Here is a 144179-nt window from a genome sequence, read left to right as displayed (position 1 = left end):
GTACAGAGGGTGTTCGGCTGTTGCTCTAAGTAACACGATTTCTCGCCGACTGAAAATATCTGTTCATCAAATGCTGAGAGACCTCCAGGCCACCATTCGCAAGCCACGACGACTAATTAATTCTAGCATGTTAGGTGCACATCTTTGCTTCCTCAATAGATGGCAGTGCAGGTGGTAGGTCATAAGTGTCATACAATAAGCTTAGTCATTTGCAAACATAATGCTATCGACTTATTAGTCGATTTGTTATTGCGTCATAAAGTTGTTCTCGATTTACGAGCCCACGTCTCGTCATATGTGGGAAGTTTTAATTTTCTGCTTTAACAAGAAGAAATCTACAGCGGCAGCTCATAAATTGCTGGGTAAGGTCTATGGTGAGCCACCTGTTTGTGAAAGAACGTGCAGAGAATGGTTTCACTTCAGGAACGGTGATTTTGACGTCGAAGGCCGGCATGGCGGTGAAAGAGAGAAGATTTTATAAGCTATTGAAACCTATGGAAGCAATCACAGGAGATCGTTATCGAAAGCTATTGACGCATTTGAGCCGAGCACTGAAATACATACAGCCACAATACAGCGACAGACGTGAAAGTTGATTTTGCAGCATGAAAGTGCTCGACCCAGTGTCGTAAATCTCATCAATATATATTCCGAAACGTTGAAATGGGAATCCCTATCCCACGCGCCATGCTCTTCAGGCAGCGCTCCCTCTGGCTACCACCATTCTATATCAGTGGCACACGGTCTGGCTGACCAGTACCTCGCGTCATATGACAAGTGCAAAATTGGATATATTCCTGGATCCCTCAAAAGACGCCAAGTTCTTCTTCCAAAGGATTCCATGCTGCCCGAAAGATGGGATAAAGTAGTGGCCAAAGACGGCTAGTTCTCTGCGTCGCAAAGTTTTTATACATTTACACAGTAAATCCTCGAACTTCGAGAAGGAAACGCCGTAAGCAAATTTGCTGACCTAATATGCTACAGTACCTCATATTAAGACCAATGTTTGATGTTAGTAGATTTCTTTTGGCCAGGAATGCCTTCTTCGTCTATGCTAGTCTGCTTTTGATGTCCTCCTTGCTTCGTCCATCATATGTTATTTTGATTCTCAGCAAGCAGAATTCCTTCTCTTCGTCGTCTTCTTTGTCAAGTTTTTCGCTAATCTCATTTCTACTGCTTCTCATTACCTGTGTGTTCCCTCGGTTTATATATATTCTGTACTTGTTAGATTGGCCATTCCATCGAACAGGTCCTGTAATTCTTTTTCACTTTCACTGAATATAACAATATCATCACAAAATTTTTGAAATCCTTTGATCTTGAATTTTATTTCCACTTCTGGACTGTTCTTTTATTTCCGTCATTGCTTCTCTGGTACCTACCACGAGAAACTGAAGCGACAAGCGACCAACTGGGTAAGTTGGAAGATACTCAGCTGATTACGTACATGTGTGGCATCAGTAAAGACAAACGTATCAAGGTGGAGGTTACTAGATGACAGCGAAATTTCCTGTAATTGTATCTGTGATGCGCAGAATATTGCACAGACATTCAGGGCCTTCAGCAAGCGTGCTCCTCGAGCAGACGGTGTTTTGAGTACAGGCCTCTCCCCTTCCCTCTATCGACACAGTGAATAATATGGGATTTGTGTAAACCAAGAAATCATCCTCAGGGAAATGCGTGAAACATCTACAATGTCTTCATATTCCCAGTCGTAATGCAGATAAATTAGTTCAAACTACAGATCAGCGTGGAAGGTACTGGAACCTTTTTCATTCTCTCATTCAGTTGCGCTAGGAATCCTGACTTATTTCCCGACGTGACTAGCGATCCGTTTGTAGACACATAAACTAATAAACTCCGAGACAAGCCTACATTTCCTACACTTTCTTGAATGGTGCTAAGAAGTTCAGCTGTGATTCTGTGATTTCTACGCCTTCATAGAGCGTCACGGACTGTGCTACAATGTCTTTACAATGATTTTACAAGCTGACTCTGAATGTCGTCTGCCGTAGCATGTGTGGGACGCATGATTTTCCTGTTTGAAAACGAAACTAAGGGAAACTATCGTACCTGCAACTATGAATAATTATTTCAGTAAGTCACTATCAGTGAAAGGACGCAGATTTGTAGCTCATCCGAAAGGAACACTCATTTGATTTTTCTTCCTCTTCTTTGTCCTCTTCAGAGAGTTTCCTTCTAAATTTTAAAACTTCTTGTACACGCCAGATTGTTCACATTTTACGTTTCCGCTTTCTTTGACGTCTCATTGTAAATTGAACTTCCTAAACTATTCAGTGTCTTACGATACACTAAAAATTTTTGCGAACTTTTCTTTTTGCGTAAAAAGATAAGATTCTTGGTGCTGTGGGACGACATTATTGCTGCTACACTACGCCGACTCTGCATTGCTACTACTATATGCTGCCCTACTTCACAGATGGCGCTTACCTCGTGCTGTCGCTACCACATCGTGTTCGCGCATTTCTCTCCCACCACATCAGACTGCAGCTGTTCTGCTCGCGAGCAAGAGCCTGAGCAGATGTGAGTGCTCACGCTGAAAATCAGCGAATTGCTAAGCCCTGCTTTAGACTGTGCTGTCAGTCCTTGTAAGTACGCGCTCGCAGATGTATGTCTTGGAAGCAATGCAGGCAGCTGCTGGCATCGCCCAATATTGGGCCAATAATTTTAGAAGAGACGACAAGGTTAACAGACCATCTACACCTACATAACCAATCAGGGTTAATCAAACCATCTTCAAGCACTTACTCTACCTTTGCACTCTCGAACGGTGCGCAGGAATAATGAGCACTTAAATATTGTTGTGCGAGTTATCATTTATCTTATTTTATCATGATGATGGCTACTCCTTATGTAGGTGGGCGCCAAGAGAATATTTTCGCAGTAGAAGAAGAAAAACAGTGATTGAAATTTCACGACAAAAGCCTGCCGCAACGAAAAACTTCTTTCCAGAATGAGATTTTCACTCTGCAGCGGAGTGTGCGCTGATATGAAACTTCCTGGCAGATTAAAACTGTGTGTCCGACCGAGACTCGAACTCGGGACCTTTGCCTTTCGCGGGCAAGTGCTCTACCATCTGAGCTACCGAAGCACGACTCACGCCCGGTACTCACAGCTTTACTTCTGCCAGTATCTCGTCTCCTACCTTCCAAACTGGCAGAAGTAAAGCTGTGAGTACCGACCGTGAGTCGTGCTTCGGTGGCTCAGATGGTAGAGCACTTGCCTGCGAAAGGCAAAGGTCCCGAGTTCGAGTCTCGGTCGGACACACAGTTTTAATCTGCGAGGAAGTTTCAAAAAATTCTTTGTTTTAATGATCGCCACCCCAATTTGCCTATCATATCCATCGCACTGTCTCCCTCGTTTTCGCGATAATACATTACGAGCTGTCTTCCTTTGAACTTCTTCGTTGTACTCCGTCTGTCCCATCTCATAGAAATCCCACAACGCACACCAACACTCCAGAGCGCCCGCCCGGTTGGCCGTGCGGCCTAACGCGCGGCTTTCCGGGCGGAAAGGAGCGCCTGGTCCCCATCACGAATCCGCCCTGCGGATTTGTGTCGGGGTCCGGTGAACCGGCCAGTCTGTGGATGGTTTTTAGGCGGTTTTCCACCTGCCTCGGCGAATGCGGGCTGGTTGCCCTTATTCCGCCTCAGTTACACTATGTCGGCGATTGCTGCGCAAACAAGTTCTCCACGTACACGTACACCACCATTACTCTACCACGTAAACATAGGGATTACACTCGTCTGGTGTGAGACATTCCCTGGAGGTCCGCCGGGGGCCGAACCGCACAATAACCCTGGGTTCGGTGTCGGGCTGCGGAGGGGTGAAGTGGACTGCGGTAGTCGTCGTGGGAATATGGACCACTGCGGCTGCGGCGGGGACGGAGCCTCTCCGTCGTTTCTAGGTCCCCGGTTAACATACAATACAATACAATACTCCAGAATAGGGTGGACAAGCGTCATGTAAGCATTTTCTTTAGTAGATGTGTTGCAGTTCCTAAGTGTTCTGCCAGTAAATCGCAGTCTTTGGTTGCGTTCCCCGTAACATTGTGTATGTCATCGTTCCACTTAAGTTATTCGTAATTGTGATCACTAAGTATTTACTTGAATTTACAGCTTTTAGATTTGCGCGGTTTATAGTGTAACCGTAAGTAAGCGCTCACCCGGATGACCTCAAATTTTTCATTATTTAGAGTCAATTACCACGTTTCGCAACGTAGAGACATCTTGTCTCAATCATTTAGCAACTACCTATGATAAAAAAAATGGTTCAGATGGCTCTAAGCACTATGGGACTTAACATCTCAGGTAATCAGTCCCCTAGACTTAGAACTACTTAAACCTAACTAACCTAAGGACATCACACACATCCATGCCGAGGCAGGATTCGAACCTGCGACCGTAGCAGCAGCGCGGTTCCGGACTGAAGCGACTAGAACCGCTAGGTCACAGATGCCGGCTACCTATGATCATCTGATGACTTTACAAGACGGTCAATGACACAGCATCATCTGCAAACAGCCTAAGGGGGCTGCTCAGATTGTCTGCTATGTGGTTTATGTATATCAGAAACAGAAGAGGACCTATAACACTTCCTTGGGGAACGCCAGGCATGGCTTTCCGTCAGTTGCTACGAACGATGACCATTCTGATAGGAACTCACGAATCCAGCCGCACAAATGAAGCGATACTCCATGGGCACGCAATCTGATTAGAAGCCGCTTGTGAGGAACGGTGTCAAAAGCGTTCTGTATAACTGAAAACATAGAATCAATCTGACATCCACTGTTGATAGCTCACGTTACTTCGTGAGAGTAAAGAGCTACACTACCGCTCATTAATTTCAATACATCCTGGTATTTCGGATTTACAACAAAAATCAAACGTTGTTTCTCTCAAAATATAATTATATTAACTTCCACATATACAATACACTCAGAATAATTGTACTTTACTTTCATCAACGTATCCTCCTTTGGATTTAATGAATGCCTCACAAACTCGAGGCACGCGGTCAATCAGTTTTTGTAGGTATCGTGAATCTATATGGTTCCATACATCCTTAACAATATTCCAGAGATGTTATTTGCTGGGTATATTAACTTCCCTGATACAACTGTTCGCTTCATCCCAGACCATTTCAATGAGATTACAATCGGTGCTTTGGGATGAACATACCATACCATTCAGTACTTTCTGTTTTTCCTTTGATACAATATAATTCGTACAGAATGCCGACCGATGTTTTGGGTAACTATCGTATTGTAAGGTGAACCCTTTACCTATAAAGCGCAGTCCACTTCGTATTGCATGATACTGAAGTATGCGGTGGTACTGCTTCTGATCCATGCATCCTTCTATTTTCACAATGTCGCCAACTCTATTACCGGAAAAACATCCCCAAACCGTAACAGAACCTCCACCACATTTAACTGTAGATAGAACACACTGCTGGGCTACCCTTTCACCTACAAATCAGTGAACAAGTATTCTCCTTCTGGTTCCAAAAATCTCGAACTTCGATTCATCGGTGAATAACACCATCGTCCACTCTTCCGATGTCCAATTACGATGTTTTCTAGCACATTCAGGTCTTCCTTAGAAGCGATTTTCTTGCTGTGACACGTCCTTTCAAGCCGGCTTTGGTCAGTCTCCTTCTTACTGTTGCAACAGATATTGTTGTCGTGTTCATTTCTACCACTTATGCACGAATTTGGGGCGCCGTTTTGAATCTATTTCTCTTACTGGTAATTCTGATATATTTATCATCACTTTCAGTTGTTTTACGAGGTAGTCCTGGTCGTGGCCTGTCCTTATTGCTACCTAGTATCTTCCAGCGGTGTAGGCTCTATTACACTCCCGCTATAGACACACTACACTGTTTCGCAATTTGGCGAATAGATAAACCTGCTTGACTAAGTGCTGCAATTGTAGCACGTTTTCTATGGATACCTCCACTCGTGGAGCCTTTCTAGTGATGCGCACACTTCAGTGGTTCAAATGGCTCTGAGCACTATGGGACTTAACTGCTGTGGTCATCAGTCCCCTAGACTTAGAACTACTTAAACCTAACTAACCTAAGGACATTGCGAGGTGCCGGGGCTAGTAGTGTATTTATCACTAAATTCTACTAGAATCCACATGTGTAAATCATGCTCTAAGCCCCCCCTATTCTAACTCCGACTTTTGCTGTTGCACAAGGATAAAACAAATACGCGAACTGACTCTAATCAACCCTGCTAGTGGAGTAGAAGAGAGTTTGGCACCTGCAATAATTTAATTTGATAAATAAGTTAAATAAACAAAGGTTTCATTAGCATAGTGAGGAATGATAGGGTTGCTCTATTGATTAACAGAAAGAAAGTTCTGTCCAAAATAACAATATGATTTATTAAGATTAAACGCAGAATAGTAAAAGAGACACAGGAAATATAAAACATCAAATTGGCTAAAATTGGAGATTCATACAAACACAGTAAAGGTGAAGTTGTCCCTAACTTAGATCGTGAGGTTTAAGACGAAGTGGTATGTGGAGCCAATTCCTTTCCACTCAAATCTCAAGAGAGACACACAGCTAACCCAATAGTAATTGCTGCTACTCGAAACTGAACAAAGTTAGAAAAGGATGAACAGGCGCGCTCTGCTGAGCTCTGATTATCACCTAGGAAAATCCCTATCTGCCGGTGCTGCGGACGTACATTACCAACAGTCTTCTTATCTCCCAGAACACGATCTGGCGTACCGCAGGCGAGGGCTGGTTGCTCCGACGTCCTCGACCGAAAGGCGACTGCCGACTACCCAGAGCACCCGTACAGGCCGAACACCGAACATTCCCGCCCCCACGACAGTGGCCGTGGTTACGTTCCAATCAGCAACTCGAAAACCGGCGGAAATTCCACTCCATTGCCGGAGCACTACCATTCCACCAATGGAGATTCTTGGCGCCAATTTCTGTGCTGATTTTGCAGAAAGTGCGGGAATTTTCCCGCCACAACTGCGTGGGTACACAAGTCATTCCCACGCCTCGCTGGTAGCCCGCCAGAAAGTGTTTTCGCAAAGTTTCTCTGAAGTAACGGAACCTCTAGCCCAGCCGCTACTTCACACCCCAGCGGGCGTGTCTCTTGACAATGTCGGCGTCTGAAAAGCATTCACTCGACTGCCTCACACACGTCGGCTTAACTCTCTCCAGTTCCACAGAGCCCGCCTGTCACCGGCCCACCCGGGTGACGAGAGACGCTGCGTGGGAAGTACGCGTGTTAAGGAAAAGCAACCCTCCACCGCATGCAACTAGAGAGGAGAATCGTAAGATAGAAATATGAGAGGGGGCTCATGCCACCTCTCATTGCCCCTACGCCATTTTAGATTGTAATTGGTGAGCGGTTGGCTCACTTAGGAGCAAGGTAGTGAGTCAATCGCCCAAGAACGATCTTACAAAGTGACTCCACATACCGCACTCTATAAAAAAGATCATTGCAACTGAAAAATGCAACTCATAGAGGGAGGATTATTTATGATGTAGCCAACTTCACCTTCTTAATATGGAACACTAACACTCACATCACACATCCATACCCAGGGAGCCCCTTCCCAAACACCGATTCACGCAGACATTCACTCTCTAAATATGGCCCGGGCATCTGAGCCAAATATGGAGCAGTTTATTCTTTACAATCAGAGTTGGAGTGCTCCGCAATTAAATGCCCAAGATGTTACAACAATTTTAATCATTAAACTAACCTGAACTCACTCACACATGATACTATATAAGTTAACAATCTCTTTGTGAGCTTTCAGAATCTAATTACAACCTCCGATTCATTCTGTCTCCCTGCAGCAAGAATAACCTTTACAAAATGTTCCCTGAACTGATGGTCCATTCACAATGACAGTGGTGGTATCTGCTTCAGTTTATGGGGACTTCAGGCACACTGTTTGCATACACACAACAATAAACACAAAATACAAAAAAAACATGGTGTGGAGAACAATACAGTAATCTGTAATAAGAATTACAGTGTAAAACACAAACGCATACAAGGTATGACATACATTACCAAAACAACATAAGAGAAAGAAATTTAAGAAAAAAAACAAGGTTCATGGGGCATCAAATTGTGCGTGCACATTGCACAAAGTTCACGACTGTGCTGAGAATGAGGCACTAAATCACATTGTTAGAAATATCCGTGGCACTTCACTGATTCCACTGTACTGACATCACATAAGGCTAAACGTCGGTTGTAGTTGCTACGTTGTGGCAACAGCAATAGGGAGTTCTGGAGTGTCTGCAGTACGCTGTTGAGATTGTAGTCAGACCCACGCATATGATCACGGCCGTATGGTAGGAAGACACAGTGATAGGCTCTCCTCACGTCGATTAATTGTCTCTGAGGTCTACTCGTTGGGATACATCACTAGTCTAGGTCTCTTCTCTCGCTGGACAGAACTTTATGTTTCCCAATATTGCAGTTCGACGAGGGATGATGGCACGTGGAGTGACTCCACAAGTGTGTGAGGTCATCCATACAGGATCGAACTAGGAGCGACTATTGTTAAAAACTGCTCTCTAATAGAGAGGAGAAGTAAGACATGAGACCATACATTTGTTAGTGTGGCACGATACTGCTTTGTGTATGCAGATCGGCCAATGCTAGTGAGTTGTAAAAACCCAAACAGGTGAGTATAGAGCGTCCCTTTCTGTCCTGAGGCACATGAGGCGCAGGTTCTGACACGATATGTGATCTTCTTCGTGTACTCACGACAACGTGGTCTGCCGCAGGGAATCCCTCCAAGCGGCTGCCGCGTCCGGAGAGCTAGCAGGCTGTCGCGTGTCAGGGTCAACGGCCAGCCCCACTTTCGCTTGTGGCGGGGCAAGGGTCCCGTGTAATCCCTCAGGTAGGCAGCCGGGTGACTGTCAGCGTGTAGGACGGGACGCTCGCCCTCTAGCAGGTAGCCGAAGACCTCTTGTTTTTGCGCTGGCTGGCCTCTGCATTGCCACGTTCCTCGTCATCTGTACAATTCTTACAAAAGTCTTATGCCTAACTTTTTCCCATGACCTTCTATGTTATAATAAATTTACATAATGAAACATTGATGGTCTGTCATTTCAGACACTCTTATTTTACTTTTATAGTTATTAATCTATGGCAATCATTATAACATCTAATCTAGACATGGAAATAATTTATTTTGATATATGTGTAGAGACCGATCTCAGTATGTACATGGTGTGTGATAACTGATGCTTTGTAATGGATGAACAACTAAATGTGCGGGCCCGCACTAATATTACTATTAATTATATAGATCGACAGTAGACATGCTTCAAGAATTAACTACCATATCCCAACGATCTACATTCTACGTCTTTTAATTAAATTATGTTGTTATGCAGGTCTAAGTTTTACTGTGCTATAAAGAACATGCAACTACGCTACTTTCGCTCGCCCGTCGTCCCTCCATCTCGGGTCTGTGGTTTGGTGACCTGAAAAATAGCAACTCAACAGGCGCGCGCCACACTTGTGGTAGAAAACCCCCACAATATTAATCTAGTTATTGTTAAATCCTACAGTTTAACTTATCCTAGTATCGTACTTTCCCTTTTATTTATTTATTTATTTATTTTATTTTATTTATTTATTTATTTATTTATTTTTTTTTTTTTATTTACCTTATACAATACCCTTACATAGTTCCTGTTACGCTGAGATGTCTTGCTGCTCGCCGCTATTGACGACAGTGATGTGCGCGCCGTACGACATGACCTCCGAGTTTTCATTACGCCTCACTGAAACTCCAGAGACTGGGTTAGCCATGGCTATACACGACAATAAATTTATAGTTGCAACTTCCTTCTCTATGTGAAGCGGTTTTCGCGATCGAAGTACACCTTTCCAGAAGCAATGTAATATGACCAAGCCAGGACTGGTTCCTGTTGAGGATTCAGACACCCAACACACGCCAGCTACACAGTATGTCACGAATATCCAAGTACAATTCCTTGGTGATTCATCTGTGACAAAAACGAGCAGCACGCTAAATCCCCAACCAGCACATTAGCATGGTAGGCTTTTATGCCCTCATTTCTCTCGTCTAGGGCACCATTAGAGTCAAATGCTCACAGGTTCACCCCGACTTGCAAGACAACGATACCGGCGCAGCTCTGCAAAAACTATACTGCCCATATTCACCCTCGAAATCACGCAATATACCACAATCGTGCAGTGCACTGACGCGTGCCTGCAAGCATTGGTATGAACGTCTCACGAACTGGTTGTGGCCGCTATGGAGCGTATCACGACCTCTCAGAACGCTTCTAAGAGCACGTTCTTGTATGCGCCCGTTTGTGCGACGTCTCGTCACTCATCCTTATCCCTTAACATGGACACCAGATAGGAAAGGACAAAAACATTGCTCATGAAAAGGTAGTGTCTCCTACTCCATCGACATTGGAGATCGCAAACATAAACAAAAAGAGGATAGCAGCAGTAAATTCTTATGCAAGACAACGCAGCGTGTTAATACTTTAGCAATCTTAATCTATTAATGTAACGATTATTGTTCCCCGAACAAAGGTTCATATATTTGCCTATTCTACTATGTACATTTCTTACACTACTACTATTCTACGAACTCCTTTATGTGAGATATGTGGTGGAGTCCTATGGACTTCTTTCCTTTCAGCGTCTCCAATTCATAAGCATTGTGGTGAGCTGCTCTCCTTATACGGTACGGGCCGTTGTAAACAGAATAGAATTTTTGGCATTTCATTTTTTGTTTGTTCGAAAGTCGGAAAGACTTAACGAGCACCTTTTGTCCAACTTGGAAGTGTCGTAGACGAGCTCCCCTGTCGGCACGTCTCTTCCTGACCTCTGCTGCAGCCCGTATCCTCTTGAGAGCCAAATCCACTATGGCTTGGTGCTGCGTTCGCGCCCTTGGTGGGAAGTTTACGACCTTGGTTATCAAGTCCTTAGGAATCCAGTTTTTTAGTACTGTAATGGGTGCCAATTTTGTTATCCCATGGGGTGCCTCATTGATCACCTCCTGGAAGTCTTTAAGGAAAACGTCCCATGTCGTGTGCTGTTTGTTACAGTACAACCGGCACAAGTTTCCGAGTTCTTTAATAACCCGTTCTGCAGCATTCGAGCTCGGATGGTGTGAAGATATAAAAATGGGATCAATTTTACATCGACGCAACGTCTCCTTCCATGTTTTTGACTTAAACTGTGGCCCATTATCAGAAATGATTCTACTCACATGACCAACCTGTGGTAGGAAATCCCGGATGAGGGCTCGTGATACAGTTCGTCCTGTCGCCCTCTTCAGTGGCGTAAAGGTAACGTATTTGGACGTTAGTTCAACAAACACTAATACGTAAGTATATCCTCTTCTTGTTCTTGGCAAAGGTCCCATCAAATCTGTTGCTGCTAATTGTCTTAATCTGGTCGGTACGATTGGGTATAATGGTGCCTGCATGCTCACAGTGGTGTGCTTAGCCTTTTGGCAGTCTTTACACACCGACAGTACCCTCCGAATTCGACGCTCCATGTTTCGAAAGTAACACATGGTCCTTAGCTTGAGATTGCACTTGCGTGGTCCGAAGTGTCCATAGCTAAGGTGAGTATGCCATATAACCTTGTTTATTAGGTGTTCAGGGATGCATACCCCCCATTCAGTGTCATTGGTATAATTTCGGTGGAAAATTATGCCTTTACGCAAGAGGTAGAACTGCCTGATGGTGGCGTGTCTTCTGTCTATCCATTTCTGCTTCAATAACACTAGGGCAGGGTCCTTGTCTTGCTCCTTCTTGATGTCCTGCATACTACAGGTAATAAAATTCTCAAAGGCTACTTTCTGCATATAGTAAAGGCAGTAGTGATTTTCCTCTAGATCTTCTTCCATGTTGTGCTCAAATCCGATCGGTGACCGTGATAAGGCGTCTGCAATAATGTTCTGACTGCCGGGGATATATTCTATCGAAAAGTTGTACTGCTGTAGATATGATGCCCACCTAATGAGCCGCCTGTGATTAAGCTTTGCAGTCATCAAGAACTCGAGTGCCTTGTGGTCTGTGTAGACTTTCGTCTGGCGACCAAACAGAAGGTATCTGAATTTTTCAAACGCCCATATAATAGCCAGCGCCTCTAACTCGGTTACTGAGTAATTCCTCTCACTCTTGGCTAGTACTCTGCTAGCAAACGCAATTGTCTTCCACACCCTGTTTCCTTCATGTACATAGTCTTGGAACACCATGACACCCAGACCGGAGTATGAACTGTCCGTTACTATGCAAAGCTCTTCAGCTAAATTAGGGTGTGATAGGATGGGTGCTTGTAATAATGCGAATTTTAATGTTTTCCATTCGGATTCGGCCGCCTCATCCCATTCCCAAGGAATCTTCTTTCCTGTAAGTTGATGCAACCGAGGACTGCTCTGAGTTTTGACATGTATAAAGCGGTTGTAAAAATTTATGATCCCCAAGAACCCCCTTAACTGCTTCTTTGTCGTAGGAATGGGAAACTTTTCAATCGCTTCGATCTTTTCGGGATTTGGCGCAATGCCCTCACCCGTGATGATATGTCCTAGAAATTTCACAGAGGACGTCCCAAAATTCGATTTTTCGATATTGATAGTCACACCGTATTCCTTGAATGTCGCTAGGAGTTCACCGAGGACCGCATTGTGCTCTCCCCAAGATTTCTCCGCGATCAGCAAATCGTCCACATAGCTGGTGACATGACGTTTCAAATTATCGCTTAGTATGCCGTCCAGCCCCCGAATGAATGCGGCAGATGAAACGTTCAAACCAAATGGTAGACGACGAAACCGGTAACATCTTCCAAATGCTAAAAAGGCTGTGTACTGTCTGCAATTTGGATGGAGCTCGATCTGCCAGAAACTCGATTTTAGATCAACTGATGAGAAGATTGATATTCCATGGAAGTTTTGTAAGAGTTCCTCTAATCGTTCCGGTCTGTCTGTTTCGGGTTCTATTATGGTATTAATTTGTCGCGAGTCCAAGACTAAACGAATACTACCATCTGCCTTCTCGACTACTCTTAACGGGTTATTATAGGCTGAAGCCGTAGGTTCTATTATTCCTTCACTCAGCATTCGCGTAATTTCAGCTGCTACTTTCTGTCGATATGCCAAGGGGATTGGATAGGGTGGCACACGAAACTGGTTGTGCGGACGTACACGAAATTCATATTGGAAGTTCTTTATTGATCCTGTCTTGGGAAGGAAGACCTCCGCATGTTCTACTAGTAATTTATGAAGTTCTTTGCGGTGTTCGCCCCTTATATTCTTTATTGCTTCCACTTTTTCTCCTATTTTCTCCTTTATTTCTCCCATTATTCCGACTTCATTCTCATCCGTGTCCTCTCCCCTATCCGCAACGTCGTCCTGTTCTTCCTTTCTGTCTTTCAGACACGCATAGTTTATCCGAACACAGTTAGACGGTAGTTGAGCTGGGATCAGCTGATCGTCGAACTTAATGTGGACGGGATTCCCTTTCCTCAAAACCACTTCACCTCGTCCTAGATCAACTATCGCTTCATGTTCATTTAGGAAGTCCGTTCCTATTATCATGTCGATCGCCAGATTTGGCACGATCCAGAAGTTAGACTCTATTTTGTGTCCTTGGCAGGAGAATTCCAGTCTTGTTTGTTGGGTGACCTCCGTACATTTACCCGCTAATGCCCCTTTTATTTTGGTTTTCTTAACCGATAGGACAGGCCAGTCCATCTCCTGAGAGCACCTCTTGTATGCTGCCTCAGATATTGCTGTTATGTAGCTTCCACTATCTATTATTGCATTCAGACTCTTTTCAGCTATTGCTACTGTGATAAGAGGCTGCCGATCATGTCGAGGAGTTGCTTTATGTTCCTCGAGCAGGATTTCTGATAAATCTTCGTAATGTATCATCCGTAGTTGGCCAGGTCCGAGATTACGTGCGAAATTCCGGCGGCCTGTGTTCGCACTAGTCTGGCGTCAATCCCTAGTTAGGCTCCCCCTCCTCTGACGTGCATTAGGATTTGCGGGTCTGGTTTCAATCTCCTGGTTCCACCGTTGTCCTTGGTTTCGCTCTCTCCAATTACGGTCGCTTTGCCGTTCGTTATTCCTTCTATCCCAGATTCCTTGTCTAGATTGACCCTGCTCCCTGACGTTCTGGTTTCCGTGTCTTTGGTTTCCATAACCTTGAATAGCGTAACCTTGACTTCCGTAACCCTGGTTTCCTAACTGACCAGTGCGATTATGCAATCTGCTGTCGTCTTCTGTTCCTGGCCGGTGGTATTTGTTACTTTGCCCCTTCTTCCTGTCCTTTGCGTCTTGTTTATCAAAGACTACTTCGAGTTCGCGCAATAGAATCTTGAATGCTTCTATGTCAGCTCCACACTTGCCGACAAGTGTCTGTTGGTACCTAACTGGCAATTTGGAAAAGCAAAATTTAATGATTTCTCCGTTACTATATGGACTATCTAAAAATTGATTCTTCTTGAGTAAATCATCAAGAAATTTGGTTGCGCTCCTATGCCCGGACACTTCCAGTTCAGGACAAAATATTATTTCCTTTTTAATCCTATCTTGCGTTTCCTTTGACCAGTAGGTCCGCAGGAATGCACCAACAAATTCCTGATAAGTCCGACACGTCACTGCCACACCCCGCATCTTTTCCGCGGCTTGGCCTTCGATGTGTCCACACATGAATTCTAATTTTGCCTGGGTTGGCCATGATGCCGGTAATGAATTTGTAAACTGCATCACCCAGCTCTTCGGATGCATCGACCCTCCATTTTCTTTGAACTTCTGGAATTTCAGTATCGACAGGAAGTGATTGTGATCAAAATCCTGTCTGATCCTCGCACTGGTGTTGTCACTCGTTTCCGATACTTGCACGTCTGCTGAGTGTCCTGTTCTATCTTGCTGATAACTGTGATGTGCAACCTCTGTATCACAGTGGAAGTGGCACTCAGAATTCACTCTCCTAAGTGGGCTATAATTATTGGAGCTATTACTTGCTGTTTCTGCGTGTGCATTGTTAGTTCCGCACTCTGTCACTGGGCTAGAGCACGGCGGGCTTTTCCTCGGAGACACAATTCTGTGTACTCCATCATGGGTATCCGAACGCGCAGTGCTCGTGTGCCCGTTTTGCTCTAGTTTTGCTATCCGACTCTCTACTTCTTCCATTCGTTTCGTGGAGTTCGCAACCGCGATATTACCTTGAGTTTTTAAGAATGCTAGGGATTTTGAGTGGGATTGTGTTGTACGTCGCAAGCGCCCTGCGAGTTTAGAAGTTGCTTCCGCGACTTTCATTGCCCCTGTTGCTGCAGTTTTGGCAAGGCCTGCTACTTTTTGTGCTACCGTTGACATTTGTTTTGCTTCTCCACATTCTTTCTTTATTGTTAATAATTCCCCACGAATTTCCCCTATATGCGAAATTATTGCCTCCGTGTCCTTCTTACGCTGTTCGTCAGCTTCTTCCTTCTCCTTCTTACGTTGTTTCTCCTCTTCTTCCTTCTCCCTCTTACGCTGTTCGTCAGCTTCTTCCTGCTTCTTACGCTGTTCGTCAGCTTCTTCTTTCATTGATCGTAGGAAGCTCAGTATTGGGTTTACGTCATCTTCTTGATCCTCTTCAAACATGGGCGATGTAACTCTGGACACCTGGGCGCTAGAGCTCTGACGTGACCGAGCTGGCCTCTGTCTGCACTCGTTCGTTTGACTATAAACTTCTGCTACCGTCTCGACCTGTGTGCCTGTCTCTGTTTCATCCTCTACTTCACTATCATAATCACGGCCGCAACGCTGCTCTGAGATCGCGTCCAAATCACCTTCCTCATCAATGCCCCTGGCGTCCTGTCCTGCTAAAAATGTGCCCATCTCATCTCCGAACCTATTCCCGTCAGTAAACTGCCCCTTATCCATTATGCTATCCTCTTTTGTTTTAGCTTCGCCCGATAATAGTCGTGCCTTACTTCTCGTTATCATTCATAAAAACAAATTCATCTAAAATGCACAATAAAATTAATCTACTCCATATATTTTTTACACATAAACATAAAATTTCAACAACGCTGTTCCAACGCTGTAATCACAAACACAATTTGATGTGGTACAGAAACCGCACACAAATCCGACAAAGTGCGATGCGGTACAGACACCACATCAGCGAAACACAAAAAAAACAATGAACAAAAAATATATACACTGAAAACAAAAACTGTAGTCATGCGCCGCTACTTAAAACTAAACGCGGAACTACCAAAAAAAACTTGGGTATTAATCATTAAAAAAAATAGAGAGAAAAAAAATTGAATGTTCCTACTAAGAATCCTGTTTGTTTATCAGAGATTCACAGGAAAGATCCGAGGCCAAGGGTCGCCATATTATGCGAGGTGCCGGGGCTAGTAGTGTATTTATCACTAAATTCTACTAGAATCCACATGTGTAAATCATGCTCTAAGCCCCCCCTATTCTAACTCCGACTTTTGCTGTTGCACAAGGATAAAACAAATACGCGAACTGACTCTAATCAACCCTGCTAGTGGAGTAGAAGAGAGTTTGGCACCTGCAATAATTTAATTTGATAAATAAGTTAAATAAACAAAGGTTTCATTAGCATAGTGAGGAATGATAGGGTTGCTCTATTGATTAACAGAAAGAAAGTTCTGTCCAAAATAACAATATGATTTATTAAGATTAAACGCAGAATAGTAAAAGAGACACAGGAAATATAAAACATCAAATTGGCTAAAATTGGAGATTCATACAAACACAGTAAAGGTGAAGTTGTCCCTAACTTAGATCGTGAGGTTTAAGACGAAGTGGTATGTGGAGCCAATTCCTTTCCACTCAAATCTCAAGAGAGACACACAGCTAACCCAATAGTAATTGCTGCTACTCGAAACTGAACAAAGTTAGAAAAGGATGAACAGGCGCGCTCTGCTGAGCTCTGATTATCACCTAGGAAAATCCCTATCTGCCGGTGCTGCGGACGTACATTACCAACAGTCTTCTTATCTCCCAGAACACGATCTGGCGTACCGCAGGCGAGGGCTGGTTGCTCCGACGTCCTCGACCGAAAGGCGACTGCCGACTACCCAGAGCACCCGTACAGGCCGAACACCGAACATTCCCGCCCCCACGACAGTGGCCGTGGTTACGTTCCAATCAGCAACTCGAAAACCGGCGGAAATTCCACTCCATTGCCGGAGCACTACCATTCCACCAATGGAGATTCTTGGCGCCAATTTCTGTGCTGATTTTGCAGAAAGTGCGGGAATTTTCCCGCCACAACTGCGTGGGTACACAAGTCATTCCCACGCCTCGCTGGTAGCCCGCCAGAAAGTGTTTTCGCAAAGTTTCTCTGAAGTAACGGAACCTCTAGCCCAGCCGCTACTTCACACCCCAGCGGGCGTGTCTCTTGACAATGTCGGCGTCTGAAAAGCATTCACTCGACTGCCTCACACACGTCGGCTTAACTCTCTCCAGTTCCACAGAGCCCGCCTGTCACCGGCCCACCCGGGTGACGAGAGACGCTGCGTGGGAAGTACGCGTGTTAAGGAAAAGCAACCCTCCACCGCATGCAACTAGAGAGGAGAATCGTAAGATAGAAATATGAGAGGGGGCTCATGCCACCTCTCAACATCACACACATCCATGCCCGAGGCAGGATTCGAACCTGCGACCGTAGCGGTCGCGCGGTTCCAGACTGTAGCGCTTAGAACCGCTCGGTCACTCCGGCCGGCCGCACATTTCAATGTCAAGAATGAACTGACGTGCAGGAACCATATGTTATCTACCGTAGCAATGCCTGCCGTTCCGTGCGGACATCACATCATTACAGGGAACAACACGGGAGCACCAAATACGACGTCCGTCGGCTAATAGGTAAACAAACATATCAGATAGGTACATAACGTTTAGGTTCACCACAACATTGTTTGTTGGATACTATTATACCTCGATGGTCACAAACAAAAGTCGTGATATGACGGTATTAGGCCTTATCTATAGAGAACTAGACGTCATTTATTGAGTGTATTGAAATTAATGAGCGGTGGTGTAGTTGTGTTTCACAAGAACAATATTTTCTAAACCTGTGCTGAATGTCAAAAAGTTCGAACACAGTATTTGTTCCAGAATCCTATCGCAATTTGACGTTAGTGATATGCGTCTGTAATTCGATGGGTACTGATGTGACCTGTACAACTTTCCGGTCTTTAGCTACGGATTTTTCGATGAGCAAGCGATTGTATATGGTTGGTAAGTATGGAGCTTTTTATTTTTTTTTTATTTTTTTTTTTTTTTTTGTCATCAGTCTACTGACTGGTTTGATGCGGCCCGCCACGAATTCCTTTCCTGTGCTAACCTCTTCATCACAGAGTAGCACTTGCAACCTACGTCCTCAATTATTTGCTTGACGTATTCCAATCTCTGTCTTCCTCTACGGTTTTTGCCTTCTACAACTCCCTCTAGTACCATGGAAGTCATTCCCTCATGTCTTAGCAGATGTCCTATCATCCTGTCCCTTCTCCTTATCAGTGTTTTCCACATATTCCTTTCCTCTCCGATTCTGCGTAGAACCTCCTCATTCCTTACCTTATCAGTCCACCTAATTTTCAACATTCGTCTATAGCACCACATCTCAAATGCTTCGATTCTCTTCTGTTCCGGTTTTTCCACAGTCCATGTTTCACTACCATGCAATTCTGTACTCCAGACGTACATCCTCAGAAATTTCTTCCTCAAATTAAGGCCGGTATTTGATATTAGTAGACTTCTCTTGGCCAGAAATGCCTTTTTTGCCATAGCGAGTCTGCTTTTGATGTCATCCTTGCTCCGTCCGTCATTGGTTATTTTACTGCCTAGGTAGCAGAATTCCTTAACTTCATTGACTTCGTGACCATCAATCCTGATGTTAAGTTTCTCGCTGTTCTCATTTCTACTACTTCTCATTGCTTTCGTCTTTCTCCGATTTACTCTCAAACCATACTGTGTACTCATTAGACTGTTCATTCCGTTCAGCGGATCATTTAATTCTTCTTCACTTTCACTCAGGATCGCAATGTCATCAGCGAATCGTATCATTGATATGCTTTCACCTTGTATTTTAATTCCACTCCTGAACCTTTCTTTTATTTCCATCATTGCTTCCTCGATGTACAGATTGAAGAGTAGGGGTGAAAGGCTACAGCCTTGTCTTACACCCTTCTTAATACGAGCACTTCGTTCTTGATCGTCCACTCTTATTATTCCCTCCTGGTTGTTGTACATATTGTATATGACCCGTCTCTCCCTATAGCTTACCCCTACCTTTTTCAGAATCTCGAACAGCTTGTACCATTTTATATTGTCGAACGCTTTTTCCAGGTCGACAAATCCTATGAAAGAGTCCTGATTTTTCTTTAGCCTTGCTTCCATTATTAGCCGTAACGTCAGAATTGCCTCTCTCGTCCCTTTACTTTTCCTAAAGCCAAACTGATCGTCACCTAGCGCATTCTCTATTTTGTTTTCCATTCTTCTGTATATTATTCTTGCAAGCAGCTTCGATGCATGAGCTGTTAAGCTGATTGTGCGATAATTCTCGCACTTGTCGGCTCTCGCCGTCTTCGGAACTGGGTGGATGATGCTTTTCCGAAAGTCAGATGGTATGCCGCCAGACTCATATATTCTACACACCAACGTGAATAGTCGTTTTGTTGTCACTTCCCCCAATGATTTTAGAAATTCTGATGGAATGTTATCTATCCCTTCTGCCTTATTTGACCGTAAGTCCTCCAAAGCTCTTTTAAATTCCGATTCTAATACTGGATCCCCTATCTCTTCTAAATCGACTCCTGTTTCTTCTTCTATCACATCAGACAAATCTTCACCCTCATAGAGGCTTTCAATGTATTCTTTCCACCTATCTGCTCTCTCCTCTGCATTTAACAGTGGAGTTCCCGTTGCACTCTTAATGTTACCACCGTTGCTTTTAATGTCACCAAAGGTTGTTTTGACTTTCCTGTATGCTGAGTCTGTCCTTCCGACAATCATATCTTTTTCGATGTCTTCACATTTTTCCTGCAGCCATTTCGTCTTAGCTTCCCAGCACTTCCTATTTATTTCATTCCTCAGCGACTTGTATTTCTGTATTCCTGATTTTCCCGGAACATGTTTGTACTTCCTCCTTTCATCAATCAACTGAACTATTTCTTCTGTTACCCATGGTTTCTTCGCAGCTACCTTCTTTGTACCTATGTTTTCCTTCCCAACTTCTGTGAAGGCCCTTTTTAGAGATGTCCATTTCTCTTCAACTGTACTGCCTACTGCGCTATTCCTTATTGCTGTATCTATAGAGTTAGAGAACTTCAAACGTATCTCGTCATTCCTTAGTACTTCCGTATCCCACTTCTTTGCGTATTGATTCTTCCTGACTAATGTCTTGGACTTCAGCCTACTCTTCATCACTACTATATTGTGATCTGAGTCTATATCTGCTGCTGGGTACGCCTTACAATCCAGTATCTGATTTCGGAATCTCTGTCTGACCATGATGTAATCTAATTGAAATCTTCCCGTATCTCCCGACCTTTTCCAAGTATACCTCCTCCTCTTGTGATTCTTGAACAGGGTATTCGCTATTACTAGCTGAAACTTGTTACAGAACGCAATTAGTCTTTCTCCTCTTTCATTCCTTGTCCCAAGCCCATATTCTCCTGTAACCTTTTCTTCTACTACTTGCCCTACAACTGCACTCCAGTCGCCCATGACTATTAGATTTTCGTCCCCCTTTTTCATACTGCATTATCCTTTCAATATCCTCATACACTTTCTCTATCTGTTCATCTTCAGCTTGCGACGTCGGCATGTATACCTGAACTATCGTTGTCGGTGTTGGTCTGATGTCGATTCTGATTAGAACAACCCGGTCACTGAACTGTTCACAGTAACACACCCTCTGCCCTACCTTCCTATTCATAACGAATCCTACACCTGTTATACCATTTTCTGCTGCTGTTGATATTACCCGATACTCATCTGACCAGAAATCCTTGTCTTCCTTCCACTTCACTTCACTGACCCCTACTATATCTAGATTGAGCCTTTGCATTTCCCTTTTCATATTTTCTAGTTTCCCTACCACGTTCAAGCTTCTGACATTCGACGCCCCGACTCGTAGAACGTTATCCTTTCGTTGATTATTCAATCTTTTTCTGGCCGGCCGAAGTGGCCGTGCGGTTAAAGGCGCTGCAGTCTGGAACCGCAAGACCGCTACGGTCGCAGGTTCGAATCCTGTCTCGGGCATGGATGTTTGTGATGTCCTTAGGTTAGTTAGGTTTAACTAGTTCTAAGTTCTAGGGGACTAATGACCTCAGCAGTTGAGTCCCATAGTGCTCAGAGCCATTTGAACCATTTGAGCCAATCTCTTTCTCATGGTAATCTCCCCCTTGGCAGTCCCATCCCCGAGATCCGAATGGGGGACTATTCCGGAATCTTTTGCCAATGGAGCGATCATCATGGCACTTCTTCTATTACAGGCCATATGTCCTGTGGACACACGTTACGTGTCTTTAATGCAGTGGTTTCCATTGCCTTCTGCATCCTCATGTCGTTGATCATTGCTGATTCTTCCGCCTTTAGGGGCAGTTTCCCACCCCTAGGACAAGAGAGTGCCCTGAACCTCTATCCGCTCCTCCGCCCTGTTTGAAAAGGTCGTTGGCAGAATGAGGCTGACTTCTTACGCCGGAAGTCTTCGGCCGCCAATGCTGATTATTTATCAAAATTTAGGCAGTGGCGGGGATCGAAACCGGGACCGAAGACGTTTTGATTATGAATCAAAGACGCTACCCCTAGACCACGGGTAGGTGGAGTTAATGTATCAGAATACCCTGAAATAAACCTGACTGATATACAATCCGGAGGCCTCACCTTTCTTAAATGAAGTAAGCGGCTTAGCTACAAAAAGATATCTACTTCTATTTACTTGTATTGGCAGCTGCCCTATAATGAGGTGACGAAAGTCATGGGATACCTCCTCATATCATGTCGGACTTACTTTTTCCCGGCATTGTTTGGGCTGAACAACTCGTTGGAAGTCCCGTACAGAAATACTGAGCCATGCTGCCTCTACAGCCGTTCATAATTGCGAAAGGTTTTCCGGTGTTGATTTTGTGCACGAACTGATATTATGTTCCATATATGTTCAATGGGATTCATGTCGGGCGATATGGGTGGCCAAACATTAGCTTGAAATGTCCAGATGTTCTTCAATGCAGTCCCGAACAATTGTGGCTCGGTGACATTGTGCAAATGTCATCCATAAAAATTACATTGTTGTTCGGGAACGTGAAGTCCCTGATGGCTGCAAATCGTCTCCAAGTAGCTGAACATACCATCTCCAGTCACGTAAACACAGCCCACACCACTACTGGTGCACCAACAACTTGCACAGTGCCTTGTTGAAACCTTAAGTCCATTGCTTCTTGGGGTCTGCGCCACACTCTGACCCTATCATCAACTTTCTTTTTTTTTTAAAAAAAAAAAAAAGCTACATCCTCAATTATTTGTTGTATGTATTCTAGTCTCTCTCTCTCTCTCTCTCTCTCTCTCTCTCTCTCTCTCACTCTCCACTAATTTTACCCTTTACAGCTCCGTCTGCTACCATGGAAATTATTTGCTAATGTCTTAACAGCTGTCCTACCATTATGTCCCTTCTTCTTGTCAGTATTTTCCATATATTCCTTTCCTCGTCGATTCTCCAAAAAACTTTCTCATTTCCTACCTTACCAGTCCACCTAATTTTCAACATTCTGCTGTAGTACCACATCTCAAATGCTTCTGTTACCTTCTGTTCCGGTTTTCTCACAGTCTGTGTTTCACTGCCGTACAATGCTGTGCTTCAAACGTACATTCTCAGAAATTTCTTATTTTAACTATGGTCTATGTTTGATACTAGTAGACCACCCTTGGCCAGGAATGCCCTTTCTGTCAGTGCTAGTCTGCTTTTGATGTCATCCTTTCTCCGTCCGTCATTGGTTATTTTGCTGCCTAGGTAGCAGAATTCCTTAACTTCATCTACTTCGTGACCATAAATCTTGATGTTAAGTTTCTCGCTGTTCTCATTTGTGCTGCTTCTCATTACTGTCGTCTTTCTTCGATTTACTCTCAAGCTATATTCTGTACTCATTTGACTGTGCATTCCATTCATCAGATCATATAATTCTTCTTCGCTTTCACTCACGATAGCAATGTCATCAGCGAATCGTATTACGGATATCCTTTCTCCCTGTACTTTAATCCCACTCCTGAAACCTTTTTTTATTTCCATCATTGCTTCTTCGATGTACAGATTGAGCAGAACAGGTGAAAGACTACATCTCTGTCTTACACCCTTTTTAATCCGAGAACTTCGTTCTTCGTAGTACACTCTCATTATGCCCCCTTGGCTCCTGTACATATTGTATGTTATCCGTCTCTCCCTATAGCTTACCCCTATTTTTCTCAGAATGTCGAACATCTTGCACCATTTGACATCGTCGAATGCTATGAATGTGTTGATTTATCTTTAGTCTTGCTTCCATTACCAACCGCAACGTGAGAATTGCCTCTCTGGTGCCTTTATTTCCTAAAGCCAAACTGATAGTCATTTAACACAACCTCAATTTTCCTTTCCCATTCTTCAGTATATTACCCTTGTCAGCAACAGCTGTTAAGCTGATTGTGCGATAATTTTCGCACTTGTCAGATCTTGCAATCTTCTGACCTCTGTGGATGATGTTTTTCTGGAACACAGATGGCTTATCGCCAGACTCATACATTCTACTCACCAACGTGAATAATAGTTATGTTGCCACTTCCCCCAATGATTTTAGAAATTCAGATGGAATGTTATCCCTTCTGCCTTGTTTGATCTTAAGTCCCCCAAAGCTTTTTTAAAATTCTGATTCTAATACAGGATCCGCTATCTCTTCTACGAGGGTAATCCCAACAGTAAGGTCTCCTATTTTTGTATAAGTACATGGCCCTGTTTATTTCTACAATGGTTTACATCAGTTTACAGCGTGAACATTTAGTTATTTTTCTACATAATCACCATTTCTGTCGATGGATTTTTGTACACGCTGTGGCAGTTTTTGTACGCCCATGTCATACCAGCTCGTGGCCATGCTATTCAGAAAGTTATGAACCTCCTCTTTCACCTCGTCGTCGGAGCTGAATCGCTGGGACCACAATTAACGCTGACAGGTACTGTGAGACTCTGAAAAATCTCAAACGGGCAATTCAGAACCGGAGAAGAGGAATGCTGAGCAAGGGCGTACACATTCTCCATGACAGCGCTCGCCCACACATCGCTCGGCAACAGTTTCACCCACCCACCCAATAGTCCTGACTTGGCGCCAGTGACTATCACCTGTTGCCTAGGTTAAAACAACATTTGGCCGGAAAGCAATTCATCTCCGACGACGAGGTGAAAGAAGAGGTTCATAACTTTCTAAACAGCATGGCGGCGAGCTGCTATGACATGGGCATACAAAAGCTGCCACAGCGTCTACAAAAATGCATCAAGGAAATGGTGATTATGTCGAAAAATAGCTTAATGTTCAAGCCGTAAGCTGATGTAAACCACTGTAGAAATAAATAGGTCTATATACTTATCAAAAAATAGGATACCCTACTTTTGGGATTACCCTCGTGTATCAATTCTTGTTTTTTCTTCTTCTAACACGTCAGACGAATCTTGCCCCTCATAGAGGCCCTCAGCGCGTTCTTTCCACCTATCCGCTCTCTCCTATGCATTTAACAGTGGAGTTCCCATCGCACTCTTAATATTACCATCCTTCCTTTTAATTTCACCGAAGGTTGTTTTGACTTTTCTATATGCTGAGTCAGTTGTTCCGACAATCATTTCTTTTTCTATTTCTTCACATTTTTCATGCAGCCATTTTGCCTTAGCTTCCCTACAACTCCTATCTATTTCATTCCTAAGTGACTTGTATTTCTACATTCCTGAATTCCTCCCAAAATTTCTCACCGATCAACTGAAGTATTTCTTCTCTTACCCATTCTCTGCAATACCCTCCTTTGTCCCTATGTTTTCTTCTTTTTTTTCAATTTCTGTGATTGCCTTTTTAGAGAGGTCCACTCCTCCTCAACTGAACTGCCTACTAAGCTATTCTTTATCGCAGTGTCAGACAACTTTAAGGATATCTCTTCATTCTTTAGTATTTCCGTACCCCACTTCATTGCGCAATGACTCTTCCTGAATAGTCTCTTAAACTTCAGCCTACTCTTCATTACTATTAAACTGTGATCTGAGTCTATATCTGCTCCTGGGTACGCCTTACAATCCAGTATCTGATTCCATTATCTCTGCCTGACCATGATGTAATTTAACTGAAATCTTTCCGTATCTCCCGGCCTTTTCCAACTATGCCATTTCCTCGTGTGATTCTTGAACAGAATATTCGCTGTTACTAACTGAAATTTACTGCAGAACTCAGTCAGTCTTCTCTTATTCGTAGTACCAAGCCCATATTTTCCCGTAATCCTTTCCTCTACTCCTTTCCCTACAACCGCATTCTGATCTCCCATTACTATTAGATTTTCACTCCCCTTTACGCATTGAATTACCCGTTCAATATCCTCATACACTTTCCATGTCTCTTCGTCTTCGGCTTGCGACGTCGGCTTGTGTACCTGAACTATCGTTGTTGGTATTGGTTTGCTGTCGATTCTGATGAGAACAACCCTATCACTGAATTGTTCACAGTAACCCACTCTCTGCCCTACCTTCCTATTCATAACGAGTCCCATTCCCGTTTTATCATTTTTGCTGCTGCTGATATCACCCTATACTCGTCTGATCAGAAATCCCTGTCTTCTTTCGATTTCACTTCACTGACCCCCGCTATATCTATACTGAGAGTTAGCGTCACCTGTTTCCGATTTTATAGTTTCTCTATCAAGTTCAAACTTTTGAAATTCTATGTCCAGAGTCGTAGAACGATATCCTTTCGTTTATTATTCAGTCTTTTTCTCACTGACACCTCCCCCTTGGCAGTCCCCTCCCGGAGATCCGAATGGGGGACTATTCAGATATCTTTTGCCGATGGAGAGATCATCATGACACTTTTTCAGTTACAAGTCATATTTCCTGAGGATACAGATAATGTGTCTTTAATGCAGTGATTTCCGTTGCCTTTTGCATCAACATGCTGTTGCACACTGCTGATTCTTCTGCCTCCACGGGTAGTTTCCCATCCCCATACCCCCTGTCATTTTTATGGCATGTAGACGTAGTTGTGTCATATATTTTCCATCGACCAGATACCAGGTCGCACGAGCGCTCGTGTCGAGAAGGACATGGTGCACAGAGCGCCAAACCACGGGCCATGGGATCGTAGGATATTGGCTCTTCACAACATTCCGAGTACGATTTCTCATCATTAGGAGGTAAATATCACGTGTCATTGGGTTCCTGGTACTAGGCAAATCAGCATGGACATAACTGTATTCGATGAAAAAGGTCCTGACAAGTGAGAGAGAGGAAGAAATATGGACTACTGCAGCGGGTACCACTTGAGAGGAAGGGGCCAGTTCGTCAATCAGTCTGCCCGATAATCCGGTTCGGCAACGGGTCCACGATTTAACCTTCGTACTTACATAAAGAGCAGCTGCTCTCCCTTGGACGTTGACAAGGCTGAGGCCGCCATTTCGAGGAGGAAGTGTCAGCTTGTCGTAGCAGACTTTGAAGACAAGACCAGTACTTACAAAGTAGCCGAACGCCGCCTGCGGTCTGTATGCCATTGCCTTTGTCATCGGTATAATCTGTGCTAAATGGGGTAGTCGCGAAACTACATGAGTGTTAACAGAATCCACCCGTTGTAACATATCCAGTGCTCTCAGGAGGTTGCCACGAACGTTCGTGTGGATAGCTTGAGGCAGGTGTTTATAGTTAAATGAGATCGTGCGCTGTATATCACGCATGAAGGTGGTCCTCAAACATTTGAGCTTGCCCACTAATGGCAATGGAGCCACACCCACTGCTGGAAGACCTCTACCGACGAACATAGCACTAGATTTCGTCAGGTTCACACGGCAGCCGCAGCAGTCCCATCCATAGCAGTGCCTCTCGCAATTCATCCTGTGATAGAACAAAGAACTCCACGTCATCTGCATAGGCGCGGCAGATGAAAGCATGTCCCCTCATTGTCATCCCTGTCAACCGGCTCCTCAAACAGTGTAACAGTGGCTCAAGGGCGACGACGAAAAGGAGCATCGACAGCAGACATCCTTGATGAACCGACCGCATGATATTAATAGTGCCCGCCACACGGCCATTGACCAGCACTCGCGACGTGGCACCTCGGAGGAACCGCAAGGCGATGTGTATAAACGGGTGGAGGAAGGCCATCGGTCGGAGTACGTTTTCTAGAAAGTCGTGATTCACTCTATCAAAGGCGTGGTCGAAGTCCACTGTCACTAAGGCACCGCCACTGACGCAGGTCGTGGCCAGGTAATCACTGAATGCCGTCTGAATGTTACTGTCACCACCAAAGCACGTTTGATCCAGAGAGATGACTTGAGGGATGACGCGCCGAACGCAAGCGACAAGAATCCGGGTAAAAATCTTAACATGGTCAACGGCCGATAATGCCAACTCCCCGACCTCCCGAAGGCTTAGGGAGCGGGATGAGAAAGCCTTCAGCGAATTCGGGTGGGATGGGAAGGTCGGGGTTCACCAGTTCTTCATATGCCGTAGTCCAGCGTGAACCCACGATGTCGTGGAATGTGCGGTAAAACTCCAGCGGAAACCCATCGCGACCTGGGGCTTTTGTTCGCCGCACCCTTATAGAGAGCATCAGCGACGTCATCAGCCGTAATTGTCGCTGTAAGAAGCCCCGTCAAGTTTACCTGTCAAGGAACGGAGGGCATCAGTCGTTGCCGCCACGTTCTGTTCCTCTGCTGCGTAGAACGGTTTGTAGTGATCCACAAAGGCGTTTACGATATCATCCTGGGACGTCATTCGGCGACCATTAGGCATGTCGACGGCGTTGACCAGCTTTCTCCGATACCGCTGCTTCTCTCACAGAATATTTCCATGGTCGGGGGTTCTCCTACTACACAATCGTAACATCTTGCTCGTACTACTGTGCCTCTAAGGCGGTGATACAAAAGAGAGATTATCTTCGCCTTAATCCGTTGAATTTCAACATGCCATTCAACGGAGGGGGCATGGCTTGCGAGTTCGCGGAGAATTGTGAAATATTATTCCATGGTATGTCGTTGCCACAGCATTTTGTCGCGATCCTAAATAATCATCAAACGACGTAAAGCAGGCTTGGTGCTATCGAGCTCCCACCGGAGTGTTGAAGGATACGTTGGAAGGCGTCTCACACAGTTGTTCCACGTCGTGTCTACGATCTGCCTGCATTCCGGATCCTTGAGATGGACGACATTTAGCTTCCACAGGCCTCGATCCCGCCACACCTTCTGCCTATGGAGCGAAACATTGCAAATGTAGGCATGTGGCCGGAGAAGGCGGTAGGCCATAACTCATCGTCAAGCATGGCAGTTACGATCCTTTGGGAAACGTAGACACCCTCAAGACGACTTGCTGAATGGCTGGTGACATGTATATCCAGGTCGATCACGATGCATGCCGTCCCAAGGATCGGTGAGGTTCAGTTCATGCACAAGCAGCTTGAGTTCCTGGTTCGAATGGTTCGAATGGCTCTGAGCACTATGGGACTCAACATCTTAGGTCATAAGTCCCGTAGAACTTAGAACTACTTAAACCTAACTAACCTAAGGACATCACACACACCCATGCCCAAGGCAGGATTCGAACCTGCGACCGTAGCAGTCCCGCGGTTCCGGACTGCAGTTGAGTTCCTGGCATGTGGTGAAATGGGGATGTTGGTTCAAATGGCTCTGAGCACTATGGGACTTAACATCTGATGTCATCAGTCCCCTAGAACTTAGAACTACGAGGGTCACGCCAAAAGAAATGCACACTATTTTTGTAAAACTACAGTTTTCGTTCTGCATGTGTGAAAGTTTTACAGTGTGTAGATATATGCTTCCCGCTTGATTTCAAACTTAGTTCAACCTGTTCCCGTGAGTGGCGCCTCACAGCATGTCTTCAAGGTGGCTGCTACACTATCATAGAATTACTGTGCTGCGAAAACGAGACAGTGGGAAACATCCGCAAGAGGTTGAAAAAGGTGTCTGCTGCTGTCGATCGCAGTACGGTTAGTCGGTGGGCAAGCAGGTTACGTGATGAAAGCGGGCATGGCAATATTGAGGATTGTCCTCCCAGCGGCAGGCTCAAATAGCTCTGAGCACTATGGGACTCAACTGCTGAGGTCATAAGTCCCCTAGAACTTAGAACTACTTAAACCTAACTAAACTAAGAACATCACACACATCCATGCCCGAGGCAGGATTCGAATCTGCGACCGTAGCGGTCGCGCGGTTCCAGAATGCAGCGCCTAGAACCGCTCGGCCACCGCGGCCGGCGGGGATGTTGGTCCTTCTGGGATAACACACAACTGAAGTCGCCGCCAAGAATAACATGATCGCAGCGGCCCACAAACAAAGAAGCGACCTGTTCTGAATAGAATCGCGACCGTTCCCGTCGCTTGGCCGTGCCCGAGGGAGCTTAAACATTGATGATTCGGGCACTGTGGAAAGTCACAGCAAGACCCCTAGCTGATGGTAAGTAAATCATGTCGTCTACCTGAATGCCTTCCTTTAAAAAAGTAGCCGTCCCACTGCTACCGCCAGTACACGGCGCGAAGTAAGAAACATAACCATAGATATTAGGAAACGTCACTAGGCGAACTTCCTGCAGGTCAACATAGAGGTCTGACGCCCTCAGCATTTCGCTGAACAATTGTAGATTGACAAGGGTGCCAGTGGTGTTGACGCTGATGGAGCCACTCCTGTAAGCTTTTGGTGCAATTGTGACTACTGGTACGCTCATGGAGGCACGAAGATCAGCAGCGAACAGGAACGTTGTCCCAGCAGGCTGCACATCCCCATCCAGTAACCCTGTCTATTAGCAGTCGTGGGTTGGAGCAGCAGCGTTCACTGCTGTTACAATGGTGGGTGCTTCGTCGTCTACATCGTCAGGCCATGGAAAGGTGCGTGGATGGTGTGTGTCCAGTGGAGTACCTATGGGGTCCGAAGGCAGTGTCACCTCGTCAGTGGAAGAGTGGTGCTGGCTCAGCTGCTGTTCAGCGTCCATAGGTACAGCATCTGGTGCATGCGAAAATGGTTGTACCTCCGACGGGGAGCAGGCGGGTGCTTCCACTATGGTATCGTCCACTGGGGGAACATCTTGATAGTTGTGGTCCTCATCATACTGAGACTGCGTCCTGCAGGTGATTCTCCTTTGCAGACAGCTGGAACGGAGGTGTCTTTCTTTGCCACGTCCCGAGCATGTCTTCGGCTGGCCACCATAAATTATAATTGCACGGCAGCCACCAATATATAAGATGGCACATGTTTGGTTAGCTCTATGCAGATCTGCCATACTCCGTTGAGAACCGGGTATGTAGTAAATTGAATCCACTTTACAGTTGTATGACTTATCACCTTTCCATATGGGCGAAATGCAGATACCACTACATCTGAAGGCACCTCGAAAGGGAGTTCAAATACACGGATCATTCGCAGCCCAAGTCCCGCATGTTCCACAGTTACGTGACCGATCTGTCCATCCGAGTGAAGGAACTTAAGACCACTTCGAGCTTCACTTGTAATTTTGTTACATATATATCTTCCTAAACCATTTTCACGGATACCACACTGCTCACTGTAGACAGGTGGATGCCAACCAGATCGTTGCAGTCAATCTACTTCAGCTCTTATAAACTGTTCGATTTCAAGTGCTTTTGGTCGGGCACATTCAGGTGAAAATCTAATCTTCAGTGTCGATTTTCTGTAGGCATAAGTCGTTTATCTATGGAAGGAAATAGAACGCGCTAAGATGGCTGAATCACGTAAACAACTCCGCGAGCGAACTACGCGGCGAGGACGCAAACAAGACGTCCGTGCCGCTAGCATGCCGAAAGTCGACTGCGCCGCTACGACGCTACCAACGCTACCCCTCTTTTTAACCTCTAAACCATGGGTGAATTTCAGCTCTCGCCAACTGAAATCGGGACTCATCTGACCACGCTACGATTTTTCACTCGTGTAGAGTCCAACCGAGATGGTCACGATCCCAAGAGAGGCGCTATTAGGTGCTATTAGCAAAGGCACTCGCGTCGGTCGCCTGCTGCAGTAGCCCATTAACGCCCAATTTCGCCACTCTGTCCTCACAGATATGTTCCTCGTGCGCCCCACATTGATTTCTGCAGCTGTTTGACGCAGTGTTGCTTGTCTGTTAGCACTGACAATTCTATATAAACGCAGCTGCTTTCGGTCGTTTAGTGAAGGTCGTCGACCACTGAGTTGTCTGTGGCGAGAGGTAATGCCTGAAATTTGTTACTTTCGACATACTCTTGACACTCTGGATTTCGGAATACTGAATTCCCTGACGATTTCCGAAATGGAATGTCCCATCTGTCTAGCTTCAACTACCATTCCGCGTTCAGAGTCTGTTAATTTCCGTCGTGTGTCCATAATCACGTCGGAAACCGTTTCACATGAATCACCTGAGTACAAATGACAGCTCCGCCAACGCACTTCCGGTTTATACCTTGTTTACGTGATACTATCCCCAGCTGTATGTATGTGAGAGGTGGCATGCCTTTAGATGCACACAGTGACTTGCTCCCTCTCATATTTATGTCTTACTCTGAGTAATTCGATTTGGGGAAGTATGGCTGAGTCTTGTCATTACAATGCTAGTACTAAGAACTCAGAAGTCATGAATATTTACCTCTCTAATTGCATGTGGTGAAAAGTTGCTATTGCTTCACATGCAGACTTCCCACACAGTGTCTCTCGTCACCCAGGTGGTCCGGTGACAGGCGGGTTCTGCTGATTTTGAAAGGGTTATGCTGACAGATGTGAGGGAGTCGAGTGGATGCTTTCCAGATGCCGACATAGTCATAAGAGTGGGGGCGACGCCCCCACAGGGGCCTGAAGGAGCGGCTGGGGTTAGAGAATCCATTACTTCGCAGAAACTTAGTGAAAACACTTTCTGATGGGCTTCCAGTGAGGCGAGGGAATGGCTTGTGTTCCCAGGCAGTCTTGGCGGGCAATTTCCGGCGTTTTCTGCAAAATCATAACTGTGATTGGCTTGCTCAGGGGATAGCTCCGTGATGTAGCAAAATCGGAGCAGAAATTGGCGCCAAGTATCTCCATTGGTGGAATAGTAGTGCTTCGGCAATAGAGTGGAATTTTCCGCCGGTTTTCGAGTTGCTGACTGGCACGTTTTAACCACGGCCACTGTCGTGGGGGCGCGAATGTTCTGTGTTTGGCTTGTACGGGTACTCTTGAGAGAGTCGGCTCTCGCCTTTCGGTTGGAGTAGGTTACAAGACTGAGCTCTCGCTGCTCTGGACAGCCTGCCTTCCATTGTTTGTCTAATATACTTTCATTTAATTGTAACTGTTTGACGAAGTTGATGAAGTTTCGACTTCAACGTAACTTTCTGAGTACAGTTGACAATTGAGCGTTCTGCGTACAAGCGGCCTATGTTGTCCGTCTTGAGCACTTTTGGCTAAAGTTGACTGTATCGGAGTTACTGTGTGACTTCGCTTGTTAAATTCAATCACTGTACCACCAGTGATTGTGTAACGAGCCTTCTTCGTCTCCCTCAGAGGCGCATTTGTGTTGCTAGGAAGTTTTTATTCTGGAACAACCAGACCAGGATAATTTGTTTTGGGCTATACTCGCGACATTATCATCACCACGACGGGACGTCGAAGCAACCAGCCATCGCCTCCGGTATGCCAGATCGTGTCCTTGCAGTTAAGAAAACAGCTTGGTAATTTATGTCCGCAGCACTGACAGATTATGGAATTTAGCTATGTGTCAATCAGAGCTCAGCAGAGCCCGTGTTTTCTAACGTGGTTCTGTCTTAGGTTTTCATTGTCTGAGTTCTCACTACTGTCGCTGCAATTAATGTTGGGTTGGCTGGATGTTTCTCTTAAGATCTGAGTTGCAAGGAATTGGCTCCACATACCACTTGGTCATAAATGTCACAATCTAGTTTATAGACAAATTAACCTTCACAGCATTTATTTGAGTATCCAATTTGACGTATTGTAAATGTTTCGTGTGTTTGGTTTATTATTTTGAGTTTAGTCATAATAAATCCAATTGTTATTTGGACAGAAATTTCATTCTGTTGATCGGTAGAGCAACCCTTTCATTTCTCACTACGTTAATGAAACTTTCCTTTATCAAATTAATTTCTATCAAATCAAATGATTGCAGGTGCCAAACTCTTTTCTACTCCACTTGCAGGGTCGATTAGAGTAAGTTCGCGTTTGTTCTTAACCCATGTGCAACAGCACAAGTCGGAGTTAGAAAAAAAAGGGGGGGTGGGGCTTAGAGCATCACTTCCATATGAAGATTCTAGAAGAATTTTGTGTTAAATACACAGCCGCGGCACCTCGCATATGCATATTGGTATACCGTGCCTTTTATCACCTTAGTGTACATTCGAATTCTGGAACATTTACTTGGTCTTCTTTGGTGACAGAGTTTCGAAAAATCGTGTTTGCTTACTCTGCCTTAATGGCCGTGTACAAAATGGTTCAAATGGCTCTGAGCACTATGGGACTTAGCATCTGAGGTCATCAGTCCCCTAGGACTTAGAACTACTTAAACCTAACTAACCTAAGGATATCACACACATCCGTGCCCGAGGCAGGATTCTAACCTGCGACCGTAGCGATCGCGCGGTTCTAGACTGAAGCGCCTAGAACCGCTCGGCCACTGCGGCCGGCATTGGCCATGTCATCAGTGACACAAGCATTACTATCGCGCAGTGAAGATATCGATTGCGTCTTGCCTCTGGTGTAGGCTACTTAACATAACCCGAATCTCTCTGAGTTTTCTGCCAGTTTTGCATGGCTGAAAACTCGCCTGGACATGAAAAATCAAGTAAAATAAACATCACCCGAGTGATGCCTCCTTTCCAACACCCCGTCCCCACCCCTCTCTCCTCCTCCGCGCGGAGTTGCCGAGCGGTTAGAGGCGCCATGTCACTAATCGTGCAGCCTCTCCTTAGCGTTAAGTTAGTTTAAGTGGTGTGTAAGTCTAGGGACCGATGACCTCAGCAGTTTGGTCCCTTAGGAATTCACACACATTTGAGCATTTCTCCTCCCCCACCCACCCAATGCCTCCCAGCTCTCGAGCTACACTGTGTAGCTCAGCTGGGTCGTCGGCTTCTGCCGCACACGCCTGACAGACAAGCGGAGAGAGCGTGGCTGTCCGCAGAGATGGCGGGCGCGACAGTGGAGCTGAGAAACGCGTCCGGCCGTGCTCCGGAGGCGACACACTCGCAGATGACGAATGCGCCTCCCATAACGAACGGCCGCTTCCTGCGGGCCCCGAGCCGATGCGTTCGATAAATAACGGCGGGCGACGCCGTCCGGGGCGCGGCTCGGCCCCCGGTTGATTTATACGCGGCGGGAGGCGCCCGAGCACATATTACAAGCGTCATTTATCAGCAGACCGCCGCCGCTGCAGCCGCAGTTATGTTGTCCGCCGGACGCGCGGCCGGGACTCAGCCGGCGCCTCCTTGACGGTGAGGGTCGCTCCGTCTCCGGGTGGCGCGTTATTGAGAGATCTGCCCGCGCCGAGGCTGGGGGGGGATCGAGCAGACGCGCACCGTCACAAAAGAAGACCGCGCCATCCGTCAAACTCTACTCCCTTCGCTAGGGTGGCAGCAGTGTCTGGAAAATTAACGGGTCTCGACGCCTACATCACTTACGCAAACGCAGCTCGCTAGAAATCCAACAGTCGGAATCGATGGTTCACCAGTTCTTTTGCGTCTTGAGGCCCGATATCTGGGGTAGTCATCGATAAGAGGTGGAGTTTTGCCCAGCACATTGGCACGGTGACCCAGAGCTTGATAGAGGTGCTAAAGAACCGGATAGTGATTGAGCTTAGAAGGTTTCACATACCAGGACATCTCCTACGGGGATGGGGGGGGGGCTTACTATTACACATGGAGCTTTTTCTCTTGGATATTAAGATACCGAAACAAACAGCACGGTACTGGGCCAAAAAGGGCAAAATTGACAAAACTGTTTGAGAAATTCTGGGGGATTTCAGGTCGGGGATAAGTTTGCAATTATAAGAAGGGGGAAAGAACTTTGGCAGGAGTATTGGGATAGCTATTAGACTGGTCGCAGGACTTACTAGTTGTTACCCAATCTTAGGGAACGCCTGGAGCTCAAACACTTCAAGCCAAGCAGAGGGATACTGCACTTCCTCCCAGGACATGGACCATACCCGGCATATCTTTGCCGGTTCGGGAAGCAGGCTACTCCCTCGTCTGACTATGGTGCTGAGGAAGGCACTCCATACCATGTGGTTTATGAGTGCCTCCTTTTCGACGATGTGGCTGCTAGATTACAAGACTTACCGAATCGCGACACGTACCGCCCGATTAGAGACCACGATACCTTCAGAATTATTGACAGTCCCGCCAACGAGGTATCATCAAAAGTCTTGCGAGATTACCGTAAGGACAACCAATAATCAGAAGCAGATAGAAGACTCCTACGTACCTATCCCATTCCTCCGGAGCGCGGACTGGCCAATCATCGTGACGGTCGGGATCCGCCGCGTCTTGGATTGGAGACAAGGTGCGTCACCAGCCGGATACGACACCACACGCCGATTATGACCTGTAGAATTAGGTTAGTTTTATAAGAAGGAAGTAGTTTTCTCTAACATCATTTAAGTAGTAAACTGCAGCGATTTCAGTTCTAGTGCCGGCCTGCTGCAAGGGGCATGCCCAATGGCGTTAGCTCGGTGGACACGGTCAGACAAAGTAGGTTTGTATTCTCTGGCACACCTGTAACGCTGCAGGTAGCGTAGTTTGGCAGAGTAGCTAGTTAAAGTAGATTTAATAAGAATAAGGTGTAGTTGTTGCCCATAGTTCCTAGCTAAACACTTCCTGTATCATTGTAGATTTTCTGCAAACTATTGTATAAAAATATGACCCACTAATATATTAGGTGGTGGTTTGATGATGTATTCACATTATTGTTGAAATAAAGATTTAAAAAAAATAGAATCACATGGTTCTATTACGCTGACTGCGGTCTGTACACCATCAACAGAAACCCATGCCAAGGTCGGATCCTCTGGTGTCACTCATCTACACCCGTGGTGTCCGTAAGTGGCAGAGAAGTTGCTAAGTGTGTAGTTTAGACAATTTTGAGGCTTTAAGGAATCGTCAATTTGGTAATGGAGCGCCGTGTGGAGTGCAAAAATTTTAGAGGGAGACCAAGGCATGTTGCAGCAGTTATGCAGAGATCAAGAGTCTTGTACAGGTGAGACTAGCATGGAGAGTGCAGCGAAACAGTCTTCGAACTGAACACCACAGCAACAACATTGTATACCAGGTGTCTCTCCTATGCGTCGTCAGGCGCATTTTCTCTGTTCAGCGACTTTCCTCTCCTGTGTGGGAATTACACAATGTGTGTACGAGCACAGGCTGTAACGGAGGAAATATGAAAGTTTGTTTCTGGCCGTGAGACATCCACGGACTGCCAAAGCGGTTAAGGTGACCGCTCACGTAATGTGGGAAACCCGGCTTCGGGTCCTGGCCCGGCATGGATTTTCACTGTCGTCATTCCCTCACACAGCTGATGCTTACTCGTATTTGCAACTGCAAGTACATTTAATGTGTAAGATAACCGACGTCACTGTCTCAAGTAGCGTGTGAGAATAATTATTGTTTATACGCTACTTTAGAGTTAAAAGCGTGTATTTACGCAAAAGGGTCAAGTTCGTTCAATAACTCTCTGTTTACCCACTCAGTTTCAGGAATGAAAAGACAAAAATAAATTTTTTAGCACTCGTGCCGCAGAACCTGGTAAGTTTTGTCACCTCCATGAAACTGGTACCCGGTCCGGACCCCTTGCACCCCCATTCCCTTCTCCTCCCCCTGCTACGCCGCAACTCGTCACGTCTTTCATACGACGTTCAGCGTCGACGGAACGCGACTCTTTGTTTCACACTAAATGATTTTTAAATCTACGTGCCCTTTAGAGAGAGAGCTACCAGATTAGTCTAGTGCTATATTAGTTTTACCGATCAGTGTTATCAGGAACATTAAAACTCTGTGCATAACCGGTATTGGAATAGCGACCGATCAGACCGCCTCTGCATGTCGGTAGCAATCAGCGCGAGCCAGGCCGGTGCTGTCGCTGTTGCAGTACGCCTTATTCCGCGTGTTTTACTGTAACTGTTAATACACATCGGTACAACGAATATCGCACTGGACTAATCCGGTAGCACTGTGTCGAATGGGCAAGTAAAATTATATTTTAACTTTTTTTTTTTTTTTTTGATTCGGAAGAAACAGACACCTTTCATCGACGCTGGGCGTCACTTGCAACATACGTCCTCAATTATTTGCTGGATGTATTCCAATCTCTGCTTTCCTCTACAATTTTTGTCCTATACAGCTCCATCTAGTACCATGGAAATCATTCCCTCATGTCTTAACAGCTGTCCTATCATCCTGTCCCTTCTCCTTATCAGTGTTTTCCACATATTCCTTTCCTCTTCGATTCTGCTTAGAACCTCCTCATTCCTTACCCTATCAGTCCACCTAATTTTCAACATTCGTCTGTAGCATCACACCTCAAATGCTTCGATACTCTTCTGTTCCGGTTTTCCCATAGTCCATGTTCCACTACCGTACAATGCTGTACTCCAGACGTTGTTGTTGTTGTTGTTGTTGTTGTGGTCTTCAGTCCTGAGACTGGTTTGATGCAGCTCTCCATGCTACTCTATCCTGTGCAAGCTTCTTCATCTCCCAGTACCTACTGCAACCTACATCCTTCTGAATCTGCTTAGTGTATTGATCTCTTGGTCTCCCTCTACGATTTTTACCCTCCACGCTGCCCTCCAATGCTAAATTTGTGATCCCTTGATGCCTCAAAACATGTCCTACCAACCGATCCCTTCTTCTAGTCAAGTTGTGCCACAAACTTCTCATCTCCCCAATCCTATTCAATACCTCCTCATTAGTTATGTGATCTACCCACCTTATCTTCAGCATTCTTCTGTAGCACCACATTTCGAAAGCTTCTATTCTCTTCTTGTCCCAACTGGTTATCGTCCATGTTTCACTTCCATACATGGCTACACTCCATACAAATACTTTCAGAAACGACTTCCTGACACTTAGATCTATACTAGATGTTAACAAATTTCTCTTCTGCAAAAACGATTTCCTTGCCATTGCCAGTCTACATTTTATATCCTCTCTACTTCGACCATCATCAGTTATTTTACTCCCTAAATAGCAAAACTCCTTTACTACTTTAAGTGTCTCATTTCCTAATCTAATCCCCTCAGCATCACCCGATTTAATTTGACTACATTCCATTATCCTCGTTTTGCTTTTGTTGATGTTCATCTTATATCCTCCTTTCAAGACACTGTCCATTCCGTTCAACTGCTCTTCCAAGTCCTTTGCTGTCTCTGACAGAATTACAATGTCATCGGCGAACCTCAAAGTTTTTACTTCTTCTCCATGAATTTTAATACCTACTCCGAATTTTTCTTTTGTTTCCTTTACTGCTTGCTCAATATACAGATTGAACAACATCGGGGAGAGGCTATAACCCTGTCTCACTCCTTTCCCAACCACTGCTTCCCTTTCATGCCCCTCGACTCTTATAACTGCCATCTGGTTTCTGTACAAATTGTAAATAGCCTTTCGCTCCCTGTATTTTACCCCTGCCACCTTCAGAATTTGAAAGAGAGTATTCCAGTTAACGTTGTCAAAAGCTTTCTCTAAGTCTACAAATGCTAGAAACGTACGTTTGCCTTTTCTTAATCTTTCTTCTAAGATAAGTCGTAAGGTTAGTATTGCCTCACGTGTTCCAACATTTCTACGGAATCCAAATTGATCTTCCCCGAGGTCAGCTTCTACCAGTTTTTCCATTCGTCTGTAAAGAATTCGCGTTAGTATTTTTCAGCTGTGACTTATTAAACTGATAGTTCGGTAATTTTCACATCTGTCAACACCTGCTTTCTTTGGGATTGGAATTATTATATTCTTCTTGAAGTCTGTGGGTATTTCGCCTGTCTCATACATCTTGCTCACCAGATGGTAGAGTTTTGTCATGACTGGCTCTCCCAAGGCCATCAGTAGTTCTAATGGAATGTTGTCTACTCCCGGGGCCTTGTTTCGACTCAGGTCTTTCAGTGCTCTGTCAAACTCTTCACGCAGTATCTTATCTCCCATTTCATCTTCATCTACATCCACTTCCATTTCCATAATATTGTCCTCAAGTACATCGCCCTTGTATAAACCCTCTATATACTCCTTCCACCTTTCTGCCTTCCCTTCTTTGCTTAGAACTGGGTTGCCATCTGAGCTCTTGATATTCATACAAGTGGTTCTCTTCTCTCCAAAGGTCTCTTTAATTTTCCTGTAGGCAGTATCTATCTTACCCCTAGTGAGATAAGCCTCTACATCCTTACATTTGTCCTCTAGCCATCCCTGCTTAGCCATTTTGCCCCTCCTGTCGATCTCATTTTTGAGACGTTTGTATTCCTTTTTGCCTGCTTCATTTACTGCATTTTTATATTTTCTCCTTTCATCAAATAAATTCAATATTTCTTCTGTTACCCAAGGATTTCTATTAACCCTCGTCTTTTTACCTACTTGATCCTCTGCTGCCTTCACTACTTCATCCCTCAGAGCTACCCATTCTTCTTCTACTGTATTTCTTTCCCCCATTCCTGTCAATTGTTCCCTTATGCTCTCCCTGAAACTCTCTACAACCTCTGGTTCTTTCAGTTTATCCAGGTCCCACCTCCTTAAATTCCCACCTTTTTGCAGTTTCTTCAGTTTCAATCTGCAGTTCATAACCAATAGATTGTGGTCAGAATCCACATCTGCCCCTGGAAATGTCTTACAATTTAAAACCTGGTTCCTAAATCTCTGTCTTACCATTATATAATCTATCTGATACCTTTTAGTATCTCCAGGATTCTTCCAGGTATACAACCTTCTTTTATGATTCTTGAACCAAGTGTTAGCTATGATTAAGTTATGCTCTGTGCAAAATTCTACATGGCGGCTTCCTCTTTCATTCCAGACGTACATTCTCAGAAATTTCTTCTTCAAATTATGGACGAAATTTGATATTAGTAGGCTTCTCTTTGCCAGGAATCCCCTTTTTGCCATTGCTAGTCTGCTTTTGATGCCCTCCTTGCTTCGTGAGTCATTGGTTATTTTACTGCCTAGGTAGCAGAATTCCTTAACTTCATCTACTTCGTGACCATCAATCCTGACGTTAAGTTTCTCACTGTTCTCATTTCTACTACTTCTCATTACCTTCCGTCTTTCTTCGATTTACTCTCAATCTATACTGTGTACTCATTAGACTGTTCATTCCGTTCAGGAGATCATGTAATTCTTCTCCACTTTCACTCAAAATAGCAATGCCATCAGCGAATCGTATCACTGATATCCTTTCATCTTGAATTTTAATTCCACACCTGAACCTTTCTTTTATTACCGTCATTGCTTCCTCGATGTACAGGTTGGGCAGTAGGGGCGAAAGGCTACATCCTTGTCTTACACTCTTTTTAATACGAGCACTTCGTCCTTGATCGTCCACTCTTATTATTCCATCTTGGCTGTTCTACATATTGTATATGACCCGTCTCTCCCTATAGCTTACCCCTACTTTTTTCAGAATTTCGAACATCTTGCACCATTTTACACTGTCGAACGTTTTTTCCAGATCGACAAATCCTATGAACGTGTGTTGATTTTTCTGCTACACGTCGCAAAAACAAAATCGAAATATCTGCCGAAACTACAAAGAAAATATGCCGGACGGCCCCTAGGAGAGACAGCCTGTATATTCTATCCACGTCACATAAAGTACTTAATACTGATTCTATTTAGTAATATTGAGTGTTGCGTGTTAAACTGCACTCTAATTTTACCCACATTTTATATTTTCTTTAAATCGTCGGATAGGCGCTCTCTCTTTAACCAGTCAGGGACGTTCGCAGTCTGTATTTCAATGTGCACTGTGTTCTGGTTATCGGAGGTGAGCAGTTCGGATGCGACGGCTGCAGTGCTGCAGATTTTGGTGAGACCGCTTCAGTTATTTTGCTGTGGTTGTTCTTAGGCAACGTATAGACCATACAAATACTTGCACAGTTAAATTGCAATCATTCTGAGTTCACAAATTACTATGAATTATAAAGTGCTTTGTTATTCAGTCACGAGACGTTATAAAAGCTCAGTGAACGCTCGTTTTTCATAATCTGGAAGTTGTGTACAGAATCGAATCGTATTTATTCAGTTCTGTTCATTATGCATTGAATCTTGTCACGTTCTCCTGCACATCAATTTATTGCTTTACTGGAAGATGTAGAGGAGGTGAACAGAAATATGGAAACACCAAAAAGACAACATACTACCATGCCCAATAGGGTGTAGGGAAATGGATAAATACAGGTCCTGTGAGCACTTAAATGGAATCTTACACCATTCTTCATGAAAAATACTGTCAAGTCCGGATAACGACGATGGAGGTTGATAGCGATCACAGACTCTTCTCTCCTAAGTAAACCACAAAGGCTCAATATTACTGAGTTCTGGTGAATGTGGTGGCCAGGGGATATGTGACAGTTCATCCTCGTGCTCACAAAACCAGTCTTGGATTGTGCGAGCTCTACGAACACGTGCCCTGTCGTTCTGGAATACAGCTTCGCCATTGGGAAACAAACATTGTACCATAGGATGGATCCAATCAGCCAAAATGGTCACAAAATCCCTATCAGTAGTAAGACCTCTCAGCGCAACCATGAGACCCATGGATTGGAACGATACGACTGCCCAAACTATCATCGAACTGCTTCGGTCAGAAGTTGGAAACCAAATGACATTCTTCAATTGCTTTCATGGCTTCGGCATCACGTTTTCTGTTTACGGGAATATGCGTCACTGATGAGTAATATTGCAATTCTATCTCGCCCTGCAATTCCCTGCTTAAGCAGCTTCCTTCATGTTTTTTGGTGCTTATAGGGTTTGTGAGAGCGATACTCAGTTTTGCAGTGACCTCTGCAGCTGTTGTTCTTTGTTTTCGTCAGAGCCCTCTTCAATGACTGTCCGTCGAAGTCACTCTAAGCACTCTTTCGTCCGCGTTGTGCGATAGCGGATGATGTTATTCCGCTTTTCCTTTATGCCGTGTAAAAGTTCGATACGGTGCCTCTTGATACACCCACTTCTGGTACATTGGTTACGGGAGCAACTGCCATAAGAGCACCAACAATTTGCCCGTGTCTGAAAGGAATGAGCTCCGTCATAATGCACTCACAACTACACAGAAGGCCCTTCTGACCAGGAATGGCACTTGCAACGAGTTGAGGACATCGCACAGGTCCCTTTCGTGGTCAAATACAATAGCCCAACCAGTGGGTTTGGCTAGCACCTGCATTTATATTCTAGAGTTGACTTCTCGAGGTGTTTCCGTACTGTTACCCATCCCCTCCATACACGGTGGTCAGAAACAGAGTGCAAAGTCTCTAAGTGTGCTGGAGGGCAGATTGTGCTCAGAAATAATACGTTGTTCCATTTTCAAGTTAATTAGTATTAAAGTTAGCCAATAGATCGTTACGTGTGTAAATTCAAGCGGCCCGCTATATTAAATTAGTGCCAGTTGACCTCATAGCGTAGATGACTGCGCACGAGACCGCTCAGCCTTTGACTCGGGTTCGACCCTTTCCACCGTCCCACGTCCAATTTTTGTATCGCTCTCTTGTCGGTTATAGGAAACCAAACGAAAAACACGTTGGTCGACACCGTCTCTGGCGGGCCGCTTGAATTTGAAGGTGCAAATGCCTGATTGGTTAACTTAAATGCTAATTCACTCGGAAACAGCGCAACGTATGGAATTTTTTTCCTAACAATTATTTCTCCCCACAACCTATCCTTCAACATTACGAGCTTTTCAGACCTTTTCTGACCATCTTGGTTGTTTGGTTGGTTTGGGGAAGGAGACCAGACAGCGAGGTCATCGGTCTCATCGGATTAGGGAAGGACGGGGAAGGAAGTCGGCCGTGCCCTTTGAAATGAACCATACCGGCATTTGCCTGGAGCGATTTAGGGAAATCACGGAAAACCTAAATCAGGATGGCCGGACGCGGGATTGAACCGTCGTCCTCCCGAATGCGAGTCCAGTGTCTAACCACTGCGCCACCTCGCTCGGTTGTGACCATCTTGTATAAAAGACATTATTCTTGGCTTTACCGGATCCATGATTCATGTCACGTACACTGAGAACTAGATGCGGCTTATATTACATGGTTGATCAGTTTGAAGTCACTATAGAATCTGAACCCACTATTACAGCTAGTTGTTTCTGCTCTCCCTAAGCCGGTCATAAACTCTTGCATGTAAGATATGTGCACGTTTTGTGTAACGTCATCTTGTTGTCACGTGTAGCTAAAATTCCCCTTCGTCTCCTCGATGATTATTCATTGTAAGTATAATCAAACTGTTCACTCGTATACAGCTCTACCACTTCACTAACAAGAAATATCTCGCTCTTTACATGAGTAATTCCAGGTGCAGGAAGGTAAGTGCATGTTGTTTCCGGAATGCAGACTGCTGTGACGGACTTTGCAGTGTGTGTATTAATATAATAACGAGATATTTAGTGTAGCAATGGTCACAATGTCTTCTCCATGTTCAACAGTACGTGCAGATTTGGTCTTTGAACTACGGTCTGATTCTGTTGGTTTGATACATCTGTTTCCAACCCCAGTTCTTTAATTAGAGTCAAGAGGAGCCATCCTCACTGGACAGCGTTTGGCCACAAGCTGAAGGTATTTATTCATCATAATTTTGGTATAATTTTATGAGTGATTACCGTCTGTTTTATGTTCAATTGTATAGGCTGTACCTTTCAAACCTCCCACTTTCAAAGGCACGGCAAGAACACTGGAGTAGATATGATAATCAAATGCACCATACGCCATAGCATTTCAAAGAATGTATTTAACATCATCAGTGCAGCCGCGAGGGATTAGCCGAGCGGTCTAAGGCGCTGCAGTCATGGGCTGAGCGGCTGGTCCCGGCGGAGGTTCGAGTCCTCCCTCGGGCATGGGTGTGTGTGTTTGTCCTTAGGATAATTTAGATTACGTAGTGTGTAAGTTTAGGGACTGATGACCTTAGCAGTTAAGTCCCATAAGATTTCACACACATTTGAACATTTCATCAGTGCACATCTACATGTGAACCATTTGTAGCACTAAGAATATCGAGTCTGTATTCAGTTTCTTGCTATGTTCTTCGTAACATGCCCTCTGTTACTGTTGCAACCATATCAGTGATTCGACGGCTTAAAATAAAAACATCGTCCACTTTGTTCGCATATGCACAGTCCTTCACGAATCCTCGCAAGAAGAAACCCAGCGGCATAATGTCGGTGAAACGTGGTGGCCATGGAATGGGTCCTCTGCGTCCTATATAGCGATTGGGAAATTTCGTATCCTTCAATTTGCGAACAGCCGTTGACCAATGCGGTGAAGCTTTATCTTGTTGAAAGATTATGTTGAGTTGCAAGCCTTGTGTCCGAGGATGTACAAACTGCTCCAACACTTCCAGATACACTAACCCATTCACGGTCCAACAATCCTGTCGTGCATTACCCAAACCAGATGTCCTGTTTAGGGCTATCACGAACATGTTCAGTGACAGCATGCAGATGTTACTCGTCCCTAATCAGAACATTATGCCAATTATCCGTTCCTGAAACATGAAAGGTTGCCCCGTCTGACAATAAATATCTTTCCAGGGAGCTGGCATTCATTCAATACACTGCAACATATCTGAAGCAAATTGTTGTCGGCATGGTTTGTTTTTCGGCGGCCGCCCGGATGTGGCCGAGCGGTTCTAGGCGCTTCGGTCTGGAACCGCGCAACCCATACGGTCGCAGGTTTGAATCCTGCCTCGGGCAAGGATGTGTGTGATGTCCTTAGGTTAGTTAGGTTTAAGAAGTTCTGAGTTCTAGGGGACTGATGACCTCAGTTGTTAAGTCCCATAGTGCTCAGAATCATTTACCCCTTTTCTTTCTTTTTTTTCAGCATCAGATGTTGCAGAATTTGCGCTTTGTAAATGTACGAACGAAGAAGCTGTCGTACTACACAATGCAATTTCACTTCGGCTACATTAAGTGTCCTAGATGCCTGCCGTATTAGCTTAAGTCGGCTTCCAAGAAACGCTTGTCTGACGTCGTCCACTGCCTCTTCCGAAACAGTACGACATGCACAGCCATAGTGTTTCAGGACACTTCATGCTGACAGAAACTTACAGTAGCATTTCTTAACTGTTTTCACATGAGGTGAATCACATTCATACAAACTACGATAATTTCTTTGCACAGTAATCGGCGATTTTGTTTTTACGAACCACACTACTGCTTGCGCCCACTGCTGTGTAGCCACCATTTTCACTTCATGTGATCATGCTGCACTCTGCCGACAGTACTTGGCGCGTCTGGCGCGGGAATATAAACTCTTTGAGACGGTATAGCGTGTGGTGCAGTTTCGTTGTGTTATCTGCTACAGTTTTCTTTCACGGGATTTTGAAATATGAGAGGTTTAAAAAGGGCATCCTGTATAAGGTAAGAAAATCCGTTTTCCGTCGCTCTGATTTACGTAAGTGAACTCCTAGAGATAAGTGTGTTTGTTGTCATCACAGATCACTTACTTATGGTCAGGTAGCATTTACGAACTGCATATCGAGTCATGAATATTCATACACGTAACAGAGCATAGTTTCATAGGTCACGGCATGTCTAACTACTCATGATAGGAAACAAGTTTTCGACTCAGCACACACGATTTATAAGGTTTAGTAAGGACTGCTGTATGGCATACTAAATATCAATTGCAAAAAAAAAAAAAAAAAAAAAAAAAAAAGAATGGTAAATGACTGAGGAAAAAGTATTCATGCAAAGGTACGTAGGTTTCCAACTAACGACGCAATTCAAATGATTGGTATTGAGGAAGACAAATGAGAGACAGAGTCGTCGAAGAAGGGAGAGTACTGAGCTTGTAAAGCATGAGAGTCGTCTAAGTCAATGGAACGCATGTTGTGCAATGACGTACGCGAAGCCGAGGTGAGCAGGATTCTAGTTGCTCAGCTAACATGAAGTGAGAATTCTATCGACGATGCGCACAATTTCTGTGACGTTATGAACGATATAAGGAGGACTTAGTAGCTTTTAACGGACGAAACAAGACTTGAGGGTTATCACGGACACTCTACAACTATTATTCCGTTTAAGGATTAGGTTTTAAGGGGGATAAATTAAACGAATGATCATGTGTGAACGACACACTACAGTTCTGATCCTGGTATATCACTTTTGATTCTTCCGATACAATGAAGTATCGTAATTCAACCTGTGATTTATACAGACAAGTTGTAGATTCACACGCCTTACACTTTCCAACACATACACACTTCAGTGTTAGCTTGACTCAACGATGTCAGGATTACTGAGAGTGAGAAGTATTGCTGAGAAAAAAGTAGTAAGGCTCAGCTTCGGCAGGGATAGAAAAAGAAATGGTTGTAGTCTCTTCAGTTCCAGGTAGCTGTGCAGTCGTTAAATAGCACCTCTTTTCCTTGGCTAAAGAATTTTTTCTTAGGATCTTTTGCTTTCTTGCTAATGCCAGATTTTTTGACGAATACAAACGCTCAGGGTGGATCGCTAACTGGTAATGTCTTAGCTTCATATTCACTGCAATTTGCTCCTTATTGTCGGCGTTCTTCGTGAAATGGCATGCCATTTTCCTGTTTCTTTCACTCGAAATCAGTAATTAGCACAGGGGAAATTACAGATATAATCGAAGCAAAGTTACTTGAGCGCATAATTCAGTCAAAAGGCGCTTTTTCAAGACATAGTGACACAACCAGATAAAAATTACATGTCCAAATGCAGTCATAATTGCATATAATAACATATTCAGTGTGTAAACCTCCTTAATTCACCTTACTCTCATCGCGTAGGTACATTTAATATATACTTATCGTGGACCTCATGCTGCCCTTTCCCGTTTGTGATTCGCGTTCTGTTACCAGAACGGCTTTAATGAATGTTGAAAATGGATTTAAAAAACTACCAACTAAAGTTCTTTTGTCTTTCTCTAACACTACAGTAACGGTAATATCTGAAGATGGTTCAACTACAAGCTACGTCAAGGTTAACACAGCATAATTGAACTTGGAGTAATTTATTGATATACGGACCATGGCAGCAATATGAGTTGAAGACTTTCCCTATGACGACAGAAACTAGTTATATAAGTTATTTTACCAGCTTACAAAAAACTGTAATACGAAATTTTTTTGTCAAAGGATTTTATGGAAAGGGATGAATATTTTTCTGTATGAGTAACAGTGCAAGCAAACTGTAAATCACACTGATTACCTTAACTGAAGTAACGAGCAAATCACTTACACGGTTGATATACATCAACTAATTTAACATTCATAAAAAGTTATAAAACTTTATTTATCTGGGCAGCAGATCTACAGAGTTCTTGAACGGGTATTTGCTCTAGTAATATGATACGTTTGGTCTCGTTAACATAACTTGTTTTTTGCTGGTGTATTTCGGATAACCAGAAACAGAAGGAAGTGAGGTGAAAGGCACGCTTTCGTAACCCATTAATTCCACTTTTAGTGCATTTGTGTCGATAGCAAATGAAACTGGAACTCCGAAAGCAATGCTTGTTTGCTTACTTGTATCGGTACTGCTCCTAGTTCAGCTGGAGTTTGTATCAAAATACTGCGAGACGATGCGGCCATCTTGTTGCATTTTTAACAACTTTACTTACGTCTTGACCAAACTTTTATTCCTCATCAAACTTGCCCGTTTCGACTTTACGTCATTTTCAAAGTACTGCCTTTGTACTGCCTTTGTAAATGACGGAAAGTCGAACCGCTTGAGGTTGACGAAAAATAAAAGTGTGCTCAATACATAAGTAAATTTGTTAAAAGTGCTTCTTGTTCGTAACATTTTCAGATTTCAACTCGTACGTACTACATTTTTACCGCTCACGTTTGGTAAAAACTTGCCTACGTGTTCTTCGCTCGCCCATAAACGTGTGCAATGAGGAAAGAAGCAAGGCATTCTACCGTATCTGTCAACAAAAGTGAATCATTATTGAAATGTCAAAGAAACAGAACTGCTTAGAGGTATACCTCTTCACAGAATACAGTTCTTGTTTTATTAGATTGTCAGTGCATCAGTCTCGCTTTAGTTTACCCATCTTCTCACCTTGTAATCGTACCTGATGCGTCATTCAGTATGTGGCTAATAATAGCAACGTACAGGGTAAAAAAAAACGATATTTTTTAAACATCTTCCAGTGTTGTGGAATAGTGAGAATGTGATTAAGAGAATAGTCTCAAACGCTTAAGACCCCTTTAATATGTACGTGAATAACTTTTAGTAATGATAGCCTAACGATGTAAGATGGCCTGCCTTTCCAAAGTAGCCTATTTGCTTTTCTTCCCGGAATGTTTCACTCCAGTAACTCTGTCAGTTTTTCAGGTATAACCAAACATAGCAGAATTGTAATGTACGTCTATTTAGATGATCTGCTTGATTTAACATTTGTATTTCATTTTAAGGTTTCCAAAGTATATAAGTCTCTTCCATGCTTTGTGATACACCAATAGTTAGTTACTTAGTTTCATGTTCCATGTATCATTTGCACGAAAAATCGTAATAATATGGAACGAGACATTATATACTGACATAATTTTTTTGTTGTAAATATGCCTCCATGCTGATCATATGTTAGTTGCTAAGTTTCTTACTTAAGACACACAGGTGTTAGTAATTCCTACCCTCTGCCATTTACACATTACAGTGACAGATAATCGTCTGCAGAATAATAAGAATTATCAAAGAGAAAAGTTTACAGTTTAGTTTCAAATTTTACTTTGCTGTGTGTCTGGCACTGTATATCAAAACGTTTGGTGGTGAACCACTGTTTGTACTATAGACAACCTAAATGTGGCGTAATGAATGTAACTTTTTTCTTCTGGTACTGTAATTATGTACATCGTTGTTCCTGTTGAAGTACAGTGGAGTATTTACAACAACCGTCAGGAAGGAATAACCATACTGTGAAACGGATAGATTACTACTCACAGTCCGAGCACACATTTATACAATCCTACACACAAAATTCATGCACAGCTTACCACTGTCTCCGGCACTTCTAGCTCAAAATGGTTCAGATGGCTCTGAGCACTATGGGACTTGACATCTGAGGTCATCAGTCCCCTAGAACTTAGAACTACTTAAACCTTTATAACCTAAGGACATCACACACATCCATGCCCGAGGCGGGATTCGAATCTGAAACTGTAGCGGTCGCGCGGTTCCAGACTGAAGCGCCTAGAACCGCTCGGCCACTAAGACCGGCGCACTTCTAGCCAGAATCCTTTTTAAATTGGCGGGAAATGTGAAGAATGAATGCTAATCATCGGTGAGGGTAATTAAGGGAATCAGATGCTGCCCCAACAATCAGCGCCTTTTCGTAGCTGTGTGTTGTGCGGGGACGAGACCGTTGGTACAGTGTGGCTCTGATGTCGGAGCGTTTGCGACATGGAAAGCAGTGGGAAACACAAGAAAGAAGAGAAAGAACTGACACTGAGTAACGTAAGGGAAATCTAGAGGAAAATGACAAATAATGAACCACTCGCCCTGTTCGGCTGAGACTTCACAGATATGACTAAGAACATTATCATTGTCAACCAATGTTCAAACAAACTTTTGCTTGTCAGCTATAGCGGTTTCGACTTTTTCGTTATTTGAAGAGAATTCGAGTAGGAGCTCACTTCCGCCACGTTCTGACTCAGCCATAGGCCAAGAAGCATTTCGTGCTCTTGAAATGACTTAAAAGTCTAAACTGATACAGCTACAGAGCGCAGAGCGGATACACCTCTGCGTGAAGTCAGGATAGCTGCTGGTAACCTGTGAAGTGTCTTCGACTCTAGTAAAACGTTGTTGGAGTTCAATCATTTATTCACAATGTTTAAAAGTCGTCGTTCTTCCACATCAGCCTCGGCTGTGGCTCGTTCAGCTGCATGTCGGATTCTAACTGACGTCGGTCGAGTCAACCCAACGTCCTCACATCCAGAAAAAGACGACAGTGACCTTGGTGCCACGAGGGATTACCGGTCGACAGATCCGGCCGTTGTCAGCACAACGATGTTCATGTCTGGGGAGTTTGGCGGCCAGCGGAAGTGTTTAAACTCAGAAGAGTGTTCCTGAAGCCACTCTGAAGCAATTCTGGACATGTGGGCTGCCGCAACGTACTGCTGGAATTTTCCAAGTCCGTCGGAATGCACAATGGACATGAATGGATGCAGGTGATCAGACAGGATTCTTACGTACATGTCTCCTGTCAGTATCAGGGTTCCCATATCACTTCATTTGCACGCTCCCCACATCATTACAGAGCCTCCATCAGCTTGAACAGTCCTTTGCTGATATGCAGGGTCTACGGATTCATGAGATTGTCTCCATACCCGTACACGTCCATCCGTTCGATACAATTTGAAATGGGACTCGTCCGACCGGGCAACATGTTTCCAGTCATCAACAGTTCAATGTCGGTGTTGAAGGGTGCAAGCGGGACGTAAAACTTTGTGTGGTGCATTCATCAAGGGTACACAAGTGGGCCTTCGGCTCCGAAAGCCCATATCGATTATGTTTCGTTGAATGGTTCGCACGCTGACACTCGTTGATGTCCTAGCATTGAAATCTGCAGCAATTTGCGGAAGGATTGCACTTCCATCACAATGAACGATTCTGTTAAGTCGTCGTTGGTCCCGTACTTGCAGGATCTCTTTCCGGCTGCAGCCATGTCGGGGATTTGACGTTTTACCGTATTCGTGATGTTCACGGTACACCCGTAAAGCGGTCGTACGGGAAAATCCCCACTTCATCGCTACTGCAGAGATGCTGTGTCCCATTGCTCGTGCGCCGACTATAGCAACACCTCCAAACTCACTTAAATCTTGATAACCTGCATCGTAGCAGCAGTAACCGACCTAACAACCACTCCAGACAGTTGTTGTCTTATGTAGCCGTTGCCGACGGCAGCGGCGTATTCAGCCTGTTTACATTCGCTGTATTTGAACACGTCCGCCTTTACCAGTTTCTATGGCGCTTCAATTTAAATTAACTACCCTATCGTAATCATGGAATCAAAACCTATTACTGCGAATGCCATCGATCCCAATAATCAACTCATGACGAGAGCTGGAGAGCTAGGGTATTTGAAGGGAGCTGGCCTAAGGCTATTACTCAAGGCTCGGTTCGCAGTGACCGCATGTGGCCTCTTTATTCTGCTATTTCAACTTGACAGGCTGATAACTGCTGTGACAGTTCCTTTCTATGTGCTCTTGTGAAACAGATAGAGTTCCTTGCCATATGTCTTGCGAGTTGACGAACATGCTCGTCTCGCTCCCTTTGGTTTTCTGTCGCAGTATGCTTTCTGCTGAATGCGTATACTCTCTCGACACACGTCGTAATATGTCACCGACCAGACGATTTTGCGACTCACTGGCTCGCGCTTCCTGCTTCCTCCCTTCCGCCTCTGTGTTTTGCATGTCTTGAGTGAATGAATTTCTATAACTTTTTCTTTAATTTATAGCCCTTCCTATTCTGTGCCGTATCATACGCAATAAATAAAAATTTGTGGGAACATTGCTGATAAGCTTTATAGTCAAATTTAATGTGCTCGTGGATACTCTTCACTAACAATATGACAAATATGAAAATCTCAAAAATCTTCAACGATACAAAAGTAATGTAAAACTGTTCGAAGAGTATAATATTTGGAACCAAGCAGAAGACACATAACAATGTTTTGTAATGTTCATAACGATGCTAATTTTACATGCTTTCGAATAAAGAAAAACACACTGATGATGGCGATATTGTCGCTGAAACTAGTTCCGGAAAGGAAATAAACAAAAAAAGGTTTTGCATCAAGGTGGACAAAAACCTTACATTGTCATCCCACATTGTTGATACAAGTTATTTGAGGGCAAATTTAAGCGCCAGTCGATTGTTTACGGAGTACATTGTAAAATTTTGAGAAAGGTAGTGAACTGATAATAATATCAGATAAAAGTGAAACTAATTTTTCACGTAAGAAATACTTCGCTTGTAACGCGGACTAGAGTATATATACAACGGCTATATTCAGCCACGGACAAGTTCACGCCCTGTGGCCTACATCTTTCTTTGGCCCTGTGTTGTGGCTTCTCGCGTAGTTAGGACTGGCATGCGGGTGTGTATGTATCAACAGGTAGCGCCACACGCTCCGTGACATTTGGTGGCTGCAGTACGGCGCGGGCGGCCGGAATGCTTTGATGTGGCCGCTGGCGCGCCCGTCTCTCGTGATGGATGGCCGCGGCGCGGACAAGGCGCACCTCAGGGTCATCAGTCTGGGTCGTCGATCTGTTCACGCTCCTCTGTCAGCCAGGGGTCAGGTCGTAACAGCCGTGATGGCAGCTACGTTGCAACAGAGGGAGGTCTTAGAGCCGGCAGTGACAGGATTGGAAAAGGTGAGGGACTTACTTCACGTGTACAAATCCTTTAGCTGTCACATATACTGATATTAGAAATTTATGTATTCATTTATTTAACCTGATCTGATTAGAGCCATCAGCCCCTCTCTCACATCGAACCAGGGTTTCACAAAAACAGTACGAGTTTTACCTCATAGCTACCTAAGAAATAACAATTTTAATATGACAAAGTAGTATTAAAATTATTTGAATGTCTGCTGTGAGAAGCATACAGGGTGAACTAGAATTGACGCACGCGGGGGTACCGCAGTGTGAGCTCATTCGTATCGATAGTACAAAAATGTCTAGAAAAAAATTTGTTTTTTTTCTTACTCTTGCGAATTTTGATCTACACAATAATGCTGTAGAATGAACTATTTTTTAAACGGTATGTAACGTACAACTACCATTGAAATAACAATAACTGGTCTGAGAAGTCAAAAATATCAATGAAGAGAATTAAAAATAAACTCCGTCTGAAGAGGGCTCCGAAGGTCCAACAGTACCTACCGCACGCCGTGTCAACCTTAGCCGATAGGCGAATTCGATGTGGATGTGGAGGGGCATGTGGTCAGCACACCCCTCTCTCGGCCGTTGTCAGTTTTCGTAACCGGAGCAGCTACTACCCACACAAATAGCTCCTCAACAGGCCTCACAAGGGCTGAGTGCACCCCGCTTGCCAACACCATTCGGGAGAACTGAACGGTCACTCATTCAAGTGCTAGCCAGGCCAGACAAAGCTAAACTTTTTGAGCTGAAGGTAATGTCGTTGGCCCCCAAAAGAACAATAATCAGTGAAAATTAATTACCTGTCGTACGAAAGAAATAACTACAAAACTTGTCAATGTGGAGATATTAAACATACTACATACAGAAAGCACAGTCAGTTTGACTGAAAAATTAAATATTAATTAATCGTATTATAACGATGCTAAGTGAAGTATCAACAGAGTTTGGTAATTACCTGTGATGTGGATTGCTAGCCACCCTGGAGACGAAAAGTACTAAAGAAATGTAACAGACAGGAAAGTGGTAAGTATGATACTTGGGACTAATGCAGGAATGCGTAGCGGAAACTGGATTGGGATGTAGTTGATGAAGAAATGTGAAAAATATGCTTAAACTTTGTTATTCACATGATTGCAAGGGATCTACTTAGGACAAAAGAAGCAGGGATCGACCAAGAAAGAGACGACTGAGTCGGTTTTTATATTAGAAGGATAAGAAGGCATGGAGCGATACAGCGCGTCCAAGCCAACACAGTAACATTTAAAGTCGAAATACGTCTATAAATGCTTCTGTACTCTCATTTGTGTATTAAATAATTGTCCGTCTTGCGTATAAGATGTGCTAAAATTACAGCGTAACGGTACCATATCATAAAAAATTATCTATAGACCTGGAATAGAACTCTCATGTCTCGTGTTGTAGCGCGTGCCACGAATAATTTCGTTCGTTTTGGCGAATAGACCGTAACTGTACGGACTCACGTTGGGGAAATACCATAGATGTTCCAGTATCTCCCATTTGCACATACACAGGAGCTCCCGTATGTGGTTCGTCGTGTGGCATCTTGCATTTTCATGAAGGATGATGAGATGCAGTCCATCGACGATCCACATACATCAGGGAGGGAAGGAGCACAACTGTCGTGCTATTCATGGGGGGACATCCCGAACAGGACTGATCCTGAATGACATCCCTGCCATCCAGAAGCTCCTTCACTCGTCTCGTCACCATACGATATGGCAATGCTACATTACCACACGTCTCACACAGTCGCTGGAAACATTGTTGTGCGCTCCGACCACGTGCCACTTCAGATTGTTCGTGTTTCCTTGACATATTGTTAGGTTGCTTGAACTGGCCTCCCCCCCCCCCCCCCACTTTCAGACAACACACAGTGCAACTGACTCAAACACGGCCGTTGCCACTCACTGCATTACTTCAACTACCTTTCTGATATCAGCTACAGACTGCGCGCGTACCATTGGGTACACATCCTTCATATCGTGGCAGTGTTGCCGCTACTTTTTATCCAGCCCTAGTGAGAACCTTTGGTCCGGTACTATTGGCAGCCTCAGTTTGGGGGAAGCTTGTAGTTTAACGGGAGGTCGATGATGATGTCGGAGACGGAGTACGAGTTGAGATGTGTGAAGAAGGGGAGGGGGGTGGTGGTGGAATCTGCTGTGCCCTTACAAAGGAGTCAATGTCAAATGCGCCTTAAGCGATTTAGGGAAATTACAAAGCATCTAAATCTGGATGACCAGAAGTAGACTTGAACTACCTTCCTTCCGAATAGGAATTTAATGTGTTACCACTGCGCCGCCATCTCGAGGGCCTTAGTACCGCATTTTAGACCACCTGTTGCTCTTCTTCACGCAAACTCCGACAGAGTTCCCATTTCCCCCTCACAGCACATACACGAATAAAGCACAGAAATGTGCAGAGATTAAATGACGGACTGACGAAAATGGTCTTCCACTCTATATGCACCAGGTCATATAGCTAAATGAGACCGTGGGCCACCTCGCAAACAACGCAACACAAAAAAAGCTTAAAACAACAACTTACAATGCGCGGGAAGAAGAACCGGAAAATAACTTAGCCACAGAAGCCACCAGTACTTTAAGCTGCAATAGTTTTCCTCCAGATGGATTCGACCTGCGCTAGAAGGCACCAAACGTCCACCATGTAGATGCCGTTCCATCGTGGTAGCTTCCCCAATCTCCACACAGGTGTCAGAGACACTCAAAATTGATTGAATTTTCTCATGTCGAAAAGTAAGAAGAAGAGATTTGTTTTATTAGATAAAAAATTTTCTATAGCCAAGATCTCATAAAAACTTTATGTTCAGCAGCCGGTTGCAATAGACTTGGCTGTCATCTTCTTGTCATCGAAAATTTTAGTTGACAAACGTATTCATTTTGAGTTGTCACCTCATAACAAGTTGACATATTAGTGGATAAAATGCAGCACATTATGCAAACGTTTGTCAGAAATAAAACGATTACAATCAAAAAGTACCTTGGTGCACATTTCCATGTCTGTATATGTAGCGTTCACAGATGATTGTTAAGTTTTAAAAGTTACATTTGGAGTAAAAGGTACAACAGCACATCTGTTTACGTTACCTTGATATGTTCCATTTATTAATGATCCACCTTAGTCACTTACTTACAGCTTTTTACATAAAACAAACAGTTTTAATATTCTACTTCTTTAGTCTTCATTTTACGTACTCTGACCAGCCAAAATACATCAAAAAAAGTTTTGCATCACCTCGGTTCCGAGAGTTCTGTACACAGAAGATTGGAATAGAGATCAACATAAACATCGTTTCCGCCCTTTTTATTGTTCATTAAAACCACACATCGCATGTTCCAATACCATACAGAGAGACCTTCAGCGGTGGTGGTCCAGACTGCTGTACACACTGGTACCTCTAATATCCAGTAGGACGACCTCTTGCATTGATGCACGCCTGTATTCGTCGTGGCATACTATCCACAAGTTCATCAAGGCACTGTTGGTCCATATTGTCCCACTCCTCAACGGCGATTCGGCGTAGATTCCTCAGAGTGGTTGGTGGGTCACATCGTCAATAAACAGTACTTTTCAATCTATCCCAGGCATGTTCGTTAGGTTTCATCTCTGGAGAACACGCTGGCCACTCAGTTGAGCGATGTCGTTATCCTGAAGGAAGTCATTCACAAGGTGCGCACGAAGGGGAGGGGGGGCGAATTCTCGTCCATGAAGACGAATGCCTCGCCAATATGCTGCCGATATGATTGCGCTGCATGGTGTCGTGGTTGCAAAGATGGACCTCGCCATGGACGTCGGGAGTGAAGCTGAGCATCTGCAGCCTATTGCGCACAGTTTCAGTCGTAACACGACGTCCTGTGGCTGCACGTAAAGCATTTTTCAACATGATGGCGTTGCTGTCAGGGTTCCTCCGAGCCATAATCCGTAGGTAGCGGTCGTCCTCTGCAGTAGTAGCCCTTGGGCGGCCTGAGCTAGGCATGTCATTTACAGTTCCTGTCTCTCTGTATCTCCCCCATCTCCACAACCTCGCTTTAATTCACTCCGAGACGCCTAGACACTTCTCTTGTTGAGAGCCGTTCCTATCACAAAGTAACAATGCGGAAGCAATCGAACAGTGGTATTGATCATCTAGGCATGGTTGAACTAAAGACAACACGAGCCGTGTACCTCGTTCCTGGTGGAATGACTGGAACTGATTGGTCTTATAGGCGCTGCTCATACATGGTTGTTTACATCTTTGGCCGGTTTAGTGACATCTCCGAACAGTCAAAGGGACTGTGTCTGTGATACAATATCCACGGTCAACGTCTGTCTTCAGGAGTTCTGGGAACCGGGGTGATGCAAAACTTGTTTTGATGTGTTTATAATGGCCACTGGCCACCGCGAGGTTGAATGCCCCCTGATGGTGTTGCGGGCGCGCGATTCAGTAAGGAAAGAATGTAAACGAAAGAGAGACGAATCGGCAGTCATTGTAGCGAAGATACGGGTCGCATATGCGGAAATCCACTGATATAAGCGCTGCCGCTGGAAATGAGAATCTCTGAAACGTCTAAGTTGGTCGGCTGTTGGCGTACTACTGTCGTGGGCACCTATGGAATGTGGCTGAAGGATGGTGAAATAAAACGTATGCCCTATGGTATTGGTCGACACAACGTCTCATCAGAAAACGTAGAAGTGGAGTATAACCCACAGTGTAATCCAGGATAGGCAGCGATCTGTGGCAGATCTTACGACAGAGTACAATGTTCGTGCAGGCACAAGTGTTTCGGAGCACAGCGTTCAGAGGCCATTGTTGAACATGGAGCTCCACATCACACGACCCCTAGGCGTTCCTGTGTTGACCCAACGACATCGTCAGTTATGATTGCAATGGGCACAGCATCACTGAGTTTTCACCGTGGATCAATAGAAATGTGTCGCCTGTCGAATGAGTCGCATTTCTTGTTACACCAGGTAGATGGTTGTGTCTCTACACGCCGTCATCCAGGCGAACGGTTGCACCAAATATGTACCGCGACACAGAAGCAGGCCGATGAGGGCAGAATTATGCTATCTAGTGAACTGAGCTGAACTTCCATAGAATCTGTGGTGGTGACCGAATGCATCATGACAGCAGTGAACTACGTGAATATTATTGCGGATCACCTGCATCGCTTCATGCTTGAAGTCTCTTGCTGTGGCGATAACGGCTCCCAGCAGCATAACAGTGACTTAAGAGGCGTTATAGTGAACTCATATTAATGTCTTGGAAGCAAATGTGCCTGATCTGTACCAATTGGAACACATATCGGGCACCAGCTGCGTGTCTATAAACCACCATCCCGTAATTTCCGGGAATTGCTTGTTGTGCGTGGACATCTTGTGCCACATGCGTCTGGAATCCTGTCAAGCACTTGTAGAATCCGTGCTAAGCAGAATCTCTGTTGTACCGTGTTTGAAAAGTGGAACAACACGCTATTAAACGGGTAGTCATAATGGTTTGGCTCTTCGGTGTATTTGCAATCCTCTGCTGCTAGACTGCTGCGAATAGTAGCATGTAAAGTGGCAGTATGTAACGTAACTATGTCGGAGCGCGAGAAACAGCATGTTGTAATCGAGTTTCAAATTCGAAGTGTTCGTCCACACATGGAGCGCACTCTCCTTCAGCATAACAATGCCAGACCACACACGAGTGCTGCGACATCTACAACAATCCGACGTCTTAGGTTCACTGTCATCGATCATCCTCCATACAATGCCGACTTGGCTTCGTCCGACATTCATCCGTTTCAAAAACGTAAAGAACACCATCGAGGACTTCACTTTGATAGTGATGAAGCGATGCACGCCCAGGTATATATATATATATATATATATATATATATATATATATATATATATATATATGGCCTTGTCATCTGCGAATACAAAACTACTTAAAATCACAGAGCCCATTTTAAAATTTATGTACCAGTAATTAATATCGTGTTTGTGATCTTCAGTTCGAAGATAGGGTTCGTGCAGCTCTTCTTGCTAGTTCATCCTGTGCAAGCAGCTTCATCTCAGCGTAAACACCAAAACCTTCATCCATTTGAACCTGCTTACTGTATTCTTCACTTCGTATCCCTCTACAATTTTTGTCCCTCGCACCTTCTTCCAGTACCATACTGATAATTCCTTGATGATTCAGGATGTGTCCTGTCAACCGATTCCTTCTTTTATTCAAGTTGTGCTATACATTTTTTCTCCGTTTCGATTCAGTACATCCTCATTAGTTATTCTGTATACCCAATTAATCTGCAGCATTCTTTTATAGCACCACATTACTAGTACATAAATTTTAAACTGAACACTGTGATTTTAAGTGCTTTTGTATTCACAGATGACAAGGCCATTTTTGGATATTGAGAGGACAACATGTAATTAATTGCGAATAAGCCCGAAAACATAGTCAAAGATATGTGTAGCCAAAAATATCCATAACATAAACTAAGCGATGAGATTTCAAGTCAAATAACATATGAAAACTGAAATGCGAGAGTGTGCTGAAAAGTAATGCCATCGAATTGTTTATGTGAAAACTCTTAAAGCTTTTTAATAAAAAATGTTATTAACATTCTTCATCTTTATTTGTCGGGACTCATTATTGTCCATGTTTCAATTCAGTACAAGGATACACTCCAGAAAAATAACTTTAGAAAAGACTTCACACGCTTAAACTGTTATTAGATGTTAACAAATCCCTCTCTTTCATAAATGTTTTTTCTTGTTATTGCCATTCTACATTTTACATCCTCTCTATGTCGTCCATTATTAGTTGGTTGACGGCTCAAATAGCAAAACTCATCCATTCTCTTTAGTTTCTTACTTCCTAATCTAATTCCCTCAGCATCAACTGATTTAATTCGATTGCACTGCATTACTCTGTTTTTACGGTTGCTGATGTTCAACCTACAATACTTTTCAAGACACTACCCATCCCATTGAATAGTACTTCCTTTGCTGATTCTGACGGTACTGTAATTTCACTGGCAAACGTTAAAATTTTTATTTCTTCTACCTGAATTTTAATTCCGTTTCCATATTTCTATTTGGTGTCCTTTACTGCTTTCTCAATGAGCAGATTGAATAATATTGTGGATAGGCTACCACCTCTTCTCAACTTCTCCTTCCCTTTGATGCCCCACTACTCTTACAACTGCTGATGGTTTCCGTTCAAGATGAAAATAACCTTTCGCTCTATTTTATTCCTGCTACTTTTAAAATTTCGAAGAGTGTGGTCTAGTCAACATTGTCAAAAACTTTCTCTAAATCTATAAATTCTATAAAGGTGGGTTTGCCCTTCTTCAATTATCTTCTAGGGTAAGATACAGCAGGCCTATTCCGCTCATGGGGCTAATCCTCCTGAAATAAGAGATGTTGCAACAGTGCGCTAGTTCCTTACAGAGTGGAGGTCGTTTTGCCCTCAGTGTATGCCAGTATCTCTGTGTCGCTGCATTTGATTAAAGAAAGGGTATTTTCTATTACATTATTGACAGGACAGAGGAACGACCTCTAGGTTTAAGATAATTGTGATGGATTATTGGCAGTAGATCAACAAATAATGCGGGTTTTTCCCACAAAGATCTGATTAGCCGCGTCTTTCGAAATGTCTGCACATGGAGCTATATTGCCCTGCGCTCGTGGGGCTATTTCCGCTCTATGAAATAATTAGTTTAATTAATGATTTATATGAAATTCTAGAAAACGCGTTTTCATGGTTGCTGTATATACAAAAAGAAAAAACAAAGTGCTTCACGGTCCTAGGAAGACATGAAACAAACATCAACAAGTGTTATAGGAAGCTCCTCCAGATAAAGCACTAGCAGTGTGCTGCGTGGTTTCACAAAATGTGTGTGGGTGCAAAGGGCAAAAAATATTTACTTCTAGTAAATTCTTGTGATTCTGACACAAAAATTCACTGGTTGGAGGAGCCTCTTGACTGTGTGTAATAGCCTCATCATTTTTATATATTGTGTTTCTGCTGTAAGATGCTTGTTTAACAACTGTCGACGTTTCATATACTGGAATGCATACAATTAAAATGCCATAACTGTAGATTTTTTAAGGAAGTTTCACGTTACATTATATAGGACGTATAGCTGAAAAGAGTGGAATAGTACCGTTGTACCCTAATCTTAGCTTCAGTACTGCTCTTATGCTCCTACGTTTCTTCAGAATACAAATCAATCTACGTCGAGGCCAACTTCTATAAGCTTTTTTTTCCATTTTTCTATCAGTATTTTGTAGCCGTGATTTGTTAATCTGATGGTTCTGTAGTGTACATATCTGCCACCACTCGCCTTCTTTGAACCTGGAATGATTACATTCTTCTTGAAGTCTGAGGGTATGGTGACTAGTAACACAGGTAATTCTTTAACGTCCACCTCAAGTCAGCAACGTATCCTCTTGGCCAATTATTCGTCATAAAGCTTATCAGGCGTACTGTGGCGCACACATCGTGGAACATATTCTCACAGTGACCACTCTGAGATAAGCAGGGTGCACTCGGTGAGGGAAGGGCGCCAGTGGCCGACCTGGAATGGGGAGCGGGCAGCTAGCGGTTGCCGGCCGGGCATAGCAGGGGATCACGAGATTAGCAGCTCATCTAAGAATAAACAGGTGATTCATTAAGGGCGGAGCGCCGGCCCGCCTGCTAATGTAATTAGTGGCGCCGCATAAATTCCCGTCGCGCCGCCCGCGGGGTTGCGTGTGCAGCGACGCCTGCGCGGATATGCATCCCCGCTACACACACCAAAGTGGACATCAGACCAACTGCTGGGTTGGTGTATAAATTCGTAGTTTTCCCATAAGACAAATTACAGAGACACTGGCCGTCAATAGTACACTATTGGCCATTAATATTGCTACACCACGAAGATGACGTGCTACAGACGCGAAATTTAACCGACAGGAAGAAGATGTTGTGATATGCAAATGATTAGCTTTTCAGAGGCGCCGGTGGCGACACCTACAACGTGCTGACATGAGGAAAGTTTCCAACCGATTTCTCATACACAAACAGTAGTTGACCGGCGTTGCCTGGTGAAACGTTCTTGTGATACCTCGTGTAAGGAGGAGAAATGCGTACTATCACGTTTGCGACTTTGATAAAGGTCGGATTGTAGCCTATCGCGATTGCGGTTTATCGTATAGCGACATTGCTGCTCGCTTTGGTCGAGATCCAATGACTGTTAGCAGAATATGGAATCGGTGGGTTCAGGAGGGTAATACGGAACGCCGTGCTGGATCCCAACGGCCTCGTATCACTAGCAGTCGTGATGACAGGCATCTTATCCGCATGGCTGTAACGGATCGTGCAGCCACGTCTCGATCCCTGAGTCAACAGATGGGGACGTTTGCAAGACATCAACCATCTGCACGAGCAGTTCGACGACCTTTGCAGCAGCACGGACTATCAGCTCGGAGACCGTGGCTGCGGTTACCCTTGACGCTGCATCACAGACGGGAGCGCCTGAGATGGTGTACTCAACGACGAACCTGGGTGCACGAATGGCAAAACGTCATTTTTTCTGATGAATCCAGGTTCTGTTTACATCATCATGATGGTCGCATCCGCGTTGGGCGACATCGCGGTGAACGCACATTGGAATCGTGTATTCGTCATCACCATACTGGCGTATCACCCGGCGTGTTGGTATGGGGTGCCATTGGTTACACGTCTCGGTCACCTCTTGTTCGCATTGACGGCACTATGAACAGTGGACGTTACATTTCAGATGTGTTACGACCCGTGGCTCTACCCTTCATTCGATCCCTGCGAAACCCTACATTTCAGCAGGACAATGCACGACCGCATGTTGCAGGTCCTGTACGGGCCTTTCTGGATACGGAAAATGTTCGACTGCTGCCCTGGCCAGCACATTCTCCAGATCTCTCACCAACTGAAAACGTCTGGTCAATGTGAAACGTCCCCTTAGAAAAATTATACATGACTGTGCTTAAATTGACACACAATATTTTAGCGCAACGCAATCTGACTTTCAAAAATCCCTACAAAAGAATGGCCTTGACTAACATTAACCTATACCTTTCACAAATCACTTACCTCACCAAAAATCTTCGTTACTCGAACTACTGCAATACAGCGAGCGCCACTACTGCCAGCTAAATAAAAGATTCAAACTACTGAAGGCACTAACTACTGATATGCATAGTTAGCAAATGAAAGATTTTGATAGAGAACAAACAATGTATTTACCTTAATAGTGTTCAAAAGTCATAATATATATAGCAGTTCATGACATCCAGTCTTACAAATTTCAAAACTCCGCCATTTCTCTCCCCACATCCACCACTGCTGGCGGCTCACCTCCAACTGCGCAACGCTACGCGCTGTTAACAGCCAACTGCCCAACGCTACAATGGCGAGTATTACAACAATGCCAACCAGCCACAGCCACAGCACAGCCAGTTATTTTCATACAGAGCGCTACGTGGCGGCGGCGTTACCAATATAAGAACCTAAACAGCCTACTTACAAATGGTGGCCGAGCAGCTGGCCCGTCACAATACGCCAGTCACTACTCTTGACGAACTGTGGTATCGTGTTGAAGCTGCATGGGCAGCTGTACCTGTACACGCCATCCAAGCTCTGTTTGACTCAATGCCCAGGCGTATCAAGGCCGTTATTATGGCCAGAGGTGGTTGTTCTGGGTACTGATTCTCAGGATCTGTGCACCCAAATTGCGTGAAAATGTAATCACATGTCAGTTCTAGTATAATATATTTGTCCAATGAATACCCGTTTATCATCTGCATTCTTTCTTGTTGTAGCAATTTTAATGGCCAGTACTGTACATTCTCCTTCACTATTTACAACAGTCTGGCAACACTGAGGTAACTTTTCGTGTCCGCGACCATACAAATCACGTCATTTCGAGGTGTAGAACTCATCGAGCAATGTTTGGAGCGCATTTTAGTTCGGAAAGCAAGTTCCTTGAATGCTGTTCGATAGAGAGCGGAAAAGGTAAAAATCTGAGAGTATAAGATCAGGTGAATAAGATGGTTAAGAAATAACTACCCAACCCAATTCCTTTATAGTGCTTTTTATCAGTCTAGCAGAATATGGGCGGGCGTTACTGTGGAGTAGCATCGCTTCGCGCAGTCTTCCTTCACATTGTTCTTGGACTGTGCCTACAAGACGCCTCTGTTGTTGACAACAAATATCAGCAGTGATGGTTACACCTCGTGAAGCAATTCGTAGTACACCATACCACTGAATTTCCGTCAGATGCGTAGCAATATTTTTTGTGGATGTTCGCAGGTCTTTGTAGCGGGAGTTCCTGCTGGGTTTGGGGTTAGTCATTCCTTTCTTTCCCTTAAGTTAGCGTGAAGACATTATTTCTCGTCTCCAGTAACGATACAGAATGGGAATGGTCGGTGTTGTTCACGAGCCAGTTGATGACTAGGGAGCAGAGATGCACACATGGCCACCCGCTGATTTTTGTTCAAATAGTTCAAATGGCTCTAAGCACTATGGGACGTAACATCTGAGGTCATCAGTCCCCTATAACTTAGAACTACTTAAACCTAACTAACCTAAGGACATCACACACACCCATGACCGAGGCAGGATTGGAACCTGCGACCATAGCGGTCGCGCGGTTCCACAATGAAGCGCCTAGAACCGCTCGTCCACAACGGCCGGCGCTGATTTTTGTGATTTTGGTTTAGAGCATGCTGTATCCATACATCCGATTTTTGAACCTTCTCCATTGCTTGCAAATGACTCACGATAGTGGAATAACGACAGTTCATCACATCTGTCAATTCTCGAGTACACTGATGTGGGTCGTTCTGGATTAATGCGTTTTAACGATCTTTCTGAACGTGGAGAATCACTGATGTCAAAACCACACTCCTTCAAACGAGAAAACCATTTTCTTGGCGTGCTCTGTCCAATGGCAGTATACATAGTGCTAATGTTTTGGTTGCTTTCGCTGCTTTCACCCCTCTATTGCATTCAAACAGAAGAATTTGTTGGAAATATTCCAACTTCTCCACTTTGCACTCCATAAATATTCCGATTTCTCCACTTGGCACTCCATTTTCTAGCGTTCGCAGCTCCATTTAGTATCTCCGAATGCCAGAGTGACAATATGTAATCTTAAATAGCAACAATGAATTACAAACAAAAAATGACAACCGATAAATGAATCCATAGCAACCGGAATACCGACATGCAAGACAACCTGATAGCAACAGGTACTTCCACTGTCAGTCTAAAGCTTTAAAAATTCGAGACAGTGCTTCACTACATCATCGATAAGCAACAAAATACGTCTGCTTCGACAATTTTCAAGACAGGAACTGCCGCAAAGAGTGGTGTGCTGATGTGACAAGGCCGGTCGCGGTAGCCGAGCGGTTCTAGGCGCTTCAGTCCGGAACTGCGCTGCTGCTAAGGTCGCAGGTTCGAATGCTGCCTCGGGCATGGATGTGTGTGATGTCCTTAGGTTGGTTAGGTTTAAGTAGTTCTTAGTTCTTGGGGACTGATGACCTCAGATGTTAAGTCCCATAGTGCTCAGAGCCATTTGAACCATTTTTGAACCATGTGACAAGAAATAAGCTAGCCTGACAAAACACTGGTCAGCTCCATCGCGCTAATACCGCGTAACAGCGCCTATAGCCTTGAAAACGACCTAAGTTCGGCAAGGAAGAATGTCTGCATGTTTCTTCAGATATGATGTATCCAGCTGAAAGGACTCATTGATGATTAGATCACCTAGAAGTTCCAAACTACGGTGATGATGGTTGCCACGTTTCACCCTCTGCACGTTTAGCGAGCAAGTCAAGATGCTGTGGGACGTCAGGAAAAAATGACTGCAGCCCTGCGAATACGACTGTTGTCATCTTCGAAGATTTGAGTCTGTACAGCATATTCAATGAGCAGATATAGCAGAAAGAGTTAGGGTCGAAAGCTGTTACAGGTAAAAGTGTTCATTTAGCGAAAAGTATGGCAGCTCAGGTAATTTTCTTTTTTATTATTGCATCTTAGTCCCTAAATTCTCGAAACATTACAATAAAGCTAGCACGAATAACTTACAGATTAGATTCGAAACAGTCTGCACCCAACGCATCTACAAATGTTCTGAAGTAAGAAATTATTAAACTATTAAGTCGGTCCATAAGTTCGTTGCGTTTTTGGTTTATATGTTAGTGTTCCGGTTGCTATGGATTTTATTTATCCATTGTCATTTTTTATTTGTAGTTCACTGTTGCTATTTGAGTTTAAACAGTGTCATTTTGTGTTTTGGAGACACTGAGTGAAGCTGTGGACGCAAGAAAATGGCGTGCCAGCTGGAGAAATCGGAACGTTTCCGACTCTCTCTTCTGTCTGTGCTCAATACGGAGGAGTGAGAGCAGCGGAGACAGGTAGAAACATGTGCGTCGTGTGTAGGGATAATGTAATTGGACAGAGAAGGGCAAGAAAATGTTTTTTTTTTCGTTTTAAGGAGGATCGTTTTGACATTAGTGACTCTCCACGTTCAGGAAGAGCGTCGGTATTTGGTCGTTTAAACGCATTAATCCACAATGATCCACGTCAGTGCAACAGAGAACTGGAAAACGTGACGAATTACGGTTATTCCACCATCATGGGACATTTGCATGCACTGGGGAAGGTTCAAAAATCGGGTGTAGGGGTACCGCGAGCCCTAAGCCAAAATCACCAGAATCAGTGGGTGGCCGTGTGTGCATCTCATCTCTCCTTGCTCGTCATCACTTGGTTCGTGAGCAACGCCGACAATTCCTATCCTGTATCGTTACTGGTGATGCTAAATGGTGTCTTTATGCTACCACAAGGAAAAAGAGACGAATGGTTAAGTCCAAACAGAGCAGCATCTCCCTGTACGGAGACCTACGCACATCAGCAGAAACAAATGTTATGCATCTGGCGGAACAACAACGGTGTGATGTAATACGAACTGCTTCCCCGATGTGTAACCAGCATTTCTGACATTAACTTTCAGCAACTGAGACGTCTTGCAGACACAGTACGAGAACAACGGCCAGAAAGACTGCGTGAAGTGATGATACTCTACGAAAACGCCAGCCTGCATTCCGCTAGACTGACAAAAAACTATACAGGAGTTGGATTCGGAAGTCATATCGCACCCACCTTATTGAGCTGGTCTTGCACCCTCATATTGTCACCTTTTCCGCTTTCTATCGAACAACCTTCGAGGAACTTCCTTTACAGACAAAAATGCGCTCCCAACATAGCTCGACGTGTTCTTCGCCTCAAAGAAATTAAATAAAAAGAAATCAGTTTATATTTGGACATTTATTTTAACATTGATCATTGTTCCGTTAAAATTTCAGCATATCAAACTTGATTCATAACTTAACTGGTGCCTTATTTAGGATTGTGAAAATGTGAGTTTGTAATCTTACGGAACAAATCAAATATGGAGCCAAGATTGGGAGGCTGCATACAACACTGCATTCATAAAATAACACACGAATAACGTTGAAACATATGCAAGAGGAAATTAACCACAACCAACCGATTCAATTTTCACCCAAAGAAGTTACGTTCATAGCACAATCCTGTCCGTCATGAAATTACCACACACTGGTATACTAAACTCATACTAACACTCTGTGAAATCTTCCCGTAAAGAATAGCTGAGGGCTACTTTGATGATTACACCACATGCTTCACGTGGTCAACTTGGTTTACACAAAGAGTGTAACGCCACAATAATTTTGATAATTAAAATAAATTACATCGAAACGCAATTTACAAAAGAAAAACCTCGAACTGGTTACTATCGTCATATTATTAACCTGATGGGTCGAGCAATTATATAAGCACGTGGTACTGGTCTCACCAAGTACACCTCACGTGGTTTGAACATAAAGAAAAGTTGCTATATTGAAAAATATTGTCAAGACCAGACGTTATAATCTCACGCACATTCGCATTTAAGATTGATGATCTTAGTTAGAGTTACTGATCAACACGTGGTTCCACTTTACTCACAAAGTAGTGACAAAGCAACTACCGGAAGATGTTCTGAACTTCACACTCGAATTACACTGCGTTGCAATTTAAGATAACATTAGATATTTTAGATCTATCCTGAAATAAAGGTGATTAAATTTTCAGTTAGGCTGAACTCAAGAAATGCATTGTCCTACAGGCTTAGCAGAGACGCGCTTAGCCAGAGATCTTACCACTTCAGACGCTCGCCGCGGACAGACTGGCATGGGCCCCTACCGAGGGTGCTTCACAGATACAAACTGAAGTGACCAGAGAGGCAGCTTCCTATACCAACATGACAAGGGACGGATAGGACCATACTAAGAATAGAAACCTCTTTTCTTTTAGAAAGCGTAGCTGCCTGTTCCGACGTTGGTCCTACAGTTCTCTAGCAAACAGGCTTGTCTGCTACCATCAAGCATGCAACTAGGAATACATTTGCTCATTCATCCTCTCACACAGAAGGGAAGGGGGATGACAGTAGCTTATCATATACACTATATAAAAAAAGCGCATGTAGGTTCCATATGAGACTGTGTGACATGAATTATATATAAACTGTGTTTTAAAGTGTATTAGTGTGACAGATCGTTCTTGTTTATGTGTAAAAGTAACACGTTCCACTGCTCAGTCTCCTCCCAGATGGAGTCAGAAACACCACAGTAAAATCAGAAGTGGAATGTATGCCATAAATGACAACAGATTTAAGAAATTAACATGAAAGGAATCCAACAGAGACCTTTCATACCAACCTAATACAAAATGAAATTAGAATTATATATTAATACCTTCAGCTGCTGACAGGCGTTGATATACATCAACGGGAACAGGTGAAAATGTGTGCCCCGACCGGGACTCAAATCCGGGATCTCCTGCTTACATGCAAGACGCTCTATCCATCTGAGCCAATGAGGTCACACAGGATACTGCGGTTGCAGGGCCTATCTCGCGCACGCCTCCCGCAAGACCCACATTCTCACCTTGTATGTCCACACATTACATTCGTAGTGTCCCTATCCAACACACTCATTATTAGTGGAAGACATTCTTACCAAGTCCCGTAAGAGTTCGGGTAATATGTGTGAATCCGCACAGAAGAAGAAGGTCATGGCCGGTATTGCCAGAACTATGTACTTATATGGATATGGTGTCTGTTGTTTCGGACATGTCCAAAAGAACAGACACCATATCTATGTAAGTATAATACAGTATCACCAACAGCCAAGTGCAGCATTTCTTTTGATAATTACATGATTTCATTTTTTTCGCCTATGTATGTTGCACATTATCATCTTCGCTGCCTGTTGAAGAAGAAATAATTAGAGAAATACTAATTTAGTGTACTAAACGACGTTAATTGAAGAACAAAGTCATGAGCAAAACTTAAACCGTTTGTAAAATATGAACATTGGAGAGGAACACAAGGCTACTGTTTTACGAAAACGATTCTTTGCACCAGGGTCGCGTTTTTAACTGCAGAGGAAAGAGATCCCGATTAAATGTTCATCAGAATTTGGTACTCCGCACGCTCGTAAAGTACCATACCCGAGCGCCTTTGCTTACTGGTCGTTAACAGGATCTACTGGACCTTCACTGTTGATTTGGTGGGGTTCACACTGATAAACGTCATGCTTTGCCTCCACAGACCGGCACTGGGGGTAGCCAGCTCCCGTTTCAGGGAGAGTGCGCTCCCTGCCGACAGACGTTGAGAATAAAGTCTCCCCCTGACGTGGCGATCGCCAATAAATTGATACTCATTGTGAGGAACGTGGCGCGCTCAGTGTAAGCGATCGCAGATTAAATGACCCGCAAATCCTATTCCGCGGTCGACGAGGGTGAGCTGATTCACCGCAGGCGGTTCTGGGGTGGTAGCAGCTGGAGGAAACAGCTTTTCCACCACCAGGGAGGAAGAGGGGGGTGTAATCCGAACCGATATCTTCACCACACCACAGCACTGCCCGCGCTCGGAGAATATCTGCCGATTCAGGGTTCCGTTATGAAAAAAGTCGTTTGAAACACGGGTTAGCAGTGACATTACTACAGAAAAATTATCTGCTGCGCTCACTTCTGCTTACGAGGACCACGTTTATGCCCAGATTCTCTCATCTCAGTTCATGTTGTGGAAAGAGAAGCGACACTTGATTCATAGCCTCGAGGCACACTTTAGCAATGAGCAATCAACCAGTCACTCAGCCAGGTTTGGTCAGTGCTCAGCTCACTTCAGGCCCTTCGTCTGTGCTATTGTTTTTCTCATCCCGTCTGAGGGCCATCTGGATTGTAGCTCTTTACTTACGGAGCGGTCATTGAATTCAGTGTCCCTTGTAAGAGCAGTTATTTAGTCAAATATAGTACGAACATACTGTCGTCTTGGTTTGTACAGGTTTGTGGCTACAGCCAACGCTGGGGAGTCCTTACATCGTGGGATTCAGTTGCCCCTTCCTATTGGTTTTATGCAACCTGCAAAAGCCTTCCAAAATCACAAGCAAGATTCTCGTATTCTGTTGCTCACTACGTGCAAATTGTTAGACGTAAAGAAAAAATGTAAAGCACTTTTCCGTAGGAAATAAAATATAGTTAAATTTTGTACTGGAACACGTTTTCGCTAGAGGCCGTAGTTTTCGAATTAGTCAAGAAAAACTTGCAAAACTGACCTTCTAACGCATTTTCTTGAATAATTCGAAAGCCGTGGCCTCCACCGGAAACATATCCCCCGTACAAAATTTAACTATATTAAATTTCCTTCACAAACGTCTTGTCCGTTTTTTCTGTAGGAATAATAGTTTACGCCGGCTGGGATGGCCGAGCGGTTCTAGGCGCTACAGTCTGGATCCGCGCGACCGCTACGGTCGCAGGTTTGAATCCTGCCTCGGGCATGGATGTGTGTGATGTCGTTAGGTTTAAGTAGTTCTAAGTTCAGGGGACTGATGACCTCAGAAGTCCCATAGTGCTCAGAGCCATTTGAACCATTTTGAACTAATAGTTTGCGCAAAGTGAGCAAGAGAATATTAAAATTTCGATCATGGTTTTTGAAGGCGTTGCGGGTTGCATAAAACTCATAGGAGAGACAGATGACTCATGATGTATACAGCGACATCTCACACAGTACGCTGCACGTAAATCTTAGCGTGGTCTTGCTTCAATTTGGTTTCACGGTAAAGACACTGCTTCTAGGCTTCCCTCGATGTATGATATAATTTGATTGGCACTGCCATTAAGAATAACAATAATTTCTTTATTTGTGTTACAGTAGTCACAGTTGCGAGGCCATTTACAAACGTCTGAAATTGAGTTCCAGAATAATATTACAGTTTAAATAAATTGTTAGCTAAGAAGTGATGTTTGCACAAGGAAATTAAAGTCTGTGGCACAAGCCTGTGATCTCGCCGCGGTGCTAGGTGGAGAAGAGTGGCGGTCCCATTGCCTCGGCCTCCTTTTATCTGCGAGAAAGATCACTGGTTCGTATTTGATAGCAGGGTGAGAGGTCTTGAGGCCGTCCTGGAGGGTCTGGAACTAAAAAAAGTTCCCATTCTTGTCAGCCACTGAACCCAGAACCTCAAGGACCAGAGTTTACTGCTCTACCTGCTAGACTACAATGGCCACTCAAGAATTCATATCCATTTTACGAAAATTTCAAAAACGTATGATAAACTTTAGACCAATGTAAGATTTATTTTACCCATACTGTATTAACTGGACATTTAATCCTCATGAAGTTGTTTCCAAAAACACACAGTGTAATTTATTGGCACCCTCCAGAAGCACAGTGACATTATCCTGGAGGTATGAAAGGCCAGTGCAAGATATGACTTTCATTAACTTGCACCACTCGGCACCAGCGATCTGAAAGCGTAATTCTTGGAAAGCCGATCTCTGCTATTCCAACGGCCACTTACAAACATTATTACTCGCGTTCAGCGTATCATTACCCCACATTTATTGTTCTGTTCCGAACTGCTGCTGGACTGATAACTATATTATTATTTAGCGTATGGCTAATACAGACATACCATGAAATTAAATTACCTATACATATTGACACACAAGAAACTTAAGTTTGTCTTTACAACTGAATATCCAGTCCTTCAATCCAGCGCACTGCATCTGGAGTTGCTAGCAGGAAGTCCTCTTTGGCGCCGTGATAGGCTCGAATCCTGCATTCACTGACAATGTGGTGAACAGTCTGGTATGGAGCCTCGCAGTCACAAGCTGGATCAGGCAGTTTCTTCCACTTAAAGACAGCAACCATGCATCGCCCATGGCCGGTACGGATTCGGTTGAGAGTAGACCAGGTCTTGCGTGGTAAGTCGAATCCACTTGGAAGTTTAGCACCTGAGAAGATGTTATGATGGTGCACATCTATCACTGCTTCCCACCGACCTTTCCATTCTTCATGAGGTTTGAAATTCTTAGCAACCATGTCAGCAGCATTGCACAGAGTTGGATGGCGTGATTTCAGTCTCTTGCGATTTAAAAGTGGCAGGTCGCTATGCACTGGTGGGTTAGAATTCCTGGAGACCTTGTGGAATTCTCTCATAAGGGCAGTACATCTGCGTAGATCAGGAGGCATTATACCGGTTAACAGTGGAAGCCAATAAACTGGAGTAGATCTGATTGCGCCAGATATTATGCGCATTTTCGTATTCAGCTGGGTATCAACAAGCCTTGTATGACGACTGTTCATCCAAACAGGTGCACAATACCCAGCACTTCAGTACACCAAGCCCAGAGCTGAAGATCGCAGGGTGGTTGCTGAAGATCCCCAGGTAGTTCCGCATAGCTTATGGCAGATGTTGTTTCGAGTCCTCAGCTTTTGAGCTAAGTTAAGAACGTGTTGTTTGAAGCATAGTGTATGATCCAGGATGACACCAAGATATTTTGGGTTCCAATTATGACGAAGAATTCTGCCTCTGAAACTTACTTCCAGTTTTACGTTCGCCAACTGGTTATTTAGATGGAAGCAACACACTTCTGTTTCACTCACACTGGGTTGGAGTCTCCAGATTTTGAAGTAATTATCTAACGCAGACAGGTCATTGGCTAGAATCTCTTCTGTTGTCTTCATTTCCTGGTGTTTTACGGCTAGAGCCAGGTCATCGGCATAGCAGTATTTTCTGGACGAAGTGTCAGGTAGATCAGATAGATATAGGTTGAACAGTAAGGGTTGTAAGTAGGCTGTTTATGTTTTCTTATTGGCAACGTTACGTAGCGCACTGTATGAAAATCACTGGCTGTGCTGTGTGCAGTCGGTGGCTAGTTTGCATTGTTGTCTGCCATCGTAGTGTTGGGCAGCGGCAGCTGGATGTGAACAGCGCGTAGCGTTGCGCAGTTGGAGGTGAGCCGCCAGCAGTGGTGGATGTGGGGAGAGAGATGGCGGAGTTTGGAAATTTGTAAGATATACAATGATCTGTTATGTGTATTATGAGTTTTCACATTATTAAGGTAAATACATTGTTTGTTCTCTATTAAAATCTTTCATTTGCTAACTATGCCTATCAGTAGTTAGTGCCTTCAGTAGTTTGAATCTTTTATTTAGCTGGCAGTAGTGGCGCTCGCTGTATTGCAGTAGTTCGAGTAACGAAGATTTTTGTGAGGTAAGTGATTTGTGAAACGTATAGATTAATGTTAGTCAGGGCCATTCTTTGTAGGGATTTTTAAAAGTCAGATTGCGTTGCGCTAAAAAATATTGTGTGTCAGTTTAAGCACAGTCTCGTGTATAATTGTTCAAAGGGGACGTTACATATGTCGACCCTTAGCCGAGGATACCTCACTGGAATCTTCTGATTTTTTCCTGTAGTTTGTGAAATTAGTGTAGCTTTTGTTTATTTCTAGCGCGTAATTATAGAGAGAATTTCCTTTGTAGTTGTAGTTTTTCATTGTTGTACACAGTTGTGGCATGCATGTAGATTTGCACCAAGTATTTCGCAGCTGCGCTTCCAATTAACTAGATATTATTTTCAATGCTATGTTAATGTGTTTTGTTATTTTGCTCTTCAAATTGTGCTGTTCTGTGTTATCGTGTGAAATATTGTGACAATAATGGCGTGTGAAAAACGTAACACTAGGTTTCAAAGTAAACTGAGAAATAATAGTGACGACGAGCGTTGCTTATCAGCACCACTGTGTAGTGAATTAACAGACATTCGAAGCAGTAATTTGGTAATTGTGCATAGGGAAATGGAGCGGGCGGCAAATAATGGTGTAGACAGTGAAACAGGTAGTGAACAAGGAAGCATTATCGATCGATCGGTCGGCAACAGCTCGCCTCAGGAATCCGAAATGACAGAACACGATATTGCAAATACTGTAGACTTAGGTTTTGGGTCCTCACCGTTTTCTCAAATGAGTCAAGACACATTTTCTGCTTGTCAAAATGTGAATGTTGCCGGTGAAAATGCACTGCCAAAAAGCATAGAGAAACAGATTCCAGACACTAATACATCATTATTGCAATTAATGCAACAAATGGAACAAAATCAGGGACAAATGGGACAAAGTCTTCAAAAGTTAGACACAATGGAACAAAATCAGAGACAAACACAGCAAAAGCTTCAAAAGTTAGACACCACACTTGAACAAACACGTGAAGATTTAACTACTGAGTTACATAACATTGAATCGAAATGTCAAAAAGTCTGTAATGACGTAAAAACACAGATTTGTGAGCATTTCCAACCTATTTTTTCGCGTCATGAAAATGCATTACAGAATCACGAAGCAGCCATAAAAGAACTGCAGACTATTGTTCGTGAAAATCACGACACCTTGCAAGCTAAAATTGACTCAGTTGCATCTACCGATTCGGTTACGCAACTTGCAAAAACTCAGGAAAACTTAAAAGACACAGTAGATACGATTTCAACACAAATGGACACTCTGAAACTTGGTTCAGAAAAACACACAGAGGAAATAATTTCACTATCGAATAAAGTAGCCGAACTTTCAGATCAGTTCACTAACTTATCTACAAAGGTAGATGATGATCTGAATGACACAAGACCTGCAGCCTTCACGGACACAGAAGAGTATGAACAAATTAGAAAATTCAAACAAAATCAAAATCAAATCAATACACAGTACAAAAGAGTAATGCGGGAAGTACAAGATCAGCTGACACAGGTAATACAAGAATTACATATTTCAGAGAACACTCGCGCTCCAGTACGGGAAGAGGGACATAGAAATACGGAACAGCCACAAAATAATAACACAGGGCATTTCGGAAGTTATGAAAGAAATTGGCAATGTGCACCGAATTTTGAGATTGAACCGCCGACACGACGTAACAATGACCGACATGCGACTCGCCGACGTGATGATTTCGACTATAAGCTGTTCATTACTACACGTAAATTCAAAACATTTAAGAATTCTGGCAACGACATTCATCCACAAGCGTGGCTCCATCAATTCTCTCATTGTTTTCCTCCCAACTGGTCATTAGGGCATAGATTAGAATTTATGTGTGGCTATTTAGAGAATGAACCAGGTGTAAGAATGCGATCGGTCATTCACGATTGTCACAGTGAAGGAGAATTTTACCATGCCTTCCTCTCAGCCTATTGGTCTCAAGCCACACAAGACCGAGTAAAACATAGCATCATAATGATGAACCATTTCGAACAATCTGAATTTTCCAGTCTTGTCAAATATTTTGAAGACATGTTGCATAAGAATCAGTATCTTTCAAACCCATACAGCCCCTCAGAACTCATCCGCATTTGCTTAATCTAACTGCCTGAACAGTTACGACATATTATTTTAGCAGGACGTTGCAAAGACGACATTGAAGCTTTTCAGGGACTGTTACAAGAACTAGAAATTGACACTGACAATCGCGGAACGCGAAAACAGGAGCACAACAATTACAGATCACATCCGTCACAATTCTGCGATGAAAGAAATAATAACTGGACGCGACAAGGGTATTCTCACAACGCAAATCGTGAACAAAACAGACACCACCCATATGACAACCACTGGCAGAGTAATAATAGTTACAGAGAAAGATCGCATTTCTGTAGTAATCAATATGACAGAGATTACCTTAGAAACAGACAATATGGGAACCAAAACAATTATTATCAAGGGAGACAGAATAACTTTAGACGCAACTGTTACGATTCAGGAAGAAATTCTCCACCACATGACCGACAAGAAAGAAATTATGAAATCTACCGACATGACGACAGACGAGATAATCATAACGACAGACCTGAATTTCATCAGAACTGGTGGGATTCAAACAGAGCAGGGCACTTTCGACAACGTGAATTTGTAGAAGCTAGGTCTCCTAATCCCAATAAAGGAACAGACAATGACTCGCACCGCAGGAAGCCACCTGCGCCGGCTGGCTCAGAGAAAAATAACACAGACGCTAACCTTGAGAAAAGATTTAGCATTCCTTACCGACGTATAAAACATGACAATTGCTTTTCAGTTGAAACTCTGCGTACTAGGAAGAGTAAAGGTTTACACCACATTTCACATGTAAAACCGTTTATTGAAAGATAATCTGCTTTTTAACTTTGTCTTTGCCATAAAACTTTTCGGTTCACATTTCTAGTATGCTTTGTCAGACTTAAGAAACTGTTAACATGCAACAATGTTTGAAGTTAAATATCCAGTCTAGAACCTAGGGAACATTTTTAAACAGAAATTACGAATGCATTGTTATTGGGAACAGACGACACAGTGTTATTGTGTGTGTACATTCTTGCTTGTTAGTTGCACGATTACGTAACGACTATAAGGCTTACATATTTAGAACATATATTGGCACTGCTAATGAAATTTTAATGCAACATTTTGGTTTACTTGAAAATACATTCTGGATTTAAAGTACTTTCTGTGAGATACCAGACGACACAGTGGTTAGTTTATGTGACAACTACACGGTTTTATCACGATGCTACTAATGAGTGACAATTTAAAATGTTGCTTTTGCGGTGTTTCTGTTTTATATCTGCACAGTTTTTCTGCATTATTCAAGAAAGTAAAACATGTTTTAGTAGTAACTTTTGTGGCATAGCTACAATGAGACAGCCTTTTCCGTAGCACAACAATACGTTACAGTACAGTACTTTCTTCATCACAACAATAAGCGTAATAACTACGATATCTATACACAAAGCATTTCACTTTTGTTTATCATGAGGTAAGTACATTGACTTCTGCAGAACTTAGCTTTCGGAGGACGATAACTACGAGACTTCCACAGAGATTATCTTACAACATGACGCACAGTTTAGCGCTACAGGACACGTATTTGAGTGATTAATTTTGCACTTAAATCATTTATTTTTAAAGATATTTGAAGTACAATGATACAAAGGTTTTCCGTGATACATTTCATTCCACTGCTGTAATCTGTAACACCTGAGGGTATAATTACATTAATCCTCAGGGGGGTACACGCTTACTTTGTGTACCATGTGGTTGGCAAGCACAAGGAGCCCTAGCTAATATGGTATTTGCTTATACAACTTTACACATCGGTACCATATTTCTATAACACATAAATTACACAGCTATCTGATCATTTAACTGAGAGAGATAAACATTTATTTTACTACATCAGTGACACATGTTTACGCAATCACACAGTTGGATAACTTCACACTTATGAAATTGTATTTTGTCTGTACTTTGTGAACTGTTCATATTTTTTTGGAACCATTGTGATACTATGAGAGCTTTGAATGATGTGTTTGGTATGGGATCATGATATTTAAAGTACGTTTGAGGTTGATGACACTATTGAAATGGCAGAGAATTTTTTTAGGTTTTGAAATTATTGCAGAAAGCTACGACGTTTTTGACGTTTGGCTGAGGTGTTATGGTATTATTACGATAACTATGTGTATTATGCTGTTGCGGTATGTTTATGATCAGTAAGCTGATGCTATATGAGTTATTTGATTATGCTACGTATCTGTTATGACGAAATATTGAAGAAGTGTCGACAAATAAGGTTAGGAATAATGAGTAGTGGTTAGGGACTCTGGTTTGTGAAAAAGGTTGTTGGAAACCAAGAATCGTACTTTAAGAGTTATGAAATGTGTGTATATGTGTGAATGTATCACAATGCTGGCGAAAATTTTTTGGACACTGTTATATTCATAGGATTTTGTTTCTACACATTTGCAATGCAAATTCTTGACCTGTGAAATTTTTTATATGAGACTGCCACTGTAGCGGAAACTGGTGTCGTAAATATTTCGGTAAGAAAGTTAAGTGACCACCTGCACGTAATGCGTTTTGGACGCCTAGCTCAGAGGTAGTTGTCTGACAAAAGAAAGCCATTAGGTGCAAAAAAAAAAAAAAAAAGGAGGCCATTATCCTCGCTATTGACATTTCTTTGTCGAAAGCATCGCAAATACGACACGCTCAAACTTGAAAACATATGATTACACTGTGGAGCTCTTAATTTATTATATTTACTGAAAAGTCTAATGAAATGACAAGAAATATTTTATGTCTGTACACCTGATTATGACTACTGTCTTTCTAGTTGAGTGATTTTCTGTACTACCTTATGAAATGCCATATGGCTAATGAATGATGTTTCATGCCGTCCTTGGTACATATTTGCTCATTTTCTTTAATATCTAGTTTCTAGCTGCACTGCAGCATTGGTTAAAATAAAATTTAATATATGTACTAATATAGTTATTTTATGCCTACAGATCCAGTCAATAAGAAATTTATGATCTACTTCCAAGAAAACGAGGGCACATAAATAGACTTTTCCCTTCACAGGAATTGCATAAATAATTTCTTTACGATTTGGTAACTTAACTGCTAGTTTAAGTTCTCGTGATGCATCACTCTAGTGTTAAGATGTGACATAGGTATTAGACATGGCCATTTTTAGTGTAAGATTTTTCTGCTTGAACTTTGTCATGTTTAGATATAATTTATTACCTTTGCTTCTGCTGTTTGCCAGGCATAGTGTTACTGAATTTGACTTTGTATTATTCTGTTAAGCCAGTTTTACTAATGATTTACTTTTATTGTTTGCTGCACATTGCCTTATATTAGTTGTAATATTGCAATTGCTTTGCTAATTTCTATAATGCTGCACGCTTCGCAAATCTGCATTTGTTTCATTGCTGTTTGCGTTAATTGTTTTGTGCTACTGCATTGCCTCGTCTCTTAGTTTAGCATCTGAGCTCAGTAGATTTAAGTTAGCTTAAGAGGGGGTAGACTATATAAGAAACTGACTATGGACAATAGGAAAAAAATGCATTGAGAAGTTATATGAAAAAGATTTGGGCCAAAATGAGTATTGTACACTGAGAAATAATTATTTTGAAAGAAATATGAATAGAATACAGAAAGCAGGTATAGATAGCACTTTTTGAAATAATGAAGAACGAAGGGAGATCTCCAAGAAGTAAATAAAGTTTTGTTTGCAAGATACTGCAGTAAAACAAACCCCGTCCTTTCCCTTTCTGTTATTCCACTGTGTTTGTGTACTCTTGTGTATTTATGTTCTTCCTGTCTTTATATGTTTACCTCATAAGACTTATGTTGTAGAATTTTTCTCATACTCAGCTACATGAACTATGATGAGGAATACTGTTATCCTCAAATATAATTTGCATTAATAATATGTTATTTACTTTGCAAAGATGTTTAGACATTATTTATTCTGTTTTGTTTTAATGCTCATGTGTGAAGTTGATGTTTCGAAAGTTATTCTGATCTTTTATGTATGTACTCATGTCATAATTCCTGTAACACTGACGTATATGTTATTTCGATTCTTTTGTAAAGCCTGTACTACAAATGTTCTCTGTATTGTTATGTTCTTTAATGATGTATTTTGTACCTCTGTAATTGTATTCTTATGTTCTAAAATTGTAATTGACACCAGTTCATCATATTATTAACTTGTAAGTTACATTTCACTGCACACGTTTCTGTTGGTCATAGTATATGGACAATATGTGACAAGTAGGGACTGTTAGTGTTTGCACGTGTGTTAATAATTCAGCAAGGGACTGGATAACAGCATTGCTGGTTCTAAGGACAGTTAAAAAACTTTGTGACTGCACAAGTGGTGGTTTATGGACTTGCTATATTGTCCGCAAGACTCTTCGATGGTGATTGTGCACCTGCACATTTGCAACAGATGGCTGCTGGCCGTCTCTACAAGGACTACAGTGGGTCTGCACCTTTGATGACCCACCAATACCATTATTTCTACAAGGACTACAGTGGGTCTGCGTCTTTGCTGACTCACCAATACCATTATCTCTACAAGGACTATAGTGGGTCTGCATCTTTGATGGCCCACCAATACCATACTCTCTACCAGAACTACAGTGGGTCTACTCTGTGATGACCTAACTACCAATATTCTTCAAAACTTCGAATGACTCTGCTGTGGGTTTGCTCTGTTGTGACCCATTACCTGTCTGCATGACAAGTGTCAGCACTGTCTTTCCGTTGGAAGGACAACACTACTTCTTCAAGACAGCATGGAAATCCACTACTTCCGTGTGCATTTTCTTTTACTGCTCAGACTTTGAAAAAAAACTGCAATTTTACTATGATGAATGATCAGGACTGTCTTTATGGACTGTGAGAAAATTTTACCTTTTGACCAACATTGTATCAATAAGTGTGTGCATTTGATATCTTTGTTATTGTAATCATGAAAAATTTTTTCAAATCATTATTGGCCAGTGCCCAAAACAATTTGTAAAATTTTTTGTGGGGAGCATGGGGGCTATGTAAGTAGGCTGTTTATGTTTTCTTATTGGCAACGTTACGTAGCGCACTGTATGAAAATCACTGGCTGTGCTGTGTGCAGTCAGTGGCTAGTTTGCATTGTTGTCTGCCATCGTAGTGTTGGGCAGCGGCAGCTGGATGTGAATAGCGCGTAGCGTTGCGCAGTTGGAGGTGAGCCGCCAGCAGTGGTGGATGTGGGGAGAGAGATGGCTGAGTTTGGAAATTTGTAAGATATACAATGATCTGTTATGTGTATTATGAGTTTTCAACATTATTAAGGTAAATACATTGTTTGTTCTCTATTAAAATCTTTCATTTGCTAACTATGCCTATCAGTAGTTAGTGCCTTCAGTAGTTTGAATCTCTTATTTAGCTGGCAGTAGTGGCGCTCGCTGTATTGCAGTAGTTCGAGTAACGAAGATTTTTGTGAGGTAAGTGATTTGTGAAACGTATAGATTAATGTTAGTCAGGGCCATTCTTTGTAGGGATTTTTGAAAGTCAGATTGCGTTGCGCTAAAAAATATTGTGTGTCAGTTTAAGCACAGTCTCGTGTATAATTGTTCAAAGGGGACGGTTAGGGTGAGAGAACTGATCCTTGAGGCAATCCGTTGTTCAGCTTCCTCTCCTTACTTATGTTGCTTCCAGTGATTACCTGGAACTTCCGATCACTTAGCATGCTGTTAATCAGTCGAGCCATTGTTCTGCAAGGTATGATGCGGAGAAATTTGTAGATAAGGCCTTCCCTCCACACAGTGTCGAAGGCGGCAGTTAGATCAACAAATGCCACAGATGTTTTCTGCTTCATTTGGTATCCTGATTCTATGAAGGATGTGAGAGACAATACTTTTGCTATTTTTCGACATAATCACCATTTCTGTCGATGCAGTTTTGCAGACGCTGTGGCAGTTTTTGTATGCCCATGTCATACCAGCTCGCCGCCAGCTCCGCGGCTTTGGCGAAGAAGGATGCCGCCACTGGCGTGATTGTTCCTTGGTCTCAGGTCTAAAGTGGTATGCCCTGGTTCCGTCATCCGTGACGATTGAGTCCAGAAAGTTGTCCTGTTCGGCTGCAAGGCAGTGAAGAAATGCGCGAGAAGCATCAACTCGTTGCCGCATGTGGTCCTCAGTCAGCATGCGTGGCACCCATCTTGCCCGCACCTTCCGGTAGTTCAATGTTTCCGTTAAAATCCTGTGAGAGTGGTTCGGGGAAACCTCAGGAACCGACGTGCAGAGATCATCCAGGGTGATCCGCCGATCTTCACGCACGCTTTGCACAACCTTCAACACTGTCTCCCCAGAAATTGACGGTTTCCGGCTCCTTTGTTCGTCGTGAATTTCGGTCTCACCAGCTGCAAACTCTCTACACCATTTAAGAACATTTTTGACATCCATGCACGACTCACCATACACTTCCGTCAACTGGCGATAGGTTTCAATCGGCGCAGTACCCTTTGCGTTCAGAAACCGAATAATTCCGCGCAATTCGCCCAACGGGAGCTCCATTCTCAACGGCTGCCAAGCCAAGACTGAGCGCCTCAGTGCGGCGTGCGCATGTTTACACACAGCGCGTGAGGCACTCTTCATAACAGTGTGACCAACTGCCACAGAAACAGAGTTCTGTACTTATAAAAAAATAGGAGACGCTGCTTTTGGGATTACCCTCGTACATTGCTGTATTCTTATCTTTTCCCAAACATTTTTCTATTTCCTTCTTTTGTCTACCATCCCAAATATTTCTTTTGTCACCGAAGGCTTCTTCACTGTTACCTCATCGAGTAAAACAGAAGTGATTGCAGGGGTCCCCCAAGGTAGCGTTATAGGCCCTTTGCTGTTCCTTATCTATATAAACGATTTGGGAGACGATCTGAGCAGTCTTCTTCGGTTGTTTGCAGATGAAGCTGTCGTTTATAGACTAATAAAGTCATCAGAAGATCAAAAAAAACTGCAAAACGATTTATAAAAAATATCTGAATGTTGCGAAAAGTGGCAGTTGACCCTAAATAACGAAAACTGTGAGGTCATCCACATGAGTGCTAAAAGGAACTCATTAAACTTCGGTTACACGATAAATCAGTCTAATATAAAAGCCGTAAATTCAACTAAATACCTAGGTATTACAATTACGAACATCTTAAATTGGAAAGAACACACAGAAAATGTTGTGGGGAAGGCTAACCAAATGCTGCGTTTTATTGGCAGGACACTTAGAAAATGTAACAGACCTACTAAGGAGACTGCCGACACTACGCTTGTCCATCCTCTTTTAGAATACTGCTGCGCGGTGTGGGAGCCTTACCAGATAGGACTGACGGAGTACATCGAAAAAGTTCAAAGAAAGGCAGCATGTTTTGTATTATCGCGAAATATGGGAGAGAGTGTCACAGAAATGATACAGGATTTGGGCTGGAAATCATTAAAAGAAAGGCGTTTTTCGTTGCGACGGAATCTTCTCTCGGTATTTTGTTGACACCGACCTACATAGGGCGGAACGATCACCACGATAAAATAAGGGAAATCAGAGCTCGTACGGAAGGATATAGGTGTTCATTCTTTCCGCGCGCTATACGAGATTGGAATAACAGAGAATTGTGAATGTGGTTCAATGAATCCTCTGCCAGGCACTTAAATGTGATTTACAGAGTATCCATGTAGATGTAGATGTAGGTTTGTTCATCATCTCCGATCGGCCTTTTTAGGGATCTAAGTTCCTCGCCGGCCGTTGTGGCCAAACGGTTCTAGGCGCTTCAGTCTGGAACCACGAGACCGCTACGGTCGCAGGTTCGAATCCTGCCTCGGGAAAGGATGTGTTTGTGTCCTTAGGTTAGTTTGATTTAAGTAGTTATAAGTTATAGAGGACTGATGACCTCAGATGTTAAGTCCCATAATGCTCAAAGCCATATGAACCTAAGTTCCTCCTCAATTGAACTGCCTGCTGGGGTATTTCTTATGGATTCCTTCTGACGATTTTCTTAAGCTTCATTTTAACCTACGCAAATGTTTCATGGTTCTCTGCTCCTCCAAAGTTTTATAAATCCCTTTAAATCTTCAAGAGACATATATTTCGCCTTGCCCTTCGCATCCGGCGTTCGTCTCCATCTCGCATTGTGTTAACAAATCATTCTGTACCAAAACGCAGCAACTGATGAAAGTTAAACAGCAACAGGATTCTTATAGTTACAGCCTTTCCATTTCCCACACATTTAAGATACGTTGGTTATACATGTGAATTATTAATCTCTCGTGGCCTACGGTTTGTGGTTTATTGGCAGCCAAATCCGGCATCAAACTGCCACATGCAGGATAAGAAAATGCTAGTAAGCCGAATGTATAACGCTTTGTGTGTAGTGGACGGTCGTACGTGATCGAAAGTTTAAAAGTAAAATAAAATAATACCTGCTGTCAGATACTGCGGACACCAAAATTTATCGCAGTCAAATACTCGTGTAAAATATTTTTGTGGCTAAGCTGATTTTGACTTGTCAAAGGGAAAGGGTTGAAAATGCACCATGTCAATCCCAGATGCTGTACGGCGGTCTTTTTTTTTTTTTTTTTTTTCTTATCTCCAACGACTCAAGCTCAGGCAGAAGCGCGTCTGTGAGTGCAGAGGCGAAGTTCTCCAAAAAATGTTATCTTCCGCTGCATAGCATTTAACACGTGTAGGAAGTACATTCTGTTAACATCAGATCGGTACTCGACTATAAGAGACTCCGGAAATATTTAACTAACGATTGTGGCAATAGGATCGCAAACAGACTCCTAGAACACATTCGCAATAAGAGGTGTCACCGTGGGCTGCCCGGCTTGCGGAACAGGGAGTAGGACTTCACAGTGAATGCGAGTGGAGTGCGTGGGTAAGGTAATGAAAGTTAAGTGATCAGTGACAATATTAAGCGACTGGAACGCACACCTTGATGTTCAAAATCCTCATCATCGTCCACGCTCACACTTAAACGCTACCCAAAGGGTAAAAGAAGTGCTAGAATGAAATTTTCACTCTACAGCGGAGTGTGCGCTGGTATGAAACTTCCTGGCAGATTAAAACTGTGTGCCGGACCGAGACTCGAACTCGGGACCTTTGCCTTTCGCGGGCAAGTGCTCTACCAACTGAGCTACCCAAGCACGACTCACGCCCCGTCCTCACAACTTTACTTCTGTCAGTACCTCGTCTCCTACGTTCCAAACTTTACAGCAGCTCTCCTGCGAACCTTGCAGAACTAGCACTCCTGAAAGAAAGGATATTGTGGATATTGGCTGTGACTAAGCCATGTCTCCGCAATATCCTTTCTTTCAGGAGTGCTGGTTCTGCAAGGTTCGCAGGAGAGCTTCTGTAAAGTTTGGAACGTAGGAGACGAGGTACTGGTAGAAGTAAAGCTGTGAGGTCGGGACGCGAGTCGTGCTGGGGAGCTCAGTTGGTAGAGCACTTGCCCGCGAAAGGCAAAGGTCCCGAGTTCGAGTCTCGGTCCGGCATACAGTTTTAATATGCCAGGAAGTTTCAAAAGAAGTGCTGTTACCATATCGGGCGTAGGTCAAAGACTTTGCTTTACGTTACTTTAATAATAGTGAGAGGCACCCACATGCCTTGCTCATACTGTGGCATCAAGCAGTCAGGCCTGCAAGATGAGTGGTCTGCCAAGCGAGTGGATTCATTCTTATTTATCGAGTAACATGAACTCTCGTACTCACAATTAAGTTACAAATTATCCTCCTGTATGAATAATACGCAACGGAAACGCACATCTGACTATTAGTAATTTACACTACTCTGTTCACTACGCACTGGCAATACCACATTTTCCTTTTTTTTTTTATTTTACGGCTTTTATCAACACGTGGCCATCGCACTGAATATGAATGGCGCACACATTATAAATTCTGGATATCATGACAACATACAATTCGAAGGAAAAGGCCACCAATCTTTTTCTTTTCACTATCTTATTTATTCCGATAAATTCTATAACCTAAACACACAAATTCTATAACCTACAACAATAACACATGAGAAATTCCGCCCAGTGGGCACGGCTTTACATTGGTGAAGCTCTATCATATGGTCTCGTAATTATTTAACGCTACAGTGCACTTTCTGGATAGGATGGTGGATCTTTTACTATTGCTCACACTTCGACTCTCACATTCATCAGCACGAAACTTCCTCCAGACCGAGCAGTACAAAGGGAACACGCATAACCCACTACCTCTGAAACTACTTTGCTACTCTCCCATGCAAACCACACATACTTAATTTACATGACATACACCACACTACAACATGAAATACAACACAGGGAATATTCACAACATTATCACTTTCAGCTTTTCCACTTCAATTAATATTTATCCCAGTTTCACACGACACTGCCCCACTTCGTAATTCTACTTTCCTACTATGAACTCTGGGGATATATGCACGTCTTCCTGTGCAATGCAAGCCAAGTGGCGTTGCTGGATAGACGGCTGACTCACCTTGTTTCTCTCTCAGAGTATTATAGTTTGAATCAAGCGTCACATGGAAACATATCTCGCAAAGTAATATTAAGAACATATTCATCACACACTGTAAGGGGTCCGCAGGCCCTTACTGCTAAGTTTGCGCTCACACAGGTCGACAGGGCAACTATCGAGTAGTGTGTGCAGGGTGCGAGAGCTAGAGGGGATTCACCGGAGTGCCGAGTGCTGCTTGGGTAGATTCCCGCGAGGCGGGAAGAACTGGGCGGAGAGCAGTTAGAGTTGAGATGTGCCGAGTTAGGGTGTGGTAGGTTCCCGCGAGGCGGGAAGAGCTGTGCAGAAGCCAGCAATTGAATTAATATAAATTATCGACAAAGGGAGTGGCCATCGCCGCGGTTTAACCCCTTTGTGTTAGTATTATACGGAAAAGTGAGAAAGTTTAATTATAGAGTGATTTCAGTGATATTAAGTGTCGTTATTGAACTTCCGCGTCGACCGCGCCGGCATTACTTGGATTACAGTGATTGGATGTTGCGTGTGACGATTATGAAGAACTAAAGAAACCTGTGCTGAGATTAGCCGTCATTAACAGTGTATTGACGAAGGCAGTGGCTGTCTCCTTACTTTGTGCTTTTGCTAAGAATATAGATCTTGTTTGTGAAACTGTGTTGTGTCCTTCTTACCACCAAACAGTACTTATTACAGTATTTGCGAAGGACAATACGGAATGTAACATCCCTTGAGCAGTCCAATCCGATTGCCAGCCCATTAGGTACACGGTCACATCAATTAATTATCTAAAATTGGGCTGCTATTCAGATCCGCGAACGAGCGGATACAAAATAATAAATAAAAGGGTATGTTACAAACACACACGAGTCCTCAACTGATACCATGGACGAGTACTTCTCTTTATCCTTTGTCTCATACACAGATTGAGACTCACACAGTACTCACCACGTGGAAGTACTCGCCTCTAATTTCAAGTCCTGCACACGCTATTTCTTAAATATTTCAACTTATAGTACACACCCTAGTAATTCAGCTTAACTTAAGCACACGTAAGTATTTCAACTTATTGCTACACGTGGTTTCATTGTGACCGTTGGTCACTTCCGAAGATTACTACGATCCCATTAATATTACCTGCCTGAAATTTAATTCTCCCCACAAAAGTTCCTGAAATAGAGAAATTATTATTTCACACTACTCTTAAATATCCCACATGCATACCATGTCTCCACTCTTTTGTGATTACGGAGCACACCTAAGACAGGTCTTAACAGCACAAGATCCAGCGGCAGAGTCCTGAAACATGGCCATTCTTCAGGTTCTCTCGCACCTCTGTCGAAGTGGGGGAGCACCTTGCTACCATATTGGTCAGCCACATTTCAGGCGCTCAAAGCTCAGGTAAATTTCATCTCTTTGGTCCCACCAAAGGTGGCCAAAGGATCGTCTCAAAGATGATCATATATTCACATTCACTATCTGCGGTTAGCAGACGACCGTACATTCATTCATTTCTCAGATCTCATCAAACTGGATGTAGGGATTTATTTTGTGGGAGTGCTCATGTGATCAATTAAATAAATAAATTGTCATTCTTTCCCACACTGGTATCCGGCTTCGCTGTATTAATTGAAATTGAGTTATTATTAGAAAAAATATGTTGTTCTGACAAGAATAACGAAGAATGTTGTACCTATTTTCAATGTCGGGCAGTACTGTACCCTTTCACCACCGGCTACCCATGCAGAAAAAAATGGCACGGTACTATGCTTGCAATGCGAAGGTAGTTCCGAACATTTTTTTAAGAAAGTTGTATTAGAACAAACGTAGCAAGTCATCAAAATAACCAGGAGGAGACCTTAGCCCCTGGTGATCTCAAATAGACGACCAAATGCTGTTACTTTACCAAATTATTGACACAGTTGTTGCATTATTGTACTCTCCACAATCCGGAGTAACGTACCCATACAAATTTACAACAATCCACATGACAAATAAAACATTACATCATACAAATAAAAAATAATGTTGAGATAAAAATTTGCTTAGTTACCGGGATCTCCGTTATTTTTAGGAGTAATCCAAATCAACAAAAGAAAAAAATTGCGCACACTAGTTCCATGTATAATGTCAGGCTCCATACCATTACTCTAAAATATACATCAAACGTCCAGAGAAATAAAACTGAGAAGAAAAACGATGTATACCACAAGTTACATACTGGTTATGTAATATAGTTCATCTAAGACATCATGTCATACCTCATTAACTATCATCACTTAAGCAATTGCAACCGCACTGTGAGTTTAACCTTATTCTTGTCCACCAGTACAAATACCTGCTGCTGAGCTAGTCAGTCCATCAACTTTGATCAATACACGCAATAAATAGTTAGCAATAAGTGCTTGAATCCACCAGTAGCTCTCATATCTTACTCTACTGCTCATTTCTCTGTTGTTACACATTTAGACGACAAGAACTTGCATTTCGACTAGCGTTCGTTACACTTTAATGTGAAATATCACCACTGTGATAATGCAAATAAGTGGCTTCAGTCAACACACCAACAAGATTATTACTTTCCACGACATCAAAATGCATCAGTTAATTCCGATATTCGTTATGCAATGCAAACTCTTGTCCCCTGTGGCAACCTTACTGACCAATGCAACAAGAGCCACTACGTTAGTATTACGCCACTGGCTAATAATTAAAGCATCATTGTACCAAATATTCTAATAAACATGCTACGTGAACTTGATAACCCAGTACAAACAAAAAAAAACACTAACTATTCTAAACACAAATGTTAATGAAATACAATTACACTTGCTGTCCCTTCTGGAATGAAACATATAAAAAATTTACACAATTACAAGTACAAATACATTATTCCCTATCTCGCGAGTCACATGGAATCATTTCATTCTGTGATTTTCTTGGGGTCAAAAAAGTTGCTGATAGTTTTCCTAGAAACACTGTCTCGGTGTCAAAGCTCTCCCATGGTTACCCGGACGAAAGTCTTTAAGTCACTCAAATCGGCATTTTGAACACATTAAACACAAATGTCATAATCACTCTCAGAGTACCATCCACACGAATCTGGTCGTCCAAAAATGGCCCCACAACTACTATTACCCACGGTTCTGTCCTTTCAGTTCATGGTGTAATTAAAAGTCGTAAGTTCCAACAAACAGCACTTATTCTCGCACCAATTAAAGAAATGTCTCCTACTAAAAATGCAAATGTCAATACAATAATTAGTCACCAAACGACAACTGTCCTCTTTAAGTATACCAAGCGTCCCACATGCAATTCACAAAGCACACTTAACAAGTCACTTCCAAAAGTTTATGGATCCCACCGTTCAGTGGTCAAGACAAAACAAAACAATCGTCCTGTCTGCTAAAGACAAAATCTTTTCCACCACTCACAACGTGGGAACACCAGTCTTTCACTTTCCACCTTATGGAGACATACGAGCAGTCATCTTGTTTCATGGCTCCACAGTCCAGTACTAGTTAATAGTTGCTGGTAAAAAATGCCCGCCGGTCTCTGCCGCACGTCGTTCATTCTGCCGTGGCGCCTCCGCGTGAGCCGTTGAGCAGAAGGAACCACGCGCTGTTGCCTCCGCGGGATACTTTCCCCAGTCGTAAGGGTGACGGAACTTATGAATGGCCAGTGGTATGTGCGTGTCGCACCAGGCCGTTGACCTGCTGTAGTGGGTGCGTGGAGTGTACCTCGACTGGCAGTGGAGTGGGGAGCGCACCGGCTCTGTTGCCTCTCACATGCCGATGTCTGCTTGGCTTATGTGGTACGGGCGCGTTCTGTGTAGCCCCTCAGCGCTACGACACCCAATCAGTCAGACCCTTCCGTACATCTCGCAACATTACAGACAAAAGGATATTCATACAGTATTTAACTACTAATTGATTACATGTATGATCTATTAGATACATTGGTAATAAAGGAATCTTTGTTCTAAAAAAAGCATAAAATCATACACCCTAGTTTTCTACACATACAACATCAACATTTATCTCTATTCTATATACAGCCCACACTTGTGCTATTGATTGTACCTGTCGTCCCTCATACAAAACATGAACGTGCAAAAAAAAAAAAAAAAAAAAAAAAAAAAAAAAAAAAAAAAAAAAGGGGAATAAGAAACAATCTGTACAGCTCATAATTACAATATCAAATAGTAGACTACTCTAACATCCTATCACAGTGAAAATGTTAGAAACTGTTGATTCTAAAACTACAACATACAATGCACCTTTGTGCTTGTGACAGACGTAAATTAGCATCTCTTTATATATTTTACCTTTTTATTATATATAACAACATTTCTAGGACATGTATGAACCATCCACGTGATGTCAGATCCTGACCTGCCATCGAGGTTCATCCAAATCAAACAATAAAGCACAATAATGTTTTAGTTATGGATCGGTAGCATCCCCTTTACAGGAGTGTGCGCATTGATCACACTACTCTACAACTCTCACTCACCAGACATCACATTTTCCTTCTCATTCAATCCATTAATACACTAACAGAATATGTCTAGAAGTCAGCTAACCTTAACACCACCACACTCACGACAACATACCATACCTTTGCTCTTCCTTTCACTCTGGCACCTCTCTCCATCGGCTTACCTCTGCATTCACTTTACCGATTATTCATCCTGCTAAATATCAACATAGAATTGCGGCATTTCATCTAAGAACAAAAAATACACGAATTATTCATCCTGAAAAATAACTGTACACCTTCTTGGTACCGCTTTGATTAGTTATACTGGTACCAGGCTTCAACAACAACAACAGCCGGCCGAAGTGGCCGCGCGGTTAAAGGCGCTGCAGTCTGGAACCGCAAGACCGCTACGGTCGCAGGTTCGAATCCTGCCTCGGGCATGGATGTTTGTGATGTCCTTAGGTTAGTTAGGTTTAACTAGTTCTAAGTTCTAGGGGACTAATGACCTTAGCAGTTGAGTCCCATAGTGCTCAGAGCCATTTGAACCATTTGAACAACAACAACAAAATATTATTTTTCCCATATTGCAAATGTTATGGTAAGAATTAGATTTACACTTATACTACATCTTACGTCAGTATTCCACCATCTGGATCTCATACTCCCTTTATGTCCCTTCACGTCGTGCAGTTGTCCTCATCTCTTCATTCGTATTTCGGCTCTCCGTCCGTCCATTACTCCATTTCCTGGTCTTCCTTCGCCATTCGCATCTATCTCGATTGCAGCATACACAGGCCTCTCTGTAACATACATCTAAGACATCTCCACATTATTAATTCTACTCACCTTTATTTACCACTGTTTCATCACGTCGAATCTCTCTTTATTAATCACACTGCTTCACGTCGCTTCTCTCCTTAAATATCACCTTTATCCACTACTATTTATCACGTCGCTTCTCTATCTACCATCTTTATCCACTCATTAATCATCACGTCGTTTGTGCTTGATCCTTATTCATACGACAAAAAATACGTACATACACCACTCTGTCGACTCCTGTACATGACTCATTTGACCAGTCTATTCCGTCATACTTCCTGACATCCCGCCTGAAAATTCTCATGTTCGATTTGACCCTGCACAACGTTACACACCACAAATAAATACACTGACTATCTACCATAAATTGCCTACTTTCGATCTATCCTTAACTTTTCTATAATTTGATGTTAGAAATGTGATGAAGCCCACGCGATTGTTTTCTCTTGATCGTCTCAATCAGTACAGCATTTTCATGGACAATCCGCCTCACTCTGAATGGTCCACTGTACACAGTAAAGGATTTGCTAGTCAGGAATCTGTGCTTGCATGAAAATTAAATGTGTGGAGAGAATGTACAAGCTGGGAGAAACGGGCAGCTCAAGTGTTAGAAACTTAGGTGCTAGTGGCCTCTTTCCCTAACACCCGATTCCGAACAACCATACACAGCACTTCATTATAACTGTCACCACGACAATGACATACTATAGATGAGATGGTATCTAATTTAAAAACTTCGATCACAATGTTGACTTTTTACGTTACGTGTTAAGTACCTGCAATAGTCAAACCGCACTAATTAAACTGGACTCATTGGCATTATTACATAACGTTTTTAGCAACTGGTTTTTGAGGAAACAGTCCTTTTACTTTACTGTTCCAAATAAAAATTTGCAAATGTTGCTCTGAGAGACCAGCCTAACAGATTCCATTACTGGTGTTTTATTCTCTGATCAGAAGTATGGTATTTGCATTCCTACATATCAGTAGAGTATGTCTGCTACATAGACAATTTTCAGTGCCAGCGGCATGTGTTTTGAGGCAAGATGCTGAGGGCTGATATACTGGATTAGTTTCTCCTATCCATCAATCTATTACGACAAGAAAGAAATGCCAGGATTCCATGCTCTCCTGTCATTCTGATAGTTTCTGCCGTTCCTATCCTCGACTCTGTCTGACCTATGAGTCGTGTCGCCGTTCACAATGTTGCTCTCATTACCCAGTTCCTGTAACAAGTGCTGAAATGACGCAGAATCGTCTACGCCTCTGCCTGCTATCGCTATATCTCTGCGCAATTTCACTGGCAACTTCATTATACAGATCCTAATGAGCTCCACAGTTTCGTATGTCACATCCAAATACCTATTTCTTCTCAGAATTTCCTGAAGGCACGACACTCGATCTCTTATACCACCTTCGTTACAATTTGGCATCATCAATATGCTTTGCTTAACCTGGTCCTGCTTACTTTTCGACCAGAATTCATTTAAAAACTTGTCACAAAATATCTTGTAGCTACTACAGTCTTTAACAACTTCTTGCATTTGTGCTCTAGCCTCGTCCCTCAAATGGTTACACACAAACTTCATTTTGAGGAGCAGTCCCCACGATGAAGGTAATGAATCTTGAAACTGAGACAGCCACAGGCATGGTTGTTGGTAATTATCAGGATCCGGAAAACAAGTGTACATTTGTACCGACACGAAGCTCCTCCTACATTCTTCTTCCGCATTTATGTTTTCCGACCTTGGACTATACCCAGTTGGGTTTGCCACCTGTTTTATCCGACACAACCGTTCTTCTAACTCTCTGAGTTCGTCTTCCTCTTTCTGCCTATTTTCGTTTTTTGAATTTATCTCACTCTCCCTCTGCAGTCTACCTGGTGGTGTTTCACCTTCGCTTCTGCACGCTAATTGCAACTGTGCTAGTTCTTCCCTATGTTTCCTATTTGTTTCTAATTTTGCCTCTTTAAACTGTAATAGTGATTGTATCTCCTCCTGGTCGGCATAAACCTCTCGCTGCGTACTGTCAGAGCCTGTTTCGCCTCTTATACTGATCTTTTCTACATCTGCGCTAATCGTATTCATTCTGACCACTACCTCTGCAACATCATCCCTGTGTTTATTTAGCGCCACTTCCTGCCGGGTGACTTGAGCTTCCACACTGTCTAATGCCCCTTGTTTATCTGCAAGTAAGTCCTCTACTATCTCTTTGATTCGCTCATCCGGCAACATGTCCCTACATTCTGTAATATCACTCTCTATTGCACTTATTCGTACCTCCAAATTATTGGCTTTTTCTTTCACGGTATCACATACTTGCTTCAACGCATACAGATTCTTCTCCCCCTCATCTAACCGATTATTAACTGTGGACAGACGCTCATCGATAACTGTGTGTAGCTTCCTCGTTGCCTCTTTATTTCCCTTAACCATTGCCTCCAATCTTTCCTTATTTGCCTCCAATCTTTCCTTAGTCTCCCTATCCATCGCTTCCAATCTTTCCTTATTATCTCTATCCATCGCTTCCAATCTTTCCTTATTCTCCCTATCTCTCTCCTTATTATCTTTATCCATCCTCTGTAAAAACTGCAGTAGCACATTGTCATTTGCTACTTTCGGTGCGCTCACCTCGTTCACCTGAGAAACTGTAGCTTCGCTAAGGGTAGCTACACTTTCACTGCATACCTGACCTAGTCCTGGCTCGCCCGCGTCGTCGGGAAAAGCCCCCAATTGTGGACAGAGCCCGCCGCTTAAACGATCACATAGCCGCAGTCCGCTGAACAATTCAGCCCCTTCCGTGTGTTTGCCGTTCTCGCTCATTAACCCAAGGTCGACACCTACTTCCTGCTGCACTGCTACGTTCATGCCAGAATCACTATTCTCCATGGTGACTACACTTTTCGACTGCGACCTAGTTACTACGGACATTACGCAAAAAAAATTATACAACGATCTTCCAGCCTTGGGCGATATAGCAATTAATTACATAAAAAAAATAATAAAAGATCCTCACCAATCCAGAAAGAAATTGCAAACAAAAAAAATTTTACTTCTTAGCGCTATCACAATATATTCCATCAAAAAAAATAAAAAAATCTTAACAGCAAACACTAACAGCAAAATATCCTGGCAAAATATCCTGGCAAAAAATCCTGGCAGGGTCGAAATTATGAGAGGCACCCACATGCCTCACTCATACTGTGGAATCAAGCAGTCAGGCCTGCAAGATGAGTGGTCTGCCAAGCGAGTGGATTCATTCTTATTTATCGAGTAACATGAACTCTCTTACAATTAAGTTACAAATTATCCTCCTGTATGAATAATACGCAACGGAAACGCACATCTCACTGTTAGTAATTTACACTACTGACTGTTCACTACGCACTGGCAATACCACATTTTCCTTTTTTTTATTTTTTTATTTTACGGCTTTTATCAACACGTGGCCATCGCACTGAATATGAATGGCGCACACATTATAAATTCTGGATATCATGACAAAATACAATTCGAAGGAAAAGGCCACCAATCTTTTTCTTTTCACTATCTTATTTATTCCGATAAATTCTATAACCTAAACACACAAATTCTATAACCTACAACAATAACACATGAGAAATTCCGCCCAGTGGGCATGGCTTTACATTCGTGAAGCTGTATCATATGGTCTGGTAATTATTTAACGCTACAGTGCACTTTCTGGATAGGATGGTGGATCTTTTATTATTGCTCACACTTCGACTCTCACAATCATCATCACGAAACTTTCTCTCTCAGAGTATTATAGTTTGAATCAAGCGTCACACGGAAACATATCTCGCAAAGTAATATTAAGAACATATTCATCACACACACACGAGTCCTCAACTGATACCATGGACGAGTACTTCTCTTTATCCTTTGTCTCATACACAGATTGAGACTCACACAGCACTCACCACGAGGAAGTACTCGCCTCTAATTTCAAGTCCTGCACACGCTATTTCTTAAATATTTCAACTTATAGTACACACCCTAGTAATTCAGCTTAACTTAAGCACACGGAAGTACACTCCTGGAAATTGAAATAAGAACACCGTGAATTCATTGTCCCAGGAAGGGGAAACTTTATTGACACATTCCTGGGGTCAGATACATCACATGATCACACTGACAGAACCACAGGCACATAGACACAGGCAACAGAGCATGCACAATGTCGGCACTAGTACAGTGTATATCCACCTTTCGCAGCAATGCAGGCTGCTATTCTCCCATGGAGACGATCGTAGAGATGCTGGATGTAGTCCTGTGGAACGGCTTGCCATGCCATTTCCACCTGGCGCCTCAGTTGGACCAGCGTTCGTGCTGGACGTGCAGACCGCGTGAGACGACGCTTCATCCAGTCCCAAACATGCTCAATGGGGGACAGATCCGGAGATCTTGCTGGCCAGGGTAGTTGACTTACACCTTCTAGAGCACGTTGGGTGGCACGGGATACATGCGGACGTGCATTGTCCTGTTGGAACAGCAAGTTCCCTTGCCGGTCTAGGAATGGTAGAACGATGGGTTCGATGACGGTTTGGATGTACCGTGCACTATTCAGTGTCCCCTCGACGATCACCAGTGGTGTACGGCCAGTGTAGGAGATCGCTCCCTACACCATGATGCCGGGTGTTGGCCCTGTGTGCCTCGGTCGTATGCAGTCCTGATTGTGGCACTCACCTGCACGGCGCCAAACACGCATACGACCATCATTGGCACCAAGGCAGAAGCGACTCTCATCGCTGAAGACGACACGTCTCCATTCGTCCCTCCATTCGCGCCTGTCGCGACACCACTGGAGGCGGGCTGCACGATGTTGGGGCGTGAGCGGAAGACGGCCTAACGGTGTGCGGGACCGTAGCCCAGCACTGCGTAGGATCCTACGGTCTTGGCGTGCATCCGTGCGTCGCTGCGGTCCGGTCCCAGGTCGACGGGCACGTGCACCTTCCGCCGACCACTGGCGACAATATCGATGTACTGTGGAGACCTCACGCCCCACGTGTTGAGCAATTCGGCAGTACGTCCACCCGGCCTCCCGCATGCCCACTATACGCCCTCGCTCAAAGTCCGTCAACTGCACATACGGTTCACGTCCACGCTGTCGCGGCATGCTACCAGTGTTAAAGACTGCGATGGAGCTCCGTATGCCACGGCAAATAGGCTGACACTGACGGCGGCGGTGCACAAATGCTGCGCAGCTAGCGCCATTCGACGGCCAACACCGCGGTTCCTGGTGTGTCCGCTGTGCCGTGCGTGTGATCATTGCTTGTACAGCCCTCTCGCAGTGTCCGGAGCAAGTATGGTGTGTCTGACACACCGGTGTCAATGTGTTCTTTTTTCCATTTCCAGGAGTGTATTTCAACTTATTGCTACACGTGGTTTCATTGTGACCGTTGGTTACTTCCGAAGATTACTATGATCCCATTAATATTACCTGCCTGACATTTAATTCTCCCCACAAAAGTTCCTGAAATAGAGAAATTATTATTTCACACTACTCTTAAATATCCCACATGCATACCATGTCTCCACTCTTTTGTTATTACGGAGCACACCTAAGACAGGTCTTAACAGCACAAAATCCAGCGGCAGAGTCCTGAAACATGGCCATTCTTCAGGTTCTCTCGCACCTCTGTCGAAGTGGGGGAGCACCTTGCTACCATATTGGTCAGCCACATTTCAGGCGCTCAAAGCTCAGGTAAATTTCATCTCTTTGGTCCCACCAAAGGTGGCCAAAGGATCGTCTCAAAGGTGATCATATATTCACATTCACTATCTGCGGTTAGCAGACGACCGTACATTCATTCATTTCACAGATCTCATCAAACTGGATGTAGGGATTTATTTTGTGGGAGTGCACATGTGATCAATTAAATAAATAAATTGTCATTCTTTCCCACACTGGTATCTGGCTTCGCTGTATTAATTGAAATTGAGTTATTTTACAAAAACATGTGTTGTTCTGACAAAAATAATGAAGTATGTTGTACCTATTTTCAATGTCGGGCGGTACTGTACCCTTTCAATAGTACCTGTAAGAAATTTTCTGTGCAAAATTCAGTTGTACTTTTATAGTGCACTATTATATTCTGTAGTCAGTCCTGTAACGCAAACGTAGGTTTTAGACTTTTAGTGCCTGTGCCACACCTGTAAGACCGCGTAGAAGTGGAGACAGCAACAGAATGTAGGCAACTAGCCGTGGGGTGCAGCCTCAACGTATATTCCAAGACCAGAAATCCCTGCTGCTGCTGTCTGACTCACCCATATATCTCATTATTTTCTGCTCTTCCTTTCCTCTTAGTACTTCTAGTTAGATGCTGAATGTTGCTTGTTAAACTGCACTTTCATTTACACCCACACTTTGGTTTTCTTTCAGTTGTGAAATGGTCAAATGGTTCAAATGGCTCTGAGCACTATGGGACTCAACATCTGAGGTCATCAGTCCCCTAAATTTAGAACTACTTAAACCTAAATAACCTAAGGACATCACACACATCCATGCCCGAGGCAGGATTCGAACCTGCGACCGTGGCGGTCGCGCGGTTCCAAACTGAAGCGCCTAGAACCGCTCGACCACACCGGCCGGCATGAAATGGTCTTTGCAATATTTAGCGAAGACAACCTGTAACCAGTAGATTAGTTCGTTAACGCAACGCACACCTCTTACACTATCTTCAGTTCCTCTGTGTAGTTTATATCATTTAAATTAAGCAGTACTAGGTTGTAAAAAATACTGACGGAACTGTCATTTTTTATTGATTTCTGTGCTATCAAACAACAGTGAATACACAAACTGTGAATGAATGCGACAGTTGTGAACCATTTCATTATTGTAGTTAGGATTTTTTTTTTTTAGCTTTTGGAATGTAGGGTCCCTCATATTATCTAAGACAGTGAACCGCAAGGTTTAAATAAATAAATCAATATCAGTCATTTTCAGTAGCCTTAGGAGACAGTCATTCCACATGGTCTGTTGAAAATGGCTGGTAAGTCAAAGTCGGTATAACTACAAAAACATTTTGTAGTAGAATTTTACTGTAATAAACTTTGTTATTTTAAATGTGTTCGCTGCTACCCGCCGACAGCGACATAGCAAACGTGAACATAGTGTACAGCCTTCTCACTTTATTATGTTCGTCCCACTCTCGTCCCCACTCGCTTATTTTCCTGAGTATTTCGCTACCTTCATTTGTGCTTCTAGAAACTGTGATTTCATGGGTCTTGGTTAGGTCCTCTCGACGTAACCAGCACGATGCAGCCATGTGTGTTATAGTTATGTCGACTTAGTGCACGTTATAATGAGATAAAACTGGCGAAACCTCCAGAATAGCTACAATTTTCACGTATACGTGCCGCAAGCATCTTTCTCCCAACCATTACGCATTCGTCAAGGATGCTATTCAAGGCTTTCAAGGAAATTGGTCCAAATGGCTGTGAGCACTATGGGACTTAACATCTATGGCCATCAGTCCCCTAGAACTTAGAACTACTTAAACCTAACTAACCTAAGGACAGCACACAACAACCAATTTTCAAGGAAACTGATGGAGACTTGACGAGAAGTTACTCAAATGCTGTTAAGCTTGTAAACTCACAAGGGAAGCGGGCAGTCTATGGGCACCTTCAGGCATACATTCTGTTATGCTCGCCTCACTATGTTACTGTACCTGTTTAGCTACAGGTGAGGGCCCAAGAGCACGCTCCAAATCTGTGGCATTAACAACAGCGCCATGACACATACTCTCTACGACATTTTGTAATGTGCAGTGCCACTAGCACAAATCGTTTCCTGTAATCTCGACGGTGGTTCAGATAGCCATATGGTTATTTAAATTTAAATGTTCCGTTTCTTCCTTAGATCACTTGAGGTGGGTACTGGGACTCTTCTCCCGAAAGGGCAATACCTATTTCTCTCTCTGTCTGTGCAAAATTGCAACTTGTATTCCGTCTATAATGACCTCGGTATCTACAGGGTGTTACAAAAAGGTACGGCCGAACTTTCAGGAAACATTCCTCACACACAAAGAAAGAAAATATGTTATGTGGACATGTGTCCGGAAACGCTTACTTTCCATGTTAGAGCTCTTCTCTTCAAATCACATTAATCATGGAATGGAAACACATAGCAACAGAACGTACCAGCGTGACTTCAAACACTTTGTTACAGGAAATGTTCAAAATGTCCTCCGTTAGCGAGGATACATGCATCCACCCTCCGTCGCATGGAATCCCTGATGCGCTGATGCAGCCCTGGAGAATGGCGTATTGTATCACAGCCGTCCACAATACGAGCACGAAGAGTCTCTACATGTGGTACCGGGGTTGCGTAGACAAGAGCTTTCAAATGCCCCCATAAATGAAAGTCAAGAGGGTTGAGGTCAGGAGAGCGTGGAGGCCATGGAATTGATCCGCCTCTACCAATCCATCGGTCACCGAATCTGTTGTTGAGAAGCGTACGAACACTTCGACTGCAATGTGCGGGAGCTCCATCGTGCATGAATCACATGTTGTGTCGTACTTGTAAAGGCACATGTTCCAGCAGCACAGGCAGAGTATCCCGTATGAAATAATGATAACGTGCTCCATTGAGCGTAGGTGGAAGAACATGGGGCCCAATCAAGATATCACCAACAATGCCTCCCCAAACGTTCACAGAAAATCTGTGTTGATGACGTGACTGCACAATTGCGTGCGGATTCTCGTCAGCCCACACATGTTGATTGTGAAGATTTACAATTTGATCACGTTGGAATGAAGCCTCATCCGTAAAGAGAACATTTGCTCTGAAATGAGGATTGACACATTGTTGGATGGACCATTCGCGGAAGTGTACCTTGGAGGCCAATCAGCTGCTGATAGTGCCTGCACACGCTGTACATGGTACGGAAACAACTGGTTCTCCCGTAGCACTCTCCATACAGTGACGTGGTCAACGTTACCTTGTACAGCAGCAACTTCTCTGACGCTGACATTAGGGTTATCGTCAACTGCACGAAGAATTGCCTCGTCCATTGCAGGTGTCCTCGTCGTTCTAGGTCTTCCCCAGTCGCGAGTCATAGGCTGGAATGTTCCGTGCTCCCTAAGACGCCGATCAATTGCTTCGAACGTCTTCCTGTCGGGACACCTTCGTTCTGGAAATCTGTCTCGATACAAACGTACCGCGCCACGGCTATTGCCCCGCGCTAATCCATACATCAAATGGGCATCTGCCAACTCCACAATTGTAAACATTGCACTGACTGCAAAACCACGTTCGTGAAGAACACTAACCTGCTGATGCTACGTACTGATGTGCTTGATGCTAGTACCGTAGAGCAATGAGTCGCATGTCAACACAAGCACCGAAGTTAACATTACCTTCCTTCAATTGGGCGGTGAATCGAGGAAGTACAGTACATACTGACGAAACTAAAATGAGCTCTAACATGGAAATTAAGCGTTTCCGGACACATGTCCACATAACATCTTTTCTTTATTTGTGTGTGAGGAATTTTTCCTGAAAGTTTGGCCGTACCTTTTTGTAACACCCTGTATAGGACGTTAAGCGCTAATCTAAAAACCTTTGTCTAATCGCAGCGACAGTGAGCGAAATATCTGTAAAGTGTGATAAACGAAACTCTTCGGAAATTGTGTGTTCAGACACGTAATTGAGAAGATGTTCTTCCTCCGCTCAATATGGAACCAGCTTTCCGCGAAGGGTGTGAGTTCTGTCTTATGTAGCTCACAAGTGTAGGTGATTTTGATGAGTGCATATAGGACTTTTTCATGCGTTTGTGTTGACGATGAGAGAGAAAAGGAAAAAAGCGAAACCCAGTGGCGCTTAAAAGTCTGTTCCTTTCGGTTGGCACCATGAGCTCTGCTGAGGACAACCTAACCATGCGACAGACGAATTTCCCGGCCGGTGTGGCCGAGAGGTTCTAGGCGCTTCAGTCTGGAACCGCGCGACCGCTACAGTCGCAGGTTCGAATCCTGCCTCGGGCATGGATGTGTGTGATGTCCTTAGGTTAGTTAGGTTTAAGTAGTTCTAAGTTCTAGGGGATTGATGACCTCAGATGTTAAGTCCCATAGTGCTCAGAGCCATTTGAACCATTTTGACAGACGAATTTAGCATCAACAGTTACATATCCTCACTCCATTACGTACTTCGGAAAATTTTGGATTTTAGCTCAGGATACTGCTGCACAGCCTGGTAATCACAAACCTCACTCCAACGCGTCTCTTCCCCTTACTGTTGGCATACTGATAACTTCTTGTATCACCAGTATTCCAACCTGTTGCCAGCGATTTGAACTCCATTGCACATCCATTCATTGATTATCTCAATTACTGAGACGGTTTACTGAGATATACTGCCTAAAACACACACGGTAACGTTAGTAAGCGTTAGGTACCTTTGAGAATGGACGTGGTGAGTTGATGTTAGTCAAGAACCGCTTTAAGGCGACAAAGACGCCGTATCACTGGATTTGAATGAGTTCATGTAGTAGAGCTATTAGAAGCTGAAGGTTCCTTCCGAGATATTGCAGAAAGATTTGGCAGGAATGTAGTCACTGTACAAGATTGCTGGCAGCTGTGATCACTATAATGTACGGTCGCAAGATGACCAGAATCCGGACGGCTACGTGGCGCTACCGAGAGGGGAGACCATTCGTGTTCGACGTATGGCTCTGGCGCATGGTACAAACGCACAGTAGCAATTCGAGCAGCCCTTGGCATCACAGTGACACAACGAACCGTTACAAGTTGGTCACTACAAAGACAGCTCCGAGCCAGACGCCCTGTAGCTTGCCTTCTACGGACCCCAAACCATTGCCATTTGCGACTTCAGTGATGTCAAGTGAGAGCTAATTGGAGGGTAGGGTGGAAGTCTGTTGTGCTTTCTGACGAAAGCTGGTTCTGCCGCAGTGCCAATAATAGCCGTTTCTTAGTTAGAAGGAGGCTAGTTGAGGTCCTGCTACCAACTTTCCTGCGCGCTAGGCACGTTGGACCTACACCTGTAGTTATAGTCTGGGGTACGATTTCGTATGATAGCAAGAGCACGGTCGTGGTTATCCCACGCACCCTAACTGCAAATTTGTGCGTCAGTCCGGTGATTCGACCTGTTGTGCAGCCATTCAAATGGTTCAAATGGCTCTGAGCACTATGCGACTTAACTTCTGAGGTCATCAGTCGCCTAGAACTTAGAACTAAGTAAACCTAACTAACCTAAGGACATCACACACATCCATGCCCGAGGCAGGATTCGAACCTGCGACCGTAGCGGTCGCCCGGTTCCAGACTGTAGCGCCCAGAAACGCACGGCCACTCCGGCCGGCTGTGCAGCCATTCATGAACAGTATTTCAGCGGACGGTTGGGCGGTTTCGAACGGGACAACGCTCGCCTACATACCGCTGTTGTAACCCACAATGTTCTACAGTATGTCGACATGTTGGCTTGGCCTGATCGATCACCAAACCGTCTCAAGTCGACATGTGGGATCTCACCTGACGACAGTGGCATCCACAAACAACGTTAACCGTGCCTGTATTGATCGAGCAAGTGCAACAGGCATTGAACTCCATCCCACAAACTGACAACCGGCACGTGTACAACACAATGCATGTAAGTTTACACGCTTGCATTCAACATTCTGGCGGTTACACCCTTCATTAATACACCAGCGTTTCACATTTGCAGTAGCTTACCTCGCGCTTACATTAAACTGTGATCTTGCAATGTTTATCACTTGAATATGTTACCTAGACAAATGTATTCCCTTAAATTGCGTTACTCTAAATTAACTATTTTTTGGTGTTGCAAAGAATTTCCATCAGTGTATTATTTTAAGTGATAATCGTGTAGCATAATAGCCCGTCTACTCTGCCTAATACTCGTAATAGCTATTGTATCCAATCTCTGGGATACTTTTTTTATGAATTAATAAATAGATTCTGCAGTGATTGACCATGACCCAGAAATGATTGCCAAAATTAATTAAATGATAAGCTTCGATGCTTAAAATAAAGCTCTGAAGACCGAAAATGTTAAATTCTCTCACCCAGTATTAGACAGGTCTTTCATTATTCAGTATATTCTCACATATCAATTATGAATTTTCGGACATCGAGCAACAGATAACAGCAGAGAATAACTATGTGATCGGAGAGTGCACATGATTGCTGGTGCACTCATTATATCATGTCTGTCGTTTGAAATTTTCGTAACTTATTCCACGATATATTATACGGCCCCCAATTGGAGCAGAAAAGATTCGGTTTACGAAAGTTTTCTTCCACCATTATCTGTTCAAAATCCTTCAGTAAACGATAGGTGACGCTGTATGAAGTTTCTAACAGGATATCTGAAAGAATGCCGCCTACACTTCTGCACTGCCTCGGTACGGAGAATTTCAACGTTCGAGGCAATTTGCAACATAACTACCATTCAGTACGCTATAGTTTAAGGTCTGGAACTTTTTATCACAATGAAAGTATGTACATGAAGTGCATTTGCAGTTGCGAATACGGATATCAGTCAGCTGTATACTTGAATGACGACATGAAAATTTTTGCCAGATTGGGACACGAACACGAATTTCCCGCTTTATGCGAGCTGTCGCTTTAACCGCTTTGGCTATCCGTGCACGATTCACGACAAGATCAAAGCTTCTATATGTTGTAGTTCATGCGTCACAATCTGCAGTAGTACATATTATGTAATTCCCGTACAGAGGGAAGACATTTTAATTGAAATTCGCTGCTTGGTATTGGCGGATAAATACGATATTGCAGTGCCTGTGTTGTTAAGAGATGCGGTGCAATGTTCTTTCGGACGTGCATGTATGTCCGATAGTACACTGTATCGTACTTCTTAAAAACACAAGCACTGCAGTATCATGACTGTGAAAAAATTTCCAGCATCCTGCACGATCTTTTTCCTCTTTTCCTTTGTTGCGCCGCAGTTCAACCCGGCGTAGTGAATGGCTCCCAGCAAAACGATGTCATAAGGAGGGTATCACAAGATGCTTTAATAACTAAGCGTCCTGCTGCAAGGACAAGCATGCTGTACACAAGAAAAACTATTGAGTAAAATGGCATTGCAGAAGACGCCGTCCAGTGCCTCTGAAAGGAGGTGTTTCAAAAATGGTTCAAATGGCTCTGAGCACTATGGGACTCAACATCTGTGGTCATAAGTCCCCTAGAACTTAGAACTACTTAAACCTAACTAACCTAAGGACATCACACACATCCATGCCCGAGGCAGGATTCGAACCTGCGACCGTAGCAGTCGCGCGGTTCCTGACTGAGCGCCTAGAACCGCTAGACCACCGCGGCCGGCGGAGGTGTTTCCATCATTACAGTGCCGACAGTGATTCTGGAGGCACTGACATGCAGGAATGCTAAGGCAAATGATGTCAAGATTACCCAACGAGTATGCCCAGCACCTCTGACTGCTATCATTTCAGAAACCCTAGGCATATGTAATTTACACTCTCAGTCTCACTTCTGCAGTCGTCACTAGCTGCTAGTCTCAAGTAGAGGTCCACACCTGTCTGGCATCTGAGATGATCCAGCAGACTCCCACTATCACTGCAAACTGCTGCCTTTGCTAAGTCTGAATGCTGCCAACTTGGCGCCTTTACGTTGACGAGTCACCCAATGTGTGGCTACCATCTACTGCTTGTCACCTTCCTGGTAGACTGAGGTTTGAGCCTGGGATATCTAGCTGCCCAACCCATCAGGGCTAACATTATTGCTGTTCTTCACTATGGCACACATTGTCACTGACCACCATCACACAGTCTGAGCCCATAACACTATCATCATCTATCCCAGTGGTCACGGTTCCATCCCGTCTGACTTCGTACGTGCTGCAATGAACAAGAAGGTCATACCAGCTGCCTCAAGCCATGCACCATCAGTCCATTGTGCACCACCTGGCATTACTTCTGAATGGGTGTTGCTGTGCTGTGCTAATAACAGCACCTTGCCAGCGGCCACCATCTCCTGAGAGAAAACACAGCATGCTGTCCTGCCATCTGGCTACTGCTGACGGCAGCTCGCTTCTCCTATCATGACCGCTCATGTCATGGAGAGCATTGGCAGCCCCTTCAGCCCTGTCTTCGCCCCTTTTCTCCTTTCGAAATAAAAGACTTTACCACCCAGTATTGTTTCCTTGACTGGCTGCTGCCTGCCGCTATACCACTGCAGCCCCGCCTAGGATGGTGAACTGAGTTTATCCTGACTTACCTCAGCCAACATAACCACCCATTCTAGCAGTCACTTAATCAGGTCACTGCCCCTTTATTGTTGCTTCTTGCCCTTGGCCGTGAGGCAACAGTACATTACTACTCTTTGGCAGGGTGCATAATAAGATGTAATAGCATAGTGCCGTAAAAAAATTTAAATGTAAATCATGCACATGTTCTCAGAATTAGTGGAATGGGTAGCAGTACACTGAAGATTTTAAGTAAAATATTTTTGTCTTTTTATGTACAGAACAATGTTGTTGTGATCTTCAGTCCAGAGACTGGTTTGACGCAACTCTCCATCTACTGTATCCTGTGCGAGCCCCTTCATCTCCAAGTAACTACTGGAACATATATCCTTCTGAATGTGCTTACTGTATCCACCTTGTGGTCTCCCCCTACGATTTTTCTCCGCCACACTTCCCTCCAGTACTAAATTGGTGATACCTGGAAGCCCCAGAATGTGTTCTACCAACCGATCCCTTCTTCTAGTCAAGTTGTGCCATAAATTCCTCTTCTCTCCAATTCTGTTCAGTACCTCTCATTAATCTTCAGCATTCTTCTATAGCACCATATTTCAAAAGCTTCTATTCTCTTCTTCTCTAATCCCTTTCATCTCATCATACATTTCTTCAGTATCTTTATCAGATGCAGAGCAAATTGCCGTCAAAACTTGTACTACTGTGGTGGGTGTAGGCTTCGTTTCTATCTCGGCTATAATAATGCGTTCACTGTGCTGTTCGAAGTAGCTTATTCGCGTTCCTATTTTTTTTATCCATTATTGAACCTACACCACCGCTACCCCTATTTGATTTATTACTGATTAAGGGAGCTGATATTCTATGCTATATTTACACTGTGATCAAAAGCATCCGGACATCCCCAAAAACATACGTTTTTATTATAGGTGCTTTGTGCTGCCACCTACTGCCAGGTACTCAATATCAGCGATCTCAGTAGTCCTTAGACATCGTGAGAGAGCAGAATGGGGCGCTGCGCGGAACTCACGGACTTCGAACGTGGTCAGGTAATTGGGTGTAACTTGTGTTATACGTCTGTACGCGAGATTTCCACACTCCTAAATACTCCTAGGTCCACTGTTTCCGATGTGACAGAGAAGTGGAAACGTGAAGGGACATGTACAGCACAAAAGCGTACAAGCTGACCTCGTCTGTTGACTGACAGAGACCGCCGACAGTTGAGGAGGGTCGCAATGTATAATAGGCAGACATCTATCCAGACCATCACACAGGAATTCCAAACTGCATCAAGATCCACTGCAAGTACTATGACAGTTATGCGGAAGGTCAGAAAACTTGGATATCATGGTGGAGAGGCTGTCATAAGCCACACATCATGCCGGCAGGTGCCAAACGACGCCTCACATTTGACGTAAACATTGAACGACTGAATAGTGGAAAACCGTTGTGTGGACTAACGAATCACGGTACACATGTGGCGATCTGATGGCATGGTGTGGGTATGGGGAATGCCAGGTGAACGTCATCTGCCAGCGTGTCTAGTGCCAACAGTTAAGTTCGGAGGCGGTGGTGTTATGGTATGGTCGTGTTTTTCATGATGTTTTGCATGGCACTATCACAGCACAGGCCTACATTGATGTTTTAAGCACCTTCTTGCTTCCCACTTTTGAAGAGCAATTCGAGGATGGCGATTGCATCTTTCAACAGCATAGAGCACCAGTTCATAATGCACTGCCTGTGGCGGAGTGCTTACTCGACAATAACATCCCTGTAATGGACTGACCTGCACAGAGTCCTGAACTTAATCCTATAGAACACCTTTTGGATGTTTTGGAACGCCGTCTTCGTACCAGGCCTCAACGACCGACATCGATTCCTCTCCTCAGTGCAGCACTCCGTGGAGAATGGGCTGCCATTCCCCAAGAAACCTGCCAGCACCTGACTGAGCGTATGCTGCGAGAGTGGAAGCTGTCATCAAGACTAAGAGTAGGTCAACACCATACTGAATTCCAGCATTACCGATGGACGCCTCCACGAACTTGCGTCATTTTCAGCCAGGTGTCCGAATACTTTTGATCATATAGTGTAAATGTTAAAAATTTACTTCATTTACAGACTAACACTTCTAGCTATTTGGAGTATTCTGTTTTCTAGTTTGGTTACTGCTACCTAGTACTTGTGGAGAGAGCAAGTCATTCATGCGTGTTTTCCCTGGGCAGCAGGTCAGGTGTTGACATGTGGATACAAAATGTTTAGTCTATACCAATGGGCGTAGTCCACTTAGTGGTGCAGTTACTAGCACGCATCTGGTAATGAAATGTGTGACGTGTTTGTGGGAAGACTGTTTGATGCAGAGAAAAATCAACCACCATACCAATGAGTGTACATATTAAGGTACCAGTTACGCCTGTATATAAGAGACTGCTTCGCTTTACTGCGCTGAATTATCGGAAGTGAGCAGTTGGTGATGAGCACTGGCTCAATGAGTGTGCTTAGAAAAGGATTTTGGATGGAGAAGTTCGTAAGGAGCACCGAACGAAGTTTTTGGCAAGAGAAAGAGGGAAGGAGGGAAGAGGCGGCCTAGCATGAAGAGGAAAAGGAATATTCTGTTAAATTTGGAAAGGCAGATTTCGTGATCAGGTATGGGAATGTGGTTAATGTTTCGTTCGGATAAATGTAGAAAGCATGTAAGACTGTTTACTGAACAGTGATTAGCTGTGCAGTTGGCTTTATGTGGTATTCATGCGTGTACAGCGTTAAGGTCGACTGCTGATGTAACATGAAAGAGTGCAGTGTCTAGCTCATTTTATATGCATCACATATTACGTATAATTTATACTACCATGTGACAAGAGTGAGAAAGTCGTGGTTTTATTATCCGACAGGAATGATTTTATATTCGCTTAATGTGATGCTGTAAATGCTTTTAAGAACCAGATGACTGTGTATCGACCGAAACTTGCTATTAAGTAAAGAATTTTATACGCAGATCGTTGCGGTAATTATGATTTTTTCAAATGACCGAATTAAGGCATAATAGGTGGGGAGTGATGCCATATAATCTCGACCAGTTATTAGTTAGTCTATTTTGGGTTTTTCGTGGTAAAGTTATAAGACGCAATTTGCATATTAGTTCAGGGTCAAGCGTTATCAGAGGAACTTTAATTTATTAGTAACGTGAACAGAAGATTTCAATTAGTCAGACAGGAGTCATGAGGATGAAAGCTGCAGGCGATTCGTCCTACAATTGTTGTCCCAATCTTTGATGGACTGATGTTGAGGAAACACTTGTTGCAGAAGAATATCAAATGGTTGAACTTGAGTTAAAGGGAACGTTGCAAATTTCTGGAGGTTGGAGTACATGGCGTAATGGAAGAGACATACATACTGAGGAGGTTGAGGCCTATCGGCAGTGTAGAGGATACGCAGAAGTGGTGAAGGGACGGAGACTTTGGGCACACCTGCTGCGGATGGAGGTACTGGACTTAGTGGCGTTTATGGTTGCATAGGACGGATGGTAGAATAAATTGAACGACGTTTCAAGAATATTAATATAAGCTCGCTGCACGCCTCGTCTGTAAATTAACCTGAAATTCGTCAAAACTAGTAATGAAAATAAGTGAATACTTCACTTCTGCTTGTTTGTTGTTATAACTGAAAGAAAGTAGAGCCTAGACGTTCTTAGCCCCGAACGTGTTTGCTGCGGACTGCTGGCAGACGCCCACAGAAATCGCACCCGTGACGAATGTTTCTGGGTGGCTCCTGCAGAGGCAGACAAACGGCTGCCCCTTCCCGAGCAGCGAGGCCGACACTTTGCAATCCCGCCACGGCGGCCTGCTACCGCTGCCAGGCTGTTGCACGGTGCGCGCGAGAGAAATAAAAAAAAAAAAAAACGGAAGCCAAGAGGAATCAAAGGCGCCTCGGTAAACAAGAGGCGGCAGTAATTTAGCGCGAGTTAACGAGCGGCTGTCGCGCGCGGTCACGGCGAGCGGCGTCGCGGGCCGGCAGGGGAGGCGGCGTCGCCGAAGTTGGCAGCGGCCACAGAGGCGTCTCCTGACAAATGGCCGCTCCCCACGGCGGCGCGACACTGACGAAAGGGGCGAATCGAGCCGACAAATGCGAGCAAAAATACGAGGCCGCCGCCTAATGACGTCGTTTATTTCCCTCTATGAGGCGAGCGACAGCACAAAGAGGGCCCGGCCGCCCAGACCGAATTTGTCCTGCGGGGAGCGCGCGACGCCGCATCAGTCAGCGCGACGGTGGCGTCGCCGCGGCATCCGCCGACACCTGCCCGCGCGCGGCCGGGGGTTCCCCCGCGCCACGGCCCACCGCAGGCCCCTTAAAAACTGTTTAATTCCGGCGCCGGATTAATTGCGGGAAATCCCGTCCGGGGCAGGCGTTGGCGAATTGGCTTCAACGCTTCGTCCGTTAGGTGAGATGAGCCTTTCAGTACACCTGCCGCCTGTCTCGATGGGCGTTCGGGGGCTACGACAGGGCAGGATACAAAAATATCCAGTACCAGAGCTCACTAAATGCAGAGTTGGCGTAACATGAACGTATTTCGTACCATTTCTTTCTCGTTCAGACAGTTACCTCTCCTGAAATTCAGTTCCGTTTTCCACCCTGGTTGTTATACACTGAAGAGCCAAAGAAACTAATACACCTGCATAATATGGTGTAGGGCCACCCGAGCATTCAGAAGTGCCGCAAAACCACCTGGCATGGACTCGACTAACGTCTGAAGTAGTGTTGGAGGGAACTGACACCATGAATCCCGCAGCGCTGTTCATAAATCCGTGAGAGTACCGAGGGGGTGGAGATGTCTTCTGAACAGCACGTTGCAAGGCATCCCAGATACGCTCAATAATGTTCATGTCTCGGGAATTTGGTGGCCAGTGGGAATGTTTAATCTCAGAAGAGTGTTCCTGGAGCCGCTCTGTAGCAATTCTGGAAGTGTGCGGTGTCGCATTGTCCTGCTGGAATTGCCCAAGTCCGCCGGAATGCACAATGTACATGAATGGATGCAGGTGATGAGACCGGATGATTACGCAGGTATCACCTGTCAGAGTCGTGTCTAGAAGTAATAGGGGTCCCATATCACTCCAACTGCACACGCCCCACACCTTTACGGAACCTCCACCAGCTTGAACAGTCCCCTGTTGACATGCAGGATGCATGGATCCATAAGATTATCTCCATACCAGAACACGTCCATCTGTTCGATACAATTTGAAACGATACTCGTCCGACCAGCCAACATATTTCCAGTCATCAACAGTCCAATGTCGGTGCTGACGGACCCAGGAAAGGCGTAAGGCTTTGTGTCGTGCAGTCATCAAAGGTACACGAGTGGGCCTTCGGCTCCGAAAACACATATCGATGATGTTTTGTTGCAGCAGTTTGCGGAAGGGTTGCACTTCTGTCTCGTTGAACCATTGTCTTCTGTCGTCGTTGGTCTCGTTCTTGCAGGATCATTTTCCGGTCGCAGCGATGTCGGATATTTGAAGTTTTACCGGGTTCCTAATATTCATGGTACGCTCGTGAAGTGGTTGTACAGGAAAATTCCCACTTCACCACTACCTCGGAGATGCTGAGTCCCATCGCTCGTGCGCCGACTTTAACACATCGTTCAAACTTACTTAAATCTTGATAACCTGCCGTTGTAGCAGCAGTAACCGATCTAACAACTGCGCCAGACACTTGTTGTCTTATATAGGCGTTGCCGTCTATAGCGCCGTATTCTGCCTATTTACGTATCTTTGTATTAGAATACGCATGCTTATACCAGTTTATTTGGTGCTACAATGTATAATCACTATCCTTTACAGCACCATCAGCTCATTACATCCGTTTGCCGTTTTCAAGTACGTAATCCCATAGTTGTAATTTTACGCTAGCACCATTTCTGAAAGTGTACAAATGAACCTCTGTCATTGTACTAAGTAACGACTGGTTACGTATTAAAACAACAGAGATACACTTGTATACAGGGTGGGCGAGAAGTCCCCGTACCCCTGTAACCCTTTTTAGTATCAAATGTTATTATGCAAATTGATAGATGTGTTGCTTCTAATCAGTTGTTGGAATCAATTGTTGGAATTCATGTTTACGTGTTTCCGCAGTTGCAGTCGCGGTTTAATGTGTAGTCTTGGCCAATATAAGCGGTCGTAGATTGAGGAGTGGTTAGTGACAACTGTGTGGGTGCACGAAAGCAACTCTCAGAGCAGACAATAACAGATATTATGGAAACATTCCAGGAAAGATTTGATAAGATTCCACCACGAAAAGCAACACTTCTGGATTGGGAACAACGTGCTTTTGCTTTTGTCTGTGTTAAAGACATGTCGCGGAGTGGAAGGAAGAAGACACAAGAAGAAAAATGTGCCCAAGCCTCTGTTTAGAACGAACAGTTCCCTACGAAGTCAACATACGAATGTGCTTCGGAACTCGGTATACCGAAAATAAAAGTGCGATATAACATGAAAAAAGACTTTAACGTCAGACGTTTAACGTTCGTAAATGTGTTATCAGATACAGACCGGACTGAGCACCCTTTAGCATGCCGTGGTTTGTTAACTCAATTTAAAAATACAATGAATCATACCAAGGTTATGTTTCCAGATGAATGCGTCATTCATCGCAGCTCGCGTTCTAGAAATATTGCCATTCGGGCCAAAGAGAAACCCCATTACACAGTCGAGTTAGAAAGGAACACGCCTGGCGTAATGATATGGGCTGCGATGCAGTAGTTAACACCAAAAGATCCTGAGGAAGATCCCAGCAGAAAAAAATGGTTCAAATGGCTCTGAGCACTATGGGACTTAACATCTATGGTCATCAGTCCCCTAGAACTTATAACTACTTAAACCTAACTAACCTAAGGACAGCACACAACACCCAGTCATCACGAGGCAGAGAAAATCCCTGACCCCGCCGGGAATCGAACCCGGGAACCCGGGCGTGGGAAGCGAGAACGTACCGCACGACCACTAGCTGCGGACCATCCGAGCAGAGGGGTCGAAACGTTGAACATTTTAGAACAAACATGACGCGGCCTAATAACCCAGAAGATTTTAACTTCAGGGACTACGGCCACGAAAGCCTGCAGACTTACATAAAATGTTTTCTCATGAAGGCGTTGTAAGGTAGGGGGTCTGATACACAGAGTAGCTTTAGCTGAGACGCCACAGCACTTTCATAAATTGATAAATAGTAACTACAATGGAGATATGTTTATAGATACCTTACAGCGCGCCAAGATGATTATACATATCCTGTTGGCATCGTTCTTTCGCAGCAGACCCTTCTCCTGTTGCCGCGAATTTCAAGACTCAGTATCACTGAAGGTCAACTTCAAGCATGTGTTCCACCAAATCTTAAAGGTTATCTCTTTCTCCTCTCTTATCGTCCCAGCATTATTTCCCCGTAACTAGACAGCAGACTGATGACCAGAGAATATCCCATAAACATGTTTCCTCACGCTATGCAACCATGTTGCACAACAAAATTAAATGATCACTTATACGAAACCCCATAATCTCTCGCATTCCAATGTAGAAGTTTGAAATTTGGCTCAAAGGTGCCTATAACCTTCCTCTGTAATTGTGCAAAAGCGTGGCACACTACGACGTCACTCTTGGAGTCGACGGCGTTTCAAACAGCAAGGTGTCAACCCATGCCAGAAAAGGCCGGAATTCAGGAGTTCAAGTGACGTGTAAGGTGGGTTAACGACGTCACATTGCCACCAAATTTCACAACAATTGTGCACAACGCCACTTTGGGCGTGTTGGAGGAGGGAAGGTGCTCAACCCCTCTTACACACATTTCACACGCTCTTTTGACGCTTCTGCAATGGGTGTCGGAATCGCGACGGCCAGCGATGACATCATGCGGCTTCCTTATAGGTTGCGGCCGAGGAAAACGCACCGCCGCTCAGGATCGACACGTAAAGGACTGAGGGTGTGGCATAGAAGGCGCCATTGAAACCACTCCTTTCCTTGGAGCTTTGATTCACATCCATGTAGAGGTCGAAAACGGCAGTTTACAGGGCAATGAGCAACAGAACGATGTTTTCGACAACCTTTGACACTACTGACAGCGCCAGATATATCAGACCCCCCTAAGTGCATTGTGAGCCTGAATCGCCACTGAACGCGATCGTACCCTTTCGGTTTGCAACGCAAACCCAATTTTTGGTCTTGTGTGTTGGTTGGAACCAGTAGAGACTGTTAAAAACCATTCGACGAAATTTGAATGTGATCCGGAGCAGCAAACGTTGTCTATGCTTTTTCAGCCCCCCTGTTTCACGTTTCACGTTCTCCTGTGTCGTGGTCACGTGCGGGAGGGGGGGGGGGTGGAGTAGAGTGAAATGTGACATTCAATGATGATGATGATGATGTCTGGTTTGTGGGGCGCTCAACTGCGCTGTCATCAACGTTCGTACACTTTCCCAATCTGAACACAGTCCAGTCGCGCCACTTTTCATGAATGATGATGGAATGATGAGGACAACACCAACAGCCAGTCCCTGGGCAAAGAAAATCCCCACCCCAGCCGGGAATCGAACCTGGGACCCCGTGATTCAGACGTAGCAACGCTAACCACTAGACCACGAGCTGCGGACATGACAGTCGAACATACATGAGTAAAATGGCAAAGGGTCCCTCTAAGATGCCCCAGTTAGGCAACACTTTCAATGTCACATGCCCACTTACGTAGACCACTTTAAAAATGTACGTCTGCAGAGAAACTGTGACATGGGTTCTAGGCGTCTGCATGAAGGCATGCAGAATCGGAGGGGTGTCAAGGGGTTGCATACGTGCAAGCACCTATGACTACTTCACAGATTGTCACTGTACAGGTACGTTTTTAAAATTCTCAATATAGGTGAGTGGGTGCCACTGAGGGTGTTGCTGAACAGGAGCATCTTGGAGAGACATTTTGGGTTTTGTTCATGGATCTCTCAATGTCGCATATCCTCATGATTACATCACAGGAGAGTGTGAAACATAAGGGCCTAAAAAGCATTAGCAAAAAATAAAATGGTTCAAATGGCTCTGAGCACTATGGGACTTAACTTCTGAGGTCATCAGTTCCCTAGAACATAGAACTACTTAAACCTAACTAACCTAAGGGCATCACACACATCCATGCCCGAGGCAGGATTCGAACCTGCGACCATAGCGGCCGCGCGGTTCCAGACTGTAGCGCCTAGAATCACTCGGCCACTCCGGCCGGCAAGCATTAGCATCCCTTGCTGCTTCAGACTACTTTCAGATTTCATCGAATGGTTTTAAATAGTCCATAGTGGTACTACATGTGGTGTCACAGCCAGACACCACACGTCCTAGGTGGTAGCTTAAATCGGCCGCGGTCCTGTAGTACATGTCGGACCCGCGTGTCGCCACTGTGTGATCGCAAACCTAGCGCCACCACAAGGCAGGTCTCGAGAGACTGACTCGAACTCAGCCCAGTTGTACGGACGACAGAGCTAGCGACTAGACGTACGAAGCCATTCTCTCTCATTAGCCGAGAGACAGAATAGCCTTCAGCTAAGTTAATGGCTACGAACTAGCAAGGCGCCATTAGCCTTACAGCGATTGTAATTAGAGTCTCACTTGTGTTCGCCATAGAGATGTACAAGAAGACATTCAAGATAAGTATATGAGAAGCTCCGTTCTTTTCTTCATAGCATTAATTACGTATCCTGTTCCAGTACTTCACGCCCGTCTGCGTTAGTCTCGCGTGCCCTTTAAGCCACCTCTATCTACAAGGTGTTGGCCCAGCTGCCGACACATCACTACACTATACACAAGAGCAAAAAATGTGGTTACGCTGCATGCCAAAGGTGTGTGGTCACTTGTAATGGGGATGCAGATCCAAAATGTCGTTCGGGAGGATTTGAAATGTCCATGGTTGTCAGCAGTGTCGAAAGTTGCCAAGAAAATTTTCCTGTGGCTCATTGAACTGCAACTGTCGTTTTCTACAGCGATATTAGTGTGTCCCAAGGAAAGACGTGGTTCCGTGGACTCCGTTTATGCCACCCCCTGAGGACTTTTTATTTCGATTCTGAGCGGCAGAGTGTCTGAAATGTTTTCTCGGCCACCCATAACAAAACGGAATGATTTCAATAGAGGCGTCAAAAGAATAGGTGTAATATGGGGAAAGGGGGTGTGACGATCTTCCCAAAGCTTGATACGTCCACAGTGGCGTTAGCCAAAATTGTGATGAAATTTGGTGTCAAAGTGACATCATTAACTCACCTTACACGTCACATGAACTTCAGAGCTGTGGCCTCTTTTACCTATGTGTCAACAATTTGCTATTTGCAACACCGTCGAGCCTGAAGATGATGTTGCAGAGCGCCATGCTTTTGCATCATTACAGAGGAAGGTTGTAGGCCCTTTTGAGCTGAATTTTTAACCTTTGTCTCGCTATGGGTGACAATTATGGGGCCTCGAAAAAGTGATCCTTTAATCGTGTTGTGCAGTGTTCTTGAACATGAGTCCGCCGCCCAGTCTAGCTCAAAAAATGGCTCTGAGCACTATGGGACTTAACTGCTGAGGTCATCAGTCCCCTAGAACTTACAACTACTTAAACCTAACTAACCTAAGGACATCACATACAACCATGCTCGAAGCAGGATTCGAACCTGCGACCGGAGCGGTCGCGCGGTTCCAGACTGTAGCGCCTAGAACCGCTCGGCCACTCCGGCCGGCGCTCATTCTAGTGAGGCTACCTAATATGAGCACAGTGTTACCTGCAGTTTCAACTTGCTGCCACCACAGTGGAGAGTATCTCGTGAGAACTGAGTGAGTGACAGGTTGACTGGTCCGCACGCCTGTGTGTGGGCGATAGGCTCGCGGCCGGGTCTGTGATACGGGTACGTCAGATCCAGTGGCGAGCCCATGCCTGCTTACCCCGAGCGCCACCTACCAGCCCGCACTTCATCAGCACAGGCAGCTACAGTCCGCCGAGCGCCCTCTGGTGTCCACACACATTCGGTCGGGTCCTCCGGTGTCTGGCGCCCGGTGTGCCACGTGCCGCCGCCGCCCCTCCTGGGTGGTCCCTGCGCCGCCGCCCACGCGTGATGGACGGCTCCACAGCCCAATTAGTCCGCGTCACCGCCCCACAGCTGTCCCGCGCCCGCCCACACACCGACAAGCCGCGGGACGCGGGACCTCCAGCTGCCAGCGCCGACAGCGTGCGCTATCTCAATAGCCGTGTCGCGGCCTCATCCATTTGCTTTTGTCACCACTGTGGACGTTGCTCTGCTCCAACTGCTGGCCATTTGTCTTAGTTGCTATCACAGAACGTGCACATCATCTTCTTCAGTCTTCCATACTTCCTGAACGTTTCCGAGAAGACAGAACTGGTGCTTACCGCCACGTTGACGAAGACATATTTACGAGGGTCCTTCAATAAACAGTGCAATACATATGTGATCGGGGGCTTTCCCGGCGTATGCGTTTTTTCCAGGGCTCTCAGGTGTCCAGCCGGATGCGATCGTTGAAGTCCAAAAAATAGTCCAAATGCCTCTGAGCACTATGGGACTTAACTTCTGAGGTCATCAGTCCCCTAGAACTTAGAACTAATTAAACCTAACTAACCTAAGGACATCACACGCATCCATTCCCGAGGCAGGATTCGATCCTGCGACCTTAGCGGTCGCGCGTTTGAAGTCCCACGATATTTCGGCGAATAACCTTTCCGCCATCATCAGGTGGTTCTGATGGAATGGTCTGTCTGCTCATTGTCAGTGTTATTTATGTCCGTCAGTCGGGCTTCGATTCCCTGCGCCGACGGTCTGATTGCGGCCGCAGAGATTCCGGCTGCGGCCGCCATTCCGTTTGCGAGCGCCGACACTTCGATTACGGCCGCCGACAATCCGTTTGCAGGGGCCGACCCAGGTCCGCGCCCATACCGGCGTCGCGCCGGGTGGTGGAAGATGCAGAATCCCCTGGAGTGTCCTCTGCGGCCGTCGATCGCATCCGGCTGGACACCCGAGAGCCCTGGAAACAATGCAATACATTTTTAGTAATATTCCCGCTTAAGCTACAATATAACTTCCAATAGGTGGTAGCCCGCTATGTAGCCTTCAAAATGAAGATGAATTCCAAGCAGAGAGTTATCATTGAGGGTTTTTTTTTTTTTTTTTTTTTGTGGAAAAACAGAGCACTGCAGTTATTCATAGGCGCTTGCGAAATATCTACGGTGATCTGCCCTTAAACGAAAGGACAGAAAGTCGTTGGCCGAGTCGTCTATTATCATCGTAACAAGGTCGGGCAAACCTGCAGGCGGGCAATACAGGTGTACCTCCTGCACTGTTGGAACGTGCTGACACTCTTATTCGACTACTCGCAATTAAACACCTCGCTGCACAACTAAACTTCTCTGTTGGTAGTTCTGACACATTCGTCAACCAATTGCGATACTCAAAGGTGTGTGCCCGCGGGTTTCCAGCCGCCTAATACGGGACCATACAGATATACAAACGACCATCTGTGTGGAGTTGCTGGCGCGTTACGAGGCTGATCAAGACAATTTTTTGTCGAAAATCGTCACAGGCCATGAAAATGGATCCATCACTTCGAAGCGGAAACAAAATGGCAATCCATGGAGTGGCGCCGCACCACCTGTACTCCGAAAAGAAAGTTCAAAGTCAAAGCCTCAGTCGGTAAAATCATAGTGATGGCCTTCTGGGATTCCTAAGCGATTATTCTATTTGATGTCATCCCTCATGACGCAACGATTAACTCTGAAGTGTATTGTGCTACCCAGGAAATTGCAGAAACGGTTTCAGCATGTTCGTCGCCACAGAAGTCCAAACGAACTTCTTCTCCATGGCAACAGAAGGCATCACCTAAGTCTGCACACCTGAGAGGAGCTAAACAAACTGCTTTGGCCTGTTCTTTCTCATCCACCCTACAGCCTGGATCTTGAACCTTCCGACTCCCTTCGGTTTGCCCCAATGAAGGATGCACTCTGCGGGCAGCAGTATGTGGATGGTGGGGATGTTATTGATGCAGCAAGGCGTTGGCTCCGACGTCGACCAGTAGAGTCGTACCGTGCGGGCATACAGGCTCTCCCAGTAAAGTGGTGTAACGCCCTCGCATTGGAAGGATATGATGTTGAGAAGTATGATTTTGTAGCCAAAAGAGTGGGGAGTTATATAGTGTATTGGAATCCTGATTAAAACCAAACTGCTTTCAGAAAAAAATATGTTGCATTACTTATTGAACGCCCCTCTTAGAAATGGATCACACGTTCGGGGTAGAGGCTGAGGCTGTGACTATTTCAAAGGAACATTCTTAGCCAACGTGATTTTAGGATATCTTGGAAAACTCTATTCTGAATAGCTAGAATGAAATTTGAACCTTGTTGGTTGTATGAAATTCTCTACGCTAGTCCATCCTGTGCAAGCCTTCTCATCTCTACACAACTACCAGGGCCTACATCCACATGAACACGTTTACTACAATTTTTGCACCCGCACACTCCGCTCCATTAATAAAATAGCTGTTCCTTTGTGCTCATCAACTGAGTCCTGTTAGTCAACTGTATCATAAAGCCCTTTTCTCTCCAGTTCGCTGCCGTGCCGCTTCGGTAATTCATCTACCTATCTAATTTTCAGCATTCTTCTGTAGCATGACAGTTCAAAAGCTTCTGTTCTTTGATTTGATCCATAATAAATGGTTTGTGAAACCTGCGACGGCGAAAAAGGGGGCTTTGTTTATAAAAAACTTTTCAGATGTCAATAACGATTTTTGTCATGTTTTTGTCGGTTTTTGTCAGCTTCCATGTTTCAGAGCCATTGAGAAAATAATGTACAGCCTTTACTTTGTAGAACTTCATTCGCGTTTCTTTTATGGTTTTAATTTTTAGGCTTTCTTATTGTACCGTATGTTTTCTGGAACATGGGAAATCTCTTTTAAAATCCTTTTTAGGTTTAGGACTGACACACAATCCTAAATAAATAAAACTCGCGACTTTATCTACCATAGAGTGAAGTAAAAGAAGTAATGTGCGCTGAAGGCTAGGTATATTAAACTGATTCCATATTCTTATATTTCCAGAAGAACATTTGACACCGTTCCTCACAAGCGATTTCTAATCAAACTGCGCGCCTATCGAGTATCGTCTTAATTGTGCGACTGCATTCGTGTTCGTAGCAACTGACGTGAAGTTATCGAGAAAACAAAAGTAATGTCTGTCGTTCCCCAAGGACGTGTTATAGGCCCTCTGCTGTTCCTGCACTACATAAACGATTTAGGAGACAATTTGAACAGCCCATTTACATTGTTTGCAGATGATTCTGTCTTTTATCATCTCGTAAAGTCACCAGATGATCAAAACCAGACAAGGTGTCTGTATGGAGCGAAAGGTGGCAACTGACCATAGGTTATGAATGAGGTCATCCACATGACTACTGAAAGGAACCCGCTAAATTTCGGTTACACGACAAAGCATGTCAGTTCTATAAATACTTAGGAATTATAATTACGAATAACTTATATTGGGACGACTACATAGATAATGTTGTGGGGAAAGCAAACAAAAGACTTCGATTTATTGGCAGAACACTTAGAAAGTGCAACAGGTCTGCTAAAGAGAGTGCTTAAACTACGCTTGTCCGTCGTGTTCTGGAGTATTTCTGTGTGATGTGGGATCCGCATCAGTTAGGATTGACGGAGGACATGGAAAAAGTCCAAAGAAGGGCAGCTCGTTTTGTATTATCACGAAATAGGGGAAGCGTGCCACTGACATGATATGCACATTTGGATGGTAATTAAAACAAAGGAGTCTTTCGTTGGGGCAGGCTCTACTCACAAAATTTCAATCGCCAACTTCACCTGAGAGTGCGAAAATATTTTGTTGGAGCCCACCTACGTCGGGCGGGAGAAATGGTTATTGTAATGAAACATGAGGAATCAGAGCCCACAAGTGTTCGTTTTTTTCCGAGCGCTGTTCGAGAGGGGAACATTAAAGAAATACCTTGAAGGCAGTTCGATAAACCCTCTGCTAGGCACTTAATTGTAAATTGCAGAATGATCACGTAGCTGTGGATAAATTTCCGCGTTCTGGCCCAAGATGGGCCATCGGGCCCGACCGACCGCAGTGTTATACTCTTCCAATCAATTCTTTGGCTGCGCTATGGAGGGGCATATAGTCAGCATACCGCTCTCCCGGTCGTTGTCGGGTTTCAGGGCCTTGGAACCGCTCCTCAGAGCACAACATTCCGGTCTTCCCACCAATGGAAAATCTGTAGCAGTACCGGGAATCGAACCCGGGTCAGTCAGCCGCTCAAGTACGGAGGCGGACTCTAATACATTATCACTGACTACAGTTTTGGTTCTAACAGTATATTTACCACTGAAGGCCATTTTTTTCTTTTTTTATGAAAATTTTAAAATAATTTACTATTCTGTAGCATATATACTACTCTTTGCAGCTCGTCTTCAGATTTACTTACGGTAATCTGATCATCTGGTAATAGCATCGTCTTAAGCGTAAAAAGTTGATGCAATACAAACTCCTTCGTTAATTTTATGTAGTCATTTTCTAATCGCATCGTCTACATAAATTGTAAACAAAATAGGAGACAAGCTACAACCCTACCTTACACCTCGGTTTGTATGTATATTTTTACTATACCTTCCGTTTTGGACGGGTACGCTGACTGTTGTATCTTTACATACACACTTCAGTAATTTAATTTGGTAATTTTGATATCTTGTTTGAGTCATGATTTCCCCTAACTGTTCCCTACGAACTCGGTCGAATGCTTTTTCTTTATCAATAAAATCTTCTTCTCACTATTACCTGCTTAACTGTGGATGCGGCATCTGTACAGGATCGCCCCTTTCTAAAACCGTTTCGTTCTTCTAGTAATAAAATGTCTGTGCTGACTTGTACGCTTCTATTTAATATTCGTGCTTATGCTAGTGCTTTATATTCTGTAGTTAAAACACTTATTCCTCTATAATTTATGTACTTAATGTCTCCCAACTTATTAAAACATACGCATAACTTAGGCATGTGACCAGGATCTTGGAATCTGATATCCATTCCAACATCTATTAATTAGATCCCTAATTTCCTGATTTAGTACAGAATCCCTTATACCTCCATAATTCTGAATTTATTCCATCTTCTCTTTGTAGCCTTCCTACTCTTCATTTCTTTTACTACTGTTTATAATTCCTCAAAAGGTAATGGGATTTACAACTCCATGAACAGGTACATCGTTTCCTTCTTTTTCCAGGGAGATATTAGACCACAGATCTATACAACATTCTATTCGTTTTTCTTCTTTAATTATATTTCTTCACTATTTAGATGATTAAGCACTTTTTAGGCGATAATTTGTATCCCATGTATATCGTCTTCAACGGTGCATATAACTTTGTGCCAAGACTTGGTGAGGTCCCCTTACAATATGTTACGCTTCATATCGTTTATCTCTATATAGATCTCTTGCTTCATCCGTCTGTTGTTGTAAGGCTTGCAGACGAGGTAATTTCTTGCCTTTCGTTGCGTTTGCTGTTCCGTCATTCCATATCCTTAATCCTTTTTTCTTCCGGTACATTCTTTTTTATCTATCACTTCATTAGCTATAGCTCTCAAAGCTTGAGTAAAATTACCCCTTTCCTCAATACTGTCTCGGGTAATTTCTTGTTCTTGTGAGTCAGCAGATATCCTTCTTTGATATAAAAGATCTTGCATGGCTTTTCATTTTCTTCCACCCTATTGGGGCAAGAAATTCGGATATTAGCAAATAGTGATCCGTTGATATATCACGTCTTTTACTTGTGAAGACAGTTTTCTATTTGCAATGACACAGTCAGTCAACGATCTACATCCCCTTGTTCAGCCAGTAATCTTAAGAATGTCTTTTTTTCTAAAGAAATTATTTGTTATCCTTAATTTCTTAAATGCTGCAAACTATCTCAGCTTCTCTCCTTATTGTTCAAAGTGTCTTCACCAAATGTGTGTATAACATCTTTAATCCGTATTTTCACCCACTCGGGTATTCAAATCTCCTGATAATATAAAGTAATCTCTTTTTATATGTTTCTCATTCCTTTACTTAGTTCTTCATAGAACCTTTCACTATTTTCCCTTCTACCTTGTTCAGGGGCATTTATTACAACTGAGGTCAATTGATCTGTAGGTACTTTAAATCATACAGCCTTAGGTAGTTTAAAAAAGTTAAGATCATATCAGCCCACTTTTTATAGATAATTAACTGCATCTTCAATAGCTGCCCTTTGTTGTTTACTGACTTTACTATATATCAAAGTCGCTGTTTCAAAATAATTTACCAAGCTAGGTGGGGCAGTATTTACACTCATGGGAAATGAGCTTAAACCTCTGTCTGAACATCCAGATTTAGGTTGTCCGTGGTTTACTCAGCTTAATACGGACGGTGGTATGGTTAATTTCACACAACTGATTTCCTTCCCCATCCTTGTCCTATTCGATTCATCCTGTCAGCACGCTAAATCCGAAGCTTCCATTTTTATAGTAATTTATAATTTCACAAATCAAGGATGCTCATAGCTTAAATTTCGAGGTGGTGGTGCAGTTCCCCATCGGTTTCAACACGTCTGCAAACGTCTGGACAAATTTTGGATCAGTTGAGGGAATTCCAAAAGCACGAACAGGTCTATCCCTTGATATTACACAACTAATTTTTATTTTGAGGCTTCATCAAGAATGTTTCTAAACAAAGCGTAAACGAGATCATGTAATTTAATGGGTTTCGACTAAATTATGTCATCTTAAGATAAAAGATATGCGAGGTGCTGGGGTGGAGAAGAGTTTGTACCTCTTTAATTCAGACGAATTTTGCATGAGAACGAGATATGCACTCGACCCACTCCTTACCTACCAGCTAATTAATTATGAGCACAATGGTAACGGAAGGAAATGATGGTGGACCCTGCTATTTGGTAAAATAAGGAGTGCACACTCACAATAATTCAATAAAAATTGTAATCTACTCAAAAAAAGAGAACTTTATCATAATAAACAACAGGAAATGGGATTCTGCCTATATCTACGAAATGATATGCATATTACATATTACAATGAGATTTATTATACATCAGGACATAAATGCACATGATTGTCTACATACACAGTAAGTTAAAGGATAAGGTATACTGAAATATTATGAGAATAAGAGTTGGCTCAAGCACAAGGGGCTCCTACTCTCTGTGATGCAATAGACTGACGATAATGACTGGAGGTCCTAATGAATCAAATATTAATGAATCATAATAATATAGCAGTATCACAATTAGTAGTGAGAGCACAAATGGGATCACATGGAGAGACAAGCAAGGTAGACTTGTAGCAAAGCGAGCGCGCGTGCTGCTGAGGGATTCAGTATAAAATTGATAAGGTCCTCCAATGCCGGAGCCACTAAATACTGTACCAGTACTGAAATCTGCAGAATGTCGTCGGTAGGCGGCGTCCTGTTGATGTAGGCGCCGACTTCTGCCGTGCAGCAACTCTGTGTCAACCCCTGGCCACGAAGGCTGTCCGAGAATTCTAAGTTCTACCTAAAACGAGTGACCAAGTCGCAAGCCCGTCCGACTCCAACAAAAATCAGCTCCCGAATCCCTCTGACCGCGCAACGCAAGAGCGAAGCTCTACTCCCTACTCTCCTCGAAAAACTGCGAATCAGCATTCAGTTCTGATTCCAAAATTCCCCCATACTGTCTCAGAACTTCATTCGCGCCAATAGCGACCGTTCCCTTCAATTTCGAGCAGGGCTTTATGACGTCAACTAGCCTCAGTTTAAGTTGACCAATCATGCCTCTGCTATTCAGCTGAGGGCACTGAACTTGCTGTTTGACCGGCTATGAAAACAACCTGCGTAGACCACCGGCCATCCGGCGCCAGACAGTCGCACACAGCAGGGCACGGTCCACAAGTATTCTCAGAATCAAGAGGACAATGCAGTCAGTCGGTGCCAGGAGTCTTCGTACCGGACGCGCCGGAACGGTAAACACATAAACTGCGGCGACACTCAGACGTCTCGCAGGTCGTTTCGCCCTGCATACAATAGGCGAAACTCGACCGACGTCAATCGTTCCGCCACAGGCGCTTAAGCCTAGAGTGCAGAACCCCACAGAATTCAGGGAAGTGCAGCCCCAAACCGGAAGCGCAGTGTGCTGCGTCCTCCGATGATCGCCTCGCACAGGCCACCCAAGGAAGTAAAACAACATGTTTAGGAATCAAATTAAAAGTATTTTTGGAGCTCTCAGTACAAATACTCGCATTACAATAACCTTATTCGGTCTGTTACTACCATTCAGTGACATAGAACATTAATAAAATTGATGAAAATGAGAGGAGACATGAAAAAGAGGGCATGGAACCTCTCAGATATGCAGAGTAGAGTAGTGTTTACGACCTGCAACATGATGTTTATTTTACTCTGTAAATATTAGCTATGAAAATCGCATAATTAAGTCGAGATCAGTCTGTCAATAAATTCTGGGCGAGATCTTCACAGTTACTCGGCGTGGAGAGTAATATGCGATGAGTAATTATTTCAGTCGTGTGTTATAGATATTCGACACTTCTTTTGAAATCATTCAGTGTACAGAACTTGCAGTGGCTTATAACGTGAAATAGTATCCTTGCGTACTGTAACACAGAGGATTGTAGACTGGACTCTTTTCGCGAAATCTAAGCTAATTATACGATTGAGTAAGAGCTTTTCGATCTGCTGTGTTGCAGATTCAAACTTACCATGCTCTCCCGTGTTATAAATAGTTTATTGATTTGCTGGAAGTCGTTTCTTGAGAACATGTAACGTCGTTACCCGTTTTGGTGTGAGAGATTTGTTTGCAGTGTTTTGAGATTAATAAACAAATTACTCATCACATTTACCTGAATTATTTCGCTCAGTCATGTCATATTTCTTTATCGCAGGTAAGATAGTTCACATGGCCATGTCGCTATCGCCATATCGGTGAACAGTCATTGTACAAACAGTTAAATGACTCAGTCGTACGCTACCTATGCAGTCCATTAATAATTAATACCTCGTTCTTTGCACGAATGCAAGTTACAGGTGTAGAAAGATAGGTCACTGGACATTATTCCAGAACCTGAGAATTTTTGGAAGGCTATGCGTTTTGTGTTGGTAGAATAGTGAGATGCTTCGTGGAACCAATGTTAGTGGGCAGCTCTTTATTTTCAGTAATGTGTGGGTATTTTGTTCTTAAACTACCTTGTGGCATCATTGATTTAAGGCGTTGACTAATTACTCTTTTCATTTCCAAATTCAGTGCTTACAGACACTAAAACAGCTTCATTGCACCACTCCGGCTATAAATTGAAAGTATACACATTAAATAGAGGTTCTTGATGAGTGATTATCTTCTATTTGATGTTCAGACACTTAGCTATGCATATTCATTTCCATTGCACCTACATTAAGTAAGTGTGTGTCTTATGTGACTGTTTCGTTATTAATTTGTGACCAGATCGTGTGTTCAGTTGTATATAGGGACATGTATATTCATATAACGCTGCATAGGATAATAGCTGAGAGCGTTACTTCCCTACTCACTACAGCAGATCATTCTTTTTAACGCAGCACACCTAGTAACCTGCGTCTATAGATTGCAAGACGTTGTATATTAATAAAGCAAACAGTGTTTCGTACTATAGCGGCCGTCACGAAAACAAGCACCTCGAGGTCTTGTTCTACTGTTCTACAGTATTGTCAGTTATCTATTTTTAATCTAGAACATGATGTAGTAGTTTCCCAAAGAAAATTCTTGCCAGATGGTACAAAAAAATAAATAAAAAATAACGTTACAAGAAATTTTGAATAGAAATATTTTTTTTAAATTCAACCCGCGAGGAAAAAAAAACCACTGACATATTTGGACTGAAATTAATATATGAACATTGTCAATGTTTATAGATGCAAGTCATACATATTTTATCGTGAAAACAAAAGTATTCCGAAACTAAAAATGAAATGCCTTAAGAGTTATGAAACTGTACCGTCTGTGCAACGAAAAATATCATCGCTGATGAATTTATATTCTGGTGAAATTTGTAGAAATTTCCAGTGAGAAAGTTATTACGAAAACAATGAAATTAATTGTGGTAACATCTGAGACATCATAATGGTTTCGTATCACGTATGAACGCATTTTATTTACCAGAGACTCCGTGCACGGCGGTGAGTGAGTGCTTGTGTGCCGCAGCCAGGATTCTAGTTCCTATGGCTCGCTTTGGTGCGACCGACAATATTCCCTACCTCCTGAAAAATTTATTTGCGGCTCTTACTGACTCTCCCTCACTACAACAATTACCAATATCGCCTACATACGCTATACAAAATTAACTGTAGGTACTTTGAGGCCAATATTTCCTTTGAATTCGACAAAAATGATTTTTCCGTGCGGTTTTGCAAGACTTAAATTTTATCGATGTACAGGGTGAGTCACCTAACATTACCGCTGGATATATTTCGTAAACCACGTCAAGTACTGACGAATCGATTCCACAGACCGAACGTGAGGAGAGGGGCTAGTGTAATTGGTTAATACAAACCATACAAAAATGCACGGAAGTATGTTTTTTAACACAAACCTACGTTTTTTTTAAATGAAACCCCGTTAGTTTTGTTAGCACATCTGAACATATAAACAAATACGTAATCAGTGCCGTTTGTTGCATTGTAAAATGTTAATTACATCCGGAGATATTGTAACCTAAAGTTGACGCTTGAGTACCACTCCTCCGCTGTTCGATCGTGTGTATCGGAGAGCACCGAATTACGTAGGGATCCAAAGGGAACGGTGATGGACCTTAGGTACAGAAGAGACTGGAACAGCACATTACGTCCACATGCTAACACCTTTTTATTGGTCTTTTTCACTGACGCACATGTACATTACCATGAGGGGTGAGGTACACGTACACACGTGGTTTCCGTTTTCAATTACGGAGTGGAATAGAGTGTGTCCCGACATGTCAGGCCAATAGATGTTCAATGTGATGGCCATCATTTGCTCCACACAACTGCAAGCTCTGTCGTAATGAATGTCGTACACGCCGCAGTACATCTGGTGTAATGTCGCCGCAGGCTGCCACAATACGTTGTTTCATATCCTCTGTGGTTGTAGGCACATCACGGTACACATTCTCCTTTAATGTACGCCACAGAAAGAAGTCCAGAGGTGTAAGATCAGGAGAACGGGCAGGGCCAATTTATGCGTCCTCCACGTCCTATGAAACGCCCGTCGAACATCCTGTCAAGGGTCAGCCTAGTGTTAATTGCGGAATGTGCAGGTGCACCACCATGCTGACACCACATACGTCGACGCGTTTCCAGTGGGACACACACTATACCCCTTCGTTATTGAAAACATAAAAACCACGTGTGTACGTTTACCTCACCCCTCATGGTAATGTACACTCCTGGAAATGGAAAAAAGAACACATTGACACCGGTGTGTCAGACCCACCATACTTGCTCCGGACACTGCGAGAGGGCTGTACAAGCAATGATCACACGCACGGCACAGCGGACACACCAGGAACCGCGGTGTTGGCCGTCGAATGGCGCTAGCTGCGCAGCATTTGTGCACCGCCGCCGTCAGTGTCAGCCAGTTTGCCGTGGCATACGGAGCTCCATCGCAGTCTTTAACACTGGTAGCATGCCGCGACAGCGTGGACGTGAACCGTATGTGCAGTTGACGGACTTTGAGCGAGGGCGTATAGTGGGCATGGGGGAGGCCGGGTGGACGTACCGCCGAATTGCTCAACACGTGGGGCGTGAGGTCTCCACAGTACATCGATGTTGTCGCCAGTGGTCGGCGGAAGGTGCACGTGCCCGTCGACCTGGGACCGGACCGCAGCGACGCACGGATGCACGCCAAGACCGTAGGATCCTACGCAGTGCCGTAGGGGACCGCACCGCCACGTCCCAGCAAATTAGGGACACTGTTGCTCCTGGGGTATCGGCGAGGACCATTCGCAACCGTCTCCATGAAGCTGGCCTACGGTCCCGCACACCGTTAGGCCGTCTTCCGCTCACGCCCCAACATCGTGCAGCCCGCCTCCAGTGGTGTCGCGACAGGCGTGAATGGAGGGACGAATGGAGACGTGTCGTCTTCAGCGATGAGAGTCGCTTCTGCCTTGGTGCCAATGATGGTCGTATGCGTGTTTGGCGCCGTGCAGGTGAGCGCCACAATCAGGACTGCATACGACCGAGGCACACAGGGCCAACACCCGGCATCATGGTGTGGGGAGCGATCTCCTACACTGGCCGTACACCACTGGTGATCGTCGAGGGGACACTGAATAGTGCACGGTACATCCAAACCGTCATCGAACCCATCGTTCTACCATTCCTAGACCGGCAAGGGAACTTGCTGTTCCAACAGGACAATGCACGTCCGCATGTATCCCGTGCCACCCAACGTGCTCTAGAAGGTGTAAGTCAACTACCCTGGCCAGCAAGATCTCCGGATCTGTCCCCCATTGAGCATGTTTGGGACTGGATGAAGCGTCGTCTCACGCGGTCTGCACGTCCAGCACGAACGCTGGTCCAACTGAGGCGCCAGGTGGAAATGGCATGGCAAGCCGTTCCACAGGACTACATCCAGCATCTCTACGATCGTCTCCATGGGAGAATAGCAGCCTGCATTGCTGCGAAAGGTGGATATACACTGTACTAGTGCCGACATTGTGCATGCTCTGTTGCCTGTGTCTATGTGCCTGTGGTTCTGTCAGTGTGATCATGTGATGTATCTGACCCCAGGAATGTGTCAATAAAGTTTCCCCTTCCTGGGACAATGAATTCACGGTGTTCTTATTTCAATTTCCAGGAGTGTACATGTGCGTCAGTGAAAAAGACCAATAAAAAGGTGTTAGCATGTGGACGTAATGTGCTGTTCCAGTCTCTTCTGTACCTAAGGTCCATCACCGTTCCCTTTGGATCCCTACGTAATTCGGTGCTCTCCGATACACACGATCGAACAGCGTAGGAGTGGTACTCAAGCGTCAACTTTAGGTTACAATATCTCCGGATGTAATTAACATTTTACAATGCAACAAACGGCACTGATTACGTATTTGTTTATATGTTCAGATGTGCTAACAAAACTAACGGGGTTCCATTTAAAAAAACGTAGGTTTGTGTTAAAAAACATACTTCCGTGCATTTTTGTATGGTTTGTATTAACCAATTACACTAGCCCCTCTCCTCACGTTCGGTCTGTGGAATCGATTCGTCAGTATTCGATGTGGTTTACGAAATATATCCAGCGGTAACGTTAGGCGACTCACCCTGTATACTACAAGACTGTTGTCCTCAGCACGCAGTAAGTGCAATTCACACAAAACTTCGTTCTTAGTGCTGAAATGTCTCTGCATGCTATTAATTTTTTATTCCCTTATTGGATTTCGATTCCACCCGAAGGGGGCCGGCTGGCAGCAGCTTAGTACGCCGCTCTTCAGCTTACAGAATTTTTAAAACATATAAAGATAGGAAACAATAAAAACAGGCAATAAAACATTGACTTAAAATGTAAAAACGGCGGAAAATTGTGGAAAGTTAAAACGTAAAACTAGTGGTGGGTGATGATAATAAAATACACAGGAAGCAGACAAGGAGAAAGTAGACAGACAAGTAAAAAAAAAACATGGCGACAGTCTGGATTCTGTACACATGAGATATAAGAAAAAATCACGCCATGGGGCAGCATGATGTCCATTCGCAACACTTCGGAAAAGATCCACAGCACTTACCAATCACTAGGAACACTGCACTAAAAGGTCGGCACGAAGATGTAACTCCACAGGCAAGGGCAGATGGGAGAGGGGACCTGGACAGAGGAGGGGGAAGAAAAAGGGGGGGGTAGAGGAGAGGAAAAAATGAAAGGCGTGGGGGGGGAGCGACGAAGGGAGATGACTCAGAAGGGGGAGTGGGGTAGACACTAGAGGGAATGGGAGAAGACAGAGGAAGGAAAACGGAAAATGACTCAGGGGAGAGAAGGGAGGCAGAGAGAGGGTAGGCAGGGAAAAAACAGGATGGAGGGGGGGGGAAGGGGGAGGGAAGAGGGAGACCGGGAAAAGGACAAAGGAAAGGAGGGGGGGGTGAAGATCAGAGTTGATAGGAGGGATAAATGGAGGGAGAGAGGGCATCATCCGGGAGAGGGGTTGATGCCACCTTGGGAAAGGAAATGAAGGGTGTAGAGATGGAGCGTAGGGGGGACACAGAGGATCTGTGTGGGGGATGGGAGGCATATATGGAAGGCGAGGTGCAGTGCATGGTGCTTGAGGATCTGGAGGGACATAGAATTTTGGGGGGGTGGGGGGGCGGATATCCAGGCGGAACTGGCATAACAGAGGATGGGACAGATTAAGGATTTGTAGGTGTGGAGGATGGTAGAGGGGTGCAACCCCCATGTCCGGCCAGAGAGGAGTTTGAGAAGTTGGGAGCAGTTGTGGGCCTTGGATTGGATGGAGCAGAGATGAGGGATGCAGATGAGGTGACGGTCAATGGTGAGGCCACGGTAGTTGAGGGTGGGGGAGAGGTGGACAGGATTGGCGCAGATGGTAAGGGAGAAAACCAGGAGCCGGAAGGAGCGAGTGGTACGACCTACAATGATCTGCATGCTATTAAAAAAATTGTCCAACATTATACTTTCTCAGATCAAAAACCAAGTGAAAGGAGGAGACAGAGAACAGGGGTCTCTGACTCAGAATAATTAAATTTTTGACGTAGATCACTCTGTATTTTTGCTGCTGTCGGATGGTCTCCTCTAAGTATCAATGGACAATTCCACGCACTATAAATATGTGAACAAACCGTCAAATTCTGTAGTTTCCGCTTACATTTATATCCCTTTCTTGGAGATCCAAAACACATGCTGACATCTAGAGATCCTGCAGATATTACTGCACTGATAATACGGAGTACAATCGATTCGGAAATACCACAAGGTATTTTTGTCATTTACATTATTCGTGGGATCTTCACTTTCAGCCAGGTCATTTTTAAAAATCATCAGTTAGTTCGACACGACAATTTTAGATTATTTTCGAATGACTTTTCGCACACTAGCTGCAGTAGCACTACATGTGGGTCCTAGATCCTGCATTTCGCTCACAACCAAACACACGTCAGTGCATTTTTAAATGTGTAAGCTATCTATAAAAAAAATTCTGTAAATGGAAATACCGAATATGTTTTTCTCAAAAGCATTCTCCTTAGGTAAAGCGTGATTTAGATATCGTATTCAGCTGCTGAGCTATACTGATTGTTGATTGGCCCTGTGTTGCCCATGTGAACAGTGTCGTGAAAAAAACTTCAAACATAGTGAAATACTGAATTTGAAATAAAGAAAACTAATCTAATTAAATGCCAAAAGTAACTAATTATGTGCACAGTGATAACTATTTATCTGAAACTCAATACTGAAGTACATTATGAAAATGCCATGAGCTGAAGTGCCATTTTTGGCTTGAAATGTCCACAAAAATAAATTATTGCTCTACTTATGCTCTGAGCACTATGGGACTTAACATCTGAGGTCATCAGTCCCCTAGAACTTAGAACTACTTAAACCTAAGTAACCTAAGGGCATCACAAACATCCATGCCCGAGGCAGGATGCGAACCTGCGTAGCAGTTGCGCGGTTCCGGACTGAAGCGCCTAGAACCGCTCGGCCACCCCGGCCGGCCTATTGCTCTACTCAGAAGAAAAATAACTATTTGAGAGTACCTACACTGTTCACTGTAAATTAATCTGTTTGCTTAGCACAACACCTGGTAATTCTGAACGAACTGTTTCCTCATAAGGTTATAAAGTCAGATCCGCCCTGAAATAAAAGTAATTTGCCTCATGGCCAGCATGTCGTTTTGTGTCTGGCGTGCTGACATTCTCGAAAGCAAATATAAATCAGTAAATGTCACGGTAAAGAAAAAATGAACCATCCACTTTTGTTTTTTGCTTGTCAGAAACAGTCTGTGGCTTCGTGGGGCGTAAGGTGTAATACACACACGACAAAATATTCAGAACTTTACTAAGAACGATGGAGGACGGTTTTACACTAAATAAAGTCTTCCTTGAAAAATTAAACTCTGATTATTGTCAAAAAAGAGTGTTCAATTTAAGAAGACGCTAACAATTACGAAACTCCCAATACAAAAATTACAGACGTTCCAACCAATTGCGTTATTTGTGACGTAATGAAAACGAAGAGATCAAACCAACACTAATCGTGAATGTTATTAGTTATCTGAGGGACAAAGATTTCCTTCGGTTAATAATTCTGACAAACAAACATTTCATTCGTGTATAGGTATTGGTTACCTTGTAACATTCCTTCAAAAAAATCTTCTCCATCAATAGAATCAATAAAATATGCTTACAAACAAGTTTTCATCTCCGTGATAAAGTATTCCAGACAACTTCTCTCAGATTCATATATATCAAATCCCCTTGCGTAAAAACTCAACTGCTCGCTGCTACGCCTCAAGTAAGAATTCCCCAGTGCTGTACAAATGAGAGGTCAGCAAGTGGATCACACATAAACACAGAGTCAAGGATCGTATTCACTACTCGTGCAGCGCGCTGATTCATCTTTGTCCCAGTACAGTAAATGCGAATTATTTGTAGTGTCAGGAAAAGTATGAAAACTTAGCACGCGGAAGACTGAAAGCACACGTGAACACACGATAGCGCACGGAAAGGCAGAACATCCAGCTGCCGCTGACATAATGCACTGTTATCGGTGTACAAGATGATCAAAAAGTCAGTATAAATTTGAAAACTGAATAAATCACGGAATAATGTAGATAGAGAGGTACAAACTGACACACATGCTTGGAATGACATGGGGTTTTATTAGAACCAAAAAAATACAAAAGTTCAAAAAATGTCCGACAGATGGCGCTTCATCTGATCAGAATAGCAATAATTAGCATAACAAAGTAAGACAAAGCAAAGATGATGTTCTTTACAGCAAATTCTCAATATGTCCACCATAATCCCTCAACAATAGCTAGTTGAGGATTAATGTTGTTAACAGCATTGTAAAGCATGTCCGGAGTTATGGTGAGGCATTGGCGTCGGTTGTTGTCTTTGAGTATCCCTAGAGATGTCGATCGTTCACGATAAACTTGCGACTTCAGGTAACCCCAAAGCCAATAATCGCACGGACTGAGCTCTGGGGACCTGGGAGACCAAGCAACGAAAGTGGCGGCTAAGCACACGATCATCACCAAACGACGCGCGCAAGAGATCTTTCACGCGTCTAGCAATATTGCGTGAAGCGTCATCCTGCACAAACATCATACGTTCCAGCAGGTGTTTATCAGCCAGGCTGGGGATGACGCGATTCTGTAACATATCGGCGTACCTCTCACCCGTCACGGTAGCAGTTACAAAACCAGAATCACGCGTTTCCTCGAAGAAAAAAGGCTCGATAACGGTAGATGTGGTAAATCCAACTCTACCGTGACTTTCTCGTCGTGCAATGGAGTTTCCACTACAGTTCTAGGATTTTAGGTAGCCCAAATTCTGCAATTATGGGCGTTGACAGACCCTCGGAGCGTGAAATGAGCTTCGTCGGTCCAGAACACGTTACTCAACCAATCGTCATCTTCCGCCATCTTTTCAAACGCCCACACCACAAATTCTGTCCGCTTCACTAAATCACCAGGTAACAGTTCATTATGCCGATGGATTCTGTACAGATAGCATCGGACGGTACGCCTAAGTGCCAACCAAACAGTAGTGTATGGAATGCCGGTGCGACGTGCGACTGCACGAGCGCTGACTTCCCCGTGCATACCGGTAGACGAACCCGCTACAGTCTCCATTTCTTCCTGAACTATCTCAGCAGCATTACGCCTTGTGCTCAGTCGGCCACTACGGGGTCTATCGTCTAAACAACCCGTGGCTTCGAACTTCGAAATCATTCTCGCCACAGCTGCATTTGTCAACGGACATTTACCCGTTCGAATCCCCTTCCTATGGCGATAGGACCGTAACGCTCAAGTAGAAAATTCCCCATTGTGATAATGCAGATGCACTAAAAGGTATTTTATTTAAAGTGATTTGCTAAATGTCACTAATAATATGAACTACAAAATCATTAATGTCAGTCAAGACGTATGGCTGGCTGCTCCGCTGTTGGGTGCAAAAACCGAAATGACAATGGATGTATGATGCTCGTTGTCATCCGAAGGTCGTGAGTTGGAATCCTGCTCAATCCAGGTTTTCTTTAAACGTTATTTTCTAGACTTTTAATTGTTCCTGAGTGACATTATGTGTTTTAACATGTATTCGGAACCCTACGTCTACGTACTTCCGATTGGCGACTCGCACTTGGCTCTGTAGTCTTGGCTATTCACATTCCTGCAAATTATAGTTATCGTGTGGATATTCAGTTCCCTGTTTTGAATTACTCTCTGCTATATCAGTGGGGTACCAAAGTATTGATAGTTTTCCGATTTTCTGTCGTACAGATTTCGTAAACGTGTGTACAGAATGACGTGTTTTGCCAGCATAAGAAGGTGTTAAAAGATCGACACACACTTAAAATGGATTATGTTGGGACGGAAAGAGACAAGAGAGTACCAATTTCAGCGATGAATATCCGCACGGAAAAATCTGAAATAGCATCATGTACTCTGAGATACATTAAATGACTTCTTTTTCTTATTAATCAGTTGTCATTGTTTATATAGCATCATAAAACACAGCTGTTGAAATTCGGCAGACATACACACTGCTTCACGATAATTCCATTTGCTCACAAATTTGTTAGGCCTATATAAACAAAGACGAACGACATTTGTTTTTATCATGTACCGAGTATTATGCTAGAAGATCTGCTTTGGTGTCATGCGTCAAACAACATGCCTTAATTTACTCGTGAAGTGGCTAGTTTTCTGCTAGCGTTGCCACCTAATTGCACTTCCCGCGAGCAGTCTGGTCAAAACATGACGGCCACTATCCGATTGGCCACTCTGTCTCTATCTTCGACCATAAATATAATAGTCTGGCCCTGACGTCATTTTATTGGCTCCAGCATCTCTGGGCTGAAGTTACGTGAATGTTGGCAAAACATGGTTGTTTCGTGTTGCGCTTATGGCTGTACTAAGCGTTTTGTCTGGGGAAATGGCATTACATTTCACGTGCAAATGTCTCTATGATAGTGCAGATGCGTTTATTTAAATCTGCTGAAGTGACTTTTATATGTTTTTTACACTTGAAATAGAGTATCACGTAAATTAAAGTGTTGAAAGTGATGCCTGTAAAGTCAGACTCATATTACATTTTGGAAAGTATCTGTGATAATTCTGTTACAGAAGTAAGTATAACTGTTTCTCGTTCCTACTCATAGGTAACGTTAACATGCTGCGACTGCTGGCGCATCTGATTCTTTCTCTCATTACAGCTCCTTTCATACACGATTGTCATGCGCAGTCACTGACGTTTTGCTGTCCAGCGCCATCTGTCGGACATTTTGCGGACTTTGTTTTTTTTTTTCTAATAAAACCCCATGTCATTCCAAGCATGTGTGTCAATTTTTACCTCTCTAGCTACATTATTCCGTGGTTTATTAAGTTTTCAAATTTATACTGACTTTTTGATCACCCGGTACATCCGGCAACAAAACTACGAGGCGGGCGAATCACAGCGCTTTGGGCCGGTGGACTGCAGGGAGCGGGTGTGACTTTAAAGTGTCTTATTTTAAGACGGGATCCGCCCGTATTCTCGTGTTGACAGTCCACTCGGTATTGTGATCGAGTAGAAGCCGGCCTGTACGACTTGTTACAGCGGCTGTGAAACGGTCGCTACCGACGCAAACAGCAGCGCGAGATAACGGAGCACGCACAGACACGCTCGCTGAATATGGACACGACTGCCGGCCGGATCCTCACGCCGGAGCAGCAGCGCCCCCCGTCACTACCGACAGCTAATAAAGCAGCGTCGGAAGCCGGCCCGCCGTGGGGGTGGGCGCGCCATTTGTTTTATCGACTCGCAGGAATGTCTTTATTGCCGCGATAATGGAATTGTGTGCGGCGGGCGGCGGCGCTATCGGCGCCCCACGCAGATGCTCGCCCCCTATAAAACTGGCCGCGCTTGCTTTATCTGCCCCCGCCGTTATTTATTATTATTTTCTTTCTTTTTTTCACTTATCCGGATCTGCGGGCGCGTAGTGGAAACCGGTGCGCGCGGATGTGGCGGCGGCATGCGCGCTCACACGCAGCTCTCTCTCTTCACACACAAACGCACGCACACACGTGTACGTACATAAGCGCGCCCGAGGACCTTACTGCCGCGACCGCGGTCGCCGCGCCGCCAGAATAACATCGTAATAACAATAACGGGGCCCTCTGGCTAATAGCGTAATATTTCACGGTATCTAATCAATGCGGCCAATCTGGGCGGTGGCGAACTGAAGCGGCCGGTGCACGCGGCTCCCCTGGGCGGAGCCATCGCTGTTTGCGAAGTGCACGGCGGAAGGGTGGCCGTTGCAGATAAGGCCGGCTGCCGATCGGGAGGCCGCCACTTGAGCCTCCACCGCCCCCTCATTCCTGATACCGACTTACCGCCATCTCGTCTGCTGCTTTGGCATGCTGCCAATGAGCGAACAGCCCAACACCTGCTCGGAACGTGCAACTGTTGTATACGAGTTCACGGTGCGGCAACCGCCGTCTTACGAAAGATGGACAGGAGCAGAAATGAATAGCGAACAAATTAGCACAGTAAACAGAACATTTACATAACTTGTATTTCTCCAAGCATTGAAAATTCATCACAGATAATACAACAAGAAACAGAGCGCAGCTATTACAACAGCAACACCAGAGCCGCGACTAGGTGGCGTTGCGTAGTTTTACGTAACAAAGAGACCCCAAGCGCGAATGTGACTGTGGCTGCCGCCAGCAGGGCTATATCGCGCTGGCGCTGGTGATACGGAGCCACTAGAGAGCCTATATAGAGACCTTCGACCATGGATACTAGTAGACTGGCCTTGCTGTGCAGAAGTTATAGGGCTGGTGTGGCTCCAACTTAAACCACGTGACTGTTGGCAAAACGTGGCGGGATTTCAAATCAGCGGTGCCATCCTATGTTTGTATCGTATTTTCTCCACATTTCTCAATTGACTGCCAAACGCTTCCAACAAAAATTACTTTTTTACTTGCGAAAAATTATGCCAGAACTACATTTTGACCTGGATATGTTCACAGTACCATTTATGAAATATAACAAATACATCGAACGCCACTCTGATGGGCAGCGGGACGAAATTACTATAAACTATCAATTAAAGCAAAATGTTGTTAAAAGTCTTTTAAACAAAAGAGTGGGCTCGTTTCAAAACTTTAAACATTGTATTCGCCGCGTTTTGAGCTCTAGTCACTTATAAAAGAAAATGGGATATGGGAATTATGTCAACTATAGGTGCCAAAATTGTCGACTTTAGGAGCAGGTCCATTTTAGAGTATCAATTTTAGGTGCACTTCAACGGTTCAGTTTCCACTATATTTTAAAAATTTAAACTATCAGTTCAGAAAAATGATACTTTAGATGAAAGGTGAGACTTTGAAGTTTTTCCGTTTCAGGGCCTGTATCCAAAGCTGCTTTCGGTTTTTTTCATCCTTAGGGAACCTATGAGTAGGAACGAGAAACAGTTATACTTACTTCTGTAACAGAATTATCACAGATACTTTCCAAAATGTAATATGAGTCTGACTTTACAGGCATCACTTTCAACACTTTAATTTACGTGATACTCTATTTCAAGTGTAAAAAACATATAAAAGTCACTTCAGCAGATTTAAATAAACGCATCTGCACTATCATAGAAACATTTGCACGTGAAATGTAATGCCATTTCCCCAGACAAAACGCTGAGTACAGCCATAAGCGCAACACGAAACAACCATGTTTTGCCAACATTCACGTGACTTCAGCCCAGAGATGCTGGAGCCAAGAAAATGACGTCAGGGCCAGACTATTATATTTATTGTCGAAGATAGAGACAGAGTGGCCAATCGGATAGTGGCCGTCATGTTTTGACCAGACTGCTCGCGGGAAGTGCAATTAGGTGGCAACGCTAGCAGAAAACTAGCCACTTCACGAGTAAATTAAGGCATGTGTTTGACGCATGACACCAAAGCAGATCTTCTAGCATAATAATCGGTACATGATAAAAACAAATGTCGTTCGTCTTTGTTTATATAGGCCTAACAAATTTGTGAGCAAATGGAATTATCGTGAAGCAGTGTGTATGTCTGCCGAATTTCAACAGCTGTGTTTTATGATGCTATATAAACAATGACAACTGATTAATAAGAAAAAGAAGTCATTTAATGTATCTCAGAGTACATGATGCTATTTCAGATTTTTCCGTCCGGATATTCATCGCTGAAATTGGTACTCTCTTGTCTCTTTCCGTCCCAACATAATCCATTTTAAGTGTGTGTCGATCTTTTAACACCTTCTTATGCTGGCAAAACACGTCATTCTGTACACACGTTTACGAAATCTGTACGACAGAAAATCGGAAAACTATCAATACTTTGGTACCCCACTGATATAGCAGAGAGTAATTCAAAACAGGGAACTGAATATCCACACGATAACTATAATTTGCAGGAATGTGAATAGCCAAGACTACAGAGCCAAGTGCGAGTCGCCAATCGGAAGTACGTAGACGTAGGGTTCCGAATACATGTTAAAACACATAATGTCACTCAGGAACAATTAAAAGTCTAGAAAATAACGTTTAAAGAAAACCTGGATTGAGCAGGATTCCAACTCACGACCTTCGGATGACAACGAGCATCATACATCAATTGTCATTTCGGTTTTTGCACCCAACAGCGGAGCAGCCAGCCATACGTCTTGACTGACGTTAATGATTTTGTAGTTCATATTATTAGTGACATTTAGCAAATCACTTTAAATAAAAATTTTGCCTCTAAAATTGCTGTGAAGTTCGAAAAGTATCGTCATAGATACGACCAACAGAGTGACTGTAAGGTAATTTACGTAAATAGAATCGACAGAGAACATGCAAAAGTCCTTCAATACCTACCTTATTACAACCTGTACATAATTGTAGAATGGAATTGGCGTTCGAAGCGTTGAAGAGAACCAATAGTACAGAATCACACACAGTATCTATTTATACTCGTACAAAATCAGCGCCAGTTTGGTAAAAACATGGCGTCCTCGGCTCTCAGCCAACCAGCGACGCTATCATCATTGGCCAGTCTCTCCCTCTATATAGGCTCTCTAGTAGCACCATTGGATCCGCCAGTTTCCGCACGGTCACTATTGGCGTCTGATGGAAACTTGATATTCCGTTGCCAATATAAAGACTCCTGTTGGGTGGTGTCCTTACATGATACCAGAGTAACGTGTGAAGTGAAGTGATCGTATGGCATTGGTGTCCGGGAGGCCCCATGCTTTGAAGTTCGGCCGCCGTATTGCAAGTCCTTTTTAGTTGACGCCACTTCGGCGACTTGCGAGTCAATGATGATGAAATGATAATGATGAACACATAACACCCAGTCATCACGAGGCACAGAAAATCCCTGACGCTGCTGGGAATCGAACCCGGGACCCCATGCGCCGGAAGCGAGAACGCTACCGCAAGACCACTAGCTGCGGACACCACAGTATCAATCTAATATATTTCTATCCCCAAAGGGGGTGACCATAAATACGGAAACATCGCGAGAAATGCGTGCTTGAACATGAATGCCAAGGCTAGTAAAGCCAGGAGGTTGCGCTGTTGTATCTGACCACGAATGGCACCTGCGCAGTGCCCTCAATATCTTGCAAGCGTCAGTCGGGGTCAGGGCAGTGTTCTCTGTAGCTGTGTGTGCATTGTGTCAGAGCTAAGTGAATTCGAACTTTGACAAATTGTTGATGCTCATATGATGGGTGTTACTGAAACCAAAGTAACGAAGTGCCTGGTGTTTCAAGAGGCAGCATATCGAAGATTTATACCACATACAGGGAAAGCGAAGAAACATCATCCACTAACTCACAATGGGGATAAAACTGTGTGTTGAGTCATAGTGATGGGTGGTCACTCAACAGTATTTTGACAAGAAATAAAAGGACGACAGCTGAAAAAGTTACTCCAGAGCTGAATGTCACACTCGTGAACTCTGTCTACACAAAAAGAACACGAAGGGAGCTCCATAAGCTGGGAACTGCAGCGCTATCTGGAATTCCAAAACCACTCATCAGTTGTGCGAATGTCTGTAAGAGAAAAATGTGGCGCTGAAGCCATAAAACTATGGAGCAATGGAAGAAAGTAATTTTCTCGGGTGAATCTTGCTCCACACAGTTTCCAACTTCTGGCCGTCTTTGCGCCACTATTTTACAGTAAGAACGGTATAACATTCCCATGAAAACCACACAGGACCACTATTTATCCATTCCGAGACGAGGGAAAACTGTTTTGAGTGTCAACGGTTTTCCTACACTGTTTTAGGAATGGTAATGTGCTGTGTTTTTGGTGTGTCTATATTTTTGTGCACCCCCTGTATTATCATGTAATTATTCCTTGAATTTAAAAATATCATCACAGCATTTTAAATTTTTAAATTCAAGGAATAATTACATGATAATACAGGGGGTGCACAAAAATATGGACCCATCAAAAACACCACACTACCATTCTTTAAACGGTGTAGGAAAAGATGTATAAGGTTTAACACAGTAACTCAAGTATTACTGTGCATATACAGGATGTTTCAAAAATGACCGGTATATTTGAAACGGCAATAAAAACTAAACGAGCAGCGATAGAAATACACCGTTTGTTGCAATATGCTTGGGACAACAGTACATTTTCAGGCAGACAAACTTTCGAAATTACAGTAGTTAGAATTTCCAACAACAGATGGCGCTGCGGTCTGGGAAACTCTATAGTACGATATTTTCCACATATCCACCATGAGTAGCAATAATATGGCGTAGTCTCTGAATGAAATTACCCGAAACCTTTGACAACGTATCTGGCGGAATGGCTTCACATGCAGATGAGATGTACTGCTTCAGCTGTTCAATTGTTTCTGGATTCTGGCGGTACACCTGGTCTTTCAAGTGTCCCCACGGAAAGAAGTCACAGGGGTTCATGTCTGGCGAATAGGGAGGCCAATCCACGCCGCCTCCTGTATGTTTCGGATAGCCCAAAGCAATCACACGATCATCGAAATATTCATTCAGGAAATTAAAGACGTCGGCCGTGCGATGTGGCCGGGCACCATCTTGCATAAACCACGAGGTGTTCGCAGTGTCGTCTAAGGCAGTTTGTACCGCCACAAATTCACGAAGAATGTCCAGATAGCGTGATGCAATATCGTTTCGGATCTGAAAAATGGGCCAATGATTCCTTTGGAAGAAATGGCGGCCCAGACCAGTACGTTTTGAGGATGCAGGGACGATGGGACTGCAACATGGGGCTTTTCGGTTCCCCATATGCGCCAGTTCTGTTTATTGACGAAGCCGTCCAGGTAAAAATAAGCTTCGTCAGTAAACCAAATGCTGCCCACATGCATATCGCCGTCATCAATCCTGTGCACTATATCGTTAGCGAATGTCTCTCGTGCAGCAATGGTAGCGGCGCTGAGGGGTTGCCGCGTTTGAATTTTGTATGGATAGAGGTGTAAACTCTGGCGCATGAGACGATACGTGGACGTTGGCGTCATTTGGACCGCAGCTGCAACATGGCGAACGGAAACCCGAGGCCGCTGTTGGATCACCTGCTGCACTAGCTGCGCGTTGCCCTCTGTGGTTGCCGTACGCGGTCGCCCTACCTTTCCAGCACGTTCATCCGTCACGTTCCCAGTCCGTTGAAATTTTTCAAACAGATCCTTTATTGTATCGCTTTTCGGTCCTTTGGTTACATTAAACCTACGTTGAAAACTTCGTCTTGTTGCAACAACACTGTGTTCTAGGCGGTGGAATTCCAACACCAGAAAAATCCTCTGTTCTAAGGAATAAACCATGTTGTCTACAGCACACTTGCACGTTGTGAACAGCACATGCTTACAGCAGAAAGACGACGTACAGGACGTACAGAATGGCGCACCCACAGACTGCGTTGTCTTCTATATCTTTCACATCACTTGCAGCGCCATCTGTTGTTGAAAATTGTAACTACTGTAATTTCGAAAGTTTGTCCGCCTGAAAATGTACTGTTGTCCCAAGCATATTGCAACAAACGGTGTATTTCTATCGCTGCTCGTTTAGTTTTTATTGCCGTTTCAAATATACCGGTCATTTTTGAAACACCCTGTACTTGGAGCAGCGTAACTCACTGCGCGCAAATACCCAGATAATATTAATCCAATATTTTAGGATGAGAGTAGTTTGCGACTTGCAAGAAATTTTGCACATAATTTTAAGCGCTTGCGAAATTTCTTTTTGCTGGTACCCACACGAAACGAAGAACGGAAAAAAATACATCGTATACTACATTTTCGCTGTTCATTCTGTATAACTGCTGCCTCAGGTATGGCGTTTTAATTTATAACCACTTTACGACTACAATGCCTGAAACAAAACAGTACACCCTTTTAGAAGTTTCCAATTCACTCAAGGTTTATTGTTGCAACAGTGCATGTGGAGTACATGATTATATTTACAGATCAATAGCACAAGCGGTTCTGAGGTACCAGGTATCGAGCCATGCTGAAGCACCCATATTAGTACATCGTGTAGCTTCCACGGCTGGCAATGCAGGCGCTGACTCTGGCATCCAGACAATCGTACAGATAGCCATTACTGTCCTGGGATACGTTGTTCAACGCCTGTTCACGTTGTTATGTACGGCTGTTGATTGACGTATAGCATGAGTCACTTCTCGTCGCATCATATCCCACATATGCTCGATTGAAGACAAGTCCGGAGATCATTCTGGTCAGAGAACTTGCTGCACGTCTTGCAGAGCACGTTCACTCTCAAGGGCAGTGTGCGGACGGATATTATCCTTCTGGAACAACAAGTCAAAAAATATGGTTCAAATGGCTCTGAGCACTATGGGACTTAACATCTGTGGTCATCAGTCCCCTAGAACTTAGAACTACTTAAACCTAACTAACCTAAGGACATCACACACGCCCATGCCCGAGGCAGGATTCGAACCTGCGACCGTAGCAGTCGCGCGGTTCCGGACCGAGCGCCTAGAACCGCTAGACCACCGCGGCCGGCAACAACAAGTCACCTTCCTGTTGCAAGAACGAGAGTTGTAGCTTATCGCATCCCCAACCATATTGCCTGGGGTGGGCCAGTGTGTCTTGTACGAAAGCACTCCACGAGACAGCGCTCACCAGGTCTACGTCGTACCTGCAAACGACCATCGTTTGCGTAATCGCAGAATCTACTTTCATCGCTGAAGACCACGGAGCGCCATTTGATCTTCCAAGTCATCCTCTAATGGTAGAAGTCAAGCCGTGCACATGGATGCTGTGGCGTGAGTGGAAGGCGAGCTAGGGGCGTGCCCGTAGCCCCGCTGCTATTACCTGTTCGCAACAG

Source organism: Schistocerca nitens, chromosome 5, assembly GCF_023898315.1.
Source record: "Schistocerca nitens isolate TAMUIC-IGC-003100 chromosome 5, iqSchNite1.1, whole genome shotgun sequence".
In the NCBI taxonomy this organism is placed as follows: domain Eukaryota; kingdom Metazoa; phylum Arthropoda; class Insecta; order Orthoptera; family Acrididae; genus Schistocerca; species Schistocerca nitens.
The sequence above is the reverse complement of the archived record's forward strand: the minus strand, read 5'-3'. Positions refer to the sequence as shown.